The following is a 125,992-nucleotide window of genomic DNA, read 5'->3' as shown; positions in this document are numbered from 1 at the left end:
TGTATCTGGAAGAAAACTATAAATTCATCAGAGCACTTGCTGTGCCTTAAGGAGGTAAAGTACAAGTCCAGGGTTTAACAAGTATCTGTGGACACCTAGTTACTTCAAATGTTTTTAGACTTTTGACAGGACATCAGTCATTTGTTTGTTTTGTTTTGCTTGGCTGAACGTCCCAAATATATGGGATCCCACCAAATTTCACAGAGAAATGGAGAAGATCTGCTGATACACGCAATGTTTGGAACCGGGCTGGTACTAAGAATGGTAGTGGTAGTGGGGATGGGAAGGAGAAGGGGGTGGGGAGGTGTGGGGGTGTGTGGGGTGGGGATGGCAAAGTGAATCAAACATAATCTAGGTCCTCAGCATAATTAGAACTGAAGGCAAAAGCAGATTATCTATATCATCTATATCTATGTATATCTATATCAACACAAAGCCAGACAAGGTATAATGTTAAAGGCTAAAGGAGTGGAGGAAAAGGAGTGAGGTTGATTGAGGGAATGGATAATGACAGTAGTTCCTGATATCCTGAGAAGAGGAGAGGATTATGGAGTGTGCGGCCATCTGGAAGAAGAAGAGAGGGTCACCCAGGATTTGTTAGCAAATCCGGTTGGTTAGATCTTCAACAACTCGGATGACCTAAAGTTTGAAAACACAGATTATATTATGTTATCAGATATTGTAATGTAACATCAACACACCATTTATTATATATTCACTTGGATTTCCTGACTTTGAGGCTACCCTGGCTCTCTAGAATCTGACCACTTCCATCACCATGATTGTCTCTCTCCTTGAGTCCCGCGATAGCTTCACTAGTCTCCCTGTTGTGTTTCTGCCCATCTCTGCCACCTCCAATTAGCCTATTGTCAACATGGTAATCCAAGTAAAATCACAGTAATCCCTTTGACGCACTGCTTCTCAAAAAGAAGTTCCTGCTGGAGCAGCAGCCGCTGCACCTGAGAAACTTGTTGGAAATGCATATTCTCAGGTTCCACCCACGAGTTTCTCAGAATCAGAAACTCCAGGGCTGGGGCCAAGAAATCTGTGCTTTAACAAGACCTACCGATGATTCTGATCCCTGCCGAGGTTTGAGAACCAATTTTAAGCATAGGTCAGATCACGTCACGTTTTGGCTCAAAATCCTGCTCCCCAAAGTCATCACAATGAGTACAAGGCCATAACTATGCGGTCTGGCCCAGGGATACCACCCTGACTACCCACCAGTCTACTCTCTAGCTCACTGGCTCCTTGGCTACACTCTAAGCCTTGGCACTTGCTGTTCCTTCTGCCTGTAAGGCTTCCCAGATCCCCCAAGGCCCTGGTTCCCCTTCCCCACACACCATGGCTCAATCCCTTACCACCTTCAACTCTGCTCAAATGTCACCTTTCCACTGACACACAGTCACTCATGCATTACTTAATGATGAGGATATGCTTCGAGAAATGCATCATTGGGCAATTCTGTTGTTGTACAAACAGCATAGAATGAACTTAAATAAACCTAGATGGCATCACCCGCTACATGCCTAGGCTATATGGTATAACCTATGACTCCTAGGTTACAAACCTGTACAGCATGTTACCATACTGAATACTGCAGGCAACTGTAACACAACATTAAGTGTTAATATATGTAAAGATATATAAACTTAGAAAGAGTACAGCAAAAATACGGTAATAATCTTATAAGACCACCATCATATATGCAGTCTATCATTGACACAAACAATGTTATATAGCCCATGACTATTTAACTTATTTTTTATTGTCTGTCTCTTCCCAGGGACTGGAATTGTGCCCGGCAAAGTGCTCACGAAGCATTTGGTAGAAGAATAAATTAACTATCTTTTTTTTTTTTTTTTAAGACATAATCTCGGCCGGGCGCGGTGGCTCAAGCCTGTAATCCCAGCACTTTGGGAGGCCGAGACGGGCGGATCACGAGGTCAGGAGATCGAGACCATCCTGGCTAACACGGTGAAACCCCGTCTCTACTAAAAAATACAAAAAAAAAAAACTAGCCGGGCGAGGTGGCGGGTGCCTGTAGTCCCAGCTACTCGGGAGGCTGAGGCAGGAGAATGGCGTGAACCCGGGAGGCGGAGCTTGCAGTGAGCCGAGATCTGGACATTGCACTCCAGCCTGGATGACACAGCAAGACTCCGTCTCAAAAAAAAAAAAAAAAAAAAAAAAAAAAAAAAAAAAAAAAAAAAAAAAGACATAATCTCGCTCTCTTGCCCAGGCTGGAGTCCAGTGGTACCATCATGGCTCACTGAAGCCTCCATCTCCTGAGCTTCAGTGATCCTCCCACCTCAGCCTCCCAAGTAGCTGGGACAATAGGCTCATGACACCATGCCCAACTAATGTTTTTTGAAAGTTTTTTGTAGAGACAGTGTCTCACTCTGTTGCCAGGCTGGTCTCAACTCTGGACTCAAGCAGTCTTCCCACCTCGGTCTCCCAGAGTGCTAGGATTACAGGTGTGAATATTGAGGATCTCCCAGAGGCCAGATATAGTACTAAGTGCATCACTTCCATTGCCTCACTGAATTCCCACAAGTCAATGTGGTAGATATTATTATCTTTATTTTACACATGAAAAAACTGAGCTAAGTGAAAAAAACGGGTAACAGATACTAAAAGCATAAAGGACTAAGATGTGGGGTTATCAGAAAAGGAAACTTCATGATCTCTAAGTCCTGGATCTGACACAGAGTTAAGTTGTCTACATTTTTACCTTCTTTACTGCTCATCCCTGCAATTGATCTCTACAGAGGAATTGAAGCATACTCTGGTATTTACTGAAGCAGAATGTAATTAAGCTTGGCAAAAATCATGCTTTCAATGACTAGGACAAAGCTACAAGTGGGAGAATTACTCACTGCTTTATTTGCTATCTTCCCATTGTAAACACAGATAATAGTGGCACTTCCTGATATTCAAATAATTCTTACTCCTTCACCCAACTACTATGTTCTATGTTAAAAACAGTTCAGATTTTATGTTATTAATGACCAGGTAGAAGAGGATACTTTACCTAACTATTAATTTTCTCAAAAATGTGTCAGTGGTGCATTGTGGGGACTTTCCTCCCTTGCAATGAAAGATTGTGCTATCTGCTAAGCATCTGCCAACATGGCAAACCAGTGCTCAATAGTGAATCAGGTACTGGTTCACCTAAAAAGATAGTCAGAATGCCAGAAGGCAGACCCAGGACCATCCTTCTCTATTTGCAGTAGTCCCCCACCTGCAATTTCACTTTCCACAGTTTCAGTTACCTGAGGCCAACTGCTGTCCAAAAATATTAAATAGGCCAGGCGTGGTGGCTCATGCCTGTAATCCCAGCACTCTGGGAGGCCATGGCGGGTGGATCACCTGAAGTCAGGAGTTCAACACCAGCCTGACCAACGTGGTGAAACATCATCTCTACTAAAAAATACAAAAATTAGCTCGGCATGGTGGCGGATTCCTGAAATCCCAGCTACTCGGGAGGCTGAGACAGGAGAATCGCTTGAACCTGGTGGGGGCAGAGGATGCAGTGAGCTGAGATTGCACCACTGCACTCTAGCCTGGGTGACAGAGCAGGACTCTGTTTCAAAAAAAGAAAAAAAAAATTAAATGGAAGATTCTGGAAATAAACAATTCGTAAGTTTTGAATTCTATGTAGTTCTGAGTAGTGTGATTAAATGTCCTGCCATTTTGCTGTATCCCACCCGGGACATGAATCCTCCCTTTGTCCCATGTCCTTATTCTGTAGACGCTCTCCACTGCTTAGTCACTGAGTAGCCATCTTGGTTATCAGATCAGTGGTCACAGTACCACAGTGCTTGAGCTCAAGTAACTCTTATTTTGGTTAATAATGGTCCTAAAGTGCAGGAGTAGTGATGCTGATAATTTAGATATTCTAAGAAAAGCCGTAAAGTGCTTCCTTTAAGTGAAAAGGTAAAAGTTGTCAACTTTATAAGGAAAGAAAAATATTGTATACTGAGGCTGCTAAGATCTAAGGTCAAAATGAGTCTTCTGTCTGTGAAATCGTGAACACTATATTGTTATAATTGTTCTGTTTTATTATTGTTGTTGCTCATATCTTACTGTGTCTAATTTATAAATCAAACTTTATCATTGGTATGTAAGTGTAGGAAAAAACATAGTTTATACAATTGTCAAAGTCAAATAAGATATAGAGATGAATCTCTAAATTTAAAATGTTTTAGTCCAGGCTTGGTGGCTCATGCCTGTAATCCCAGCATTTTGGAGGTCGAGGCAGGTGGATTACTTGAGGTCAGGAGTTTGAGACCAGCCTGGGCAGCATGGTAAAACCTTGTCTCTACTAAAAATACAAAAAATAGCCAGGACTGGTGCTGCATGTCTGTAGTCCCAGCTACTTGAGAGGCTGAGGCAGGAGAATCACTTGAACACAGGAGGCGAAGGTTGCAGTGAGCCAAGATCTCGCCATGGCACTCCAGCCTGGGTGACAGTGAGACTCCATCTCAAATAAATAAAATAAAATAAAATAAAATAAAATAAAATAAAATGTTTTATATGGGAAGCAAGAATTGAAATTCAAGGAATGCACACAGACTGGGTGGTCTTCAGTATGTCCAAAGAACAAGAGAAGGTTGGAGGTTTTATAAAAAGGAGAAATGTTACCTACTGCTTTTCAGTTCATTGGCACCATTTTCAAGAAAGTTCACTGGAGAGCTGGCAGGCTCTGATTGGTGAGTGACTGCAGTAGGTAAAACTAGTCTGAGAGACACAGCAGCTTGTTTCAGTAGCTGTTGATAAAACTAGTTTCAGGTTACAACAGGCAGCTTCAGCAGCCAGGCTTGCAGAGAATTACATTCTCAGAGCAATGTTATATACCATACGTTCTTCTTCTCTTAGGCTCCTTGACTGTGAATTGGTTGGATATGAAAAAAATGACCCAATTTGTATGAGCAACTTTCACACAGTATAGGGCTAGATATCTCCATGGTTTTAGGCACCCACTAGGGGTCTTGGAATGTATCTTCTTTGGATAAGCGGGGGGGGGGGTGCTACTGTACTTACCTCTGCAAATAATCTCATCTAGTCCCACGGCTTTTAACACCATCTACATGCTGTTCACTCGTGTGTCATCACCAGGGGTCCAGGAAGGAAAACAGAACCCACACCTGGCAGCGCAATAGAGAGAATTTAATACCAGTTGGTTGCAAAGATGTTGGAAAAGTTGTAAGGGCAAACTGGAGAGAGAATACCAACGTCAGGAAGTTGATGCCTCCCTAGGGGTAGAGAAACCAAGAAGGAAAGTGGAGTTATGAGAGTTTAGGAATAGTGGGAGCTAGGGACATGGAGGAGGGCTTGCCTGGTGGGGATTTAACTACAGAGGAAGTGCATTCATGCTAGAGATGTTGCCTAGAGCAAAGAGAGGGGAAAGTACTCTGGCTTTTCCTCTCCTACTGACTGCAGTCTTTCGCCAGTGTCTTCCATTGGCCAAACTTTCCCAGAGGCCAGTTGGCAAGGAAGCTTGGGAAATGTAGCTTGCGTGGGTCAACCTTGCACACCCAACTCTCCTGGTATCCACTCATCCTCAAGCCATGCAGAGTAGAGCATGAAAGAGCAGGAAATGAATCAGAGTGCCAACAGGCAAATGAACACTAACACTTCCCCTAAATTAACATCTCCAGCTCCAAGAGAGGACCTCTTCTCTGAGTTCGATTCTGACATGTAATTTGTTCACCTGACACTTCCACTTGGTTGTCTAATAGTCCTCTCCAATTTAACATGGCCCAATACAAACCCTTGGTTTAGCAGCCAATTCCCCTTGGTATTCCTTCTCAGAACGATTCATCCACTGCTCAGTAAAAATAGCAATGCCCTCTTTGATTCTTTTCTTTACTTCCTACTTCTTCCAACCTTTTAGAAAGACCTATTGATTGTTCCTCCCTAAACAGTTCCTCTCCATCTCCACTATGACCACCTTAGGCCAAGCCACCACCATTCCTTCCCTAGGTGGCTATAATGACCTCCCACTGTGTCCACTTATAATGCATTGTTCAGGGGGCAGTTCCTGCAGACCTTGAGGGCAAGGGTAAGAAGCAGGGGCTTTATTCTAAGTGCTATAGGAGCCATTGGAGAAAGCAACATAAACTAATTTCTACCTTAATGAGATCAGTTTAGCTTCCTCGTGGGAAATAAAATACAAAGGAACAAAAGAGGAAGAAGACAAGTTAAGAGGGGATTGCACTTCTCAGCCCCCTTCTTCCACCTCTTCTACCTCTGTCTCCCCCCTCACCAGCTACTGGTCTTCTCCCTGTTACTCCAACATGCCAAGCTTGTTCCCTCTTCAGGATCTTTTCACAGCTAAAATCATGCTTGTCCTGATTTTAGCACAACTGGCTACACATCACTCAGGGCTTTTCTTCTCAGAGATCTTTGCTGACTCAGCTGTAGTAGTAATGATGGCTGCTCACAAATATCCCCTCTCTCTCCTTCCGGGCACAAAGTAAGATTGCACTTCTCTGCACCCTGGACATGAGATGTGGCCATATGACTTGCTTTGGCAAATTAAGTATGGGTGGAATCTTTAAGATCCCACTGTGTGCTTCACCCTTTTTCCTTCTACCAGAGTGACCACCAGTGTTTCAGATAATGGCTACTCCATCAGCCTGAGCCCTGGAGAGGGGATGACAATCATCCAGAGCACAGCTCCCCATCAACCAGTAGGACACAGAGTGGAGCAAGAAAGAAATCTTTGCTGTTTTAAGTTGCTGAGACTTTCAGATTGTGACCATAGCATACCTAGCCTCTCCGGACTGTTACAGCCCTTCAGTCCCACATGTCAGCTTATATTGTATCATGTCCATTGTGGAAATTACCAACTGATAACTTCCATTTGTTAGTTTCATTTATTGATTTTATTTCCACTCTGCAACCCACACCAAGTTCATGAAAGCTCCACGTGAGCCGGGTCCTTGTCTATGTGGTTCACCACCATACCTTCTAATGCTTGAAGTTTCCAGTGCATAGTCAGTAGGCAAATACCTGTTGAACTTCTGATGGATTGCACATACAAGCATTTGTTTTTTGAATGCTATTGTGCCAACAAAACTGGAATAAATGCATCTTGCACTCAGCATCTCTGAAGCACCAAAGCCTAACATTTCACTCTGCTATTTGTGGGTTGGACTGACAGCTTGGGTTACACCCTTCCAGCTAATTCGCAGGAAACCAAGTTGCTCTCAAAGTTGTCACGATTCCATGCTCAGAAAAGGCCCTGCTAAAGATCATGTGCAGCAGATAAACAAAAATAAATGAAACTTTACAACCATAAACCATAAGAGTGAAGTCACCCAGAGTTTGGAGATAGAGTGGGACAGAAGTGATTCTGGAAACTGTTTTTACCACTAAAAGATGTTGTTTTACCCTTTTAAAGTTTTTTGTGCTGACTTAATGTAACTCCCCAGAAATGGCCAAGTCTCAAATTTCACTATTGTCATAAAATACGAGACCTGAAAAAAACCTTAGGGATCACTCAATTCAGATTACTCCATTTATCATCTGGCTTAATTTTAATTGGAAACCTCTTAGGGTCTCACCGATGTCTGCTGCGAGCTTAGAATTTAGAAATTCACATTAGAGATAGCGTTGCTCGAAGTTGTTCCCTTTTTTGGTACTATCAAATATGTTTAAAAATATTTTTTTCTCTACCACCCCCTTATGTAATCGAAATAACACTATAAAGATCACACTTATAAAATTAACCCCACAATATTTCTAGGTTTTATATTTTTGCTTACCTAACATCTTTCCTTGATGTTTCAAAATGTCTAACATATTGAAGAAATAAAGCTCCTTAAAACTATGAAGTAGGACACAGTAGTTTCTTTAGGGACACTTGAAGAAGGTAATTGTATTCTATATTTAATTAGCTTACTCTCCTAGACCTAACAGACTATATCCATAAGTACATTTTGTCTAACTTGCAAAAAAGTGCATTAACAAAAATTCACTAAACATTTGATGTGAAACTATCAATCCTTAAGAGATGGCAATTTTTATAATGTTGTTCACTTTTATTAAACAGGTCCTAATCCTGAAATTCAGGTACTACGCACCCACCTGCAGCTGAACATGAAAAACAAAAATAAAACCCAAGTGCTTCCTATTCCCCCTACGGGCTGAAAATGGGACAGTGTGAATATTTCAAGTCTCTCAAACACAAAGCCGTATTCACTCAAGGGAAATCATTTACATGTGGTTAAGGAAACAGGAAATTTTCACATTGGCTTTAATATTTACATTTTACCAAAATTTTCCTGAACTCAGTAATCATTACTAACACTTTTTATAGTATTATTTACTGCATCTTAAAAATAAAAACTAAGCAGAAAGTGTACAGTTGAAGAAAACTGGATGTCAGTCTATACAATGATTTACTTTTGGCATGACAGACTTTATTTTGGCACTTTCACAAATATTTTGCTTTACAGCAGTGACAAAATATTTGCCAGAAATTTTTCTTTTCCTGGCACGGATATTCCAAGCAGTTGTTATTCTATGAATTGAATTGCACTCTGCTTTGCACAGTTAGAGGTATAACCGTTCCTACCCTCTGTAATTGAGGGACACTGCGTGGCTTTAGAAAGCACTGTTTCCTTTTAGTCACTCTGAAGTGAATTGACTCTGTACGTGATGGGGCAGGAATTTGAGAATTAATTAAGGCCATTAAGGATTTAAGTAAACACTGTTCCAAGTGTTGCTTAAAAAATGTTTCTAATGAATTCTGTGGCAATTCCAGGGAATGCTCTCAAAATGAAGTATTCATACTTTATTAAAAGTAAATTGTATGTTGGAAAAGTTGCTTTTTTTGCTGTCTTCCTACTTGGATGGCTCACAGTTTAAAACAAAATTAATGGTAAAATAGAAAAAGGAAATGTTTAGTACAGAAAGTACCAGCCAGGGTACCCTCATACCTCCATCTCCTTCCCCAGGCATCACTCTTTCCAGCCACTCAATCCTAAAGCAGTGAGGCCCTCATTTTAACACACAGAGCCTCCTTGCCTACCCTCCTTCCCTGTAACGTGAGCTATTGTAGTCCATTTATTAGTTCTTCGGTTAAGCTTCAGTAGACACTTGGAGCACAGTTGCAAAGGTAAATCAATCTATAGGCCTAAGCCTTAGATACCAACATCAGGAAAGCCCCCTTCAGATCTTTGGAATTTAGAGTCTTAGAAGTTATTTGCAAAAGCAGGCATCTGTCTTAATATTGCCATCAGCTATTCAATAAAGGTTGCAAACTTCGAAATTCCCTGGCAGCCTTCCAATATCTCTACCTAGACACACACAGGATAATACATTCAGATTTCCTCTGGCCAATTCAGTAATAAACAGTCTCATCGACAGGCTCTTTGGTCTTGATTTACAGACACTGTGGAACACTTAGAAATCAAACCCACGTCATCCTTGAGAGCAGACGGCCGTTAGCAAAGGGGAGATGTACATTTGATCAAAAATGTACAAAATTTATAACAGTGACATTTTCAATATTAGGCCACATGATTTATTCAGTAGTTTTTATGTTCCCAAATTACAATTTATGTCTATTCATAAGACTACAAAAGTTACCATTAGAATTGTCTGTGCTTATAAAATACCAACTTTTTTTTAAACTGTTATATATACTCATTAACACCAGTCTGCAACAAGTTACATAGAATCAGAGGCACTTCAAAGGCTTAAAAAGACGTTTACAACTTAAATGCATTTTTAAGAACAAAAACTTATTTTTCTTTAAACCTCTACTCGTACCTTCAAATTGCAAGAAATTAACAAATACAGTGGCCAAAGGAATCTGCAGCAACTTCTTAAAATACTGTTAGCATCTTTGGGTTTGCTGAGGCTTGTCAGTAACTTACATCAAATCCTCCCAAAAGAAGATCTGATTAGATAGATATGACTAAACAGTTTTGTAGTAATAATCCAATTTTACACATTAATTTGCTGTTGCAAATCTGCCCAAAGCTACAGGTAATGAAAAATAAAGCAAGTGTAAAATGGATAGTCTGACACTTAAAAATTTATACAAAGTGGAAGTTAAAGTTTACATATTTGAAAATCACATATACACTAAATTACCATTATCTGAATTTTCCAAAGACAAATTGCACCATGACAGCTACAAAAGGCATAGGGTTTGGTTTTAAGGGCACAAGAAGGGAGGGCAGAGGAGAGGAGGGCGACAACAGATAAATTAACAAAGTAAGACCAACTTGGTAAGGTTAATCTGAGACATGCTGACACAAATGAAACAGCTTTCATCATTGAGTCATAGGAAAAAGACAATCATTTTGTATTTGCGCATAAAAGTTTAAACCAATTCCATGAACATCGAGGGTTTTCATAACATAATATTTTGCCACTGCTATTCACAGAACACTGCAGATGTTAAATTTTATGTTGTTCTAAAGAAATACATGAAATGTTTTAAATACAATGGGATTTTATCATTAAAGTGCCAGAATGGCTCTTTAATGAAAAAAACAAAAAACAAAGATCTTCATTATTCTATGCAAAAGCTTTATTTTGAAAAGTTCAGTGATCTCATAAATAGAGACACTAAGTTGGAGTTTTAAGCATAAAACTCCTTAGTAGGTGCCTTCTGGTAAGCAGCACTGGATGGTTTGCGTTCTCCAAGGTCATAGCTTCCTTCATCCTTCTTTCTCATGCGATACACCAACAGCAGGATAAGAAAAATTGCAAAGAGAAAGCCAATAACTCCACCAGCAATGACAGCTGAAACAATCAAAAGGAAAATGACTTTAGAAGAGATTCAAGGGTTGCAGACGTTAGCTTTATTGTCAAGCCCAATCTGCTTACATTTTTCTAAAAGGCTTAATTTGAAAACCCCAATAAAAAAAAAAACAAAAAAAACTAGATTCAATGAAGCAACCTGGTAACTATGCAAATCTCAAACTCCTCAGGAAGGTACAGTAATTTCTTTGGTTAGTGTTAACAATACCACCCAAAAACCTCAATAAGAAAAAGCTGGCCTTGATCTTCACTCATTCCATACTTGAAAACTACTTTTGTCTTTTCAGAACTCACATTTCATATTCTAATTTTCTAATTGCTTTTTTCAACACAAAACAGTGTAATTGACTTAAAATTTTAAAGAGTATATATGAAAAAAGCATGCAAATTTATTTCTATTCTTGGACTTGAGACTATCAAGTGTTCCTAAATCTTGAAAATTTTCCCCTTTAAAATATGTGCACTTCCATCCAATTAAGTTAAAATAGAAATAACGTTCTTAACACCTTGGGCAGTACATATGTGAACTGCCTTCCCCCTAAAGAACTTTTCCTTCTCTTTATTTTGAAATGTGGAACGCCTTCGAGCAAGACTGATGGATCTTCACACTCTGCCATCTCTCTACATCCAGTTGTTCTGGATCAATTCAGATGTTAACTTTCCCTCTTTTAGGCTACCTCCCATCCCCTGCACGATGGCTGGTGAAGGGGTAGGTTGAGGGAGCTGGTGGACAATAAAGACAATGTTTGCTGAGCCTCTTGCTTCTCGCTGTAGAAGCAAGCATCCGCAAGACTGCTTTCAGCAGAAAGGTGACAGCAAGCTTTGCTGCACTTCTGAATATCACTTAGACTAACAGAAGCCTATACAGGCACCCTCCCACCTGACACCCACCAGGATACTCACCTGCTAGGACTTCTGTCCGTTTAAACAGACTGTCTGAGTGTTTCTCAGTATACACATTTGTATCTTCTTCAGATGGGTCCATTTTCCTTTCTGAGTCAGAGAGGTGAACTTTCTCTTTATCAGTTTCTTCAGGTGACTGGTATGGGAAACAGGGAAAGATTACACTGATTTAAGAAAATGTGCTGGAAGGAAGAAATAATGAGTATACTCCAAAATTCCTTTTTTTTCCCCAAAGAATGAGTTTAGGAAATAGTTGGAATAAACACTTGTGTGATGTTTATAGCAATGGGTGAGTGTCATGATGGACCCATGTAGTTCATGGTTTTGCGTAACACCCATCACATGATCAGGCAAGTCAGAGAGCTAGTGAGTTCATAATAATGCTAAGGACATGGTGAGGTTGTTTTAGTGGACATTTCCTAAGATCTCTACTTTCTCACCACTCTTCTAACTTCGGGTCACCATCTCCCTCCGACTGCTCTAACCCAACAGCACTGCCCCAGTTCTCCTTACTCCTTCACTTCTCAACTACACAGGGCACGATGACAACAGCTCCCTTTCAGATATTCTCTCATGCCTGACTGGGCTTTTCCTGTCCCCACTCTGCAGGGAGCAACCCCCAAGCCTTACTCCTAATGCTTCCCCCTAGTCATATCACCTTCAGCAAACCCTGGACCAGGACTTCCGGGGACTTGGGTTGTGCAAGTAGCTCCTCCCTGATCATATCATACTTCTTTTCTCCACCTGGATTTCCTCACCTGTCTAATGAACAACACTCACAGGGTCTCAGACACTGCACAATGCTCAAGTAGAAATCTACCTCTCACAGCCGCCATCTCTAGTCAGCATTATTCCCAAGAAGTCAGCAGCCTGCAGGACATTAACTGTTGGCTGTACCACCTTTAACTCTACTCGTCAAGTCTAAGTAGTAATTAATTCACTGCTGAATCGGATCAGCCTTCTTTTCTATTCCCATTAATGGCGCTGTATTTTGGGGTGTTCCCAAGTTATCTATTTCGACGCATTTCTTATCATATGTTATCCATGTCACAGCACTGTCAATTTGCCTCCATCTTGCTCTCACATTAACTTCTTCCCTTGGGGTCTCATTTCCACAGCTTTGTTAAGGTGGCCAGCACATCACACCCCAGCTCCCATCCTGCTTCGACCTCAGAACTGTACGTGTTGGGTAGCTTCCAGTCCTCACCCAATCCACCACTTACTCCCAGCAGAAAACCCTGTGAGGCCATTTCCACCACCTCTTCATCATCAAAAATGATTCTTAACATCTGTGCTGTAGTTCAGTGGTCCCCAATCTTTCTATGAAAAAAATACAGGCCTCCTACCAGAGGTTCCATTTCAATTGGTCTGACTTCAGGTCACCATCTCCCTCTGACTGCTCCAATCCAACAGCACTGTCCCAATTCTCCTTACTCCTTCACTTCTGAGCTGTACAGGGCACTATGTAGCTGGCACTGATTTTTATTGCTATTTAAGTTCTCCAGACAATTCTATAGTTTGAGAACCAGTGGGTTAGAGAAGTCCCATTCAAAGGAGTTGTTCATTCTCTAACAGTCTGAAGTTCTTGTTGGCCAACATCACTGATGAAAACACTGTCAACTTCATTGAGGTTTAAGACTAAATGTGGCTGGGTAGGGAGCCTGAGGTGAGAGGATCATTCAAGACCAACCTGGGCAACATGCTTAGACCTCATCTCTACAAAAACATTTTTTAAATTAGCCAGGCATGGTGCTGTGTACCTGTGGAGGATCTCTTGATCCCAGGAGTTGGAGGCTGGGGTGAGCTATAATTGTGCCACTGCATTCTAGCCTGAGTGACAGAGTGAGACCCTGTCTCAAAAAAAAAGACTGCAGACAATAATCCTCAGCTCTACTACTCTTCATAAGTTCCTGAGAGCTTCCTACCATCTTCATTAGGATCCACAGAGTCTAACATACCATGGCTCAGCAAAGCAACTGATTGCTTTCTGAAGGCTAGAGTTCATCCAAAATGGCGGCCTGCTAGTTAAGTCTAGAGGCTTAAAGAGTGTAAGAAGAAAAGACCTCACCTTCTTGGGCTGTGCAAGTAGCTCCTGTGGGACCCTGACGACATCACACTTCTTTTCTGCACCTTAAGGCCACCCTCATTGCTAGGAAGGACCATAAGCTAGACCAGGTGGATTCATTTGTACTCTAGGGTATGTAAGATCAGTAGGTCCCTGTCTCAGTGAGCAGAAAGCTAGGCTTCCACTGAAGGTGGTATGTAATAAAGTACAATAAAGAGTAATTGTCGTTCTCAAGTTGCAAGAAACTCTGTACTATCTAAACCTCAACCTCCTATGCTTTACAAAAAGCAGAGGCCATAGAAAAATGTTCATTGCACTGGTGCACAATATGCACTGAAAAGGTCACGGTCCTCTCTATTACTATGAGAGAAGAAAATTATGATAGGCCTTCCCAGGCCTTCGGGTACCAAAGTAAAGCAGAAGAGAGCAGCACATTGGCAGTATTTTTCCTGATTTTTTTCTATTCTTCTCATGAAAAGCCCATCATTAATTGGCTGCCTGGTGGAAGGACGGACAACAGATCAGAGAATGGATTATCTGGGTTCTAGTCTAGAAACCTTTTCACTGCTCATTAGTACTGCTTTACTATCACAGGTTAGAAAAGGGAAGAGAAATATCAAATAGGTGAATACTCAGGTTTGTGACTAAGGAGAGAGGTAAACAAGTTCTGGTGAGAAATGAAATGGACATAAGCAGTCACTGTAATATGAGAGACTGAGTTTAATTTATCCATATCCACATCATCTTTGTTCCATTGTTATTACAAATCATATGGTTTCACCATGGGATTTTTGGGTCCCTAAAGTCATTTAAGAGAGTTGATCTTTTCAGTTTCCTCTGACTCAGCTTCTGATCCGGCAGGCTGAACAAAGCGTGCAATCCAGGGATCTGAGAGTATGGGGACTGAAGGACTCCACATAACTGGAGCCGCCCTGCAGCTGGAAGTGCACAAGCCTCAAGCAGCTCTGGGTGGAAAATTCATTTTTCAAGTCGAAATGTTTTATCGTATAGAGGCAGAGGCTTGACTAAGAAGAAACCATTTTGTAATATGGAACTAATCTGAAATACCTTAACTCTTGTATGAATATATGTGCAAAATCAATCTGCAAAAAGGCAGCAGGGATGATTAAATGAGGCCAAGTAAAGATCTGCCACATCCATGTCTGGTTGTTTGGATGCCATGGAAATGGAACAGAAGTAAAAGCTTATGAGTGATGCTCTGCTCAAACAAATAATGAGATGGCTTTTTTTGCATTTTAGTCACTTAAATTTATAACAAACTAGAGAGGATATCTGTAACAGTGACATTAATGCCACTGTGAGACCGATTCAAAAGCAAAATCTACACTAATGGTATCCTAGAGGCAATGTTCAATTCGGCTGTACCACATAAAGACCAAAATGAAAAATTTAATCATCATTATTCATGTTATTCATGATCAATATTATCATTATCAGTGCTGTGAACAGTGTTCGACACATAATGATAGCACTCAATAAATCTTCCATAAATGGATGAATTTTTATTATTACTACATAGAACACAAATGATAGTAAGAATATAAAAGTATTAAAATAGTTTGGGCTCCTTAATTTTTAAGTTCACCTGCCAAAGTTCTATATTTTTTATCTCGATCTGATGCAATTACTTTCTTAAAACCAATTTTTAAAAACTTAAATTAGTGGTCAATTCATTCTTGTTAACAAACCAGAACTCTATGTCAAATTAAGTCTTGCTTAGGATACAACTCTCTATCACTACAAGCCAAAACTCACCCAGGAGAGTTTCTTCCCTCAAGCTAGTGAGTCCTAATTGTCTCTGACTTCAACAGATTTAGTCAAGAGAAGTGGTCAAATAAAAATGTGGTAAGAGCCAAATGCATATTTAGTAGATAGCAGATAACTGTGCCACACACACTCTGAGGCATTCAGTCATCCTAACACCAACTGCACCTATACTTTTCATTTCTCCCTTTCTTTTTTTGTTTCATTCACTCAACTATACATTGATACAGTAGCTTCTATGCAGGGATCCAGCATATGCCAGGTGAGTCGCTCTCAGTTCTCATAGGGCTCTCTCCCTGCCTTCCTACTGCCTGGCCTGTGAAGTCTACCACTAACAGTAATTGACTCTTCTTGGTCCTACAGAGAGTACTTCAATTTGGACAGGGCTGGCTTCCTGGCTGTTCCACATTTGTGGAGACCTGTCCAGCTGTGCCATTCACCATTCCAGTCACATGCACTGGGAGGATGGAGGAAGAGGAGGAAGAACAAAGGTACTCTGGGGCAAGGGTAAGAAAAGCCCACATGCATTCCTGCCTGAAGAGGGGATGATTCTTACTCTAAGGAAGGCCTGTCGCCACCTTCATCAAACAGCCTTCCATATCCATATCCTGTCTGCTGCTAAAGCTTGGCAGCATCTCATTTCTAATCAACAGATGGGTGAGCTCCAAAAGGGGATGCTTGTGCTTCTGAGTTTTCATAAGCCGTCTGTTACCCCTGCACTGACTGCGAAGTCTACCACTACAGTTATTACACATGCTCATTTGGTGAACTGGCTTGGTCTCTTCTGCTCCACCAAATTCAGTTAATGCTTACAGAATGGTGACTATGTCTCAGGTGCCATGCTACCTGCACTCGCATTTCATCTTCTTCACAGCCCATAGGAAATGGGTTCAGAAGCTAAGAAACATGACTGGACCCAGGATTTGAAACGTAGGTCTTTGCCAGACTTTAATATGCATGTTCTAACTTCAGTGGGTTACCTATTAGTGGATGGTCAGCTAACTACAATATTAACAAGGTCAAAATCACAAGCTCCAAGTTTTCATTAGCTGGTCACTTTACTCAGGTCTAACGCCAAAGTTCTTATTCTGAATAAGTCAGCTCTCAAAATGAATATATACAGATGTACCCAGGTTCATCAACATCGAGAGAGGTCAAGGATTACATACTACTGATGACAGGCCTAAGAAGACTGAGAAATGACTTAGTGAGACTAGGACCATCTCAAGATGTGACCTGGAGTCTTCTAATTACGTAACCTACAAACCAGGAAACCAAAGAAACAGGGCTTTACTTCTTAACTGGGCTTCAGATGTTCCTTAAGAAGGAGGGCCATGTGAAAAATAGTTGTATATAATTTGAGCCAGGATGACAGAAATCATACGTGGGTAAATGCCAAAGTGATCAAAAAGTGTAAGGAAGAGCCATTTATAACACCACCATTAAGACCATTTGTCCTTATACCATTTTAAGTGGGGCCTTTTAAAAGAACTGTTGTGTACATAGTTCATGATGGGCAGCTCCAAAAAAGAAGAAAATAATAAAAAAGGGACTGTGTGTACAGTCAGTAAAGTGGAGCATTTATAATAACCTGTTAATGCAATGCAATGGAAAATGGAACACACCTTTGTCTGAGCAGGTATCTTGTTCTGTATATTCAGCGTTGTGGTTTCCACGTTTGGAGCAGCACTAGTGAACGGTATCTTTGGAAGTGGTCGAGATGTTGTCAGCTCTGGACTCTCTACATCCTCATCAGCTCCTGGAAAAGTAAGTGAAGATGAACTGAGTATGGCGAATATGACACAGATGTCTCCATTATCAGGCACTATTGCCTGAGGTTGACACTGACAGAATCACGTTCTTTCAAAATGCTGGCTCCTTAAGACTTCAGCACAAAGCTTCCTGTGGTCTTCACCACGATGAAGAAGTGATTTCAAAGGTGTCTGTGGGTAGCCTAGCAAGTTTTTCCTTAATATTATTATCCTCAACACTCAAGCAGCAGTTCTTTCACTTGCATGTTCCTTCTCTCCCTGCTTGACAAGACTTTTTCCCATCTCCACTGAAACATGCTCCAAATATCAATACAACAGGCTGGGCGCAGTGGCTCATGCCTGTAATTTCAGCACTTTGGGAGGTGGAGGAGAGCGGATCATGAGGTCAGGAGATCAAGACCAGCCCAGCCTACATGGTGAAACCCCATCTCTACTAAAAATTCAAAAATTTAGCTGGGCGTGGTGGTGCACGCCTGTAATCCCAGCTACTCGGGGGGCTGAGGCAGGAGAATCGCTTGAACACGGGAGGCAGAGGTTGCAGTGTGCAGAGGTCACGCCACTGCATTCCAGCCTGGGGGACAGGGTGAGACTCTGCCTCAAAAGAAAAAAAAAAAACTCACAACAAAACAAAATACAAAACAGGAAAACTCTCCTATGCTTGACTCTTTATTTCATGTGAGTTCCTGCCCACTCTCCTGGGTTTTTGTTTTGTTCTGTTTTTTTTTTTTTTTTTTTTTTGAGACAGAATCTCGCCCTGTCGTCAGGCTCGATAGAGTGCAGTGGCACAATCTCGGCTCACTGCAACCTCTGCCTCCCAGGTTCAAACTGTTCTCCTGCCTCAGCCTCCCGAGTAGCTGGGACTACAGGCACATGCTATCACACTCAGTTAATTTTTTGTATTTTTAGAGAGACAGGGTTTCACCATGTTGGCCAGGATGGTCTCGGTCTCTTGACCTTGTGATCCACCCGCTTCAACCTCCTAAAGTTCTGGGATTACAGGCGTAAGCCACCGTGCCCAGCTCTCTCCTGGTTTCACAGGCAGATTTTTTCCAATGGGGGTGGATACTCACTAGCTCTCGTCCTCACCATCTTCTCCACTCTGCATTCTACTCCCTCCAGGAGCATTTTCCCTGTCATCACTATTAATACTGTTTTGTAAAGGTCACCAGTATCCACAGCACCCAATGGCAGTTCTCAGACTCGCCTTCCTCTAGTAGAACTTCCTAGCACTACTGCACACTGTCAGGTGCCATCTGCTTCCTGACAAACCCTATTTCTTTGGGTTCCTACGAGTTCCTGGCTTCCCCCTCAGCTCTCTGGCTATTCTAAGTCTCCTTTGCTGGTTTATCCTCCTCTACCTGAACATCAAATATCAAAGAGTATCTGAAGGGCTGTCCCTAGGCCTCTTCTTACTCTATACTTTCTCCCTCATCCATGTCCACAATGTCAATAAACGTCAATAAATGAGCTAAGCACAGATGATACCTAAATTTACATCATCGGCTTTTACCACCCCTCTCAAAGTCAGACTCATATCCAGTGGCCTTCCTGGCATTTTCACTTGAATGACTCAAAGGTACAACACACCTCTGAACATGTCCAAACCAGAACTTACAGTCCCTATGTCTTCTCCCCGTGTGACCCTGTGGTGACTGAAACCCTCTGTTCCTACACACCAAAACTCTGACTTCCTCCTCCTTACCTTGTTTTTGAATCCATTACCCAGTCCTATCAATCTTATCTTCTTATTATCCCTCCACTCTTAACACCTTTCTACAGTTCCAGGGCCACCAGTGCAATCCAAGCCACTACGACCTTTCCATGAACCGCTGTACCTGCCTTCTCCCCAATAGGCCCCTGAGTGCCTAACACAGTGTCTAAGACATAACGCACTCTGATCTGGTATTTGTTCAACAAGTGACTTTCTACCTACCTGAGCATGATTTTTGTTTGTTGTTGTTGCCTTTTCACTAGAATAGCATTTGAGAATTTCTGACATTCAAATACAAATTCCTTTCAAGTGGATCATTTGTCAAATTTGTAACAACTCAAACGAACTCCAACTCTGTAACTCAAACTAACCAGGCTTCCTCAAACAATGAATGACAAATACCTCTAAATTCCTCAAACAAAAGAAAATGGGTATTTTCCACAGAATCGTATCAATGCAATAAGCAGGTGGGAAAACAACAGGTAACATGCTGAAAACACGTGCGATGGCTATGGTTCATTTCTTTCATTTTCTTTTCTTGCTCTGTCACCCAGGCCAGAGTGCAGGGGTGCGACCATGGCTCACTGTGGCTTCAAACTTGTGGGCTCAAGCAATGCTCTCACCTCAGCCTCCTGAGTAGCTGGAATCAAATATATGTGCCACTGTGCCCAGCTAATATTAAAAAAAATTATTACTTTTTTTTTTTTTGTAGAGATGGGGTCTCAACTATGTTGCCAGGTTGGTCTCGAGCTCCTGAGCTCAAGGGATCCTCCTGCCTGGGTCTCCCAAAGTGTTGAGATTTTAGGTATGAGGCACTGTGCCTGGCTCCTGGCTGGTTCATTTCTTAATTAATCAACTGTCTCCTTTAATTTCAAAACATATATATTCATTACTATACAGAAGAAATGGCAGGGCATGTTGGAATAAATACAGGGTTTGGTATTAAAAAAGCAAACAAACCTAGTACTCGTTCTGGCATTTACTAGCTCTGTACTCTTAGGCAAGTAATACTTGAGTCTTGGTTTCTTCATCTGTAAAATGGGGCTAATAATAACTAACCCATGAAGGTACATATATATCACAAATACATATCTCACAGACACGATACACATTTAAAGCACTCTACATAAACTGTTATGTAAATAGAGGTCATTAATAATGATGGGTCCAGAAATATAATGCTGTTTTATCAGCTGACCTAATTATCTATCAACATTTTATATATAGTATGCTTAATTCATTCCTATAATGAATCATTTTCTTACAAAGAATAAAACATCAATGAGAAATGAAAAATTTCAATCTAGGGCTTTTAAAGACCCCCTTGTTTCACAGGAATTACCAAGATGAGTCATCAATCTAGAAGTGGGATGAATCTGTATGAGGGAAGAGATTTGTAAAATAGTAAATCCCCCTAAAGCTGGCACTTTCAAAGTTAGAGGCAGGGCCAGGCACAGTGACTCACGCCTATAATCCCAGCACTTTGGGAGGCCGAGGCCAGCAGATCATGAGGTCAGGAGATTGAGACCATCCTGGCTAACACGGTGAAACCCCGTCTCTACTAAAAATACAAAGAATTAGCCAGGTGTGGTGGCGGGCACCTGTAGTCCCAGCTATGGGAGGCTGAGGCAGGATAATTGCTTGAATCCAGGAGGAGGAGGCTGCAGTGAGCTGGGATCCCACCACTGCACTCCAGCCTGGGGGACAGAGTGAGGCTCCGTCTCAAAAAAAAAAAAAAAAAGGTAGAGACAGATGGGCAATCTGTCTCAGATGGCTCTTCTGCTTTCGGTATCTTTATTAAAAACATTAACTCTTTCGTTTGAACCAGAAATCTGGGAGCCCCACTGAATACCTCCTCCTTCAGGTCCCACTGTTCTCCCTGTCTGAAGTAGACTACTCCAAGGCCTATTTCCACCTGGGAAACTCCAGATCACACTATCAAGTACAGCATCAATATCATCCCCTCTCTGAAGCCTTCCTTGATCTCTCCATCAGGGCACTGTTTCTGTCTCTATGTTCCTATGCTCACTCTCTTATTTTATTTTATTTTTGTTATTTTTTATTTATTTTGAGAAGGAATTTCGCTCTTGTCGCCCAGACTGGAGTGCAATGGCGCAATCACAGCTCACTACAACCTCCGCCTCCTGGGTTCAAGTGATTCTCCTGACTCAGCCTCCCAAGTAGCTGGGATTATAGGCATGCGCCACCACGCCTGGCTGATTTTTGTATTTTTAGTAGAGATGGGGTTTCGCAATGTCAGGCTGGTCTCGAACTCCTGACCTCAAGTGATCCACCCACCTCAGCCTCCCAAAGTGCTAGGATTACAGGCGTCACCCAGCCTTATTTTCTTTTTTAAAACAACATTTTCTTTTACTTATGGTATGAATGTGTCTCCCCAAAATCCATGTGTCAAAACCTAATCTCCAATGCAGCAGTATTAAGAAGAGGGGCTTTAGGAGGTGAGCAGGTCATGGCGGCAGGGCCCTCATGGCCCTTTTGAAAGAGGCTTGAGGGACACTGTTCCCTTTGCCATGTGAGAACGCAGCAAGAAGGCACCACCTAAAAAGTAGAGAGAAAGCCCTCGCCAGACACCAAATCTGCTGTGCCTTGATCTTTGACTTCCCAGCCTCCAGAACTGAGACCAATAAATTTATAAATTACTCAAAGTATTTTGCTATAGCAACCTGAATGGACTAAGACAACTTACAAAAATAATACTTTTTCAAATACATTTGCAAATATGAATTTGGAAACACAGAAATACATAAAGGAATAAATACAATTATGCTATCACCAGAGAAAACATTGTTAGATTTTATTTACTGAAGTGTCCCTAGAACCTAGAATGGTGCCTGTTCCCCCATGTACTGAGTGACTAAGAAATACTTCCTCAATGAATGAATACCCTCTGTGTCTTCTCACCTTCTAAATGAGCTTTTCATTTTTGACATGACAGTCCCACACTCTAAGAACTCTTGTGTCTCAGAACGTTCCTGTTTTATAGTATCCCCTGTTTTTGGGCCATTGTTCGAACATCTGCTTTTCTCTCTGAATTTACTATGTTTTTCTGTAAATTTTCTTCTTCCTGGAAGTGGCTGCCCTCTCCCAATTTGGGGGTTTCTCTTTCTCTCATGCTACAAGTTTTTCCTAAATATCTTGGGAGCCTTGGTTGCCTGTTTATATTGAAGAGGCAAACACTGAAAAGCAGACTAGAAGCTTTGAGCACACAGGAGAGGTGTGTCAAATGTGGGCATCATCCCCTTGACTGAAATTTTTCACTTCTCATTGCAGTTTTATTCGTTGTAATATAGAGCTGTATGTTTCACTGGAGAGCTCCCAGGCCACTCTCTCTGAATTGGTCCAGCTTCCCAGAGGGGAGCCTCTCAGTCCCCTACCCAGAGGGTAAAAGGACAGACTGCCAGTGTTCTGGAAACTGACTGGGAGAAGACAAGACAACTGGGGATCACACCACATTAAATTATTCTTAATCTAAGAACTTATTCTCTCTGTTTTACATAAGGTACCCCCAGCCCCATCTGTTCCTGAAATACCCCCGGGTCCTGTTTCATCCTCTCCAGATAATGAATCCCCAGGTTTCCCTCTGAGGTCAGGGAACATGAGCCCCATGTGACAGAGGAAAAGAATCAGGGGATCTACTTGCTTCTTAAATAGACTTCCAGCCAATCATCTGAGTTGAACACCACTCTCACCCTCCACTGAATGCCACCGATTCCTAGATCCCAAGAGAGTCTGCTGTGTTAACTGGGTTGCTTCTTAGCTCTCCCCACTGCTAATGAACTCGGCCTTCTGAAGCCTGCCAAGTCTGTCCCCACTAGCTCATCTTCTTCCCAGCTTTCAAAACTTCACGGCTTTTGTTCCCTTTACTGTTTTGTTTGTCCTTATCAGTTCACGCCCAATTCTTTTACTGTCAATTTAGTTGCATACTGACAGGTAGTAGTGTTCAATCTGCCATCTTTAACCAAAGGTCTATATTTTAACTCTTACATTTCTGTTATACAGCCCTTTCCTATATTATGTCACCCCTCACTGGGTATCACAATGATTATTTCTCATGTTTGTATTTCTTTCCTTAGACTCTTGGTCCCCTACGGACAGAGACCAAGTCTTTCTTATCTCTGTGCCCCAAGAGCATGGCACAGCGTGTGGCACACAGCAAATGCCTATGAAGGGTTTCCTGTTTGCTAATGCCCATACTTGAGCCCACATATAGAACGTAGTCCTATCTCCTTGCCCAGGAAGTCCCCTCTGAGCCTTCAGTCATCTCTTCCAATCCACTTGCTTTTCTACCGGATGGTTGGATGGGAGAAGGGACAGATGGTACACTGGCCAAACCCCGGGGTATTTTTAAGCTGGAACCGGATAATTCTAGAAGGGGTTTATGACACAAGGAGGCAGCACAGCAAAGGAATGAAAGAAAACACACTCTCACGCCCAACCCCCTCACTGTCTCACTATCCCGGCTCTGTTACCTTCTAACAGTGTGACCTGAGGCAAGTGAATCTCTCTGTGCCTCAGGTTTTCTTGTGGGAATAATGGAAATACTAATAGAATCTATCCTTTCAGAGATGTTATAGGGGTGAGAGCAGTTCCTGACACACAGTTAAGAGCCTCACAAATTTTAGTTACAAGTACTGCTGCTTCACGCTGAAAAACACCACTCCCAGTTCAGTGTAATGTGGTTTCCAAAGTCAAGAGCGAAGCTCTTTCATTTCTTCGCAGCAGTGATCTGCCTAAGGCTAGGGCCACAGCACAAGCAGTGTGGGCCCATGTTTAGGCCTCAGCTTGATCTAACTCATCAGTGGGTTCAGGATTTCAAATGACCCACCCTAACTCTCTTTGTAACCTGGATGGGGCTGGGGGTCTGTAGGTTGGCAAAGTTATTTTGTTGATTTGCGAAGACTGTCCTTAAGTTTAATTTAAAGAAAATTTACTTTAAGCGTACTGTTTTCTTTAAATTAAACTTAAGGTCAACCTTAGCGAATCAGCAAAATGACTTCGCCAACCTGTACACCCACCTAACAACTCATGGATTCTAAGATCTGTGAAGTAGGAACAAAAAAGGTCCATAGTTATTATTTCCTGGGACATATTGAAGATGACAGTTACAAAGCACTTTTAAGGTGCTAAAAAAAAGAGGTGCCATGAGTGAAAGGTATTTATAGAGTTGTGGGCTATGAAGAACAACTCTTTTCACACTCATTCTGCGTGTGTGATATATATCACTCTCCCAAGAAAAACTAGAGTTATTTTTACATTAAGATTGCATTGTAAGCTCATTGTTACTAGGTCAGCAACCACCTCTCTTGTCTTTCTCAGACTTTCTGCTTTTCAACTTAAAACATTCACTCTTACATGGCTAGATTTCTACCAAAGACACAACTGATTTTAATTTGTTCTGGGTAGCCCAGCTCAATCTGATCGCAAAAGTTATACTGAACACAGATGTCTAACCATCTGTTGAATCTGTTATAAAAACCCTAAAGCAAAAAAGGTCTGGATAAGTCTTGCCTACCATGCTACTGACCACAAATTTCTGACTTGACTATTAATTAAGTATGTGGAAAGCTCTTCCTTTTGTTGAGCTTCTTGGGGGTTGATATGACTTTGCTGTGTCCCCACCCAAATCTCATCTTAAACTGTAGTTCCCATAATCCCCCCATGTTATGGGAGGGAGCTGGTGGGAGATCACTGACTCATGGGAGCAGTTACCCTCATGCTGTTCTCATGACAGTGAGTTCTCACTACATCTGATGGTTTCATAAGGGGCTTATCCCCTCTTCGCTCATACTTCTTCTCTCTGCTGCCACCATGTGAAGATGTACATGTTTGTTTCCCCTTCTGTCATGACTGTAAGTTTCCTGAGACCTCCCCAGGCTGAACCATGAGTCAATTAAACCTCTTTTCTTTTATAAATTACCCAGTCCCTGTGTTGTTAGCAGGGTGAGAATGAACTCATACAGGGGCCATACCGAGAACAGGGGAAACATTCATCGATTATTGTAGATTGCAAATGTAACCAGAATCCCTTAATCCTCCTTGTGCATAAATATCCTCTGCAAATGTGACTTTGTGAATCCTTTCACTAAGAGGTAGAGTCTGCTCTGGCCTTCTGACTTGCTTCAACCAGTAAAATGTAGTAAAAGTGATGCTAGGCCAAGTTCTAAGGCCTGGCTGCAAGAGGCTTTGCACACTTCTACTTGCTGTTCCTGTGAAAAAATGGCTTGCCTACTAGAGAATGAGAGACCACACGAACTGGACCCAAGTCTGCTCAGCTGCCCCAGAGATATGAGTACCCAAAAGCTGCAAACCTAATCTAAAGCTGTACACTCAACCCGCAGCTGACCACTGACATGTGAGGGAGCCCAGCCCGCCCAGCCTACATCACCAACCTACAGAATAATGAGTTAAATGAATGACTGTTACTTTAAGCCACCAAGTTTTGGGGTGGTTTATTATATAGCCTTAGAGTAGTAATAGATCACTATTAATAATATTCTAAGGAATCTGAGGATGTCAGTACATAATCATTTTACTTGACTGCTGCATTTTCCTCCTACAATACCCTAGGAATAAAAAAGTGTAACTCTTGGTCTCATCTACAATTTTTAACATAGGGTAGGTGGGTTTATGAAACCAGTGTTTGAGGGATTTCTTGAAGGGTGGTTTCCATGACATCACTCTGAAAGTTTGAATAATAAGATTAAAAGCTAATGTTGACAGAGCACTATGTGCCAAGCCCCCAAATCTTAAGAGCTTTAGATGTGTCAACTCCCTTTTAATCCTCACAATTCTATAGTAAGGACCATTGTTACTTTCCATTTTATAAAGGAGGAAACTGAGGCTCAGCAAATAAATTCTCAAGATCTCACAGCGTAAGTGGCAGAGAGAGCCAGAATTAGCATCCTTTGATTCCAAAGACCATGCCCTTAACAACTGTGCATCCCACCTGTCTCCTTGAAGTAAGCGCAGTAAAATGTGTGTGCATGCATGCCTGGAGAATGAGGTCCGGTGTTTAGAAGCAGCCACCTTACCCGAGCCAGATGCAGAAGCATAGTCGTCGTCATCAATAGGATACACTCCTGAAGCTTCTTCAATGGAGCTGTTGTCAAGGTACATGTCTTTATCGGATGTCAGCTCTGCTCTCTGAGAAAGGAAAGATAAGGGAGTCAGGATGGTGAGAGATTAAGAAACACACTTGTATATTTGATTGTTCAGGTACATACTGCAGTGACTACCCCCTCCCACTCCCATGGTCCTCTGAATCCACATCTCCGGCCACAGTTTTCCTCAGGCACCCTGACAACTTACAGCAATTCGAGGGGTGAGCACGGATTAATGCCTGCAAGGGAAACCTACACAGCTTAAACCAGTAGAATGAAAACAGTTCAGAGATCTAAACTCCTATCTTGGGCTTATTTTATTGTATTCCACTTAACTTACCTGACTTTCAGCCATCCCAATGCTAGTTATAAGCCATCTTGGGCATTCTCTTTGTCACTCCCTTACTGGAAAGGGAACGAAACACTTAGGGCTTTCTTGGGGATGTATGCAAAGGTATTACGGCTTAGCTTAGGCTAAATAATCACCCAGGGATCCATCAAATCCTACCAGTGCTTGCAGGCCTGGCAATGCTCAGAACTTCACCACTACAGATGAGAGATCCCCAGTCACACGGGTCCTTGGGCCAGGCAGGCCTTTCTACCCCAGCCCAGACCTGTGCTGAGGCCAGGCACAGTGCCCGGGGAGGAGCAGCACCTGGGAGGCTCACCCGACATGGAGAAAGCCCACTGCACGCCTGCTTCTAGGGCTCATTGGCTTAGCACAGCCTTAATGACAAATACAGATAAACCCACACGAGCACATTCTTCTTCTGTTACTGGCAACTGGTAGTAGCAAATCACACGCTTAATATGGAGAGGGATCAGTCACTAAGTATACCAGTTCCACAGCTTCTTAACTCTTCAGTAAGAGTTTAGTATTAAAATTCAACCTAATCCTGCCAAAAGAAGAAATTGCATGAACTGGATACAGAGTAGAGGTATAAGATTTAAAAAATGGTTTTAGTAAATTGGTATTTTACTACCATTATCTCACAAAAGCCCAGAAAAAAAAATAAAGCAGACAGGCAGCTTTTAAACAACTCTTGTTTGGAAACAGGCAACATTCATTATTGTTGTATTTTTAAAAATCACATAGAATGTTTGTTCTTAACAGAAATTATAAAATAATGTTTCCCTTACTACATTGGCTTTCATCACATTTAATCTTAAAACTTTCTCTTCTAGCAGTCCCCATGATTGGAACCTTCTTAAGAGGACAGGTCCAGCCCTCTGTAACAGTACCACTTTATTTTCTCAGGTTTCAGCGGTTGGCTAGCAAGGCTAAAGTGTTTTAAACCTGAGCCCACATTCTCCACCAGGCCTCAGTGCCAACTGACAGCAAAGTACGGGAATCTTTTTTGTTTGAGCTGTCACACTGGTGGATTCTGAGAACTGAAACCTTAGGGACTGGTGTTCTAGTGGCCTGGACCACCCTGAGCCAAGAGTGTGCTGCAACTTTTCTACTAGAATGGTCAGAGCTTAACTCTGCAATCTGACACCACCCTGTGTTACACTGGTTTCCAAGGCTATCACCATTCCAGATTGTAATTCCCAAAGCTTGTGAACTGTGTCAGGAGCCCTGTGTTCTACAGCTCTATCATCAACTGCCTCTTCTTAGGTTCTCAGCTCCTTTAAAGGCAAGGCTTCCCTCCCTGTCAGAGTGCCTGGCATATAGTAGGTGCTCAGTAAACACTGCTTGGGTTGAACCACTTTTTGTGCTCCCATGAAAAAGCGATTCTTAGTCCTGCTTGTCTTAAACTTTGTCCCATTTACTTCCCCTGGAGAACCTCCTGGTTTCTTCTCTCAAATCCTGTCTACTATGAAACAGGCTGTGACTTCTCCACTCCTTATACAACTCCTAATTATAAAGTACTATTTTAGGATTTTGTAGCCTATGAACAGTTTAAGACATAAACCCTCACTGTTACTTTTCATTGTTTCATGTGTATTTTTCTTGCCCCTCAGCAGAGCACAACTCATTGAAGGCAGGTTTTGAATGACCTGTGTGTGTTCTCTGTCCCTCTCAAAATGCATGGACACAAAACAAATATTTGACTGAGATTACTTAAATCAAATTGGCCTTGGACTGAGGTTTCAGAGTTACATGTCACAAGACCTCCAGGATCCTTGCAGTTTAAAATCTCTCCATTTTAAGCCTAGGAGACCATCTGCCCCAAAACTCCCATAGCTTGCATTGCATCTATTTAAGTAACCTAGAGTCTTAAAAGTAAGCAAAATATTCCCTCTCCGTATTAGAAACTTGCTTCCCTTTTCTTAACATCGAATGACTTTCATTTTCCTCTTGGCTCTGTCAGTGAAGTTTGATGTGGCAAGGAGAATATTGAGATACTTAATCCCTATGTGTAAATTGAATTTCAATTCACTAGACGACCCAGTTGTCTGGACTAACACATCTGTCACGCTACCAGGCAGATGGGCCAAAAATGCCTCCCAGAGAATTCTAGCCACCTCACCGTTCAACCACACTGGCAGCCTGACAAGCCAACTGACTTCCTGGGACAGCCGTCAGGCCTGTATTTCAACAAGACTTGGGGTGGAAGTCAGGGTGTGACTAGAGAAGCTGGCTTGCCCTCAGCCACTCAGTGACTTGGGGTCTACAGGGCTCCAGGGTGGTCTCTGGGCTGACCAGATGTTTAATGTGCTTAAAGGCAGCCAAAAGTGTGTTTCTCTGTGATCCAGGGTGGTGAAAATAATTCTGACATCAAAGGTCTCTCCCACTCTGATTTCAGGAGCACCAAGAACACAGGAGAAATTACCAATATCTTTCCATAAAGTCCAATTTACTATAAAGCAGGGCCCTTTTCACTCTGTAGCAGATAATGAATACCTCAATTGTCTTTCCCTTTAAAAAATAAAAAATAAAAACCCCTGCGCTCATGACAAATTCCTTTTATGAAGACTCCACGCTCTGTTCTGAAAGTGTTTCTGGAATGAACATGCCTAGGACAGGAAATGATTTATGCACCAATATTCCCTTGGGACAAGAAGACAAGCATCTCCTCAAGGCCATGAAAAGGGGTGATTCAAAACTATCGATTTTACACCTGGCAAAATGTGGTCTGCTTCACTGAGGAGAAAACTTCGGGACATACTCTGTACTCACTCCCTTACTCAATGGGACCCTGACGCTGGACAAAAGCAACTGGAAAGGAAACGCACAGAAGCACAGAAGTCCAGAGCTGCAGCCTGGCTGTAGGGTGTCATAACGAGGCTGTTTAATTTGGGACCGACCATCGCTGTGAGGCAGTGCCAATACTGTTGGCTAACAGGGTCCAGAGTACGAGCTGGGAGAAAAACAAAGCTGGTCTTTCAGACCTTTCCCTTTTGGCTGATGCAAGATGTGAGTACAGGAGAGCAAAGGGAGGCTGTGGAAAGCAACAAGGTACAACCAAGAGAAAAATGTGCAGCAGACAGAGGGTTCTGCGTAATGCCACGTTCAGCCAGGGAAGCTGAAGCACTACACTGCCTCCACAGATGAAATTCCCAGAGGAGAATGCACATCCAACTCAGTTGTGTAAACCCACAACGCCGAGAAGGAAGGCAAGATACATACTTGTCTCCTATCTTCACCTCTCTGCCTCGGGCCCCCACAGCTCTGGCTAACTCATCATGTTGGGCCTGGACCTGGACTAAGGCCTCCTGACCTGGTCACTGCCTGCATCTGTGTCTTTGAAGCCATTCTATGCAGAGGGACTGTTCTGGAACTCAAACATCATCGTATCACTCTCCTGCCTTTATTGGCTCCCTGCCACATAGAGGATGACATAAAAACTCCTTAGCTGGGCCTGGCACAGTGGCTCATGCCTCCAATCCCAGCACTTTGGGAGGCAAGCTGTGTGGATCACCTGAGGTCAGGAGTTTGAGACCAGCCTGGCCAACATGGCGAAACTTCTTCTCTACCAAAAATTACAAAAATTAGCTGGGTGTGGTGGTGGGTGCCTGTAATCCCAGCTACTTGGGAGGCTGAGGCAGGAGAATTACTTGAACCTGGGAGGCAGAGACTGCAGTGAGCCGAGACTGCACCACTGTACTCCAGGCTGGGAGACAGAGCAAGGAGACTCTGTCTCAAAAAACAAACAAACAAACAAAAAACCGAAAGTCCTTAGCCTGGAAGAAAGTTCTTTACCAAGTGGCCTCAGCTGCAGTTCTAGTGTCAGCAGCTGCTGCTTCCTCTGTCTAAACCCCAGGTACCAATATAAAAACACCAAGAAGAGATCTGGTGACACCAATTTCCTTCATATTATACCCCTAAGAGGAAATAAACTCCTTTAGGATGGAAAATTGAGGAAAGCGATGGTGATCTAGGCCTTCCACGTTTGATGATAAAAATTTAGAGTTTAATAAAATGATTCAGCCCAAACTTATATGGTAGTTGTAATAAAAATGACAAGAACAAGTGTTAATTCAATACACAAAAGATCAAGTGTCCTGGAGTCTTGATTTAGTCAGAAACATCACAAACCTGTCCATTTTCTCAGCAAAGATAATTTGTAGGATAGCAACTGAACACATCTATTTGTTTTATTTTTCTCATGTAGATTTCTCAACCTACACTGAACAAATACCATGTTTCAAACTGCCAGTGTGGAAATCTGTTATTCAGAAATTCAAGGCCTTGTTTGAAAAACACAACGCCTTACCCACTAAGCAGAGGTTCTCCACATGCTTTCAACCAGTGCGACCAACACAGTGGTCAAAATAATTAAAGTTCAAATTAGTAAATGTCAAATTTACTTTATGGTTTTAACTCGGGTTAACAACGAAAGCAGAAGGTAGAAAACTTAATTATGGACAACTCAGACTCCCAGACCCAACTTTCAGAAAATTAGCCTGTGAACATAAAAATAAAATATCCACGTGGCCTAATAATAATACATTTCCGTATCACATCACAGACAACAAACACCTAGATGATGCCTCGGTTTTACGGTGAAGGCACATCCAACCCCAATTACGATTCAAATGTATATTAACTTTTATGATGATTACAAAGTGCCAAAAAGGCTATAACTGTGGCTTATCTTTCCATAGGTGACTCAGTAAACTATTTTATTACTAGCAACACACATTGTAAAGGAAATAATAATTAGCTAAAAATTTCTTTCACCCACACAGTCACTCAGAGACGATATACCTGTCCTTAAGCTAAACTTGCCAATTCTGGCTTAGGTCTAGCCCAAAGGAACATATAATTTTAGAGCTTGACTGGATACTATAGTCGCCAAGATTACTGATTTATTTCAAAAATGAAGAAACAGAACACCAGAGTGGCAAAATAGCTCAAAAGTCCTCCGATCCAGCTGGTGGCCAAACTGGAGCCTGAAGCTCTTGACACCTAAGTGTGGGATCCTTCTGCTGCACTGTAATGCCCCACAACATGAGTGACACCAGACCATTCAGCCTCGGGTTCAAAAGGATTAGGTGAGGCTGTTAGGTGTTTATTATGTGCCAGACATTTTGTGCTTAGCATTTTATAAGCATTGGCTCATCTAATCATCTCAACAATCTCCAGGGCCTACCCAGGAGATCGCTGCCTCAAGTCATACAGCCCCAGAAGTAGGGACTTGGGACCTCAAAATGTGTGTCACTGAGCGTGTTCAACATGCTCCCTACCTCGTCCCTCCCTTTACCTGTGATTCACACATAATAATAATAAAGGACTGGGGAAGAACTACAATAAGGAGCAGGGTTGAACTTGGCTTAATCCAGCATTTTCAAACTTTGATCATGGAAATTCTCCCCCCAGAATACCGATTTAACATCTTTCAGAATTAGCATTCTTGACATCATAGATGGGGAAAAACATTGCACTGAGAGTTCTGAGTTCTGGCTTAACAGTTACTTCTCTGCCTAATGCCCCTCAAATTTCCTACATGGAAGATGCCTGGAGCCACGTACACCAATGTCATTCATTAATTTTTAGTAACACCATTTCTAACAAGCAGGTGCTCCATGCAAACTAAACATGTAACAGAAGGAAAGGCCCCTTTGTGTACTGTGGGAAAAAGATACTCTTGTCCTTGAATATGTTAGATATGGCTGACTTACAAGCACACACTTGTCTTTACTAGCACTTACTTTAAGCGTTTGTTTACAGAGAACTTATCTAGTATGTAGCAATTTCCTAGGCTTACCTTATTATCCTGTATATACAAACAAACCATCCATGGAAAAAACCCAAAATCAAGAGTGAGGTCACACATGAAAGAAAATTCTTAACTCCCCCTACATAAGAAATTCTTAAGAAAGGTCTTTAGGCTGAGCGCAGTGGCTCACACCTATAACCTCAGCACTTTGGGAGGCCAAGGCGGGCAGATCACCTGAGGTCAGGAGTTTGAGACCAGCCTGGCCAAGACGGTGAAATCCCGTCTCTACCTAAAATACAAAAAATTAGCCAGGCATGGTAGCAGGTGCCTGTTATCCCAGCTACTTGGGAAGCTGGGGCAGGAGAATCGCTTGAACCCAGGAGACGGAGGTTGCAGTGAGCTGAGATTGCGCCACAGCACTCTAGCCTAGGTGACAGAGCCAGACTCCATCTCGAAAACAAAAAAGAAAAAAAGAAGGGTCTTTAGTTCCAAACTGCTTCAAACATCTTAAATAGTTCTTAATTCATTATATAGAAAGCTAAAGTCTCTTTAAGAAACACTTCGACATCCCTTCCACAGAGTGGGAATGAATTTAAATGATTTACTCATGCATGTTACAAAAACAAACCCAAAGCCAAAAAAATAATCAGGTTACATGAAGGTAGAGCCATGTAAGTCAGCCATATCTAACATATTCAAGGACAAGAATATCTTTTTCCCACAGTAAACAAAGGGACCTTTCCTTCTGTTACATGTTTAGTTCACATGGAGCACCTGCTTGTTAGAAATGGTGTTACTAAAAATTAATGAATGACAATTGGTGTACGAGGCTCCTGGCGTCTTCCATGTAGCTTCACATTTGAGTGGAAAGTGAGAGGCACAAGGATGACTGGGCTAGTCATAAAGACGTCAAGTCACAGGCAACTTTGGAGAAATTCCTCTAGTTCCATGAAGCTTCTGAAACGACCCAAGGTCTGGGAGGTGACAGAATTCCTAGTAATTATTCACAGCCCTTGAAGTCTGAACTTGGAATGTGCCACTGATGTTGGCTGCTCCTGTTGGATGCCTCTTACAGAGTGGGGCTCTTCTCACACCACGGAGAAAGTAAGTTCCTTGAAGATGCCCAAGACCCAGGCCTGAGCCTGATGCTTTCTGCGTCCTCTCCCTTCACTGCCATTGTGTTCTAGGAACCAACATATGGTAAAGGCTCAACAGAGAGGAGAAGAAGTCCTTTCTTCTAAGGGGCTGAATCCAAGCTTTACGCCATTTGGTGAAAGGAAATAACCAGGCCCTTTAAAGAAATTACCTGGTTACCCCCAACTGGGAAAAACAGATCAATGTTCTCTTACATGGTCTCTTTTTTAAAAAGCTGGAATTCGGCCTTATTCTGTGAGGGGAGCTGCCAGAAAAGGTAAATGTGACCTTGGAAGAAACACTGGGCTCATGAAGAAGGTCTCCAATGAGCCAGGCATGGCTCTGGTCTTTGGAAAACATTTACATGGCTGAAAAGTGTATTAAAAAGTAACACCAAGTTAGGGTACTTAACTGTAGAAATTCTCCTCTTTGTTTAAAAGAACTAAACTTGGTTCAGAGCAGTTAGATTTCCTAAGCCAATGAAGCTCCAAATAAAATCTCTGTTTCGTAAAATGCTCAGCGCAATAATCAGTATTAACCTCCCTCACCCTGCCCCGCAAAAAACCTATTGCCAGAGGATTACTTGGCACATCTAAACTTGTAGTCATGATTCAATATAATCAATATCATTTTCAGGAAGAGGCCTTGCTGTATGTACACTGGGGCACCTGGTGCTGTAAAACGATTTTTCTTCCTACAGTGCTTGTTTATTGATTCTACAGAACAGTACCTGGTGCAATAAGCGGTTTGTTGGGTAAATTTAAAACAGCATCTCAGATATGATGATCCAGAAAGATCTCATATGCTTATTTAACTGAATGATGTCCCCTTCCCCTGTCCCCAAGCATCACGACACATAAAACAGGATGCACCCGCCCCCATCCTTCTCACTTCTCTTCAATCTCAAGCTTGGTAACAATGCGCAGCCCTGGGTACACACACTCACTGAGTCTCTGCTCGCCTCCCAGTCATCACATCACTGGCATATCGTTCTACAAACTCATGTCATCCAAACCCCTCAGGTGTTCCAAGCCATCATCTCATGATGAACCCTTAACTGAATAAAACCAGCTAAAAGGAATCTAAACCTTTGCACCCAAACTCTTGACACATTTCATACTTTTGAACCAAAATAATTACAGAGACAACTAATTAAAAGCCAAATATCCCACCTGGAGAAAATGGTCACATTATGCCCTTTTGTTGCTTTTGAATTTCAAAACACTTGCAATACAAAATCCCATCAATACGTTTTTTAAAAATATGCTTCATGAAACTGGTGTATTGCTTACACTAAAAACAAATAAACAAACAAGAAATCTTCCTCCTCAGCCACAAGGATAAAAGGCAACTGGGGGAAAAAGGAAAACAAAAGCAAAGCAGAACACACTGACAATTCTTCCTTCTGTTTGTGGTGATGGGTTCAGATTCCTGACCAGAGAGAGAAGGGAAGCAACCTTTGTCTTGAATTACATTTTCTGGCAACAACAGTAGGGATGTATGAGGCAATGTATACTAAAGCAACGCCTGGGACTTTGAGTGGAATTATGTTGAATATGCATGACACACAAAAGGAAAATGTTCATGACTTACAGATGTGCTCCGCATTGAGCTTTCTTCCTTTTTTGGAATATCAAATAGAGGGAAGCAAGAGGTTTGCAGCCATGTTATTATAGGCATCGCCGCCTCTCCCCCTCCCAAACTAGAATATTCCAGTATTTATTTTGCTATCCATATGACCACAGTTTAGACTAGAGTAAAAATAGAAGCTGTGTGAGCCTAACCTGAAAAGCTCCAAGTGCTGGAGAGGGTCAGCATTAATAAATTCTAACTGAAGTAATGAGATTCTGTTTCCTGGTGGAGTTTGGCAAAGGAAGGGGGGAAAAAGATATTTGGAATTTATTTCATATTCAGAAGTGTTTTGTAAAAACTACCATAATGGAACAGAGTCCAAGTTAAGCACAGGAAGCCAACAGGCTCTGGTTTAGATTTAATAATTCACTTTAAGGGTTTTTCAACTGCTACAATTCTAGGCCCCAAGGCATAACCACATATACTCTCCTCCCTATACAGGGGCTGACAGAATGCCACAGAAAGTTTATAGGACAGAAAAATGAGAAAGACCTTGGGGCAAAGGGCAGACCACACCTTTCCAGGCTTCAGCTCAGGTTGGAGAAAGCATCTGAGTTCTGAGACTTGCCACAGTCAATGGATAGAATTTCCAAGCAAGCCTGCGTTTCAGAGGTCTGAGCTAGAACTGAGTCTGAATGTCAATAGGAATATGGAACACACTGCTGCTGGCCTGTAAAAAGAAGCCTTAGCTATTTAAAAGATGCCAAGTAACAGAAATTGGCACAGACACTTTGGAAATCACATTGGCAATGTGTTTTAAGAAGCTATGAAATCTTTTATACTATTTGACCAGATGTTTCTTCTCCCAGGAATGATCCTAATGAAATAAAAGTTAGGGTGTTTACTACTGCATTAAAGACAAATCAGGGAGACAATCTCAATGCCCACTATAGGGCAGTACTATATCTAGTATATTATTATGCATGATATATTAGTTTTTTCAACACGGACATTAAAAATCATACACCACATAGTAATAACAACAAATTAAATTTAAAAAGCATACATTAATTTTTTCTAATATTATAACTATATTGCAATTTCATATACATTTGGCAAAGCACTGAAAAGGGAATGGAAAATGAAGAAGAAAGATAACTGATTAGGGTGGTGGATTTGTGTGTAATTTTTTCCGAATTGATATTACAGCTATATTTTTGGCACTATAATGTTGCTAAAAGCACAGAAAGCACATGACCGATAAAGTCATAGACACGAATGACTTGGAACCAGCTTTCAGACATCAACTATGCAAATAAACTTTTGAAAATTAATTAACAGCAAATATATCCAAACACAAGACACACACACACACACAATATACATATATATTTTATATATATATATATAAAAAAATCTAAAGCAAGTGTCATGAGCTGAGTGCAGTGACTCATGCTTGTAATCCCAGCACTTTGGGAGGCCAAGGCTGGAGGATTGCTTGAGGTCAGGAGTTCAAGACCAGCCAGGGCAATATAGTGAGACCTCATCTCTACAAAATATTTCTTTAAGAAAAGAAGCAAATATTATGGAAGTATATAAGTACTTAAAAAAAAAAATCACACTTCAGAAAAATGCCAACTCACAGAACAGTGCTTCGGCCACTCCTGATCCATTTCATCTGTGGTCACAAAGGCAAAAGGTCTAATAAAATGGATATGCAGTTGTAAGATTTCAGGTTTTAAAAATTCCTGGGTCTAATAACCTGTCTTGTTAGCGCCTCCTTGCTCCTGGGTTATTTCAAGTGGAGAAAGCCAATCCAAGTCAAGGAGTGCTTGCTCCGTTTCCCAGCCATGCAAGCTCCCTTCCAGCTTAGCCCCAGCCAGAGGAGGCAGATGCCTGCACTTGAGCCCTGTGCCTCCAACACACCTGCAGGGCTGACATGCCAGTGAGCTGGGCAGATGTTCCATACTGCTCCTGGTTTTCAGCGCCCACTCTATTACACCTACCTTGCCTGTTTGTAATGGGAGCCTCTCCTTCTGCTGATTACAGGAAAGCCTATAAGTGGACACAGTGACCCGATCTAGGAGGACTTTTGAAATGAAGAAAATGACACTTGCAGCTGGTTCCTTATACTGGGAGCCTAAAAATGTGTCAGCACTTTCAAAGAATCTCTTAACAATTTAAACATCTAAACAAAAGCAAGAAAGCTAAAACAGAAGGAATAAATCTAAAGGTGATGAGACCACCGATTTCAAAGCTGAAATTAAAAGAAACTGTTCTGAATGGTAGGATTTTTAATACCTAGCATCACCAGGGCGGCTGCACTGTGTGCCAAAGAGATTATTCATATTCCTGATATCTACTGGGAAAACAGCCTGATTCTGCCCAAGACTCCTAGCCCCAGGTTCTGTATTTATTTTTGTATATAAATGAACTGTTCCTGGCCAAACTTTTTAACCAAGTAAAATAAATGTTAACAGCCAACTAAGCAACTTTTAAAGAAATGGTTTCCTTGACAGAAGAACCAGGAAAATATTCAAAGGTATTAGAGTCTATTATGAAATCCATCACAGAAACTGCATGAAATTCCCCAGGAAATGAAGCCTTCCCCGAGCTGCACCATGACAGTTGGGGCAAAAGCATTAGGTCCTGGTCAAATTGACACACTTCACGCAGAGTATACTGATGACCACATGACCTGTGTCATCTCAAAGCAAACGTATTTTAGAAAGGACTCCTGCTGGTGTGCTGAAGTGCTGTATATGAGTACTTTATCTGAAGAAGACATTCTTGCCAAATGAGGGGGAAAGGAAACCTGTGGACAGTAATAGTTTTTTTCACAACGACAAATACTTTATCAGCTGTACAAACTGACACGTGGCCAAAGCCCTCAAACATCCAAAAGGTAACCTAATCCACTCCCGTGCTGCCTTCTGTCTTTCTAATCTACCTCCATCAGAATCTATACATGAAGACATTCCAGCGTTCTGCTGACAGAATCATACAGTACTCTTTTACCTTTTTTTTTTTTTTTTTTTTTTAAAGAGAGACGGAGTCTCGTTCTGTTGCCCAGGCTGGAGGGCAGTGGTGCAATCTCAGCTCACTGCAAATTCTGCCTCCCAGGTTCAAGCGATTCTCCTGTCTCAGCCTCCCGAGTAGCTGGGATTACAGGTGTGTGCAACTATGTCCAGCTAATTTTTGTATTTTTAGTAGAAACGGGGTTTCACCATGTTGGCTAGGCTGGTCTCGAACTCCTGACCTCAAGGGATCTGCCCGCCTTAGCCTCCCGAAGTGCTGGGATTACAGGCGTGAGCCACCACACCCAGCGCTCATATAGTACTCTTATCCTTATGATATCAGGGTCAAACAGGATGAAAGGTAAAAGCGAACTTGCAAAATGATAAAATTACATGCTTAATTAAAAAATAATACTTAAGAAGGACTTTTGAGTATACGCTTAAAACAAGAACACACATTATTATTTTTTGCCCCCGAATGAGGCTGATTTATAGTAATTCACTACTGACAATTAAAAGTCTCAGCTGGAACACACATGTGTAAGTACCATTTCATAAGAGATATAACATTTCATTTTCTAAAAATATGGAAGATGAAGAAAAGCAAAACAGGAATTAAAAATAGGTCATCTCCGGAATTTTTTTTCTCCAAGTTAGTCCAGGAATAAAAAAAGCTGATTCTACTGGTTGTGAGGCAAGCCGTACTACAGAGGCCCCTGTGGGATCTGGCACCCACGGGTGCTAAGTGAAAAGTGATGCTAAATTCAACACTATTTTATAAAACTCCCCATTCTCTCTAGGATCTTCAATTCTTCCCAAATTCATGGGGCACCCCATTCCTGCAAATGCCTTCTGTAAAGCAGCCGATGGCAATGTGCGCACCGCTCCCTCTTGTAGAATGAAAGCCCCCGGACTATCTGTTACATCTGAATTTTCTAGAGCATACAGATTCTTACTGAGTTAAACTCCAGGAGCCCAGTCCACATGAATGGTCTCTTGCTTGGGCCCTGTCCCATGCCCTGTGAGGATGGCACCAATGTTTCTAATATTTAATAGATTTAACTGCTCCAGGCACACTCCCTTCCAGCAGGGGCTCTGCCCACAGAGTGGAGTTTATGATTTAATTGGTATGAGATGAGCCTATAGTCATGACGCTCACATGTAAGATGCCAAATGAAGACATGTCCACTCCTCAGTGGCAACAGGCAACAGCTGAGGATATGGAGGCTTGGGAGCTATCAGTTGCATTATCCCTTTGACTGGACATACCTGGCTTTGGTCAATGCTCTGGAACAAAGACATCCTCTGACTCTCCCTTCCTGCTGCTCAACCTTACACTCTGCCCATAGAAAAATGACACGCTTCTTGCCCCTCCTGCTTTGGAGGCTGAAGAATGCGGCTGAATGATTGCAGCTGCCACGGTAACCTCTTTGGCATGCGTGCCAGCAATGCCTCACCTAAGAGCCTTTCCCCTGCCTCGCTGCCCTGGCCCACCGGTGATGACCACAATCCGTTCAAGTGGTCACATTGCAGGGCAGCCCCCATGGTAACCCATTTGGAGCTGTTCAAGCTCATACCAAAGAATGATGTTTTTAATACAGATTGTTCTTTTTAAATCCTCTACAAAAGCAGCTGTAATCAATCGTGCTGGGGGCTCTGTAAAAAGCTGCCATTGGGAAAGCCCTAATATTGATTCTTTTCCCTTTCACGGCTTTTAAGAAAATAATCCCATGCTAAGAAACTATAATCAATTTTTCTAGACTTTGCTAACATGAAACATTACCTAAATCAAAACGTTATCTTCAAAAATTACAGAGAAATTGTAGCCGATAAAAGAAAGCCATACATTATCCTGCCTTTCATGTAAGAGACAACATGTTTGTTTAAAATAAATGCCAGTCGAACAAGTTCAATAATTGTTAAATACTGATTAAAACTCTGCAACTCTTATAAGAGTTCTTTAGCAGATGACAATAGCTTAAAGATTGAGGAAAAATCTATCTTCATTTGAGATCTGGCAGTTCCAATTTTTAATTTGCAAGATAATACACTATTTTCTCTGTGCCTATTCTTAGAGAAAACTATCAATTTTAAGCTTGTGTTTATAGACAGTCATGATTCCAAGTGGTCACATCCTGACTGAACTTCCAAAAACCAGAATATTTTAAGTCTTTTCACAGGAATTATGGTAGATATATTATTCTGTCAAGTTTGCCTTTTCACACTAGGCCTCTTAGAAACTCAAGCATTTCAAAAGGCACAAAGTCAATATTTAAAAAGCTACAATGCGCAGACAAAGCAATTTGGCATTTTCATTTAAAACTTATATTAAAAACCCTCACTAGCATCAACAGCCAATTTCCAGATTAGACATTAAAGGAAAGCACAATGTAATCTAGTCTGTTATCTGTTTAGAAGAAAAAAAATTAAGACTTTATTAAAATGCCATACATAAAACGAATACAGAACTGAAATCTAAGTAGACTGACAGCCCATAATGCTTTATTGTCAGCGTGGCACCTACCACGTGAATGAAATTAGATCTGGTCAAATCCAAAGTGCTGGCAAAGAAACAAAACACAAAAAAACTTAACTGCTATTTGCTTTGCTCCCCAATAACAGCAACTGCAGTTTCAAGGGAGTGAGCTACAATTTCTGTGGCAAGTGTCTGATATGCATTCAGGTTTCACATTCCTGGTATCCAACAACCACAGGAGTTTACTGAGGAAATGGGTGTAGAATTTCCAAATTTATTAGTTGGGAAGTTTAACTCCCTTTCCACACCCACCCCATCAACCCCTCAAATTAGAGAGGGCCCCTGCTTTTTCTTTTTCTTTCTTTCTTTTTAACACCAAACTAAATAAGCAAGAGCTGAGAGTTCTGTAAAACTCCTTAACACTAGCTGATCAAGGGCCTAAACCATTGTCAAGCCATGCCGCCTGGGGCTGTCACACAGGGCGCATTTCACAGCTTCACTGGCCTGCCAGCCTTTTTATCCCTGAAGTCATCTTAAGCAACTGTTCTTCAGCAAACAGACCTCTGAGCTTCATCTCTTCCATTGTAAAACTGTGGCACAAAAGAGCCAAGCATTAGAGGCAAACTACAATCAGCCTGGTCAACTAATTTCAATCCCGTCCTTCTCTCTGAATGTTTTTATTTGCATTAGGGCTGTCTAATAAAATCTGTGATGATGGAAATGTTCTACATCTGCACTGTCCAAAATAATAGCAAATAGCCACATACGGCTACTGAGTAGCTGATACGTGGCTAGTACAACCAAGGCACTGAATTTTTCATCTCATTTACTTTTCAATCAATTTAAGTTCAAACAGACACATGTGGCTATTTTTCCACACTTTTCTAGTGGCTACCATACTGGACAGTGCAGCTCTAAAGAGAATTTAAGAAACTCCTGTGGGAAGCCTGGACGCATCAAAGCCACCTACCTTTGCTGGGCTAAGCCACTTAAACATTAACTGCACATTAGCAGAAGTCAGTGCCTAACAACATAATTGCCTTTTCCGTCACAACTGTCCCTTGGCACTATACACCTGGCAGGAAAATTAAGAAGTCCATCTAACTAGGTCATGTAATGACTATTTATCAAACAACTGCTATGTGCTGACATGTCTATCATTTGTGTAAAACAGTAAGCTTCATGAATGGTAGACAAACTATAGTACAGCCGTACAATGGAATATTATTAACAATAAAAAGATATGAGCTATCAAGCCATCAAGACATGAAGGAACTTAAAAGGTACATTGCTAAGTGAAAGAAGCCAATCTGAAGAGGCTCCACACTGTATGATTCCAAGTTACAACATGTTGGAAAGGCGTAACTATGGAGACAGTACAAAGAAGAGTAGCTGCCAGGCGTTCAGGGGAAGAGGGCGTGGGTAAATAGGTGGAGCACAGGGAATTCGTAGGGCAGTAAAACTATTCTATATAATAATAGTAGATACATGACATTATGCATTTGTCAAAACTCATGTAAGTGTATAACACAAGATGCAAATCTTAATGTAAACTATGGACTACGGCTAATAATAATGTATGAATGTTGGTTCATTAATTCCAGTAAATGTGCCACACTAATACAAGATATGTTAGTATACAGTAAGAGGTGAAATAGGGGAATGGATGGGGGGTATATGGAACACAATGTTCTATCTGCTCCATTATTCTATAAACCTAAGACTCTACCAAAAAAACAGTCTATTCATTATCAAAAATACAAATACCTGGAGAACTCCTGAGGCCTGCCCATATATTCTGCCCTGACCAACCGTCCCTTCTACAGTGAAACCAGGTTTTAGACAAATCACACAAGAGATGGTTCTTGTTTGCTAACGACGTATGTATCTAGCTGCCTCACCTCTCTGGCATCAGACTCAATTAGCTTTGCCAAATAAACGACACATTCCTGGACTTCTAGAAGTTATAAGTAGCCCATTTACAGTTGTAATGAGTATTATACATTCATTCTCATTCATTCATTCTTGCCTACACTGTTACATCAAGCAAGAAAGTCAAATGCCAGCAACAGATATGGAAAGTGTAGTCTTCTCTAGGAAAACGGCTCATTTTTGTACCAGTATTAAATAACGAGTTGCATGTTCCATCCACTCAGCCATCACAATCACTGGGATTTCTCTGATGTATTAATAAACTGCAGAGGAGTAAAAGTCTACTACATCTCAAGACATTCTTGGGACAACTGAGAAATGTAAATATGGACTGGATATTAGAAATGTATTTATCATTAACTTTCGTAGGGAAGATTGTGTTTTCTCCTTAATCCCAGGGGATAAATGCTGAATCCTCAAGGGTCAAGTATCCTGATGACTGAAACTTACTATCAATGGCACAACAAAACAACAAAAATCTGTATATAAAGAGACTAATAAAGCAAATCTGGTTTAAAAACCTACCAATTATTGAACTTAGGTGGAGAATACTGTCCTGTGCTTTCAACGTCTCTGTATATCTGAGAATTCATAATTTAAAAGTTGGAAGGCAGTAGGGTAACTCCAGCTGAAAAAACTTCGGGTGACACCAGAGCTGGTATTAATCACTAATGGGACCAGAAAGTGCTGCCTTCCTACCAGGTACAAGAATGAGCTGAACTTTGCTAAAAAATCATACCAGCCTGTATAAACAAATTGGGCCCACAAAAGACTGCATGATGTGTTTGCGTGTGGTGATGGGGGAGGGTGGTAATCAGGTCATCTTCTAGGAGAAAAGACGGCTATGAACTTGACGGATAAGCTAGGGCCCTAAAGGGAAAAGGTTTGACAACGGAGAGGGGGAAGACAGAAAAGCAGGTAAGAGACGCATCTTTTATAAGGGCAGAAAACAAGTCCAGTCACAGTAGGAACTTTCCCACCAGAGCTACTTGCAAACTCTTTGGTGCCCTTTCGTTGGGCGAACAAGTATCTGACATGCAGAACAGAAATCATTTTTCTATGTGCGTGGTTTTAATGGAATTCACGTATTCAAATAGTTAAAGAAACAGAATTAGAGGTAAACATTTCAGGCTGGGAGTGGCTTAGATATGACCCCCAGGAAACAAAACCTTGCCTCCTTGAACAAGTGAGTGAGGGGAAGTGATTAAACAGCTATGTCAACAGAACAGAACTCAGCACTTGGCTCCTATCGCCATCCTCACCATCCCCTTAATTTAAGAAGAAACTGTTGGTGGCATCAATACATAAATTATTCATGTATTGTATATTAATATACTAAAAGGATGACTTGAAAATTCAAGCTGTACACTTATGATCTGTGTACTTTTCTGATTGTGTTATACTTTAGTGGAAAGTTGACTAAAACCAACACAAAGAGAGTAACCTGAATCTCAGAAACCCTCCCCGCAATCCCACCACTCAGGTTTGCAATTACAGGTATTTACAAGACACCCACCAGGTGGATCTTATGGTTCTTTCAGGATTTTTCATTTGTTGCTTATGTATCTGAGCACTGAAGTCAAAGAGATGCCAATGCTCACTTAGGAAACATACTTAGAAGGCTCTGCATCTCCACAGTTTTCATGAAGGCGAAAGGCTTAGATTTCTGGTTGTCTAGAACAGGAGTTCCCAACTCCCAGGCCACGGACCAATACCGACCTGTAGCCTGCTAGGAACCTCGCTGCACAGCAGAGGTGAGCCGCCACTGAGCATGATCGCCTGAGCTCCGCCTCCTGTCAGATCAGTGGCAGCATTAGATTTTCATAGGAGCGCCAACCCCACTGTGAAGCGCACCTGTGAGGGATCTAGGTTGCACGCTCCTTATGAGAATCTCATGATAAATGTACTGCGCTTGAATCATCCCAAAGCATCCCCCACCCCTGCCCTCAGTCCGTAGAAAAACTGTCTTCCACAAAACCAGTTCCTAGTGCCAGGAAGGTTGGGGACCACTGGTCTAGAACCTACAGGTAATGCAATACATTTTCCATAGTTCTTCCGTTTTCCAAAGACATAAAATATAAAGATAGGAGGCATTAAATGTCTTTCACAGAACAACAGTAAGACAAGCCTATCACCTCAACACCTTCAGTAGAAAGCAGTCAAATGACTGTGAACAGGTGTAATTCCTACCACAGAGAACAAGGTCCTGCAGACCACATAGACAGCAGGCCTGGCTGTTACTTTTCAGCTAATGGAGATTCTGCACCTGGTAACCACAGATAACCAATCTTGCCTGGTTGCTGCTTGGTGGGGAAGGGCAGTTACTTCCGTAAAAAATATTTAGGAAGCAACTGTGTTTAAAATTCTAAATAGCCAAATGGCCGCTCTAGATAAATTTCTGATGAGACAGCTGCTGCTGGCATATATTTGAATTCAGATCAAGCACAGGTAGGCTTTTTTGCTGCTGATAAAGCAGATGTTTTGGTGACTGTGATCTCACTTCTCTTCCCCTCAGGTCCCAGGTGCAGACTCCAGGTCTTCGGGTGGCTCTGCTGCCATCTCAGGGTCTCCCCATGAAGATCTGGTCTGTGTCCAGCCTTGCCAACCCCTTGGAAAGGCTAGAGACTTGCAAGACCCCCTAGGTTAAAGATGCTGGCTACTGTATCCACTTATACCAAGAGTTAATTCATTTATTCACTGAGCACTATGCAGGGTGTGTGCATGGTGCTAAGATCCCAAAGCTGAAGGTGAGCTGGTGCTAGCTAAGGAGAGGGGAGCAGGTGTGGAGGGCAGGGGGAGAATGGGGTCAAATGAGGCACAGGGAATGCAGGCATTCAGGGGACCAAGACAGGATGAGAAAAGAGAGGAGTTTTAGTTCTGCATGATGGAAGGGTAGGGTGTGTGTTCAGAATAGGTGAAATAAGGCTAAGAAGAGGGTCAGATCATAAAGACTCTTTGGTGAAAAACTAGGAGATTTATATTTCTTCTGTAAGCAAACGAGGGATGTTCAAGGAGAAGGTCAAAATTGTGTGTTTGGAAAGATCAGGCTGGATGTAATGCAGATGACAGATTAGAGGGGCTTGACTGGAGGCAGCGTGATCCATCCAATTACGGCAAGAATTGTGTAAGAAGTGCCAAACCAGAAGGGATTAGAAAGCCAGGGCAGAGTCAATAGTATTAAAGTAAGTAAAACCTACAGGTTTCATCAACTGATTGAATGAAGGGTGAGTGAGAGGATATAATGATTTATTTTTTAAAATGACAATAGTCGCTGCTGTTCTCATAGAGCAATTCTGTGTCAGGTGCTGTTATCACTTTACATGGCTAAGACCTCAAAATCCTCCCAGAATCCAACACTGCAGGTATTAGCGCCATTCTGCAGCTGCGGAACCTGAACCTTAGTGATCCCATGGTTTTCCCTTCATCACCTACACATGAAGTGTAAGCACAGCACCCAGGTTTCTAATTTTGGGGTCCTCGCTGAGAGATAGAGTCCTTCACTGTCAACCGCCATACAGGAAGCACGTGTGGGCTCAGACAGCAACTTGTGTCTGAGACACGACGGGAGGGGAGGGGAGGGGAGGGGGGAGGGGGGAGAGGAGAGGAGGGGAGGAAGGGAGGATGGGGGAGGAAGGGAGGAAGGGGGGAGGAAGGGAGGGAGGGAGGGAGGAAGGAAGGAAGAAAGAAAGAGGGAAGGAGGGAAGGAGGGAAGGAGGGAAGGAAGGAAAGAGGGAAGGAGGGAAGGACTGGGGAGTTCAACTGTGGTACAGAACTCCTCCACAAAAGGAAGGAGGGAAAGACAGAGGGAGGCAGGGAGGGAGGGAAAGAAGGAAGGAGGCAGGGAGGGAGGGAGGGAAGGAAGGAGGTAGGGAGGGAGGGAGAGAAGGAAGGAGAGAAGGAAGGAAGGAAGGAAAGAAGGAAGGAAGGAAGGAAGGAAGGGAGGGAGGGAGGGAGGGAGGGAGACCTTTGATAAAGGACCGTTTTCTCAACTCGTGTGGAATGACTGGCTATTTGTGGTGCTCTTGGAAACTTGCCAGAAAGTCAGGCAACATTGTTGTTGGGAGATCTAAGAAGAGGATCCATCCTGAAGTCAGACACCTGGACTTCTCTGAGGTTGAGTTTTTCTGTCTATAAAGTGAGATAATAACTGTGCTCGTCTCTCAAATTTCACATGAAGATTAAAGAGAAAAAAAAAGTGAAATAGTTCATGTAAACTGTAAACAACAAAACAAAAAACAAGAATACAAGTAATTATTTATATTTATGCAGATGTATCTGCTCTTTTAGGCAGGCAAGGCACCACATTAAGAAAGTGCCTATTCCTGGAGCTCAAGCCACCTCCGGACAGATCACACTGCTTTCCTAGTCCGCGTCATAACTAAGCTGCTGGTCACAACAATCTGGCCAATCCTGACCTGCTGGTCACAACAATCTGGCCAATCATGAACAAAACAAAATAAACAAAGCTGATTAGGACTGAAAAATAAATGAAGACCCTGCAGCTAAGCCTAAAGCTAACCCCACCTTCATATAAACCTACTGCAATAAGGAATTCCTTGAGGTAAGAAAGTATTCAACTAATGTAGTTAATGACTCATAGCAGTTGAAAATTGGACGGTAAATAAACAAAGATGACACCAACAGTGATTCTACAGAAATGGACCATGATATGTGCAGGGGTGGAAATCTAGAAATTGTGGGATGGTTTCTGGGCACAGATTTCTGGTTTGTGGTTCAGATATCAATAATTACATAACATGGGGTCTTTGTTGTTTTTAGCAAATTAGCTTACACAGCACCTAGGTTATGATGAAATATCTAGCCATCCCAAGGGAGCACAAAGTTCCCAGTCAACTTTGACACTTGGGCCAGTCTGGAGAACCGAATGCAGGCACCTCTCTGCTTCATACCACCTGAGATGCCACTAGAACCATTTGACTGGGAAGTTCAAATGTGGCACAGAACTCCTCCACAAAAGTCCAGTGCACAGGCAGTGGGCATCACTGCTGGCCAGACTCACTGGTCCTCAGCAGGTGGCCAGAGATGTTTCAAAGCCCAAAAAATGCTTCCATAAAATGAAAGATTTTAGGTATTAACCATCTTCCCCTTTAATATGAACAAACATTTTCCACCAGGGGTTGTGGAGTCAAAAACCATTAAAAAGATTCATTCTGCAGCACCTCCTGTAGGGTTGCCTCTCATTGTCCCAGACCCCGTGCTCCAGGAAAAGCAGTAGTAACACACAATGAGGCCACCGAGGTGGACTCGGGGAACAAAATGGGGTGGCAGCAGTCTCCACAGACTGCTTGAGCCAGCACTGATGGCCTTTAACAGAAGGATAAACAAACCCCAATTTACCTTCCTAACAACCCTTCCCTACTGAGAAAGCCAACCCTTCCATTTACTTGTCCTGAGCCAAGACCTTTCCAAGAAGAAAAGTCTACCTGTGCAGTAATAATAAATGCTCCCAGTGACTTGATACTGCCAGGATCCAAAGGTGCTAATGATACTATTATTGCTCCCTCTCGGTTCCAAAAGCCACCAAACTGACAAAGATGAAGTTTATGAAATAGAAAATGTTCAAGGTACTGTCTTCGGGATTTTTTTATTACTTGTGACAGTTTTAGTTTGTGAGCAGCTAGGTTTCCTTCCGTTTCAACACAAATTTGTTGTCAGGCAAAGTAATATGTAAGCCAGCAAGAGGGGTGCTGTCTTTTGGGTACCCACCAATTAGCAAATAATTAGAAAGCAAGGCAGTGCCTTCTCTGCTAGCCAACCAAGTACATCACTAGGGAAAGAATCAAACCCCAGAACCACAAACACAAGATTAGGCTGAATCATATAAATAGGTCAGAATACCAGCAATTTCACATGGTTTAATCCGTATGGAAATTTGAGTTTTTTATTGCTTTGTTTCTATTTTCAAGTTTTATGCAGAGCAGTAGTATTCAAACTGTTCGCTATGGCCCATAAGACCCTGGTGATCGGGGCCGTGCCCCTTTCCATCCTAATTTCATCCCACCTCCCCAATCATACAAACTTTCCGCACCCCACGGCCTTTGCAGCTGCTCTACCTCTGCCTGAAACGCTTCCCTCAAGCCTTTTGTGTGGTTAGTTCCCTCTCATTTCATAGGACACAAATGTGACCTTCTCCAAAGAGGCCTTTCCTGACCATCTTACCCATTACTCTCTACCCAGCACAGTCCAACAGAAGTATAATGCAAGCCACATGTGCAATTTAAAATTTTCTAGTAGTCACATTTTTTGAAAGCGAGACACATATTTTTTGGCTTTTTAAAGTTATAGTAAAATATACCTAAGATTTACCATTTGAACTAGTTTCAAGTGTATAGTTCAGTGGCATTCAGTATCGTCACACTGTTGTGCAACCATTACCACATCCATCTCTAGACCTTTCATCATTCCAAAATGACACTCTACCCATTAAACGGTAACTCCCTATTCTCCCTTCCCCCTGGTAACCACCGTTCTAATTTCTGCCTCCATGAACTTGACTATTCCAGTTACCTCATAAGTACAATAATAGTTTCCTTTTATGCCTAGCTTATTTCACTTAGCATTCATTTTAATCATATACTCTAACCCAATGTATGAACATTTAAAATATAATCAATGTAAACATTATTAATGAGATACTTTATACATATTTTTCATACTAAGTTTGAATTCCAGTGTGTACTTCACCCTTACAGCATTTCTCAATTTGGACTGACCATATTTCAAGTAAGTACTCAGTGGACACATGCACCTCGTGGCTATCACAGTGGAATGCACAGGTCTCTTTCATTGGCTTGTTTTACTTTCTTCATTTGCCTTTCTCCACTGAAATTATTTTTTCTTTGTAAGTCTACATACTTCTCTATCTCCCCTTGGCAGAGTATGAGTTCCCCAAGGCCAAGACCTGTGTCTCTGGGTTTTTTGTTTTGTTTTTGCCTGCTCTAAGCCAAGCATATATTAAATGTAATACAGTCACATAAATATTTCTAGACAAATGTCTTTAAGGCAGATGCTTTTGAAAATGGAAGGATCTGTCTCCAAAATATCACTTTGATCCTGTACTATCTGGCACGAAAACATCACTAGAGACTACTAGTTATCGTTCCCTTTGTACAGGAAGACTTAAGCAGAGCTTGGGATAGTCGTTGAAACCCTGGCACCAGACTTGCCTGGCTCTGCCACTTACCAGCTGTGGGATCTCTCTGAACCTCAGGCTCATCATCTATAAAATGGAGAAGATAGTGATAATGCCTGCCTCATGCAGCTGCCAAAGGCATTCAATCCGTTCACATTTGTAAGGCACCTTCAACAATGCCTAGCACTTAGTGAGTGTCCTGTGTGTTGGATCAACAAATCACACAAATATATTTTGTATTGCCATTTCAGGGGTGACTCTGGAGTGAGTGCTTCAGGCGACTCCCCTTCCTGTAGTCCATCTACACACAATGTCAGGACTCCTTTCCCAGAGAGCACATGTGCTCACACCTCCGGGCCCCTTATAGCACTAACAGTCCCCACCGCCTCCAGGAGCCACTCTAAATTTCCCAGCAGTTCCAGAGCCAGAAGCAGGGGGCAAAGTGAACCACCTTTGAGAAGACACCCAACCTCCCGTGCCTCAGGTTCTTCATCTAGAAAATGGAATAATAATAGTACCTACTTTACAGGTTATTGAAAAGTTAAATGAGTTAATACATGCCAAGTACCTTTACAGTGCCTAAAACATAGTAAGCACTCAATGAATATCATCTAGTATTATTACAAGGCTCTCCACAACTGGACTCCAACTTTTACAGCTTCATTTTAATTCATTTAGCAAATATTTAAGTACCTACTATGTACTGGGCACTGTCTCTACAAGGCTCTTGCTCTTATAGAAGCTTAGAATCAGGTAGGAGAGAGGGAAGAGTTGTGGTAATCCAGGAGGTAGATACTCTGCTAAGTGTGGTGTGCTGTACTCTACACTGGCCCAGTAAGGGAACCTAACCCAGAACTGGGGTGAATGGGTCAGGGAAGGCATTTCATGGAGGAAAGGATATCCAGGCTGAGAGTGTAAGAAAAAGGAAGAAGCCAGGAGCGGTGGCTCATGCCTGTAATCCCAACACTTTGGAAGGCCAAGGCGGAAGGATGGCTTGAGGACGGGAGTTCAACACCAGCCTGAGCAACACAGTGAGACCCCGTCTCTACAAAACGTTTTAAAAATTATCCAGACATGTTGGTGTGCACCTGCAGTCCTAGCTACTCGGGACGCTGAGAGGAGGATCACTTGAGCCTAGGAGTTCAAGGCTGCAGTGAGCCATAATTGCGCCACTGTACTCTAGCCTGGGGGAAAGAGCAAGACCTTGTCTCAAAAACAAACAAACAAAAAAACAAGGAGGAGGAAGCAGTGAGCATTCTACCCTTCTTATCCAAGCAGCAGCCATGTGAAATGTCCCTTCCCTGACACCCAGTGACTCTTCCTTACTCTTCACACTGCTCACCTGCATTGCACTCTGGCTTACATCTGCCTATCCCAAATAGATTAACAGTTCCCCTACCGTGAAGGAATACATTTGAATGAATTCACTTCTCTCCTAGTTTCTCTTAGGACTAAAGACCCATGCTTCTAAAATGGTGGCCTGAGTTATGTCCTAGACAGGGCTGCACCAACCAGCTTTGGGTTCGGCACACCCATGCTCAATTTACAGTAGTTAATCAGTTCACATTCTCCAAACCAGCAGATATAAGAAAGGGTGGCACTGTTTCTGGGGTATTTATTTCTACCTATAAATCAAGAACTCCAACCAAGAGCTCCACTTCCAGGTTTTCACTTCGGCAAGTTTTTGTACCTCTTTGACCACATACATCATTCCAACCACCATGCCTGTCTGGCAAATACAGACAGAGGTTTGGCGCTCCACCACCAGACACTAAAACAATCATGTTAGCAACTGACAGTCGATTGGTATGTCTGACAGGTTATGGTTATGTGTTTAAAGTACCTATGAAAAGCAGATTCATTCAAGCTGTTCCCTACTTTTGTTTAAATCAACTCTTTGGGTTGGCCAACGATCTTACTCATTACAGTTAACATTTCATTTTCCACCCCCACAAGGTATATTCTTTCACCACAAGATGTGCCAACAGTAATTAAGAACTTCTGAGGAAGAGAGGAAAACCTGCAGGATTTGCTAGAGAGAAAGGGTGTACCTAGCTTAACCCTCCTGTAACTTTCTAACAGAAGGCAAAGAAAATTGAGGTAATTCTCCTTTAAGTTTACTGATGCTAAAACACAAGAATTTGTTTTACTGCCATACATTAGGGTAAAGAGCCAGTAATTATGACTCTATATGAAAGCATGGGAGAAAATATGGACCTTCTAGTGTACAGCAGACCTGGGTTCAAATGACAGCAACACTTTGAAGGAGTTTCCTCTTCTAAAAAGTGAGGATAAAACCACTGCATTCTACGGGAGTTATAATAACTGCCTGCACATTGTCTAACAGTACCTGGCACATAACAGGTGCTCAACGGAGGTTTTACTCCACTTCCTCTCTCAGACTATGGGTGAGTAACTAGGTGTTTATGATAAAAATAAGTTTAGGAAAACATATCTAAGACAACTAAATTATTCCTATGATTCTTAATCAGATTAAAAATGGCAGAACAAGAGCAAAGTAATGTCTTTTCCAGCAACTTGGATGGAACTGGGGGCCACTATTCTAAGTGAAGTAATTCAGGAATCAAAAACCAAATACCACATGTTCTTACTCTTAAGCACAAGCTAAGCTACGGGTGTGCAAAGGCATACTGAATGGTAAGGTGGACACTGGAGACTCAGAGTGGGGAGGGAGAAAGGAGGGTGAGGGATGAAAAACTACCTACTGGGTACAATGGACACTATTCAGGTGACAAATGCACCAAAATCCTAGACTTCATCACATACAATTAATCCATATAAGCAAAAACCACGTATCCCTAAAGCTATTGAAACTTTAAAAAGTTTTAATGGCAAAACATGCCAAAATTAAGACTTCTATAAGATGCCACTTTCTGTTGAAATTGCAGTTGAGAGGTACAAAATCTTCCCTTTTTGCTACGAGAAGTTTTGAAGTCAGGCTTTGACTACATTTGAATAGACACTGTTATTGGTATGAAAGCTTACTATCACCTTGTAAACTTTAAAAACTAAAGATATAGGCCAGACACAGTGGCTTACGCCCATAATCCTAACACTTTGGGAAGTCGAGGCAGGTGGATCACTTGAGGTTAGGAGTTCCATACCAGCCTGGCCAACATGGCAAAAACCCATCTCCACTAAAAATACAAAAATTAGCCAGGCGTGGTCATGGCCGCCTGTAATCCCAGCTACTTGGGAGGCTGAGGAAAGAGAATCGTTTGAACCTGAGAGGCAAAGGTTGCAACGAGCCGAGATCGTGCCAATGCACTCCAGCCTGGGCAACAGAGTGTGACTGTTTCTCAAAAATAAAATAAAAATAAAGATATACTTGAACATACATATATAAACACATAACCACACCCTTCCCTAAATATAGATGCTTACAATAAAATTAAAGCATGAAAACAGGGCACATGCTTCTCAAATTATAAGGTCAGAATGACTTAATTATAACTAAAAAAAAAAAAGATAATAAAACAAATATAAAAATAAAATAAAAATAATTTATTAAAATAGATCAATCTCAGAGAAACTAAATATAATCAGCAAAAATTTTTTGTTATGTATATATGCTTGCTAGTTGTATTTCACATAAAAATAAGTATGAGAGTTATAAGCTCCTCTTTAGACATGAAAACATACCCAAATAAATTTGTTATGATCCACATTTCGATAGTTATGAGAATGCCTGAAAACCCCTGCACGATATGCTTTATCATTCTAATGAATTCAAATGAATTAATGTTTGTTTCCAGAGCTATCATACCATTAATGGTTTTATAACTCCACAGCATTAGGACAAATCAAATGCTCTGAAACAATCAAGAAATATTTAGAGGTCCTGAGAGAGTTTAAAGGGTTTCAGTTCATGAATTCTCAAAGTCGACTCCAATATTCTTACATTATATGCATTTTTAAATTAAAATTCTGCCTTTAAGAGAAGCCCATGAGAAAGTCGGCCCACAAGTATAATAATCATGATAAACCACTGAACTTTCAGTTTGCTGCTTTACATCTATGATGGGCTTTCACACCATCCCAGTGAGTGCTCACTGTGCCCATGTGAGGAAGACCAGGCAGTGGTCATTACCAACATTTTACAGATGGGAAAACGACTCGTCTAAGGTCCTCCCCAAGATCACACAGCTGGTGCATGGTGTACAGGGCAGGAAAGAAGCAGGACTCAAGCCCAGGTCTTCTGGGTGGCCTATTTTTCACTAACAATATGAATCTTCTGTGGGGTAACAAGGCAGCTATGTCAACTGGCTGCAGAACTCTGAACTCTACAACTTCATTGTCCTTGATCACTCCACTGCCTATCCCTGAATCCTTCACCTCCCATCCCCAGGAGGAACACCATTACATTCAAACTGTATTCAATTTCTTCATTGCAGTTATCTACCCAGCCTTTCCAATCAGATGGACTTTGCAGAGGGAAGGCAGTCTTTCCCAAACTATGTGTAATGCAGGTATGACTGGAGTCGGGGAAAACTGAGACACAGACATAAAGGCCACACATTCAGTACTATGGTTATTGAAGCAACTGCTGCTAGGGTCCCAGATTTTCAATTCTCTGTCTCCCAACACCACACTTCCTATTATGTCTCTACCCTAATACATATACATATAGATTTATTTATGTTAAACTCTATTCAAAACCCTATTAAATTAAAACTCAAACTAAATTCATTTCAGCATGGAGAAAAAAATGAAGACTCTTCTCAGTACATGGATCATATAAGACTCTGAGATATCTTCTGAATCAAAGATTACATCAGATTTAGGGGTTGGGTGCGGTGGCTCACGCCTGCAATCTCAGCACTTTGGGAGGGTGAGGTGGGTGGATCACAAGGTTGGGAGATCGAGACCATCCTGGCCAACATGGTGAAACCCCATGCCTACTAAAATACAAAAAAAATCAGCCGGGTGTGGTGGCACATGCCTGTAGTCCCAGCTACTTGGGAAGCTGAGGCAGGGGAATCGCTTGAACCCAGGAGGCGGAGGTTGCAGTGAGCCAAGATCGCACACTGCACTCCAGCCTGACGACAGAGCAAGACTCCCCATCTCAAAAAAAAAAAAAAAAAAAAATTCAGATTTAGGATGGTCTCAGTGATCAGAATGCTTACCACACTGTAATTTTCCTAAAAATTACTTTCCCTTCCTCAATGTACATTTTTTAAAGAATAAATATACCTAGGCAGAACATGAAAATATACCCAAATAAAACGTATCATAGGTACATTCGCCAATCCGAAAGCACTCTGCACACTTTTACTTTAGAATCCTTCACAAAGGTCCATTAAATTAAAGGCCCTTTACCTCTCTGTGTGAGGCTAATCCACGTGCAACCGACACAGCTCTACGGTCAAGGAGCTGCAGTCTATACCACCAAAATGCAAGTGCAATGAGAAGTGAAAAATCTATATGGTAAAAAATCTATTAGGTACTGATTCTCTTCTATAAAGTTTCCGATGCCCTACTCAAATCACACTCACCCTTGGACATCCCATCCCCCTGCAAAGTTGAAAGTACTCAAATCAAGGGCCTCTAATAGGCTATAAGCCTGGACAGATGACATGTATCCACAGCCACAGTGACTCCTCACCCCTCCTTTCCCCGCCACCACTAATGGTACAGGTGGCTGACAATTACACTGTGAATGAGACAAAGGAATGATTCCTACATTTTTTCAAAATTCCTACCTTTAACCATAACACTAAAATGCAAAACCTTTTACCAGTACAACTGGGGACAACTGAGTCTTTAGAAGGGTGGAGTTACCAAGCTACAAGACAACACCTAGGCCTGGTAACAGCAGGAACAACAGAGATGCTGGCATCCCTTGGCTAAACTGCCTGCAGAATACAAACCTGTAGTTTGTTAATTGGCAGTTGACTGGCTGTAGGGCCTGTTGGTCTGTAATGACAGAGTGTAGCCGCCAGTGGCTCACAGCTAAATATGTAAGTGTCCTCAACCAACATGCAGAGAGGAAACAGAAGTATAACCCTTAATTCATCAGTAGTTTTATGGACAAAGGGCCTGTCAGCTGGCACCAAGCAGGAGCTCAAAACGTATTTATGTTCACAACACAATTTTAGCATTGTTGGATGTAAAATCCAATGCACAGATCTGAATAACCAATGGCCTCCTAATGAATTAGATGTTTCTTTTAACCAAAACATATTAGAGTTAGAGAACTGCTGAGAAGAGTGGTTCTCAAGGTGCAGTCCCTGAGGCAAGCAGCATCTCCTGGACGCTTGTTAGGAATACAAATTCTCAGGCCCCACCCCAGACCTAATGAATCAGAAACTCTGGGAGTTGGGCCCAGTGTTCCCTGCTGTAACAAGGCCTCCATGTAGAGTCCGATACATTCCTAAGTTTGAGGACCACTGGCTTAGAAGTCTGAGAACAAAGACATAAAAATGGAAAAGTACAAGATATTTATAGGAAATGGAGGGAAAGGAGAGCACTCAGCTTAGTTAGGTAGCAAAGAGCATGAGAGGATGCGCTAGAATTAAAGATGACAGTTACGTAAAAGCCAGGAAACTGAAGACACTGAGTCCTAGCCTAGGAAACCCGCACTCTCCCTGAAAATTGGGAGATCTTGAAAATTTTAGAGGCGGGAAGTGAGGCTGTTAGAACGGTGGGCTAGGAAGGGCTAGAAAGGCCAGATGGAAGGCTGTCAAGACAGCTGATCCGAGCAAGGCTGAATACAGGCAAGGGAGAGATTTATAAGGTTTCAAAACTGGAACCTTTGACAAGACTTGGCAACACAGTCACCTCGCTGAGGTGTCTGACACGGACAGCATGTGTCAAGGGAAAATGTCTTTCAGGTAGCTGGAAAAATGGGACAGTAATTGGAGAGAAAGGAGTACAGAGCCACGAAAACAAATTAGGGGTGATGTGCGTGAAAATGATAGTCTGAAGCCAAAAAGTTCGGAAATACTGTCAGGAAAGGAAAAAAAAAGAGTGGAGCTCTACTGCAAACATGTCCCCCATCAGTCACTAACCTGTCACCAAATTCACCTTGGTCTCCACAGGAGAACCATCCAAGACCCCAAATGGGAAATTTGGAATGGAGGTCAGCCTAAAGACGTGGAAGAGAAATGGGGTAATTTAAGCGCAAAAGCTCTGCTTGAAAGCAGTGCTAATTTTATTTTAGGTTTCACTAGAATGAAGATTTGAAGGTAAGGATTACCAATTCTAATTGTGTCGATGGAATTCCTGGTTCTAGTAGCTACACAAAATTTTGCTCTAATTATCTCATCAGTTAGAATGAGTGCATTAGGAATGAGAAGCCTGCACAAGAGGAGAAAATGAGGAAAGGTCTCATTAATCCACGAATGCAGAGCTTCTGACGTTCACTCCAGTAACAATGAGTCGCTTCCTCAGAAGCCCCCCAGAGCTACCAAGTCCCACAGGGACTCCACGCCAACTCCCTGGAATCCCGAATTCCCAGGCTGACTGAGGCCTTCAGAAATCTTGCCATGGGCGAGCAGGTGAGGCAGCCCCAGGGAAAGATGCCACCTCTTTTCATCATTAAGTCACTGAAAGGTTGTGTACCTGAAAAGACCCACATAAATACAGGAAACTGATCTTTGACAAAGGAGCAAAGGCAATACAATGGAGAAAGGGCTGTCTTTTCAACAAATAGTGCTGGAACAATGGGACATTCACATGCAAAAACAAAATGAATCTAGACACAGATCTTAAAAACTCTTCACAAAAATTAACTCAAAATGGATCACAGACCTAACGTAACAGGCAAAACTACAAAATGCCTAGAAGATCAACAGTGGGGGGAAATCAAAATGACCTTGGGTATGGCAATGACTTTTGAAATGCAACACCAAACACATGATCCACAGGAGAAATAACTGATAAGCTAGAATGCATTAAAATTTAAAACTTCTCTGTGAAAGACACTGTGAAGAGGATGAGAAGACAAGTCACAGACTAGGAAAAAAAATATTTTTTTGCAAAAAAAAAAAAAATGCCTGACAAAGGACTGTTATCCAAAGGTTGTGTGGCAAGTGGTCTGCCCTCTTACTTGATAGGACCATCCGGCCATTCCATTAACTAGTATTTCTTTTCTCCCCTTTTCAGCCCCTCTTGAGTTTTGTTCTCAGCTGGATTCTTTCACTACTGGTACCCAAATACTTCCACAATAATACATCTCAAATTAAGGGAAGTAACTGGGGAACAGACTTGGTAAGGAAGAAATTTGCTTTTTAGACATGGTAAGAACATTTCTGTTACATGGATTGAGGGATGCTGTACTGTTGGGCCATCTAACAACAATGAAATAAACAACAGTGGTTATTAAGTGGCCTGTGAGTAACAGCTATCTGGAGAATAAACTCAATCAGGCCGCCTGTACAGCATTCCCACTTCCCCCGGGGCCTTTGGGAATCCAATGCTTGTTTGTACAAGCGCTCTAAAATGGGCAGCCCAAAGGGTATTGCTACAGTATGAAAGGCACTCTGGCTGCCTATTCTTCCTCCCCTCGCTCTGTCTTCAACAGCTGTCTTCATGTCTTCTCCATGTATGATGTATTTACAATCTCATAGCTAGAAGAAAATCCCCCTTGCTTGAGCAAGCATATACTGGGTATACTTTTATATGGACACCAGAACATATTGAAAATTGGACAGTAAATAAACATACCTTGGGTTGACTAGCTGTGTCTGCCCCCCAATGTGTGGAATCACTTGGTCCAGCTTTGAAGAATTATTTTATCTCTCTTTTTATGATGATGATGATGATGATTATTATTATTTTGAGACAGCGTCTCGCTTTGTGGTCCAGGCTGGAGTGCAGTGGCGCCATCTCGGCTCACTGCAACCTCTGCCTCCTGGTTCAAGTGATTCTCATGCCTCAGCCTCCTGAGCAGCTGGGATTACAGGCATGCTACTATGCCCAGCTAATTTTTGTAGTAGAGATGGGGTTTCACCATGTTGGCCAGGTTGGTCTCGAACTCCTGACCTCAAGTGACCCGCCCACCTCAGCCTCCAAAAGTGTTGGGATTACGAGCGTGAGCCACCACGCCCAGCCTCTCTCTTTTTAGATAAATGGGCTCTTAACTTGGTATTAGGGACTGTGTAAATAGTTTTAAAAGATCCATGAACCTGTTGATTTTTTTCTGGAAAATCAAGTGTATGTACATAGAGCTTTCCTGAGATTCTCAAAGGGTTTTATGATCCAAAAATAATGTAAGTACGACTATACTAAGTTCTCCAGGGAAATTCAGAAAAACTCCTTCTATCTTAAAAGTCAAACCATAAAATCACATGATAAAACCGTGGCCTTAAAAACATAAACTCCATCCTTTCCTATCCAAACATTTATTATGTGTTTTATCATGTTCCACCAACTATTTAAAAAGATTAAAATGAGACCACTTAATAAAATAATTCAGTTACATATCTTTGGTAGAACAGTTAACTCATATAGCGCGTAATACATTTTCACATAAATATCCTTTCATCGTCAAAATAATATGTGAAGATACAACTATTCATGCTTTATAGATATGGAGACAGATTTCACAAAGTTAAGAAATTTTCTCAAGGTCACAGTGCTAGCAAGCTGAGGTTGAAACCATCTTCTGATAACAAAATCCATAGTAACATTTTGTAAAATACTAGTTTAGAAAGATACCAATTGAACTATAGAGACAAAAATTAGATTAGTGATGGCCTAGGACTGGGAAGGGTTGAGAATGACAGGGTAGGGGTAGGGGCGACTGCTAATGGATACAGGTTTTTCAGGGAGGTGACGAAAAAGTTCTAAAATTGATTGTAGTGATGGCTCTGCAACTCCAAATATACTAAAAACCATTGAATTGGACACTTTTTAAATGGATGAATGATATGATATGTAAATTACATTTTATAGCTGTTAAAAAAATCAGTTGGAAATTAAGGGGGCAAAAGAATTATTGATATTTTCTCACTTTAAGACCAAATTATCAAGAATACAAACTCAAAATGAAAATTTAGCCTATGTGTTTTGTTCCAAAACAGACAATTCATTTCTCATGAGGAAGTTCAGTAGTAAGTGGAAGAGAAAAGCCCGCTTACTACTCCTGGATGGATTCCAATGTGGTTAGAATTCTGCTGAAGAGTTCTCGAGTTCCATTTCTCCTTAGAGAATGGAGATTACAATACCTACTCGCACTCTGTAACTCACAGACGTATAAAACTCAAGACAAAACTTGATATTTAGAAAGGTTTAATCACTAAATCATCACTGGTCATCCACTAAAAAGGGAGGAAGGCAAAGCCTACTGGAGGCAGCATCTGGTATATGGCTACATAAGTAGCAAATTACACCAGTGTCATGAGAAGTACTCACGAACATAGCAAGTCTTCTCTTCAGAAATCTGCAGTGGTTTCCTATTACTACTTATTTTAGTAAATCCCAATTCCTCTGCCTGACCCCACAACATCATGTCATTTCCCACCTTTTAACAACAGACAACCTCCAACAAGGTGGGTCACCCTCTTCACTATTCAATCTCCAAGTTAGTGAAGATTCTCTAGCAATTCCTTCCTTTCTCCTTCTCTCGCTGTTAAAATCTGAAATCCTTCAAGCCTCACTTCAAGTTTCACCTCCTTGGACATTCAAGCCTTGACACTCTTGTCTCAGGTCATCATACCCCACACAGCCACCATTGGCCCTTGTGTCAAATAGGGTAACCTCATTTCCACCAGCACTCCTTGGGGAGATCCCAGATAGCAAGCACCCAGCCCAGACCAAGCATAAGTAGATGACTTACTCATTAAATTACTGTGCAGAAAATTACTCACCAATTACACTAAGTCATGTAAAAACAGTCTAAAAATAAGCCAGCTCCTCCACTGGCAATCCATGAAATAATCTGGAGATTAAATGTGACTTTTAAAACAATATTTGCATTAAGACTTTTCATTGAGGTTCTTTACTACTGTGTATCACTTAGTTTACTATTACATTCACAATGGAATGAACTAGTGCTCCAAAGCTTTGATTCATTAAGATGCTTCAGAAACAGATATCAATTTATAGGGACTTATTTCATTTAAAAATCACTTCCATTCATTTATTCAACAAATATTTCTAAGCACTTACTAGGTATAGAAAAATTCACTTATGAGAACCTTAAGACTATCTCAGTAGGTGAAATTCAGAAATTCTGTCTTGTATGTTTACCTTAAAAAGATTTCCTCCATGGCAAGGCTGTAACTGAAGACCACCATCTACACAGGCAACATAATAATCCATGAAGGCCTATCAGCTGCATGCCACAAAACACCATGAGCCAACTCCTCTGCTTAATCATTGCTCCCAATGCCAAACTCTGAGCCAGAACCCCCAACCCTGAGTTAGAATCCCCAACCCCCTCTCCTTTCCTAAGAATAAGGGCAAATCCAGCTCCTTTCCTCTCACTCTATATCTACTCACCAGAAAAGCAGCGTGTCTGAACCCTAGCAAACCATTTCTAAATGACACACAGCTCTACTCTACACTTATAATCTTCTCAACCACCAAGAACAGAACGAATCCTTCTCTGAGACAGGTTTCATGCAATTAGAACTGCTCTAACTACTCATATGTACCAATTATGGGCTTTATTTACAAAGTACCCTAAATGTAGACATGGGTTAGACACACCCTAACATCTATCCTCAGGATACATTTAACACACTGTGTTCCTCCAGTACTTACGTATCTTCCTTTGAAAAACAAAAATACTCAGCATAGGGTTCTAGGATCTTCCTGCTACAAAATAGTGTGTTCCCGGTTCAGGGCAAGTCATCAAAGAGATAAAAATACTGTTCAGCAAGAAATGGTGCCATTCTTATACAAAGACACTAACTGACCAGACATGTGGCAAAGTATTTAATTAATAAAATCCTAAAACTGGTTAAAAGTGTGTGTGCGGGGGAGGGGAGTACCTAAAGAGGAGGAATAATTTGTTTCTTTCTCTGATAAACATAACACAGTTTCTTACTAAGGCTAATATATAGTTAACTTCTCAAATTATAAGCCCTGAAAACGTGAACATAAGGGTGGGAAATACAAAATAACATTACAAAAATAATCCAAACCATAAACTTTCTAGTCAACTGACTTATCTATTGACTTTCCAGTAGATAAGCACATTTGAATGTGTGTGTATGTGTGTCTGTGTGTGTGTGTGTGTGTGTGTGTGTGTGTGTGTGTGTGAGATATTCTAATAATTCATTCCAAACAAACTACATTTTGGCAACCAAACTTACGAAGTTGAAAGGTGTAGCTTTCACTGAGTTTAACAAGGTATTATAGCTCAGGCTGGAAACAGCCTATTCTTGGACTAAAAGAAAATTTACACTATCTCAAATCTTCCCTGCAACAAACAAAGAAGTTTAAAATGTGGGTTTGTACGGCTGCTCCAACTTGCACTCATCTTGCACCTGGGGTCAATACAGGGATTTTGAAAAATGAGCTAAGAAAATACATTGGTGAAGAAAATGCTATCATATTTGAAGGGTAAGTTTTATCTGGAGTAACTGAGAAGTGGCCCCATTTTCTGAAAACGTTCAAAACCATGAAGTATTACACATCAAAGGGAAAGATTTTAAATCTAGCCTAGTTTATTAAAGTCTACAGATGACATAGCTTATGTTTAATATGTGTGCATATGTTTATGTAGCTCCCCTCACATGCTATTTGCTCTCTGCACACTTTGACCTGGCGGCTTCCAGCAACTACTTGAATCATGCTTGATGCTCTGTAAACATGAAAAAATGCTAAGATAGAGAAACAGAGAAGACAACAGAGATACAGCACTTCACATTCTGCCTCCCTCTCGATAAATATTGGTTAATTGATTGGAGTTGGAACTAAACAGAACACAGGATTCCTAATTTGTTCAAATTTAGCCAAGTGCTATTTGACCAGCTGATTCCAATGGTCTAAGAAAGGAAACAAAGTCCATATAATGAAAGAATCTACATCATTCATTCATTCATCGATCCATCCACCTAAATATGTGGGTACCTCTTAAGTATGAGGCATCCTGCTAACGGCTGAGAATACAATGGGTGAAAAACTGGCCAAAGATCCCATCCTCCCAGAACTTAGTCTAAGGACAAAGACACTCAAGCACTACAAAAATACACTGCAGAAAAAGAGTTCCAAGGAGAGGGAATTGGAGTTTGAAGAGTATACAGTGGGAAAGGCGGGAGCAAGCGCTGACGTGGAGGGTAATTAGGCTTAAATTCGGAGAAAGAAAGGAAGGAAGAGAAACAAGGAAAGGGAATAGAGTTCCATGCACAAAGAGCAGCTTCTGCAAAGAAAGGCCCCTGGAGGGAGGAGCTGGGCCCACAGGAAGAGCTGTACAGCAACCTGTGCTGAAGGCAGGATGTCAGGGAACACAGGGTTTGAAGACCAACCCGGAACAAGCAGCCGCCAGACCTGCTGCCCTAGTCAGTTACCCCTGTCTTAATATAAAAAAAGAAGAAAAACAAAATCAAAAGGCTTCTGTGACCTAGGAGAAAGCAGACTGGATCCCAAATCAGATAACCTGGACCAAGTCCTAACTGCCAGTTCAATCACCCCTGGATGACCAACATCCTTGTCCTAACTTCCAGTTCAACCACCCCTGAGTGCCCAACATCCTTGAGCCATCTGTCCCATCAGTGTCAATTGATAAGAACACCTCACTTCAGCGCATGGCTGTGAATAATGAACTAGATAAAAGTATGTGAAATTGCTCTGTAAAGATAAAGTGTTCAACAAATTAACAGTATTATAAGATTAGAGGTCTTTTCTTTTTTTTTAACTAAATGCTGGAATATAAACCATGACCTGCTTAAAACCTACTTTTTTTTCTTTTAAAATCATATTAAGAAACACGTGCCCAAAGATATAATAGTTTTACATGAACAGCCTAATACTTGAGCTTTGCTGAAGAAAACGGTATTCACAAAACTGAAAATTTTATTAAAATTTAGAAGTTAACTTGTATTATAACTTTACAAATGGCAGGCTACTCAAATACTTACATATTTCAGTACACCAGAATCTTATATTTTAAGTAATTACCATGTAAAATTCCTTATAAAACATGTATCTGGCATAAATCCAGAACTGCATATCATCTTATCAATTACTTTATTATATAGAGAACTTAAGTGCAAACCAGACAGACAGATTAGGAATCTTTATATAAAATTAGGCCAGGCACAGTAGCTTACACCTGTAATCCCAACACTTTGGGAGGCTGAAGAGGGCAGATTGTTTGACTCCAGGAGTTCGGGACTAGCCTGGGCAACATGGCGAAACCCCGTCTCTACTAAAAACACCAAAAATACCAAACAAAAAGCAAACAACAACAACAACAAAACTGGCTGGGCATGGTAGCTTGCGCCTACAGTCCTAGTTACTTGGGAGGCTGAGGTGGGAGAATCACCTGAGCCCAGGAGGTCAAGGCTGCAGTGAGCCGAGATTGTGCCAGTGTACTCCAGCCTGGACAACTGGAGTGAGATCTTTAAATAAAAATCATAAATAAACAGGGGTACAGTTTCACAGTCTAAAGGCAATATTCTGAAGTGAAGTAATCAAGCATAAAGAATAACACTTGTGGTTCTGTAAGAGCGATAAATGGCTGTATTACCTACTCTGCTACTGGTGTGTGCGGTGTTTGTTGCCAAAAAACAGCAAGAAAAAATAATTGAGTGGCTCTCAAACTGGTGTTGGTATAAATTTAGCTTATCTCTACAACTTCCCATTACCCTTATCTCTTCCTAAGAGGAAGATATTAAAGCAATCAAACTTAGTTGTGGACTAAAAAAAAAAAAACCCTGTAATTTTCTGAAAATGTATCTTAAAATATATTAACTCCTGAGCCATTTATACTTATAGTATGCTGTAGGTATCTTCAAAATTATTTTTAAAATCAAAATAAAACAGTATTAAAATCCAATAAGAATGCATTTTCACATACAGCCTGCATAAACAGAATATATATTTTACAGATCAGCATCAAAATTGAAAACTTGTAATTAATCTTTTCTAAAATTAATATCAACAGAAATAATGGTTTGTGGGGGTTGAGTCTTTTAAAAAGTTATACCTCACAGACACATCTCTACTTTAAATATTTATGAGATAAAACTTACTTTATGCCTTTCAGTAATTTCTCCCTCAATGTAAAAACAGCATTTTCTAAAATAAATGTCAGATTTCTGCGTCATTTTTAAAATTTGAAACTTTTATTACATATAACCCCACATCTAAAACAGCTTTCTTTTCATCAGTCTGGTTATAAAACAGCTATTCAGGAATTCCTGAAATACCTACAATTCTTTCTCATTCAATACCAGAAAACTCTTAGTAGCTTAATGAATTGGAGAAACATTACTTTCTAAAAAGATGCTTCAAGATACCAGAGGAATTTCATCATTCACAGTCTCCTAACCTGGGGAAGGGAAAGTAGATACCATTTTCTATGAAACATTAACAAAATACACTCAACAATTGTAAAGTATTCCTTCGAAAAGAACAACATAACCAAGAAACAAAATGGAGCTTCAAAATAGTACAAAATGACCTTAATTATATGCTATAAATCAGTGACAAAAATCTAAAAACTTGTTTGTCCTCTTCCACCCTAAATTTAGAGGAAGACAGCTTGTAAGTTAAAAAATTTTGTTTAAGTAAAATTTAGGACCTTACAACAATACTGAATCAGAGTAAATCCTTACCTGCGGCACATATTAAATGTATTGAAGTGATCAATTTTTTAGAATGGCAAAGTGTAAACTGATTTTATGTTAAAAGACTGCAGCATGATATATTTCCATTCCTTTAGAGGTTGAACAGAATTCAGCCAAATGCACAGTAACAACTCAGCACCATTTACTTCTGTCTCAATTTTGAAAGCCACATTTGCCAAGATCAATAACATGGGATATAATTCAGAACTTTAATAAATGAAAACAAAGGAGGGAGAGAAGTTCCTCAGGGCCTCTGGATAGAATATAGTCCCAAGATGGAGCTCAGAGTAAAAACAAGTTATGGTTTTATATTAGATACTAAAATCTGTATTTCATTCCTCATTTCACCTGGAGGCTGAGATATTAACCCAAACAAGATTTGAGTAAAGCAGGAGTTTTGTCCAAGCCTCGTGAGAAAAGAGCAACATCAAATCAGAGCAAGCCAAACACATACCAATGTGCGGCTGGTTCTGTTACAGAACTAAGTGATGTGTTACTTGCCCAAATTGGGGGACATTCAAGATGTCTAGGGATGCAGCATGAACACTCAGCTCCCCTACCAATCAAGCCCCTGACTCATGGGGATACATACCCTGCCCCCAGCAGTAACCAGGTTCATCTTGTTTAAGAAAAAGGAAGAAAGAGGAGGAGATTGGGAGAAAGATGGAGATTATCTGAGAAAATCTATTCCAAGAAAAGGGTAATGGGAACAAGAAGATTTGGCACCCAAGTTCATTGGAATCACAGGGGGAAGCAAGGAAAGACCCAGAATATGGAGGCCTGCCAAACTTATTGAGTAAGGTCTCTTTCTTGGCATATCCTACCTGCCTACTCTCATAAATGATTAAATTCAATCACCTGTAAAGCTCATCAGCTCCAAAATTAACCACGCTGAAACTAGCTTGCATTTGGTGATGAGAGGCATGACAGGTGAGGAGGTGGACCTTGGAGCTGGATGAGTTATTCCAGGTTCCACTGGACCGGAGATCTTGGACAAGTTACTGAACTGCTCCATCTCTGGTTTCCTCACCTGTAAACTAGGGCTAACAATAGGATACCTGTCTCATGAGATTGCTGGGAGGATTCAGTGACTTAAAATACATAGTAAACAGGCAGTATATTGGTGTTAGTTATTAGTAATTATTTACTGAGAAAGTAGCCTGTTTTGTACTGTCCTACTGAAAAGAAGTGAGTTTCGATTAGGAAAATTGTAACTATGGGCAGGTTTTCTCTCAATCCCACTTAGTGAGTGAGAAGTGAACTTCTTGGAGCTTTCAGGAGAAGTGCGATGCAACCCATGGCAAGAGTGTGACAGGTGTCTCTGCACGTGCACCACCTGCCTAGGCTAGGTGTGGGCCAAAGAAATCCTCCCCATGGTAATGGTGCTTGAACCAGGCAGAGCTCCCCAGGGAGAGCCACCTACTATTCTGGCAGCCCTGCTGGCCAGTGGGGACTTGCATGAACATGCTATCATTGGCTGGGCAGGAGGCAAGTTTCAAGTCCTCGCCAATAGTAACTTGTGAGCTGTGGACACCTGGAGACCTTGCCAGACAGAAGATCACAAAGATTGCAGATCACAAAGATTGCAGAAAGGAACCCACAGCTGATACCATTAAACCTAGAAAAAAGATCAGGACACTCATCAGCCGAAAGCATTCTGACTCCTGTCACCCCACGGGTGAGACCTCCACAGGAGGTTCCTAGAGGCTCCTGAGGCTGATGAAAAACAATCACAAAAGGGCACTGGTCTGTCTTGATTTGTGAGTTAATCTACGATGAATCACTGTAACATACTTTAAATAGAACATTTCTTATTTGCTAATGAAATCTGCCTATACAGCAGAGGTCAGGGGTCTTGTTTGGGCTGCCTAAGTTATTTCTCCACGGTCCTGAGGTCTGTGTGTCGAGCGGGAACCAGCTCAAGTCAATGGACATGCTGGAGAGAGCAAAACTCCCTATGTCACAAGCACCTTTGACACAAGTGTGAGTTAACAATAACAATAATACCATCAGTCACTAAACTCGCCAGTGGAATTTGTCTACCTCTGAAAGTGACTGTCAACATTCTCCACCAAGTGCTTGGATTAAATGGGTTGAGTGTCCCTTATCCAAAATGCCTGGGACCGGAAGTGTGTTGGATTTCGTATTTTTTTCACATTTTCCAATATTTGCATTATCCTTACCAGCTGAGAATCCCAAATCTGAAAATCCAAGACCCAAAATGCTCCCGTGAGCATTTCCTTTGTGTGTCATGTCAGTGCTCAAAAACTCTTGAATTTTGGAGCATTTCAGAGTTTTGGATTTGGGATCCCCAACCTCTAACTGTATTTTAATCAAAGTCCTAGTGAGAGGCTAGAAAAACCATCCTGTTTTCCATTTTGATTTTCATTTTTGCATTTTACATTATACTTATTCATTTGTAAATATGAGATCTTTGAAAAACTTCTGAGCTTCCATTTTCAGATGAGCTAAGAGACCCATCTATGTTGTCTCTATTTGGAAGTACTATACCCTACCAAGGAGACCCCAAAATTCCAAGTTTAAAATTCCAAACCTAGAAGTTAGAGCAGTCTCAAAGGTGAGCTGGATTTCAGGTTCAACACTCAAAATGGATGAACTAGAAAGTAGATACTAACTCTACTCATTTAGCTAAAAAATAAGTGTATATGCCACTACATTATAACAGTTTCTAGGCTCTGAGTCAAAATTAGGAAATAATTTTTGTTTAAAACATGTTTATTCAACTAAAAAATCAAATGTAATAGTAAATACTTATTGAGTCCCTAAACAAAGGCATTTGGAAGTATGCAAACATATATGAATTATTACTCCTACTCTCAGAAGAGAAAGTGATACGAACACTTGCAGAACCACATTTTCCTTGATGCGAGGTACCATGATAACATAGCCTGATGAACTTACTCTAAATGAAGACAAACACAAGTCAAATTAACAAACATCCCCCCAAACTATTGGTTCCAATTAGCCGACTAGGTGCCAAACTGGTATTAGTCCAGCTGTATCAGAGACTGTCCATTTCCAAAACAGCTGCCCAGTTTGCTGCAGTCACTGGACAGTTCTCAAACATAAAGACTCCAGTCCCATTTCAGGGCTATCTACATGATAAAGCTTTTGTTATTCGCCCTCCACCTATCCTGTACTTCACAGGGGAGGCTTTAAGCCACCAGGCTGCCCAAGGGGGTTCTCATTCAAGAGTAGGAAACAAGAAAAGAAAAAAATATTTTATCAGTTTGTTTTCTCTAAGCCAAGGCCTCTGGTTGGAGAAAAAAACGCAAAGGAGAAAGTTTAGAAATATCCAAAATTGTTTTTAAATAACATGTTTTCCTAAGCTTTCCTGAGAAACTGGTGTCTCAATTTTAGTACAAGAGTACTCAGTTTTTAGATTCCTATACTCAGATTATCTAAGAAATGTTTCTGACAGATATAATTTGCTATACAAGAGATAAAAGGTACACAGGCACATTAGAGCTCAATTTACCGGGGCACTGTGCTAAGAGGGAATTTTACACAACACAACATTACGCTGCAAAATCCCATTTAATATGGCATTGACTCCACGTGTACACTGTTTTCTAGGATGCTCTAGGAAGTTCTGCCCCTGCGGAATTGGGGTCAAAGCTTTTTCATTGCCATAGGCCTACTTACCAACAACACTGACCTCAAGTCAGTGAAGCGTACAACCCTCAATGCTGCAAATTCCTTGTTTCGTGTTCATTGCAAAGCAGATGCTCAATATTAAAACTGGGAGTTTAAACAGAAGACTTGGACCAGGAAGTTCATTGGCCCATTTCTGGAGACAGCTACTTCTAGGAGCTCCTCACCTTTCCCTAAGATTCATGCTACTTCAAGAAGAGAAAAAGGAGATACTGAAGTGATGGAGTAAAGTACAGGTTAAAAACAAGTGAAAAGGTGGCACTTTGCTTACTCCTGTCTGCAGATTACCTGAAGAAGAGAAGAATCCCTCTGTCAAGATGAATCACATCATGTATCTGCAACAAAGAGCATCTGTGACTCTTAGAATGAACTTTCTCTTTGACCCTTCGTGTCTGGAGAAACATTTTGAAATGTATGCATTATCTTTACCAGTTGAGAATCCCAAATCTGAAAATCCAAGATCCAAAATGCTCCCACAAGCATTTCCTTTGTGCATCATGTCAGTGCTCAAAAAGTTTGGAATTTTGGAGCGTTTCAGATTTTTGGATTTGGGATGCCCAACCTGTAACTGTACCTTAATCAAAATCATACAGAGAGGCTAGGAAAACCATCCTGTTTTTCATTTTGATTTTAATTTCTGCATTTTACAAAAATCAGCTGCTTCAGTTGAGACCACTGAAATTGCTCCACCTAGCAAATAGTAGATATTTCAACTATGTTTATTATTTACCATTATTATTGTTGGAAGTAACCAACATCTACAAGAGCTGCCACCAAGGGGTTAAGAAAATCAAACAAGGACTGGGCATGGTGGCTCACACCTATAATACCAGCACTTTGGAAAGCCGAGGCAGGCAGGATGGCCTGAGCCCAGGGGTTTGTGACCAGCCTGGGCAACACAGCAAAACCCTGTCTCTACAAAAAATTAAATAAAATTAGCCAGGTATGGTGGTGTGCGCCTGTAGTTCCAGCTACTTGGGAGGCTCAGGTGGGAGGATCACTTGAGCAGTGGGAGGTTGAGGAGGCTGCAGTGAATTGTGATCATGCCACTACACTCCAGCCTGGGCAACAGAGCAAGACCCTGTCTCAAAAGTGAATACATACATACATAAATTAAAAAAAAAAAAAAGAAACAAGGATCCATACCAAGTCAACCCAGATATTAACACAAAGAATCCTTTAAACCTATACCCTCATGCTTCTGCATACGAGCTACCCTAGTATCCTATATCAGCAGGCAAAAACATACACCCCCCAGGTATACCCAGACACCTTTCGTTCCCATCTGTAACTCTTAGGAAGCGTGCACACTAGCATCAAGACGAATGCGGTGATGAGGCTAATGAATAAAGACCCTGTTAGCCAGACACATGGAGCCACCTAACAGTTCCTGGCGGCTTCTTCCATCAATAGCCCAGTGGACAGCATTGGTGCGAAGGTGGTCCCCAAGTTTATGGGTGAGCTTGAGTCATAATTAGGACTTCTAGATCCATATTTACTGACTGTGACTCACACTGTAAGTGGAGCTGTAGAACTCTTCTATAGTGTAAGCTAATGAACCAGATTTTTACATCTGTTGTCAAAGCATGAGATGCAAGTAGACCTTTCAACAGCAGGTAAACATCATGACCAAAACATTGTCAACTCACATCTTTAAGATACAATAACAATAAATTAAAAATAGCCTGCATCTTTTTCCCTCAACTCAGATATGAAACTATTCAATCCAACACAAAAAGGTTTTGCAAATCAACAGGCCATTTAGAAGTGGCTCATTTTCATTCTAGCATGATGGCTTTTTAAAAATTGTCACACCCAATATAGCAGCCTATAGGCTGCGTGGAAAATGCCAGTTCAGAAAAGCTTTGCTCATCAGCAGACGGAATTCACAGCAGGATGCTCTGCTGGGTCCATTAATCAATATATGGAAATCCAGACAAAAGGCTTGTTTAGCCCTTCTTCCCAAAAGCATTTTTAATTCCACAAAGGAATCAGAAGCCAGAGATGGAAGCATGGTTAGAGGGCTAACCGTTCTGATGGATCTTTAATGAAACACTTGAGAAATCCATTCACACATCGTCCTGTTTCACACACCAGCTTTCTCCCCAGCTCCAAACTTGAGAGCAATAACTAGTCATTCACTTCCTTACTGTTAACATAGCCCGCTCTCTGTCTACTTCAGCTGAAACCACTGAAACTGCTCCACAAGGAACAGAAAATTTCACTACACTTTCTGCAAAGAGCTCCTCAATCCCCTTTTCCCCCCATTTATTATTAATAATGGCACACCCACCCAAGCAAAAATAAAGGAGGGTCGTCTGTTGGAAAATCTAGGGCTCTCCTATCATGCTATCTTACGGTCTGAGGTCTTCTTTGTTCTTCAAGCTATTGTTTCTTTTTCACTCATAGGAATTTGTTGTGGGTCTTTTAAAAAGAGAGGAGAGAGAAAGCTCCTCCTCTGTCAGCAGTCTATACTTTCTTCTGAGGGTAAGTTCTACCCTGTAGAGCCTGATCACTGCCACCTCACTGCACGCAACACCTCACTGGATTATCGAGCATCCCTGGACCTGATTTCCCAGCTAGAGCTCTAGTGTCCCCATCTTAACTCCGAAACGTCATCTAACATGGTAAGGACTGCCAAAATGCAGTCCCTGCTGCCTTGTCAGCACACTGTCTTTTATTCCATAAAGCAGGGATTCCATCACTCCAAGTTCAGCTGGATGTCTGTTAGAAATGCAGATGCCCAGGCCACCACCCTAAGCCCACAGAACGCCCAAACAAGGAATTTCGGCGTCGGGGTGGAAGGCAGGAATGTGGCTACTTAACAAGCCCATGCAACACTTCTAATGCACCCACAGTTTGAGAACATTGCTGTAAAATAATCTTCCACTGAAAGCTGGGTAGGGTCCTCCTTGCCTGCCTTCCCTCCTAATATTATGTGCTCATTCTCCCTGTAGACTTTGCTCTATTTCTTACCTTCACAAGGAAATCATCTCCTCTCCATCCACCTAAATCTTATTCATTTTGAAAGGCTGATCTCAAAGTCCTCATTCCCCAGTACTGATCTATCACGGTGTCTCTCGAGGTGAGTTTTCCCGTCTCCCTGACATCACAAGTACCTTGCTGGGGGAAGGGGAAGTGAAAAGGTTATTTAAAATGCCAGATCCTAGGCCAGTCCAAGATCTACAGGATTAGAAAAAAATGGAGTGAAATGTAAACAGTTTTAAAAACCAAAGGTTACATAAAACAAAGAGAACCTTCAAAACTATCAAAGTCTCATCCACTGAATTTCGACTTTCTAAAACCCTCTAAAATATTTCTGAAACCCAGGCTAGGCAGAGAAGAGTTAAAAATCTTAAAACCTGTTCTCTCAGCTAATGCAATGTAAGAGCCACAGGAGGAAAGCTAGTCAGGTGGGACAGCTGTGCTGCGGCTTAGCCTAACAGGATAATACAGACAGCCAAAGAGGCCAACTCACTGAGCTTCTAAAAAAGACCTCAACTCTGCACTTCTTCACAGTAGCATTCTAAAAAGCATCTATGCAATTTAACTAAATGGTAGGCCCATAAAAAACTGTACACACTTAAAACAGTACATGATAACCTACTGCATAAAAATATACAATTACATTTTTAATTATGTACAAACCGGGTGATAATTATACCAATATAAGGTTCTCTGTAATCTCCATGTGCTGTAAAAATCTACAATCACCTCATATCTTATGAGTGGGTGTAACCATGTCTAAACCCATTCATTTATTTAAAACAAAATGAACTGCAGAGTTTCCAAGGGATGTGGCACTGTGCAAAGTGCTGTGGGGACACCAAGATGAATGAGAAATGGCCAGTGCCCTTGAGGAGCTCACCACGATCTTGTAGGGAGGAATATAATAAAGACAAATGGCTACGGTGTAAAACAGGGTGTGATAAGGACCAGAAGAGAAATTCAAGGCACTTTAGGAACTCAAGAGAGAAAAGAGCGATCACTAGAAAAAATAGAGAAAACATCATTGAGGCAGCAGCATTTCAGGTGGTTCTTGAAGGATGAGCATAAGTCTTTTAAGTGGAGGTTAGAATAGAAAAGACAGTCAGCAAGCAGGAAGGACAAGAGGTAAAGAATACAGACAGAAAAGCTCCTATGCTACAAACGTATTGAGATGGCAACTGAGGCAGAGTTGTCAAAAGGATGTTTGAACTGACACCACCAGCAAGGTATACCAGTAGGACAGTGATAATTTTGCATCAGTAAGTACACTCTGCAGATAGGTAACTACACATCCAATTAGCCCAAAGGCACCCAGGTTATTATTTTTTTTCCTAACAAGGAATACTGTAGGACAACATCAAATTAAACAAAAATAAAAAAGCAACTGTAAAAGAAAAATTCTTTCTGAAATATACTGGGCAAGACATTTACGAGTCATTATCATGGCTAGGGCGATGGACATAGAGTCAGAAGACCTGGGTTTGAGTCTAAGTTCATTCTGACAGCTTTAGCACCTCGATTAAGTTACTAACATGCAAAATACAATCAATAATTTCTCCATCCAGTAAAATTGTTTGCTGATCCAATGACATAAATAGTCACTTCTAAAACTGTAATGCTCTTTCAAAATGTAAAGCAACACCACCAGGTAACTTTGAAAAATTATAAATTTATGTTTAAGTACACAAGGAACACACACATATAATATACACTCATACACACATACTGTTATGAGTTTTAAAAACTCAAATATGATGGCTCTCCCAGAGCAAGGGGAGCATTTGGCTCAGGCTGAAGCAGACAATAGAGATGCCAGAGAAGAGAAATGGAAAGACACAGGATGCGGCTGAGACTGCTGGGCTGCTGGATACAGCAACCCTAGAGCACCCTACATCTAGACTTTCCATTGATTTACAGTGATATTGATACAACCCTTCACTGAAAACCAGCTAAAACTGATTTAAACAAAAACTTTGAATATAAAAATTCCAAAATGATACCTGATTATAAAACACTTATTTTGTTCAGATTACATGATGTTCCCTTAACAAATATGAAGGAATTAATATGGTCCTATCTAATTTCCTTCATTACCAATGTGGCTTTTCCTCATACCTAAGGTTAATCAATATTGAATATCCACTATACCATTAAGTTAAATACATATGCAAATAAAAACAGGATTTTAAACAGAGTAAATTCATTTTCATAGTTACAGAAACAAATGTGATATATACACACATTTGTACAGTATAGTCTTTTGCCATTAGCCATAAAATACCTGAAGCTCCGAGTATACACATTAACCTGTTAATCTGCACTACAAGATCCTATACTATGACTGATTAAATAAAATCTCCCTTTGATCAAGACTTTCAAACCCTAACTTACTAGACTAGCTTGTTTATCATTTAAAAGCCAAATAATTTTTTCCATCCAAAAAACATCTAAATGTTTGACTACACAGCTATTTCTCACATTCCTTATCTTCTGAATCTCCAGCAGCCCGCTTAAGTTTCCCTCCCTCTTTCTCCCCACCTTCCCCTTTATAACTGTCCTCTCTATATGTTCCCCCTTATAACAAGGATAGCAATAACATTTATCATCCAAACCAGGGCACTCTTAAAGGGGAGCTATTAATAATTAATCCAGGCAAATAGGTATTAAAACTGGGACATATGGTCGCCCTACTTACAACTATCACGCTGGACAGAAGGCAAAGTCTATTCACTGAGGAAGAGATGGGAAATCTCATATTTAATAAGCTGAACTAGAACATAAATATTGTGACTTACCCCCACCCTGAATTCCCACCTTGGAATCATGCACCCAGAGGAGAAGATGCTTGTCTTCTCAGGGGGAACGCTGCCCCACTGCCCCGACTGTCCCTTTCATTCTCTGGGATGCTAAGTTCAGGTCAGTGTGTACTAGGGCAACACCTGACAAGAGAATTCTTTGAGACCACTGGAAAAAGCCTGAGGGCTTGTTCCTTCTCTGCTGTAAAGAGAAGACTATCTAGTCTTCACGGCTAAAGAGGCGTTAATAACCTTCAATTAAATAGGCATTAGCTATGTCAGCTTCCAACTTCAGAGCCTCATCCTCATCCAAAACATTCATTATGGTTTACTGTGCTGGGTGCTGTGAAGGTCAAAGTGCATAGCCCACACCTTCTCTGAATTTATAGTCCAAGATGAAAAATGATGTGGGCTATAAAATGGGAGATACACGCACATCAAATAAAGGCCTTACAAGTGCAGGCCAAGGAGGAAGAGCAGAGCTGGATTTAGGAAACGAGCAGAAGACAAACCAGTTAAAGCAGCAGCCAGCATAAAATGATCCACGGCATTAGCTTTGGGATGCCGCAGTGGGGCAGCACTACACGTTGGGAGGGGAAGCTGGGGAGAAGTGAAAATTACAAAAAGAACCATTTCTGGTCCTTTTTCACGGCTAGGTTCAGGTTCACCTGCACTGAGGACCACAGCATCCTTAACCGTGACAATGACCTCGTGCTCCCTATTCCAGGGGCATCACGCTCTCACCTCTCACTCACCTGTCAGCTCCCTCAAGGCTGAGGGCCTTTGTTTCAGTCACTGGAGCTCAACTGGAACCAAAGAACAGGTGCTCCATAAACAGTTTTTTAAATTGTGGTAAAATACACACAATATAAAATTTACCCTCTTAACCATTTTTAAGTCTACAGTTCAATAGCATTAAATATACTCACATTGTTCTGCAATCATCGCCACATCCATCTCTAGAACTGTTTTCATCTCAAAAAACTAAAACTCTGTATCCATCACACACTAACTCCCTATTGCCCCCTCCCTCAGCCCTGGCAGTCACCATTGTACTTTCTGCCTCTATGAATTTGACTACTCTAGGTACCTCATATAAATGGAATCATGAAATATTTGTCTTTTTGTTTCTGGCTGGCTTCTTTCACTTAGCATAACGTCCTCAAAGTTCATCCATGTTGTAGCATTATTTCCTCCTGTTTTTCTTTTTTTTTTTTTTTTTTTTTGAGATGGAGTCTCGCTCTGTCACCAGGCTGGAGTACAGTGGCGCCATCTCGGCTCACTGCAACCTCTGCCTCCCAGGTTCAAGCAATTCTCCTGCCTCAGCCTCCTGAGTAGCTGGAACTACAGGCGCAAGCCACCATGCCCAGCTAATTTTTGTATTTTTAGTAGAGACGGAGTACAGCCTCCCAAGTAGCTGGGACTACAGGTGTGTGCCACCACGCCCAGCTAAATTTTGTAATTTTAGTAGAGACGGGGTTTCACCACGTTGGCCAGGATGGTCTCAATCTCCTGACCTCGTGATATGCCCGCCTCAGCCTCCCAAAGTGCTGGGATTACAGGTGTGAACCACTGTGCCCAGTCCATAATTTCCTTCTTTAAGGCTGAATAATATTCCACTGTATATATACACATATCTAGAAAAATACTTTTTTGTTTATCTATAATAAATACCTTTTAATCAATTAAATAACTATACTTCAGAGATTGAAACACCATCTCCTTAAATTTAAGAGAATTTCAAATCTCTTAGACTGGAATATTTGAAAATTCTCAGATAAACAAAGATGAACCAGTAACTTTTCAAAAAATCAGGTAAGAAAATGCTTCTCCAAGGCTCTCTTCTATTTCCTACCACTCAAGAAGAATGCACCACTCAATAACCTACTTGGCCTATGTGAACTGAAATGTTTATGGTAAACTTCCTTGCTCTTATCAGCTTATATTTTAATACTTCACTTTCAATGCTGTGGTAACACCTACTTCATGAAGGCCAAGAGGATAGCCTCTTCAACGGAAAGAGAAAGCCACTACAGAATGAAAAAAACATTGCTAAATCTCTTTTCAAATCCTGACTTCCAACCACAAAAGTTTGAAAAAGGAGTGTGGGGGGAAAGGAGTGTGGGGGAAGGAGGCCTCTGGCCAGCCACTGTCTTTCTAAGACTGGCTTCCTAAAGATGGGTGGGTGAGCAGAGGCAGGCCCAGTTGAAGCTACAGTACAAATATTTTTTTTTTTTTGGAGGCGGGATCTCACTGTCACCCAGGCTGGAGTGCAGTGGTGCGATCTTGGCTCACTGCAACCTCCACTTCCCAGGCTCAAGCGATCCTCCCATCTCAGCCTTCTGAATAGCTGGGACCACAGGCACACACATTGCCACACCTGACTAATTTATATATATATATATATATATATATATATATTTTTTTTTTTTTTTTTTTTTTTTGTAGAGACAGGGTTTTGCTGTGTTGCCCAAGCTGGTCTTGAACTCTCAAGCTAAAGCAATCCACCCACCTCGGCCTCCCAAAGTGCTGGGATTACACGCCTGGCCTCCTGTGCAATTCTGATAGTTGTCAAGGCTGTACCTGGGGGGTGCTATTTTTTTCTTTCCTCTCCCCTTCTTGAGATTCTGAACAAACATCAGAAAGGCATAATCACAGATGATTTTCATGATTTCATATAATGAACACACTACATTTTTCTTCCTATTCCTTGAAACTTACTGGAGGCTTGACTGGTTTTAAAAGGATTTCTTCCGTCAATACGTTCCCATTTTCCCAACCAAGTTAACTGGTCAAAACTAGCCTAGGTGACAGTGAGACCCCGCTCCCAAGTAGGCTCCCTTCTGTGGTTATGGAAGTCAGGATAAGTTAATTTATATCATATGGTGTCCTAAGGGTAGGTAAGGGTTAAATTATACCTTGCTCCAGAGATGACACCTTAGAAACTTGGAAAACCTGGGTAGGGGAATGACCAAAGACTATAAATATGAGAAATGCCATCTAACACGAGAAAACTGAATGAAAAAAACAGAGTAGACTGCCTTGTTAAGTGAAAACCTAATTAAATTCATGTCATATTGCTTTTCAACCATGAATAAGAGCTTATAAAATCAGACCGAACAACTTAAACGATGCAGGCATCATTTCCTACATTTCCTTTTGATCCCTATGGCATAGTGCTAGGCAAGCAAATATGTACTATACTTAACACACAATGATTTAGAAATTGATGTTTACTTGACTATTAGCAATAATGCAAGATGATTGTTTCTCTTCCTTTAACATAATTTAATCGTTTTTAAAAATACAAATTCAACCAGAAAATAAGAGTCAACATATCATAAAATCCATAAACACTTCAGTACTTTTATATGTACACAACCTTATAAAGCACAAAATCTAGTCGAGAAGATCAGTAAGAAAATATAAGTACCCAAAAATGTTTGAAGAAAATACTTTTATATCATCTCATTCACAGGTAGATGGGTTTCATCTTTGAAAACATGGGAGATAAAAGATCTCCCTTTCAGGTCATGTCTGCAGGATCTGACAATTCATGAAGGCATAGACATGGACACATAAAATTCTATGCTCAGTACTGGTTATTGCAAGATAATGCCAGTCCCTGGTTTGTCTCCTTATTTAAAAGGAAAACCAGAAATTATTACAGCATAAATGTGGTCTTTTAGCCAAAATTTATGTTGTTTACTTTCTTCAGACACACAAATCATTTCTCAACACATACAGATTAAAGGAATACATCCTAATGATATTGTCATCAATCTAACTCAACCAAAGACAGCTCAACCTGTTACTGCCTTTCCTAAGATTTTCACAGGGATGACCAAAACCAGACGGCTATCAGACTCACCAAAGACTATGTCCAGAAGGCAACGCCTTTACTAGTGGACTGATAAGGCTGACTCAATAGCGGACAGCACAGACCCAGCCAGCAGTCTGGTCTAACTGTGCACAGGGCAAATGATTTTCTTTAGCAATTGCTCTTCACATTCTGAAGATTTGATTGAATTCTTAATACTGCATTCACAGCTCAGCAAAGAATATCCTTCTGAAATATCAGAGCATGGGTTACTGAAGAAGTTGCCATGGAAACTGCCCCCCTTCAACTTTTAGCAATTAACAAACTTTCCAGCATTTCTACACTTTTCATATGCAATAGAATTGAAAGCAGATAACTCTATTTTTTTAACACAATTTGAAAGTCCTTGAAACACTGGGGAAAAAATACCCCTATATGCTTTAGAAAGACTTGACATTGGACTTTAAAAGGTTCAGTCAACTCAACCTCAGCAGAAAAAATTCCCTGAAAGTAACATTTACAGTATAACTTTTTTTTATCTTCAGTACCTTTGTTTGAAATAGTTAATAAATATGTGTATTTAAGAGGTACATTCATATTTTTGACACATTTTCATATTGACTTTATTTTTATAGTATAAAACCGGCTTTCAGGAATGGAAGCCCAATATATAACATAAGCTTTGGCTGGGCAAGGTGGTTCACGCTTTCAATCCCAGCACTTCGGGAGGCCGAGGAGGATGGATCACAAGGTCAGAAGTTCAAGACCAGCCTGACCAACATGGTGAAACCCCATCTCTACTAAAACTACAAATATTAGCCGGGCCTGGTGATGGCGCCTGTAATCCCAGCTACTCAGGAGGCTGAGGCAGAAGAATAGCTTGAACCTGGGAGGCGGAGCTTGCAGTGAGCTGAGACTACACCACTGCACTCCAGCCTGGCGACAGAGCAAGACTCCATCTCAAAAACAAACAAACAAACAAAAAACATAAGCTTTACAGATAACACAGCCTGCAGGAAGTAAGAGTTTGTGTTATGACCACGCCTCAAGACTAAACATTCAGGAACCAATTAGGCCTGAAGTCAGGAGTCACCTGTCAATAAAAAGATTTTAAAGGCACAACTGACAGGTATTTTTAAGGTGCATCAGTCCTTGAGCAACAGAAGAAAGATCTTTTAAAATCTAAGTTATCCTTCATATTCATGGGCCTACAAAATACTCATTAAAATAGCATCTGAAACCAGTAAAAAATAACCAAAATATCCCAAAGCAAAAATCATACAGAAGAAAAGTTATTAATTTCTTTTAATTTCTCTGAACACCTAGTCATTGATTTCTATGCAGGTTTTCTGACCTAACACCTCATTACTGCCTGAGATTTGCTATTTCCCCCAACAGAAAATGCTGCCATCGAAGAATACTCCATTGCATACATGTGTCCCTGAAGTATATGGTTTTCAGAATTTTCGGAGAACTTTATGACTATTCTCAGATACCTGGACACCATGAGACCCTGTAAACTTCAGGCTTGGGATCCCAAGCAATTCAAGACACTTTTAGAACACAGGCAAGAGTTCAAATTCCAAAGGGTTTTAGAATCAGAGTGGGGTTTTTTTCCTTCTCTAGAAAAAGAAAAAAAAAATCAGAACTGCTAAAACCACTAGCCATCTTTCATTTTCTGTACCATTTATAAATTCTTCTGATAAAGAGGAAAAATCTTATTGTCACAGTACAATCTTTTTAGCCCCCTAAAATTGATCAAAATGTCATTAGGATGAATCAAGCTCTACTATTTTTCATTACAGCAGACCCCATACACACAAAGGTACTGATAATGCACCAATATTAGAAGGTACTCTATCTGATGCCGGATGGAGCATGCCTTCATCATTTTATAATACAGATAAATTGATTGGCTGATTTTACTGAAGCCCGCCATTAGTCAGTTTAGACCAGCTGCTGAAGATTATGATGTAAAACTCCTCAACAGGGGACCTAAAGTCTGATGAGCCTTCCTAACAATGCAGTTACCTGCCAGTTATCCAGTATTCTGGCCAACAGCAGACTGAGTCTCCAATTGCCACGGAAGGAAAAGCACAGGTGATCAACACTAAGGAAGCTCCTAGAGGCCAGAATTCCCTACCCTACCTGGTCTATCTTTGCATTTCTCAAAGTACCTATGATGACAGCACACAAGCTCTACAGAGCCGAGACTCCGCCCTTGCTAATTGCTGCTACATCCCCAGCACCTAACACCATGCTAGGCACTCAAATTTGATGACAACCCACCTAAAAGGTACTCAGCTCAGTGGTTCATGCCTGTAAGCCCAGCACTTTGGGAGGCCAAGGCAGGGGGATTGCCTGAGTCCAGGAGTTGGAGATTGGCCTGGGCAACATGGCAAAACCTTGTATCTGCAAAAAATACAAAAATTAGCCAGGCATGGTAGCACACATCTGTAGTTTCAGCTACTTGCTGAGGCTGAGGTGGGAGGATCCTTTGGGCCATAGAGGTTGAGGCTATAGTGAGCAAAGGTCACACTACTGCACTCCAGCCTGGCAGACCCTGTCTCAAAATAATAAAATAAAATTAAATTGGCCGGGCGCGGTGGCTCAAGCCTGTAATCCCAGCACTTTGGGAGGCCGAGGCGGGTGGATCACGAGGTCAGGAGATCGAGACCATCCTGGCTAACATGGTGAAACCCCGTCTCTACTAAAAATACAAAAAAAACTAGCCGGGCGTGGTGGCGGGCGCCTGTAGTCCCAGCTACTCGGAGGCTGAGGCAGGAGAATGGCGTGAACCTGGGAGGTGGAGCTTGCAGTGAGCCGAGATCGCGCCACTGCACTCCAGCCTGGGTGACACAGCGCGAGACTCCGTCTCAAAAAAAATAAATAAATAAAAATAAAAATAAAAAAAAATTAAATTAAATTAAATTAAGTTAAAGGTACTCAAGAAATATTCCTGAATCATCACAGTGCAGCCTCTATGTGGAAGTACCCACGTCACTGCCTCCCTTCACTTGATTATTCCTGTCCATAGCTGTGGCAGACCCATTTCTGTCTCTTGGGAGAAAATTTTTGAAAGAAACGAAAGGAAAAAAAGAAAAGAAAAGAAAAGAAAAGCTAGGATAAGCCACTTTCTTTTCAAATTTCTCACCCAGAAATTAAATTCCTTGAGGGGCAAGTCCATGTCATCTGATTACTTCGGTAGTCCCCAGGGACATTCCCATAAATGTTAGTGGGCTGACATACACAATCATTCCTTTCTGGTCTTTCCCTTTCTACATCCGTGCCTTTGAGCTGCATGAAAAAGCCATTTCTACGTTTCATAAAACTGCCTCTTGTCATACTTAACTGGTCTGACCATCTTTTTATATTGTGTCTCAAGTCTCCACCCCCAAAACCCATTCACGACATCCTCTAAGGCAGGCTTCTTTGTTCTGTTCAGTTAATACCTGATCATTAGGACTGTGAATTAGGTATGGAAGACAGCACTTTTCTAAGTTTTGAACGGAGCTGGAATGGCATGTGGATATAAAACTTAACTTTCACCTACTTCCAGAGTTGACACTCAGCCCAAAATACAGACACCTCACATTTACCAAGTGATCTCCCAAATCGAAGTCGATATACATCTCAACCCCTAAAATCACAGGATTTCCTCTCCATTGTCATCATCTCCTTCCATTAACCTGTTGGCATTTTCTCTTTAAGTTCTCCAAAACAGAGCCTTAGGAAATACCTGAGAAGCAAGCCTCTTTTATTCCTCTTGGCCAAAACATGCTGCCGTGTGGGCAAAACGTTATAACGGGAGAATTGGTACAGATATTTGTAGAGTGTCCAGACTTAAAAATACAGGATGCTCTGTTAAATTTGAATTCCAGATAAACAAATGATTTTTAGTGTAAGTATGCCCCAAATAGTGGATGGACCACACTTAGGCTAAAAAATTATTTGGGGCTGAGCGCAGTGGCTTACCCCATAATCCCAGCACTTTGGGAGGCCAAGGCGGGCAGATCACAATGTCAGGAGTTCAACACCAGCCTGGCCAACATGATGAAACCCCATCTCTACTAAAAATACAAAAATTAGCTGGGCACAGTGGCACATGCCTGTAATCCCAGCTACTCGGGAGGCTGAGGCAGGAGAACTGCTTGAACTGGGACCCGGGGGAGCGGAGGTTGCAGTAAGCTGAGATGGTGCCATTATACTCCAGCCTGGCCTACAGAGGGAGACTCTATCTCAAAAAAAAAAAAAAATTATTTGGCATTTATCTGAAATTCCATCCTAATTGGGTGCCCAATATTTTATCAAGCAACCCTATTTGTGATAGAAGAAAAAAAGACTAACCCATCAGTGAGAAGGCAAGAACAGTGAGGCTTTGAATTGTGATAGTGAGCAAGGGTAGCAAAGACACAAGCAACAAAACTAAAGGAGCTGAAATAGCTTAAAATGCTGCTAAAATATTCCTGGGGGAGAAAGGCAGCGGGAGATGAGCCTGAGAACCATTAATAGAAAGTGAAAACGCCAGCCAGGCACAGTGGCTCGCGCCTGGAATCCCAGCACTCTTGGAGGCCGAGGTAGGAAGACTGCTTGAGTCCAGGAGTCTGAGATCAGCCCGGGCGACATGACGAGCCCTCATCTCTACAAAAAATAAAAAAAATAGCCAGGTATGGTGGTATGGGCCTATAGTCTTGGCTACTCAGGACGCTGAGGTGGTAGGATCGCTTGAGCCCAGGAGTTTTAAGTTGCAGTGAGCTATGATTGCACCACTGCACTCCAGCCTGGGCAACAGGGCAAGAGTCTCGAAAAGAGAAAAGAAAATGAAAAGCCACTGCCATGAAACAGTCTCAAATGTGCCACCGCAAGAAATTGCCCAAAGTATGCACTTAAGAAAAAAAAATCCCTTTAACAAAGATGAACTCAGAAAAATGTGGGCAATTTAGGACACAGGGCCTATGCTGCTGGCACTTTGCTAGTCTCTTACACCAGCTTACAGCACCTCTAGAAGATGACTCCAAACCTAGAAGACCTACCAGAGAAGGTGAACGCACAGCCCGGATGTACTCAGCCATTAAGTGGGGCTAGGGGCTGCACTCAGCCTGTCTGAGTTCCCAGCTCCTGCTCTTTCCCTCACAGTGTGTTTTTTCGGGGGGATGGGGGTGGCAGTGATAACTGAAAAAGTGTCATGCTGTCTGGGTACCCATCACATGCATTCTTAGTCTAATGTCTAAAGTTGGAATCTTTACCCCTCCCTCCTGTTCCACAACATTTCTGCAAAAGAATGACTGGAATTTAATGTTAACTAAGGGAAAAATATTTTACCCATGTCCCTGGAGGCAGACTTTCTTTTTTTTCCCCCAAATAAAGCCCTACCAAAAAAAAGACACCTCAATAAGCAGAGACTCAGGGGCATCTGGTAATAATAATCCCACTCCTTGGTGCCCCAAGAACTCAGGAGACGACTATTTTTATAAAACCTGAGACTGACAAAGCAGGGTGGGTCTTGTTTATACCTGGAGGCCCCCTTACTGTTCCCTATTCAATGACAACTCATGGCAGCTATTACTAATAATGGAGAAGAAAACAGCCCACATTCACTGTAGTTATTTATCATATTTATTTCTGCATGCACTGGGTGTTGTTCTTAAGACTTTGCATTAACTAATGCCTTTAATCCATACAACAATCCTAGCAGGTAGGTAGTCTGTCCTCCACTTCACAGATGAAAAAACGGAGGCAAAAAAAGAGATTATAGAACTTCTCTAAGATCAACCAGCTATCAATGGAAGGTGTTGCTAGTCTACAACTACCATCTTGAGGTCATGGTGGAACCAGTCAATCTGATGTTACAAACCTAGCGCCATAAACTGTCCTGAATTGGCACATAAATGTTGTGATTCAAAGAACTGAAGATGAGATGCCATGTTCCCACGTGTATCTTGGCTGGCACACACATAAATGTATATAGGGCTGAACCAAGTCCCCATTACACGAGAATCTGAATCACCATGGGGTTGAAGGAGAATTTAGAGATAACCAGAACAGAATTATAAAACCATGCCAAGTAACCATGGTTTCCTAATATTCTTAAAGGGTTTAAATAGTTGACGGCTAAGAGATCTAAGGATAGAGGTAGTGGTGAGTCATTAAAATGCTTACAATTTTAATTTTCTTTTCCATCTTACTTTTCTCTCTTGACTTTTTTAAAGTGAGGCAACCACCAGCATAAAAGTTTCATAGCCTGAGTACATTCTTTGTGCAAATAAAATATTTTTAAATCATTTTATTGTTTTTACATATGTTAGACTAGTTTTAGCTTCATAACCTTAATTTTTAACTTGAATTTGGGGTTTAAAAGAGACTTTTATTCTTTAGGTTATCCAAAAGAGATGTATCTATAATTTAGTAATATTAGTCATACTTCTCCATATACAATATGGCAGAGGTAAACCTTTTGGGAAAACATGCCCTATAAAAGTGTTATGGTTTAACGTGCTATAAGAATAACATAATAGGCTTGCAATGTAAAAGAGAAGTTATGTTAAACTCCAGTTTCTGAAATGCTCAAATTATATTTATCATAATGTCACTAATTCGCTGTGTAACCTTGAACAATCTATTTTGCCTCTCTGGGTCTCGATATGTAAATACAGATGTGTCTCATCTGTAAAATGGCAGGGTTGGGTTAGATGACAGTTCCCAACTGGAATGCCCTAGGATAGCTGTGCCAAGATTCTGATGCCCATCAGCCATCAGGGGAGCTGGACACAGCCTAGGCTGGAGGCCTCAGATCCACCACCTCCAGCCAAGAGCAGTCATTTGTTTCCCCAGGGTGTGCTGTGCACCTTTTCAATGTGTGCCATAATGTGAAAATGGCTGGGAAACACTCAATTAGATGACCCTGAGGTCCGTCTTAGCTCTGCCATTCTGTCAGTCTTCCTGAGATTGTAAGGCTTCCTCAGATACTGCCCATGGCCAACTGTTATGTGGTTCTATAAACTGCAATGTAGAGCACAGTGCTTTATAAACAATATAAAACAGTATTTCTTATTATCTTCATTTGTTATCTATGCTCAGAAAGTTAAGGTACACTGTAAGGCCCTAAAATGTTATATACACAAAATAACCTATATTTAGCACAGTTTTGTTTTGTTTTGTTTCGTTTTAGACGGAGTCTCGCTCTGTCTCCCAGGCCAGAGTGCAATGGTATGATCTCAGCTCACTGCAACCTCCGCCTTCTAGGTTCCAGAAATTCTCCTGCCTCAGCCTCCCAACTAGCTGGGATTACAGGCACCCACTAACACGCCCAGCTAATTTTTATATTTTCAGTAGAGACGGGGTTTCACCATGTTGGCCAGGCTGGTCTCGAACTCCTGATCTCAGGTGATGTACCCGCCTCGGCCTCCCAAAGTGCTGGGATTACAGGTGTGAGCCACTGCGACCAGTCTAGCACAGTTTTAATACTAACAAGGTGGTGGTATATTCTGATTTTTATAAGTAATTATGTTATAGCATATTAACATAGCTATTAATCATTCCAAAATACTGCTCAAAGGTTATAATGACAATTAGTTTTCTAATTCCCCATATGCACTCCACCCCATGATTTAGACAAAATAATCACAATTCAGAGAATTAAAATGTTAGGAGTCAATGAAAAGTAACCCCTTTAGTAAGTCAGAGAAAACGTCATTTAAACACCTTTAACGTATATAGTGTTTATCTTGAAGTAAAGCACAACCAAAGGGCAGAGAAAGTCTCCTTCCCCCCACCGCCACTAAACCTGGTTTAAACTAATAGATTGGAAAGTTTGAGGTACGTCATTCCCAGAAAGATGTAAATAAGCAGAATAAAGCTGGGAGGGGGAAGGCAGTAATGCCTAAGGAATTAGACGGGCTGGCATATGAGGTACAAGTTAAAAATGGAATCTCTGTGACTCAGCTAAGTGGGCACCAGGGATTTCTAACCATATACACCCCGGGGATTGAGAAGAACAAAGGAGGAAAGGAATTATCAGCAATTCAGGGGTCACAGGGAAGGGGAAAAATAAGGGAAGAAAGTATTGAAGGAGGGAGATGGAGAGAAGACTTTTGGGATCAGCACCCCCAAAGGAAGAAGGCTACTCACTCACTCTACAAGCAGGCTTTCTGCTCAAAGGTTCTTCCTCACACCTGAAACCAGCCTTGAAAGTAAGCACTGAGCAAGAAACCCGGGAATGAAAATGTCCCAGGATAGTTCCATAATATGAAATGGGCCCATGTTTGATGTTTTATTTTCGTTAGAGTCTTAACTCTGATAGCCACAGCCATCACTTGTACTCAGGGAGTTTTGAAATATAAAAATGGGTACAGGTTGGGATTTGTTTTAAACCACTTTTCCTATTTAAACTTAAATTCTTAACAGTAAATTTGAATGAGGCAGAATATTATAAATAAGGAAATAAAAATTACCTGTAAGTCAATCACCAGAGATAATTACTAATAACATTTTGATGTGTTTTCTTCCATTCATTTGTTAACATACCTATTGAATACTGAGTGGCAAGGATGAGTGGTTCACTGTGATGTCCAAAATTATCTCCTCTTTCACATAGCTCTCACCTCTTGAATTTAAGAGTAAGACAACTCATTATCTAAGAGTGCATCGGGAGTGATTTGTGGTACTATTTTCCTTGGGGAAAACAAATGGCTGCCCTCGGGTGGAAGTAACTGACCTAGGGCCTCCACCCCAGCTCTGTCCAGCTGTCTTGGGGGCCAAGGAGCATCAGAATTTTGGCACAGCTGTGCCACGGCATCTCAGCTGGGAAACTGATTTAACCCAACCCTCCTATTTCACAGATGAATACACTGAGACCAAGAGAGGTAGAGTAGCCTGTTCAAAGTCACACTATGAATTACAATTTAAGCACTTCAGAAACTGAAACCCTATACGACTTCTCTGTTACCTAAAATGCCTCATTATAATCTTCTTCTGGGCTGTTAAGGATCATAAATCCCCTTCATAAGGCACATTTTTCCAGTTTATCTCTTTGTCATTTTTTATGTGGAGAACTATATGATTAACAATAGTAAATTATAGACATATAATTCATAATTTTGGACAGCCCAAAGGCTAAAAGGTGGTTTAAAATCAAACAAATATTAAAAACCAACATTATGAAACTAAAGTTAAAAAGACTTTTTATTTTGAAATAATTAACTCTAGTATTTAAATAGTAAGTTTCCCCAGCATATGTAAAAACCAAACCATTTACAAAATTTTTTCTTTGGAATTTATTTTAACATTTTTCCTTCCAGAAAGTGTCTAGCCACATTCTTATGAGCACTGAGTATTTACATTTTCTAAATCTTTCTTAATTTTATGAGAGGACAGTGAATACCGTGTGTTTTCATTTTCTTTTGACATTTTTCTGTTCTAGTGAGCATTATTAGTTATTTGTAATTCTTCAGTAAAATGAATACTGTTATGTACTTAAGTTGAGCAATCACTTAGAGTTTCTGGCTTTTAGGCTTAAAAAAAATCCTCTTTCTCAGAGATCAAATTTTCTCCACATTTTTTTTCTAGTTTAGAGCTTTAAATATATATATTTAAATCCAATCCATATGAAAGATATTTTCGTGTGTTACAAAAGCAAAGATATAAATAGATTTTTTTAAATACCCAATTTCACAACCCCCTTTATCAAATAATCTGTTCCTTCCCCAATGACTTATAATTAAGTTATTCCATACACTAAAAAAAGTTTTGAAAAGTGCTATTTTGTTGGATTATTTGCCTGTTTTTATGCCCACATCATCATCTTTTATCATCACTTTATAATGTGTTTTAATATCTGGTAGAAGTTTCTGCTTCATTTTTTTATTCTAAATTAACATATCACACATGCAGATGCATGATATACATGTAATATACATAGTCTTCCAAATGAACTATAGAATCAGTTAAAAAACAGGCTTTTGTTTAATTGATTTTTGAAAACTATATGCACAGATCCCTTAATACCTCAATTTTCTCTGGTGACTTAACATTAATTGTTGTACTCCATTCCAAACATTCAGTGCCTTTTTAAAAAATGTACCCTACAGATCCATCCCAAATATGTTGATTCCCAGTTCATTTGAAGACCCAACTCCAACAAGTCTAATTTGGACTGGTAGGTCATGAGACCCCCTTGAACAGTCTGCACAACAGAGGCCCTGGGACTTGCCACTGCAGAGCACACAGGACCATATCACGTAGGGTTCTGTGTGCCACAGCAGTAAGGCACTGGGGAGCCACTGACGGGCATGTAACTAGGAGAGTGACGTGATCACATTCTGTTTTAGGGAGAGAGAGAGAGAATTGTGCAAGTGGAAACTAGATCAGTGTCACACACCCACCAGAGGCAGGGAGACGATTAGGAGTCTCCTAGGATATCTGTCTTACAAGAGCAGTGATAAGGGCAGGGGCGATGGAAGATAGAATGATTCGAGTGGGATTTGTGTTATTGCAGTGTTTCCCCTATAGCAAAATAGGGTGCATTCAAACACTCCCAAGGTGGAAATAATGAAGCTCCCAAACCTGTCCCTAAGCACGGTCTCTCTTCCCACCACGTCAATAGGCAGAACGTGCCTGCCCTCTTCCCCCCTGTGGCGTGCAGTATTTACTAAGCACCTACTATGGATAGGTCAGGCACCATGCCTGCTGCTGAAATAAATCCTGGATGGGTCAATGCCAAAAATCAGCAGGAGACATGGAGAATGAAGAATATGACTCTGACATCCAAAAAGAGAGCCAAGTATTGGGAACAAGAGTCACCCAGACATCGGGAACAGACTGCTGTACAGAGCTACCACCTCTCTAGAGGCTACCTGCCTGTCTGCTCCACACCAGTGGCCAGGCTTCGTAACTCCCCTGCAGGTCCAAGCCTTCTCTGCACCAGAAAGCAGCATCACTGGCCCAGTTCTACCAGTGGATGGTCAGGCGAAAATCAGGAGCCCTGGCCACAGCTACACAGGGGTCAACACAGAATCCAACTTTTAGTTCCCTGACTTGACCCTTCAATGCTTGGTCTTTGAGGAGTACACCAAGTATTTATGAAGGCCCTTAAAAACTGTCCAACAACAACAAAAAAGGCCTCTTTTCACTTTTACTAGCTTGATTCTTTAATCTGCACTCAATTCCTTCCTCCTCAACAGTGGTTTCCATAGTTCCCTGGGTACAACCTGTGTTGGCCTTCCTGCAATCTGGAAAAGATCTTCTATCTCCTTGCCTCCTTGAAAATAGGCAGATGCTTCATCTACTTTTTTAAACTTCAAGGAAGAAGAGAAGAAGTTTCTGTAACTATAAAATATTTGGTCACTCCGCTTACTGGAAATATGCTACATAACAAGAAACAAGAAACAAACAATCGTATAACAACTGGGTGGTTTTTACAACCGCTTTAAGGAGATCAGCTTGGTATGTCAAGCATGTAAAATTATCATTTTTTCCTTTTTCCTATGTGAAACTATTTTGGATGCTTCATTACAATAAAACTTTAAGTATTAGCTTTATAGAGGGCTATGTTTAAATTCAGAATCACACAAAATCAGTACATATTCACAGAATTCTAACTTCCTTACATCCATAACAAAAATAGGTACAAAGCCACTTTGGGGAGGCCCACAGGACTGAAATATCAGGAAAAGAACCACAAGGCAAAAACATGCCTGCCCCACACATCCAAAAGCCATGACTAACTCTACCATCTGATGGTTAAACTTCAAGCCGAACGCTTAGCTTTAATAAGCCTCCATTCAAGGTCATTGGGACTGACTTTGTTCATCTTTGAAATAGGTCAATGATGCCTACCCCACAAGGTTCCTGTGCGGCCCCACCCTGACAATGTGTGGAAAGTACTCTGTAAATAATGTCATCCCAGACCCTTTTCCAGAGGCTTTCATTATCTTAGTTTTCTTCCTGAAACCTCCCCTTTCAATTACATGAATTTATCATCTTATTCTGATTTTATATGTGGAGAAACTGAGACCCAAGCAGTGTTTTTTCCAGGAAAAGAAAACTCCAACAAACTAAGAGATGCCCTCGGAGATCAATAAAGACTTGGGAATGCAGTTCGCCAGTAAGGTAACATCTTGGACACGTCCTTTAACCTTTCTGAGCACCAGTGTGAGTTCAACTCACCTGCCTGGAGGGTAGACCAGATGAGGAAGGTTTTGTCACCAGAGAGCTCTAAAGGAGATGGCAAACACTGGAGGAACTGGACCTCACTTAAAGCACCAAGGGCAAGAGGCTTCTCCATGCCCCCGAGCAACTCACAAAGTAAGCCCAGGCAGGATGGGGTGTGGCCTCACTCCAACGGGAAGGGGGCTCTGATGAGGAACTTGTCCAGTGACTTCAGCATGGTATTCCAGTGCCACTGAAAACAAGGCCTGCAGGTGGAAGTGAGCACAGGTGGGAGGCAGCTGTTAGAAGAGGAACAGAAAGGAGACTAAGCAGCAACAAGGGCGATGGTTTCCCAAGGCCAGGCACAGAAGCTTCTCCAGGACAGCTAGGATCAAGACAGTGCAGTTCCTGCCCTAAGTGGGGTCACACATCGACCGGAAGCCTCACCACAGAGGGGGAACGGACAGCCTTGAACATTTCAAGAACACTTAGGCACAGGTCGAAATCATGCCTGAGGTTTGCATGCAGAAGAGAGGGAGAGCAGGGCTTCCAATCATTCCTCTGGAATGAGCTGAAGTACAGACTACGATTTTACATTATTGTGGCCCAATTACTCCAGTATCTTCATAGCTCATATGGAGATCCATGTAACCTGATAAATAATGGCCAAAGTCTTGTCTCACTCAAACTGGTTCCACAAAAAACTGTAACTGATAAACCCTCAAACCCCACATCTTCCCAAGATTGAGCAGTAAACTACACAAAACTATAAATAGGAACCACCCACTAAAGTGCACAAATGATACTATATGAGGTCTCATTAAACAGCCCAATGAAGCCAGCAGTATTTATTAGGTGGAACCACAGCAGTGCTCTGACTTGTATTGGAAAGGAGAAAAAAGGAGGAGGAATGATTTCTAAACATGACTTGAGCAGGTTGATAATAAGCTTTCCGGCACTGGTTCATTATTCCAGCCACCGTGCAATCATTAACCCCAGGTAGCAGTAGGGGAGCTAAGACAAAGAAACCCACTGCCTTGCCCAAGGAGATTTATCATGCTGCCTTCAACAACAACTTTTAGGAAGTCATAACTTCCACTTTGAAACCAGAAGAGTTGATACCCTAAACTGGAATATATAACTGAAATTAGTTCTGACCGGTTTTAATTAAATCTTTCTAGCCAGTTGTCAGTGTGCTTGAGATTTTTCAAAATCTCTCTCTCACATGCTCAACAGATGTGGGCAGTAATCAGAGCCGAGCTGATTGGAGCTGCACAGACAGCGAGCAGCAGCTCCCCCAAACAAAAGGTCAGCCACCATAATGACATCCCCAGAGTGATGTATGTGCACATTAAGAAGTTAAATCTCATGAAAAGAATGTACAATAAAGTCATCAATTTTATTTTAGGTTCATCTGGCTGCAATTTCTACCTACAGTCATCTTACTCCAGGAAAAGTTAGCACCGTGCAGGCACCTGGATTCACTTCGGGGTCTCTGGTATATGAACTATGACATTCCACACATAGTTTCCCAACGCAAGTACTGAAACGTCTGCGCCCTACTTCTTAGCTCACTGTCTGTAAAACATTCCTTGCCCTTTGATGTGAAAGAAAAATACTCCACTTTACAAGATTACCCTGGGCTGGACTTCTTTTTTGAAAGAAGCCTAAAACACCACCACCATTGTGGCCACCCTGAGTGTCTGTGGCAACAACCACACAAGAAATAATCTTAAAGTTACCAACACGTTGAGCCAATTTACACCTACCTAAATCCTATTCCCCTGTATGACATTTTAAAGGAAAAATCATTAGTAGAATTTCCCATAATTATCTTTGAAAAAAAATCCACATCTTTTTTTGAATGGATTCTTGCACCAAATACTTAAGCATCCCTCTGTCTTTAAAGCACCAGGGCAATCTGTTATTAAATGCACGCTGAAACCAACATTTTACAACCTTGCTGCTGTTTTCAATGAGTCTCCGCCTCTTCCTACCAGGCATTTTGGGCTATAATAGCAGTCCTACAGCCACCTCCTACTGAATAATTATAATAGTGGGCCAATTAAACTAATCACCTTTCCACATATTTTTATCCGGCTTACAGATGTAAATCTCCCCCAGAATGCTGAGAATGAAAGGTTTCCTCTCCAATAGCACCTAGGACTCCAAGGGCTACCCCTGGCAGAGACTCCATCCATTAGAGGCAACCTTAACACTCAACCAAAACTAGTAAGTAGCACATTCGAATATGTGATATTCACAGATATTCACCAGACACTCATCTTTCCTCTTCCAGGAAATCTAAAGGATTCATGAGCTACTTTCACAGTACAAAAGTTTAAACTTCGTATTAACGTGGTTTAGCTTAAGCAGCAAAACAACACCAAATCCTCTAAAAAAGTAATTCACCAAGAATGACAGTGCTGAACAGTGTGGGATTTTAGATGCTCAGCAATCCACTGTATGCATTTTTTGAAGGGAAAAAAGATTTTAAAGAAAGATTTCAAATTCAGAAGTTTATCACTGTTGCATGAGCCATTTACTATGGAGCAACTAACTGAATTAATAACTCCTTGGAGAAATTTTTCTTGATGACTCACACAGAAATCTTCTGGCTCTGAAAGGGAGGATACATTTCCATCCAACGCCAAGTAACAAGCAGTGAAAAGGAAAAATTCCAACCCCAGGCAAAAGCAGCAGGTGGGATTATACACTCATTTGTGTAAAGCTAATCCAGAAATAGACATTTCCCCTTCCTAGATAAAGCCACCACCTGAGGAATGTTACTTCTTCTGGTCAGGGTGACAGTTTGGAAGCAGTTCATGTACCAGATTTATCTTATACCTTACATCCTGAACTGCTCTATCTTGTTCTCTAAAAATCTAATTATATAACTTAATAACTATTTCAAATACGGATCATAGATCCTTAAGCTATTTCCCTTACCTTAGTAGTTCGGCAATTTTCCCCAACAGTTTTATAATACATCCCATAAACTAGAATAACTGTCTACAGAGAAAATCGCTTTTAGTTGACTCTTCTGATATCATCACAGTACTGAGATAGCTTTGAGAAAGTGCTTCTCAGTAGGCTGAAGAGACACTGCTCTCATGAAGAGACACTGCAACTGGGGACAAAATGGAGGAAAGGATTAACCACCGTTTGATACCTTCCTTCTTTTTCCAAAGCAGCCAAGACTGTGTCTTTAGTGAAGAACAACAAAAATAATACACAGCGTTCCCTTCTGTTCTAACTTTTCTCCAGCCAGAGGAGAAAAAAAAATTAGGTAACCACTTGAAAAATTCTCTTTCAAGCAATAAGTACTTCAAAAGCTCATCCAACAACAGACAGACACAGGCGTGTCCTCGTTAGGTTACTAAATAAAAAGCATTTCCCAAGGCATAGCTCTAAGGCAAGACATTTTTTTTTCTACTTGGGACTTCTTGTCCTACCATGCACTCCAAGCCTTCCTTTACCCCTTTATTACAGCTATAGATATAACCAAAATCCTAGAAAAAGAATAAATGCAAACAAAGATATTCCACTATATCTCAATAGGGCATCCTAAATGAATAATTTTCACTTGAGTTTTGCAAAAAGGATGGTGGGACTACAGAAAAAGACACACACTCAGCTCACACTCAACCTTTAAAATTAAAGCAATTTAAAATCTCATGATGAAAAAGTATAAAAATACATCCCAAATCTACTTAGAATTTTAGTGAATTAGGCCATCCTGATTTTTCTCTTGGTTACTCAAAATGCTTTAGGTTGGCAACATTCAGTAAGCACTCCCATATCAAACAAAACGTGAACAGCTCAATCTTTTAATTGAGCAAAAAGAGAAGGCGCACATGTTTTAGTGACATGCTTGGATTTAATGTGTTATTTCCTACAAGAAATTAGCTCCCCAACCTTTAAAAGGAAGAAAGCTGAGGATCTTGTTACAACCACAAAGCAAGGAAAATGCTCACTACCCAACACAGATGTGAAATAAATAGCAACATATACTCTCAAAGAACTCTAAATAGACATATTTTTTTGACAGAGTCCTTTGTTACCTTGACAGCCTTAGGCTCAAAGACCCCACACACTTTCTTCCAACACAGATAATGTGAGCCCACCTACCTTCTCCAGACTGGAGGCTATAAATCCTCCAAGGCTGCCCTGATCCAGACATCGCCATGGTTGAACAAAAGAGTTCGTTCCATAAACATCCTTCCTTGTTTTCAGAGCAGTCTCCCTAGATCCAAGCTTTCCCTCCTAACACCTTCCCAGGATGCCTGTTATGCCTTTAAGAATCATACATGGTATGTACTAGAATGATCTATTTACCTGTCACTTATTAAGATTTACACACTGATAAAATGCTATTTGAAAGAAAAATCTGAATATCCCTAGACATTCTATAAAAAGTGATTAACACATAATTCAAAAATGCTTTTGGTTTCCTCTCAGCGCAGTTTTCAAAAATGCACAACATATTATTTATAGGAATGTGAAAATCATCCCATTAGGGATATGGTGCTGCATGAAACAGCTTAGCTGGGAATGAAGACACCCAGACTTCAGTTTTGACTGATTCTCCTTGGGTAAGTCACTTCTCTGAGCCTCTGCTTCTTGATCAATAAAATCAAAGGGTCTTAAAAGGCACTTGCAGTTCCGATATTCTACAATCAGTGTCTTTCCTAGATTGTTCTCTCAAATCCAGTCTCCCAGAGCTCTGCCTTCTCTTAACCTCCATATTGTTTTGGCTTTTGCCCCTGGGTGTCCAGGGGAAGAGTCCTTTGTTTAGAAGACAGCCCTGAGGTTCCCCAGGGGCCCAAGGGTTAATGCAGGTCTCAGGATGTGCATAATCAAACTCAGACAGCAGCTGCTGAGTTGTAGCTAATCCTTAGAGAACCGCATCAGACCTCCTCTTTCTCTCTCAGTGAAATTGCCTGGCACCAGGCCTGTTCCGGCTGTTTGGACCTTATGTTTTGTGCACGCTGCAAACAACATCTTCTTGTGGATTCAACTCTCAAAACGCCAATGGGTTTTTCTGTTTTGCTTTTTCTAGCTAGCTCTCCAGAAGCAAATACTTAAAACATAAGCACACACCCTGTCCACAAGCTGAACATCACATATAAACAGCTTGGGAGGTGAGGAGGGGCTCTGGAAGGGAAAAGGCAGTAAGACTCCCTATTAATGAATTATTACTGCTCCTCTAATCACTTTGACAAGCAATACTTCAGGAAACAGAGTAAGTGAAGCAGCAGAAATCACCTTTAGAAACTGCTAAATGTATAGATCTCACGCTAATTTCTAACACTAATCTGGTGTTTCCATAAAGTCACCACCTTTCTCTACTTTCAATGGCCCTCGAAAGTGACAATTATACTGTGTTTTCTTGGAAATATAATATGACTAACACCCTAGCTTTAGTAAAATGGATTCTATTTGTAGATACAAGAGAGCTTTTCACAATATCTACTTTTAAAAGTAAAAAGTTGTCACTACAAAGTTTTACTGGCTGGATTCTTATATCAGCTCTACCCAGCAAAAGTCATCTTGTTCCAGGAAGTTCCGCGGGAAAGGTGAAGAAGACATGTTATGAGAAATCATTTAGTTACAGGTAACAACTATTTACTAAATTAGTGGGCAGCATAAATTATAAGAAGCTATCAACTTGTTGATATCAATTTTATGCTACTACTTCTAAGGCCGAGCGTGGTGGCTCACGCCTGTAATCCCAGCACTCTGGGAGGCTGAGGTGGGCGGATCACTTGAGGTCAGGAGTTCGAGACCAGCTTCGCCAACAAACCCTGTCTCTACTAAAATACAAAAACTGAGCCGGGCATAGAGGTGCGCACCTGTAATCCCAGCTACGGGAGGTTGAGGCGCGAGAATTGCTTGAACCCAGGAGGTGGAGAGATTGCGCCACTACACTCCAGCCTGGGTGACAGAGCTAGACTCTGTCTCAAAAGAAAAAAAAAAAACTTTATACTACTTCGAAATAACTAATTAAATTGGGATTTAATTTTTCTTTACCCCTTAAGTGTAAATTTAGGATTTTTTTCTCCCCAGATTATCTAAAAGAGGTTTCACTAAATAATCTGATATTATGATGTGTTCTCCTAAGACATCTATTTTGTTAAACTTTCCCAGAAAACAACCTCCAACCAGATCACTCTTCAAGAACACATTCCTTTTTTAATCCTTATTCTCTAGGAAATATTTCTGAAACATTTTGAAACATTTTGTAAAATTGCTGTATCATGAAATATTAAGAAACGATGAAAAGTAACATCACTAATAAATTGTACTAGTAGTTTGAAATTTGAGGATTTTAGGCCGGGCGCGGTGGCTCAAGCCTGTAATCCCAGCACTTTGGGAGGCCGAGACGGGCGGATCACAAGGTCAGGAGATCGAGACCATCCTGGCGAACCCGGTGAAACCCCGTCTCTACTAAAAAATACAAAAACCTAGCCGGGCGAGGTGGCGGGCGCCTGTGGTCCCAGCTACTCGGGAGGCTGAGGCAGGAGAATGGCGTGAACCCGGGAGGCGGAGCTTGCAGTGAGCTGAGATCCGGCCACTGCACTCCAGCCTGGGTGACAGAGCAAGACCCCGTCTCAAAAAAAAAAAAAAAAAAAAAAAAAGAAATTTGAGGATTTTACAAAAAATAATGTGGGGGGAGGGGCAGGGAATAAATAACTTTCTAAATCAGCTTTATGATTTCCAAGACTACTCTCTGGGGAATTAGAGCGAGCACCGCACTCTGGACACTCTGGGTCGGCCTCCATTCACAAGAGACTTAGAGCAAACTCCCTCTCCCCCCTAGCAAGGCTCCTCCCACTGCAGAGGGCTGCAGGAGAGGCTGCAAGCTCCCTCTAACTTAGATACAGGAAACTGTCACTCAAGGGCTCTGTAGTGGGAGTGTCTGGATGGATTTTGTTGAGTGTGGGCTGGATTTGCATGTGTGTTTTTAGATGGAAAACATTAAAATCAAACCATAGAAATCATTGTAACAAATTAGCAGGACAAGACAGACATGCACACTTCTTGACTGAAACCTAGGATGACCCTCCTCCAAATGGTCTCACTTGAAGACTGTGCCAGACTTCTGATCAAAAAAATTCAATGGATTAAAACTAACAGCTTAGGAGGTGAACCATATTATTCCTAATTATTATAGCCGCTCTATTCATGCACCAGCTGTGAACAATTAAAAGCCTATATTTCTAAATTCCCACGGACCCAAGAATAAAATTAAGACATTTTCACAAGAAGTTTCAGCTCTTTATCTGTAGCTAAAAGCTCTCAAGGTAGGCCAGGCACGGTGGTTCATGCCTGTAATCCCAGCACTTTGGGAGGCCGAGGCGGGTGGATCACGAGGGTCAAGAGATCAAGACCATCTGGCCAACATGGTGAAACCTGTCTCTACAAAAAATACAAAAATTACCCTGGCATGGTGGCAGGCACCTATATGTAGTCCCACCTACTTAGGAGGCTGAGGCAGGAGAATGGCATGAACCCGGGAGGCAGAGCTTGCAATGAGCCGAGATCGCGCCACTGCACTCCAGCCTGGGCGACAGAGTAAGACTTCGTCGCAAAAAAAAAAAACAAAACTCTCAAGGTAAGGCAGTCTCTCCAACTAGGTCCACAAGGCAGAAGCGCACTGTGTCACAGCAAAGTCTTGGGTTTTTTTTTTTTTTCTGTCAGGCATTTTTGCCCATTAAAAATTAAAATAACCAAGAAACATTATGAAGATCACATGACTAGGCTTTTTATACCATGAAGCGAAACAACTTAGAAAAATCAGCTGCTTAAGAGTGAGGAGTGGGGCATTCAGAACTCATTACGTGTCTTAGCCAAGACCTCACTGTCAGGGCTAAGCCAGGGACCAGAGATATGTAAAATGCACCCCACTCCAAAACACTCTGAAAAGCATTCCATTTCAGGGAGGGAGAGAAAAAGAATAAAACCCCACAGCAAACCAATCGTTCTGCGGCCTACCCTTTGTATCCCTGACAAATGGGCTCAGTTGACGCAGGAGGGACTTCACAGTCAAGTCTCCTGGTGTAGTTCACGTCTTTAATTCCTACCTATCAACTTGCCCATTTCCCTAATCACCTAAATTGAGGACAAAGGAAAAGCAATTTTAAGATTCATGTGTGCATATACACACACACACACACACACACATATTTATACACACACATATATACATACAAAAATATGTACATATAGTACTTCATATAAATCATGCAGATGAAAGGAATAGAATTAAGAGTATAGAAATAAACCCTTACATTTATGGTCAATATATTTTCAACAAGTGTGCCAAGAATTCAATGGGGAAAGAATAAGACTTTTTAAGAAAAAGTGTTGGGACAACTGGATACCACATGCATAAAGAAGAAAATAAACTGTACCCCAACACCACAACATATGCAAAAACTAATTCAAAATGGATTGTAATGCTAAATGTCTAAGAACTAAAATCATAAAACTCTTGGAAGAAAATAGGAATAGATGTTCACAATATTCAGTTAGGCAATGTTTCTTATGTGAGACACCAAAAACGCAAGCAACAAAAGAAACAAATTGATAAATTTGACTTCATAAACATCTAAAACTTTTGTGCTTCAAAGGACACTATTAAGAGAATGAAAAGACAACCCAGAGAATAGACATTTGAATAGACATTTCTTCACGGAGTAAATACAAATGACTAAGAACACAAAAAGACATCTTGCTCAACGTCATCAGTCAGTAAGAAAATGAAAACCAGAACCACAGTAAGATACCACTTCACACCCAATAGTGACCGTAATCAAAAGGACAGAGAGTAAGAAGTATTGATGAGGATGTGGAAAACTGGAAGTCTGGGCATTGCTGGTGGGAATGTAAAGTGGTACAGCTACCTTGCAAAACGGTGTGGCAGTTTCTTGAAATGTTATACAGAGTTACCATATCACCCAAAAATTCCACTCCTAGGTATATATAGTCAAGAGAAACGGAAATGTGTGAACATATAGCCCCATAAAACTTGTACACTTGTACACAAATGCTTATGGCAGCATTACTCCTAATAGCCAAAAGGTTAAAACAACCCTAATGTCCACCAACTAACAAATGGAAAAGGGGGTATGGCTATATACAATGTACAATAAATATTTATTTGGCAATAAAGAGAAATGAAGTACTAGTGCTGCAACATGGATGAATCTTGAAAACATGCTAACTGAAAGAAGTTCATCGCAAAAGGCCGTATGTTACATGATTCCACTTACACAAAATGTCCAGAATAGGCAAATCTATAGAAATAGAAGGCAGATCAGTGGTTGCCTAGGCCTTGAAGTGAGTGGAATGAAAAGTGACTGCCAATGGATACAGGTTTTTTTTGAGGTGGGGGGGGGGGGTAATTAAGATATTCTAAAGTTAGATTGTGGTCACTGTTGCACAATTGTGTGAATACACTAAAAACTATGCTTTAAATGGGTGAATTTTTGTGGTAGGTACATTATACTTCAACAAACCTATTCAATGTTACGCACCTATCTGTACAACTCTAAGTAGCATAAAATATTGTTTGACAGTTATCCTATTGCATGGCTAAATAAACTCTTTTTAAAGGAATAAATAATTTCTAGATAACGCTTGCTATGTTTTGATCTTTAGCTCAGTGTCAAATTTTGCATTTTAGAGAGGGGAAGGCCTTAGATGTAGAACTAAAAACCCCAAAAAGGTTAAGCAGAGAGGTGGGGTCCACAGAAAGTCATTACAAGTTTTCTAGGTTTTCAGCCAAAAGCAATGATTCTGTAACTTCAGTATGTTTCAGCTACATTCAAATGCAGGGTCTGAGGTGGGATGCAAGAATGTGCATTTTTAACAAATAACCCCAATCCCCAAGACGATTCAAACACCGGCAGTGTGAGAACAGCACTTAGGGCAAAGAGATCCATCAGCCCGGAAGGGCTTCCCTTTCAGCCCAACACTGGGTTCTTCTGCCAGTCCCAGAGCTAAGGAGCCATAAGTTGGTGAAAGTGTCATGATCACAGTTGAGCAGCATTTTCTACTTGCCTCTAATAACTCTTGCCATCAAAATCATACGCATTTTGGAGATTTTCAAATTTGAAGTTTTCTAGGTAGCTCATGCTGGTAAAATATCCGCCTTCGGAAGAGAAGATTCGTCAACTTCTTGGGACCTCAGAATACAATACCTGTGGCCTCACGATCTCTTTGGAATATATTCACTTGTCCAGTGTTTAAGAGAACTATCAGATTCCAGGACAAGACTCTATGTTCAGTGTATAATATTCAGAGCCAAAAATACAGAAAAAATCTGCCGGGAATTTTCACCCAGAGAACGTGGACAGCTGGCCCTTTGCACCCCAGTTGTTGTCTGTCTCTAACAGGTGGACATTTTCCCCCTACAGTGGAACTTTACCTCCTACTCCGACTTCTATTTCCTGTATCAAGAGCAACCTCCATCCATCCTCTTATCTGTGAGGAAGAAATCCGAGCTACAGCAGCTAGATGAAGTGGCATCTCTGAGAGAGGAAATGGTTAGTCACGAAAGATTACCGCATTCTAAATGACAACTGTAACCAATTTACTTGGCTGCCAAAGGAGAAGAGAGGAAAACAGAACACAGTGTTAAAGTCTGGACTGGAATTTTAAAAACTGTATTGCAAGGCAGCAGGTAGAAAGTAGGGGGAAAAAAATGACTCCTTAAGAAAAGCATAGCCATTATAGAACAATTGAAGGTTTAGACTGCAGAGACTAGCTGGTTTTACAGAAAGGGAAACTGAGGTAAAAGAGGTTGAGTGATTTGCCAGAGGTCACAGCTGGTTACTGGCAGAGAAAGGCCAGCCTATACGAACTCAAGTCTTCTAGCTACCTGTCCAGCATTCTCTTGCTTTACCTAGAATAAAGAAGGAAACATGGAAGCGAGTGCTAGTACAGGAAAAATCAAGAGGGAGAGAAATGGTTCATGACCTAGAGCAGGGGTCCCTGACCTCCGGGCCGCAGACCAGTACTGGTCCATGGCCTGTTAGGAACCCAGCCCCATAGCAGGAGGTGAGTAGCCATCCAACCTCATTACCGCCTACACTCCACCTCCTGTCAGATCAGTGGCAGCATTAGATTCCTCTAGGAACACAAACCCCTGTGAATTACACAGGCAAGGAATCTAGTTTGCACGCTCCTTATGAAAGGAGTCTGCTGCCTGATGATCCAAGATAGAACAGTTTCATCCCAAAACCATCCCCGCTAACACATGTGGAAAAACTGTCTCCCATGAAACCGGTCCCTGGTGCCAGAAAGGTTGGGGACCATGGACCTAGAGTCCTTCTGTGCATTAGGTGTTTCAGGGTTCTTGTTACACTGGTCAGTTAAGCCTCAGAAGGAAAGCTCTGCACTATGACACTTGGGTCATGGGTGATCAAGATCCAGCATGAGTGGCCCTGTCTAGCCTAAGAAGGGTTGCCAGGTCTAGGCAGCAAAGTGTGGATAAGTGAATGCTTGGCAAACTACGAGTGCTTCCCAAACCCCTGGCAGGTTGGGACGGTGGCCACTTTCCCTTTATTTTGTTTTTATTTTTATTTTTTATTATACTTTAAGTTCTAGGGTACATGTGCACAACGTGCAGGTTTGTTACATATGTATACATGTGCCGTGTTGGTGTGCTGCACCCATTAACTCGTCATTTACATTAGGTATATCTCCTAATGCTATCCCTCCCCCTAACCCCCACCCCACAACAGGTCCTGGTGTGTCATGTTACCCTTCCTGTGTTCAAGTGTTCTCATTGTTAAATTCCCACCTATGAATGAGAACATGCAGTGTTTGGTTTTTTGTCCTTGTGATAGTTTGCTGAGAATGATGGTTTCCAGCTTCATCCATGTCCCTACAAAGGACATGAACTCATCCATTTTTATGGCTGCACAGTATTCCATTGTGTATATGTGCCACATTTTCTTAATCCAGTCTGTCATTGATGGACATTTGGGTTGGTTCCAAGTCTTTGCTATTGTGAATAGTGCCACAATAAACATATGTGTGCATGTGTCTTTATAGCAGCATGATTTATAATCCTTTGGGTATATACCCAGTAATGAAATGACTCGGTCAATTGGTATTTCTAGTTCTAGATCCTTGAGGAATTGCCACACTGTCTTCCACAATGGTTGAACTAGTTTACATTCCCACCAACAGTGTAAAAGTGTTCCTATTTCTCCACATCCTCTCCAGCACCTGTTGTTTCCTGACTTTTTAATGATCGCCATTCTAACTAGTGTGAGATGGTATCTCATTGTGGTTTTGATTTGCATTTCTCTGATAGCCAGTGATGATGAGCATTTTTTCATGTGTCTCTTGGCTGCATAAATGTCTTCTTTTGAGAAGTGTCTGTCCAAATACTTTGCCCACTTTTTGTTGGGGTTATTTTTTTCTTGTAAATTTGTTTGAGTTCTTTGTAGATGAGTAGATCCACTGTTAGTCTGATGGGCTTCCCTTTGTGGGTAACCTGACCTTTCTCTTTGGCTGCCCTTAACATTTTTTCCTTCATTTCAACTTTGGTGAATCTGACAATTATGTGTCTTGGAGTTGCTCTTCTCAAGGAGTGTCTTTGTGGCATTCTGTGTATTTCTTGAATTTAAATGTTGGCCTGCCTTGCTAGGTTGGGGAAGTTCTCCTGGATAATATCCTGCAGAGTGTTTTCCAACTTGGTTCCATTCTTGTCACTTTCAGGTACAACAATCAGATGTAGATTTGGTCTTTTCACATCATCCCATGTTTTTTGGAGGCTTTGTTCATTTCTTTTCACTCTTTTTTCTCTAAATGTCTCTTCTCGCTTCATTTCATTCATTTGATCTTCAATCACTGATACCCTTTCTTCCAGTTGATTGAATCGGTTACTGAAGCTTGTGCATTCGTCACATAGTTCTCGTGCCATGGTTTTCAGCTCCATCAGGTCATTTAAGGACTTCTCTACACTGGTTATTCTAGTTAGCCATTCATCTAATCTTTTTTTCAAGGTTTTTAGCTTCTTTGCGATGGGTTCGAACTTCCTCCTTTAGCTCAGAGAAGTTTGATCATCGGAAGCCTTCTTCTCTCAACTCGTCAAAGTCATTCTCTGTCCAGCTTTGTTCCATTGCTGGTGAGGAGCTGTGTTCCTTTGGAGAGGGAGAGGTGCTCTGATTTTCAGAATTTTCAGCTTTTCTGCTCTGTTTTTTCCCCATCTTTGTGGTTTTATCTACCTTTGGTCTTTGATGATGGTGACGTACAGATGGGGTTTTGGTGTGGATGTCCTTTCTGTTTGTTAGTTTTCCTTCTAGCAGTCAGGACCCTCAGCTACAGGTCTGTTGGAGTTTGCTGGAGGTCCACTCCAGACCCTGGTTTGCCTGGGTATCAGCAGCGGAGGCTGCAGAACAGTGAATATTGCTGAACAGCAAATGTTGCTGCCTGATCGTTCCTCTGGCTCAGAGGGGTACCCAGCCAAGTGAGGTGTCAGTCTGCCCCTACTGGGGGGTGCCTCCCAGTTAGTCTACTCAGGGGTCAGGGACTCACTTGAGGAGGCAGTCTGTCCATTCTCAGATCTCAATCTCCATGCTGGGAAAGCCACTACTCTTCAAAGCTGTCAGACAGGGACATTTAAGTCTACAGAGGTTTCTGCTGCCTTTTGTTCGGCTATGCCCTGCCCCCCAGGCAGGCCTCCTTGAACTGGAGTGGGTTCCACCCAGTTTAAGCTTCCTGGCCACTTTGTTTACCTACTCAAGCCTCAGCAATGGTGGGCGCCCCTCCCCCAGCCTCGCTGCCGCCTTGCAGTTCAATCTCCAACTGCTGTGCTAGCAATGAGGAGGCTCTGTGGGTGTGGGACCCTCCGAGCCAGGCCCAGGATATAATCTCCTAGTGTGCCGTTTGCTAAGACCGTTGGAAAAGCGCACTATTAGGGTGGAAGTGACCTGATTTTCCAGGTGCCTCTGTCACAGCTTCCCTCGGCTAGGAAAGGGAATTCCCTGACCTCTTGCGCTTCCCAGGTGAGACAATGCTTCGCCCTGCTTCAGCTCACACTCGGTGGGCTGCACCCACTGTCCTGCACTCACGGTCCGACAAGCCCCAGTGAGATGAAGCTGGTACCTCAGTTGGAAATGCAGAAATCACCCGTCTTTGCATCGCTCACGCTGGAAACTATAGACTGGAGCTGTTCCTATTTGGCTGTCATGGAACCACAGCCCCAACTTTCCCTTTATACTCTTCATGCTGGCCTGTGAGACTTCTGCCTCTCTTCCCTCTCCCTAAAGGCCACTCATGGTGTCTTGAGTTTGCGTTTTCTCCCAGGCACTCACTGCTCTGACTCAAACCAGATAGTCAAGTGTGCCATTCTGCCTGGTTAAAGTACCTGTCAGAGTCCCTTGAAGTTTGAGATAATGTCAGATCTCAATGGTTACATACACAGTCCCCTAATTTTGGCAAACAGAGATTTTGACATCAGTTTAACAGGAAGTTGGTCCTAGAATGCCAGACTCCTTCAACTACGGGCAACAAAAGATGTCTAGTGTCAGTCAGACCTAGTTATCAGGAAAGGAAATAAAATATAGTTTAAGTTGCTCAGCACTCACCTTTAAAATGTTGTACAGAATTCTCTAAGGTTAGAAAGAAGCTATAAAGGTCAGCAACTCTCCCCAGCCAGTTGATGGCTTGAATCTCCTCTAAAGATCCTCAATAAACAGCCATCCAAACACACATCAGTTTAGCTCCAGGTATGGGTCCTGCCTCCTGCTGAAGGAGCCTGTTCCATCTTTAACCACGTCTTAGAAAGGCTTTCCTTTCACTCAATTGAGATCAGAAGTTTCCGCCCTTTTCACTCTTGGTTGTCCAAAAGTATGTAAGATCCAAGAATACAAAGGGTCAGATGCAAGTCATTACATTGCATCTTTCTGGTGCTTATTAGATGATGATACTACCAAAAGATGATTTCGTTGTTTTTAAAATTTCCAATAAAAGAAAAAACAGAACCCCTTGCACATGTAGAATGCTAAAGTTGGTTTATATTCAATAAACTAAAAGATTCTATTGAATGAATACTAAACATATCTGTAAATAGTTTATAGTATTAAATCTGTTTGCATCTTCTGGGTTTTCTGCCTCTATTTATACCTCAAGGCACAAAACAACAAAAGCAGCCTGGTGAAGGCTCAGACGGGTAGTTAATGCTCAAAGGAGAGAAACAACAAACGCCAGGAGGCACATCCCAAATGCTCTCTTAATATTTATTAAACCAACAATAGTGTTTTGGGTAAATCTTATTAATGGAATACACAAAGTTCTGGGCAAATGAAATTTTAATTCATTTATAGCAGATGTGCCTACAATCCACATTTTGATTAAAAGGACAATAAGCAGTTGAGAGCCTTGGAAATACCATGTTATTTTGAAAATGATATATTATTTTTCTATCATGTAAGACTGTCAAAACTTTTTTTAAAAGCAGGATGTAGTATGCTTTTAGAATTTTCTTCTAAAGCTTGTGAGAAAGGCCTCAGTCTTGGAAATTACCTCAAATCCTTTGTGTAATGAATAAAGTATAAAAAACGTACTAACTATAAAGTATAAAAAAAAACTAAGAAAACAAAATATTGAGGAGACAGTAAACACAGGTTCAATTCATCATCTCCCCAACACTCATCGTTGTTTGATGCACTAAAGCCTTCTATTTATATAATCTTTAGCAATTAAAGTTTAAATCATTTAATTTAAAACATTTTCAAAAGCATTTACCAAAGTTTATCTTTTCTTTTACTCTTATTTACCAACGACTAAAGAGATCAGAAGATCAAAAGTACATTGTTACAGTCTCCTATGTTTATTAAACTCAGCAAACACATTTATTCCTAAATACCATTTATGTCACATGCTAAGAATCTTCAAATATTCCATACTTGACTAACTCGACAGTAAATAACCCCCAATGCCCCACACCTGGCTTGAGCACCCCCATGTTCTCCACTGTCCTTTCTCATCTGGGTCCAAATGCCAATTCACAAAGGAGTGAGGTAAAGGTCTCTCTGTTCTATGCTTGCTATTAAACAGTTCTCTTTGGGGAAACAATCCTTTTCTATCACAGTCCAAGGGATTCTGGGGACACTTCTTCATGTGTAGTTCCCAGAAATTAAGGAACTAGGAAGCAATTCTTGGATTCTTACTGGAAGAACTAGGAAAGAGTAGCACTTTATACTGCAATTGCTAAGAGGACGGGCTGTTAACCTGAAGTTGCCAGACTCCATCTTGCCACCACCAGAGGAGAAGTCGCTCCTGGTTGTTATCAATACCTAAAGTCTTCCCTTTTTAGTAACATAACATCCCCAGATTTTAGTTGGGCACATGGCCACCCATGTAGAGACTACATTTCCCAGCCTGCATAGCACCTTGTGTGACCATGTGACTATGCTGCAAACAGTGGGATACAAGTGTAAGTGATGTGTTACCCTTCCAGGCTGTGGCATTAAAAGGAATAGGTATGTTCTCCCCCTTCACTCTCTTTCCTGGCTGGGAAACAGTATGGATGGACTGGCCACCTTGGACCAGCAGGTAAGAACTGCGTGTGAGCACAGCAGAGCTAGCCCACCAGACCTGTCTTGGGACTGTTGTGTCAAACAGAAATAAATCTACTTTAAGCCACTATGTTTAGGAATCTCTTTTTAACAACAGCTTAGCTGTTACTCAAATTCTATAAAATCTGGAAGTGAATCTAACAAAGGAGGGTTGAGCTGAGAGTTATATAAGACCTGAGGCTGATAAAAAAAAAAAAAAAAAAAAAAAAAAATCCCATAAGCTTCTTGATGCAGCCAGACCTGAAAACAGAACCACTCCTGAACTTTTCCATTATCTGAGCCAAAAAGTTTCCACTGCTTAAACCAATCTGAGTTGGGATTTTCATTCCTTGCACCAGCACTCACTTGATGAAATGGTCCTGGGTCCTTCGCAGCTTTCATAGCTTTCCCTTGCCCCCAGTGATTGCTTCCCTGACTCACTGCCAGGCAGAAGCCAAAACAGCTGTTCTACCTCCTCGCAAAACTTTTAAATTAAGGGTGTTCTAAGGGCTGGCTTCTACAAAGGAAACTCACTGTTTCTATAAATCAGGGTTTCACAAACTTTAATGTGCTTATGAGTCACTGGGAATCTTGTTAAACTTCAAATACGATTCAGTAAGACTCAGGTGGGGTTTGATAGCCTGGATTTCTAGAGAGCTCCCAGGTGATGCCCACGCTGCTGGTCTGGGACCCCCATTTTGGGTAACAAGGTCCTAGAGCGGCAGCCTCTAATCCTGACTAAACATTGGAATCACCAAGGCAGCTTAAGAAACAAAAATACTGACACCCGTGCCCCAAAACCTGGGACTCTCAATAGTGTCTGTGCTGTCAAGGATGAGAACTGTGGCTCAGAGGTTCTCCAACGTTGGCGTGCAAAATAATCCCCTGAAGGGCTTTTTAAAGCTCAAGACTCCTGGGCCCTACCTGCAAAGTTTGATTGTTTGGTCTGCGGAGAGGCCCAGAATCTCCATTTCTTTTTTTTTTTTTTTTTTTTTTTGAGACGGAGTCTGGCTCTGTCGCCCGGGCTGGAGTGCAGTAGCCGGATCTCGGCTCACTGCAAGCTCCGCCCCCCGGGTTTACGCCATTCTCCTGCCTCAGCCTCCCGAGTAGCTGGGACTACAGGCGCCCGCCGCCTCACCCGGCTAGTTTTTTGTATTTTTTAGTAGAGACGGGGTTTCACCGTGTTCGCCAGGATGGTCTCGATCTCCTGACCTAGTGATCCGCCCGTCTCGGCCTCCCAAAGTGCTGGGATTACAGGCTTGAGCCACCGCGCCCGGCCCAGAATCTCCATTTCTAACAAGGTCGGAGGAGCTGTAGATGCTGCTCATCAGTCCCTACTTCGAGAACCACTGGCTAATCTGTTACTCTTTGTAACAGACCTCAATTTCCACTGAGAAAAAGCACGTATATCTACTAATTGTATTACATGAATGCTCTGGAACATTTATCTATCAGGCATACACTCCTAACAGGGAGAATGGAGAGAATTCACATTTGCAATTTCTCTGTGCATGCTTAATACTTTGTAAAGACACATTTAACCCTATCATCCCCAAAATAATAAACTGATGTTGAATTTTACTCTAGGTATTACAGACTTACTGGGTTTAAAAGCCTATGAATCATAGTAAATGGTTCATTTTAATAGGCTTCTCAGAATAATCCCTCTTCCAACTCCATTGTAGGACAGATACATGTTGAGTGGCAGTTTCTAAAGGGTCAGCATTGTAATGTTATCCTGCAGAGCAATTTTTAAAAGCTTTGAGAAATCCAGAATTCTTCAACAAGGTTTTGTTCCAAGTTAATTAAAGATAGACCCTTTTATTCCATGGATGGAAAATTCTGTGTTTTAGAAGTGAGTGAGGGCAAGCATGCTCCCAAATTAGATACCCGAACAAAGTAAACTATGAATAGATTAGATGATGGGCTGCTGCTTTTGTGCTTAAGCATGAACTAAAGACAACTCAGATAGTCTTGTTCACAAGAAAGCCTAAAGCACTCTCTATTCCAACTTCAGCCACAAACAATACAGCTCCATGGAATTGATGCAACTTGAACCAGGTTCAAATTGCTGAACTTAAGTGCAGGTATGGTAAGAAGGCCATTCTTAAGACACCTATGTAGGACCTATACATGATCAGTATATTCAGTCAAGTCAGAGAATGTATTTCCAATCAGTAAAACAGGGAATTTTTCTGTTCAAAGTATGAACTCAGGCAAATCTAATAAGCTGGCCAAACATGCTTCTCTGCAACCAGACCAAGAGGACAAGTGTCCTTTGTTCCACTAGGAAAAGTTCTCCTTCAGGAAAGGCAATGTTTGCATTTCTTTTAAAAGACATCCTCAGATAAACCTACTTTATAGCTATACAGTCTTCTGTCTAAAGACCTCTCAAATGTTTCCAAATCCACCAAAATAATTGTCAAAAGAAAAAAGTATGATCCAGCAGAAAAGACGTTGGAGAAAAAGAAGAAGCTGGAAGGGAGCAAGGATTTCCCAGTTCCACACTGCTTAGACTGACAGGCAGCAGATGAGTCCTGGAAAGCCACCTCATTCCATGGGGCTTAATCACAGCAGTAGAAAGCATCCGTTACGAATACAAAATCTTACCTGCTAGACTGCCCTCTAAACTGGAGACTAAGAAGTCCTCTAGAGCAGGGTTCTCAAGCCTTCTGGAAGTGAGAATTAGCTTTAACAGGGAGCTGGACCCCCACCACAAAGATTTGGATTTAACTGTCTGGAGTGGGACCAAGGCATGAATAGTTTTTAAAAGCTCCCCAAGTTTATGTAATCGGCAACAAGGGTTGAGAACCCGTGATGGAGAACACGCCCTCCACTACCCAGATGGAAAACCTAGAGAAACCAAAATGCCTCCTCCTTTCACCAGAACACAAGAGCCACAAAAAGAAGAGGAAAAAAATCAGTCTGTCCTTCTGATCTAGTCAGTGGCACCATCATTCTTCTCTGCCTCATGTTCAAAACCTCAAAAGACTATGGATACCGTCTTCTTTGATCAGTACATCTCATGAGCTGTCCATTTCGCTCATCGCCAACACTGAGAGTCTAGCACAGGCTCTATACTGTGCACTCTTATTAGTGCTGGACACCCATTAATTAAGGCATTAGACCCACAACACCTCTACGAGGTGGCTACTATGACTCCTCTCCTTTTTACAGATGGGAAAATCGCAGCATAGAGACATTAAATCACCTGCCTAAGTCCAGAAATTGGCAGAGCTGAGATTTAGAGAGGTTCCATTAATTCTACCTCTTAGTTCTCCCATTACCAGGCTGAAGTTTGCAGAGAGAAGCCATTAAAGCAATATGCTAAAAGTTGGTAAAGAAATCAGAATATCAGTGACCTGGAAGATTAGGCCAACCAATGAAAAGGAAGAGTCTGACGCTTCATGATTCGGGGCTGCAACCATTCGTTAGATACTTCATGATTTGAGGCTGCAATCGTTAGACACTTCACGATTCAGGGTTGCACCCATTAGACTACATTAAAGAGTGGTGATACATTTAGACACCTTCGCTGCTCTCTTGAACCATTACAGTATCATAGCAAGACTATTTAAAGCTAGAAAAACTAAGGCTCTAACTTGTGCTGGGCCACATAAAATGCAGCCCTGGCAAGTAATACCACCTAGCAGTTGAGAGACAGTTATAGACAATGAATGGAAAATGCCTATGTATAGCAAAAGGCTGTAGTAATTTTTAATGTTACTGCCTTTTAATAAAATCCTTTTCTTAAAAATATCTCACAGACTTATTTTTCTGAAAAAGCTTGAGTCAAATACATTTGTGTTATAATAATAAAATTTATAAAACTCACATTCTTTTTTTTGAGATGGAGTCTTGCTCTGTCACCCAGGCTGGAGTGCGGTGGCTCAATCTCGGCTCACTGCAAGTTCCAACTTCCGTGTTCAAGCAGTTCTCCTGCCTCAGCCTCCTAAGGAGCTGGGTTTACAGGTATCTACCACCACACCCAGCTCCTTTTTTTTTTTTTTTTTTTTTTTGATATGGAGTCTCACTCTGTCTCCCAGGCTGGAGTGCAGTGGCGCAATCTTGGCTCACTGCAAGCTCCGCCTCCCGGGTTCATACCATTCTCCTGCCTCAGCCTCCCAACTAGCTGGGACCACAGGCACCCACCACCACACCCGGCTATTTTTTTGTATTTTTAGTAGAGACAGGGTTTCACCATGTTAACCAAGATGGTCTCGATCTCCTGACCTTGTGATCTGTCCACCTCGGCCACCCAAAGTGCTGGGATTACAGGTGTGAGCCACCGCACCTAGCCTATTTTTGTATTTTTAGTAAAGACAGTGTTTCACCATGTTGGCCAGGCTGGTCTTGAACTCCTGACCTCGTGATCCACCCACCTTGGCCTCCCAAAGTGCTGGGATTACAGGCATGAGCCACTGCACCTGGCCAGTATTCAAAAGGAAACTCTTGGGAGAAAAGAGGAGCCTACATCTAAGACTGGCAAAAAGAAATAGGTAAAAAAGCACTTCTACCTGGGCTGTAGGTGTATCACACTCTCTCCTGGAAGGCACTGACATATTTTTAGTATAAAAATCCAAGGAATGCTCTTTTTCTCTTAACTACAATAGCAGCCTTTTTCCCCCCAGAAAATGCAGTATTAATTCATTTAATTTTGCTTCTGGTCCCGATTCTTATCTCCAGGAAGCTTTTATCTCCTTTTCTATCTATAAGTCTCCACAATCTTCCTAAGACTTACAAATCAACTCTATTTCAGTCTCTGGGTCTTCCAAATCTCAGTGCTCTCAACTCTTCTCCTATAATTAGCCCGAAGTTTTACCAGCAGGTAAAGGAATTAGTTGGAGCACAGTTTAGATGGAAATTGAAAAAGTATCTAAACACCAAAGGATTCTGCACAAAACCCACTAACCACATTGATGCTGAATGTATAACATAAAATGTATGTTCTGTGGTATTTCATTTATTTATTGAACATGTGCCAGAAATAAGTGCATTAGGTGCTAATCATTAATGTGGGAAACAGAAAAGGAATGTTTTATAAGAAAATATACTACTAATAAAACAGCCTAGGCTAAATTTACAACTCTGCCGCTAATTAGCTATGTAATCTTGGATAAATCACTTAACCTATCTGGATGTTGTTTCTTTTTAAAAGTCTATTCCAGCTCTAAAATCCATTGTTACAAAAATTAAAAAAGCAAAATCCAAAAGAATACAGTGAGAATTATCCCAATACTGCTAAACTTCTTGGATTACTTAGCTAAGGCTATTCGATCTTTTTTTTTTTGAGACGGAGTCTCACTTTATTGCCCAGGCTGGAGTGTGGTGGCGTGATCTCGGCTCACCACAATCTCTGCCTCCTGGGTTCACACCATACTTCCACCTCAGCCTCCCGAGTAGCTGGGACTACAGGCGCCCGCCACCATGCCCGGCTAATTTTTTGTATTTTTAGTAGAGACAGAATTTCACCATGTTAGCCAGGATCTCCTGACCTCATGATCTGCCCGCCTCGACCTCCCAAAGTGCTGGGATTATAGGCGTGAGGCACCGCGCCCAGCCAGCTATGGCTATTTGATCTTAACTGAACACCTAATATAAGGTCCACAGCCTGGGCCACATAGTGAGACCCCATGTGAACAACAACAACAAAAACTTAGCCAGAACTGGTGCCTGTAGTCCTAGCTACTCAGGAGGCTGAGGCAGTAAAATGCCTTGAGCCCAGGAGATCGAGCCTGCAGTGAGCCATAATCACACCACTGCACTGCGGCCTGGGCAACAGAGTGAGACTCCGTCTCTTATAAGCTTTCACCGGACACATATAATATATGTAATGTATATAATAATATGATGTGGATAATATGTAAGTATATATTATAAATATATATTTTTTACCTGATTACATATAATATATACAAAGACCCAGCTCTCACTCTGAAGAGCCCAAAGTTTATAGAATATGGAGAATCAGACTGGTTGAAACATAAGGTTACTTTGTCCCCTGATAGAACTATCAACAGATCATTCAGGTTCTAAACAATTTCTTACTCTCTCTACCTTTTGCGCATTTTACCATTTGGAAGTCTTTCTTTGAAGAGAAGATTGGGAAAAAGAGAAACATATGAAAATCAAGTGTCTCCAAGTCATCAACAGAATTCTCATTTTTCTCCAACGTACTGTGCCACTTCAAGGAAGGTTTTAGGAAGGTTTTGCTTTTCCAGGAGACCAGTGACTTATCTTCTACAAGGGGCTCTTCTTATTCTCCATTGTGGTTTTTTGGCAATTTTGATTGTATAAATGCCCAACCAGATTCAACGAAAACTGATGCATATTTTACATATAACACATATGTTAAGTATTGGCCCAACTCATTTTCAATTCTCTAGATAATCATAAGGTAGATAGTAGTTACTACAAGGTGGGTACCATGTCATAATTTCTTTTTAACTTGCAGGACCAACAAAGAGTTTTGTTCTTCATTGGCTTACAGTAATGTGTGTCCATTGTTAAACTGATTTATCAAGTACAAAACTTAATAACTAATCAGCATAATCACAAAATCTAATCAAATCTAATAATCAGATCAAAACACCACTCTTAATTAAGCGAGTTCAGAAGTGGGATATAAATGAAGTTAAGATTTTAATTCAATAGTAAATTTATATAAAACAGTGTTTAAAAATTAGGGTTCCAGGCTGGGTGCAGTGGTTCATGCCTGTAATCCCAGCACTTTGGGAGGCCAAGGCAGGCAGATCATGAGGTCAGGAGATGGAGACCATCCTGGCCAACATGGTGAAACCCTGTCTCTACTAAAAATACAAAAATTAGCCGGGCATGGTGGTGCGCGCCTCTGTAGTCCCAGCTACTCAGGAGGCTGAGGCAGGAGAATCGCTTGAACCTGGGAGGCAGAGGCTGCAGTGAGCTGAGATCACACCACTGCACTCCAGCCTGGGCAACAGAGAGAGACACTGTCTCAAAAAAAATAAAATAAAAATAATAAAAATAATTAGGGTTCCGATGCTGACCTTCTTTAAGTATTTTAATTATAATCACAAGTACTACCAAAGATTTTCCCGTCTTAACTAAATTTCCAACTTGTATGCAAGTTTAGGTAAGTATTATTCAGGAAATATGTGTGATGGAGGAAATACAAAATATAATTAAGCACTGTAACTTTCCTGATTAAAAATAAACCAGTTCTAAATTTGTGAAAATATATGTCCCATATTGTCAAGTCAGGATGCAAGTGAGAAACACAAAACACATGCATATATATTCATACATAAACATGTAACGCAGAATCACAAAACTTAAAGATGGAAGAAAAGAGAAACCAACAGGTTTAAATCACCTACTATAGGTCAGGCTTTGTGTTAGAAGATTTTAGTCACTATTGAGGCTAATCTTCAAAATAAACAAAAAGCAAAATATTCTAATCCCAGTTTCACACTGAAGAAACAAGCTTGGAGATAAGAGACTTCTCATGGCTTTTAAGGCCACATGGCTTTTAAGTGGTAATACCAGAAACTGAACCCCGATTTATCTGATTCTAAAACATTCAAAACCATCTCCTGCATTGTCTTAATTTGGTAGAGTATACAGTGAACCTGGCCAATGCTAGAACAACTCCATATGAATTAGAATCTATATATGTCACAGCCCATCCTTTACTGGTTGTCACACACCTGTCACTCATGCAACTAGAGACTGTTGCCTAACGACTTTGTAAACACAGGCCTTTTGGTTCCTAAACATGTCAAGTGAATTGAGTCCTAAGCACAGATGTACTAGCCAAATATAATATGCCTTCAGTTAACCAGAATTTGGGGAACTTTATATTAATACTTTCACACGTACTTTCATCAGATGCTTTTTCTGCATCTGTTGAGATGATCATATTGTTATCTGCCTTAAACTGTTAATACCTGCATTGCTTTTCTGATGCTGAAACTGTCCTTGGAAAAATCCCACTTGGGCTCATCATTATTCTTTTAATAAACTGCTCTATTCAATTTGATAATACTCTATTTAAAATTCTGACATCTAACATAAATGACACTGGCTATAGGTTTGTTTTTTCTGCTTTTCTTGTCTGGTTTTGACATAGAGTGATGATAAGGAACAGCCTTCTGTCATTCTCTGAGCTTTATAACATATCTTTCTCTGAAGGATCAGTAGAACTTCCTTGAACAACAATCTAGCTCTGGTGCCATTTTTTAATTGAAATTTTTGTTGAGATAACTGTAGACGCAAACACAGTGTAAGAATAATAGAAAGCTCTCTTGTGCCCCTTCCTAGTTTCCCCCAATGGTAACGTTTATAAAACTACAGTAAACATCACAACAAGGATATTGATATTGATACGATCTACCAATCTTATTCTGATTTTCCTAGTTTTACTTGTATTCATGCTGTGTGTGTTTGTGTATGTGTATCTACACAGTTCTATGACATGTATGGATTTGTATATATACATTATCTTTATACACACACGCACACCTTTTAAAATATAACCAAGGTCTCACTGTACATAGTTTTATATCCAACTTTTTGTGTACTATAGTTGCTAAGTTATAAATACCCTTCAAATAAATCTTTAATGGCCACATGATATTCAGTGTCTAAATTAGAATCTTATTTAACAATTACTCTATTATTGTACACTCGGGTTGTTTCCTTTTTTTTTTTTAGCTAAGTAAGGCTTTAACAAACACATTAAACACTATTTACCTGGTAATGATTTCCTTTGGACAGATTTGTGGAGGTAAAATTACTGGAAAAGATGAGTTTTCCACATCTTAACATGGATTTGTCCTGTCCCTATAAGGAACCTTTCATCAGCCACAAATAATAAATGGCGTATTTTCTCACATCATCCACTTTTAGAGAAAAGCTGACTACAAACATATTCCCAATATCTCAGCATATAACTAGTCTACCCCAAGACAAGAAGAAAGCCCCAGTTATGAAAAAGTAGGCTCTACCATGCATATGCTGAGCGACTCTCTGGGCTAGAGCTTATCAGATGAACCAAGTAATGTGTGTGCCAAGCCCTTACTCTTCAGAGAAGCAGAAAGCCAAAAATTATAACTAGCATGTGACACGAAGCAAGGACATTCCCCTTATGCTAAAAAGTCCCTACATATTGTGTCTCACATAATCCTAAAAACTTATCTTAGGATATTCAATTTTACAGATGAGAAAACTGAGCCCAGAAAGGTTAAGAAACTTGCCCAAGGTTACATAGTAAGTGTATCCAAACCTAGGCAACACTACCATAGTCTGCTCATTTAGATTCTTGCTTGTGGACTGCACAGTACTCAGACCAGGCTCAAGTGCTCTAGAGAGGGACCAAATGGAAGGCACCAGTTAAAAGCCCCACTCTGGAAATGGAGATCCAGGCCAGAAACCATATGAGGAGCCTAAAACACTTTATGAGACTTATGGTTTAAAAAGCCCCCCAGTATATCAAGTCATGTTGTCTTCTATCTAGAATGAAAGTTATTTTTACCACTCAGCTGTTCTTTATGTTACACTGGCTTGTATCAGAAAACATATACAAAAAACAATACTAGTGATATGGTTTGGCTGTGTGCCCACCTAAATCTCACCTTGAACGGTAATAATCCCCATGTTTCAAGGGTGGGGCCAGGTGGAGATAACTGAGACACGGTTTCCCCTATACTTTTCTTGTGGTAGTTAAGTCTCACAAGATCTGGTGGTTTTATAAAGGGGAGTTCCCCTGCACAAGCTCTCTTGACTGCCACCATGTAAGACATGCCTTTGCTTCTCCTTTGCCTTCTGCCATGATTGTAAGGTCTCCCCAGCCATTTGGCAACTGTGTGAGTCCATTAAACATCTTTCCTTTATAAATACCTAGTCTCAGGTATGTCTTTACTAGCAGAGTGAGAACAGACTAATACAAATAGATCAAGAATACTCAGGACAATGTATACACTCCTAATAAACAATGAATACTCAGTTCAAGGTAACAGGTTACTATGAGCTATTAGAAATTACTTGCCTTTCTGTAAGAGAAATAAATTCCATGTTTCAATAATAAAATTAGAAGCATTTGACAGGGGATTAATAATTACTTATTAAGTTAATCTTAACATTTCTCCTACCACACCCTAAAATGCAGAAAAAGTAAATACTAAAGACAGATAATTCTTCTAATTCAACTCCATCATTTTAGAGATGGGAAAACTGAGGTCCCATACGGATTAAGATAGTTAATTACATGTGTATAAAACCTGCTTTTGCCTCGACTTAAAATATTGTACTTAGTCTACTGTATTATATTTAACAACAAATCACACATAAATACATACTTAACTTGGCTGGGTGCAGTGGCTCACGTCTGCAATCCCAGCACTTTGGGAGGCTGAGGTAAGCAGATCAGTTGAGGTTAGGAGTTTGAGATCAGCCTGGCCAACATGGTGAAACCCTGTCTCTACTAAAAATACAAAAAAAAAAAAAAAAATAGCCAGGCGTGGTGGTGTGCGCTGTAATCCCAGCTGCTCGGGAGGCTGAGACAGGAGAATCACTTGAACGGTGGGAGGAGGTTGCAGTGAGCCTCATTTATGCCACTGCACTCCAGCCTGGGTGACAGAGTAAGACTCTGTCTCAAACAAACAAACAAAAAAAAACATATTTAACTTTTCCCTTAAAAAAATAATTTTCCTTTAACAATTGTGTATCTTGTCCCATGTGTCATTCTTACCATGAGACTACATTATATTAATTGCACATACTCCTTAAATATTACGGTTACTTGTATTGAATATACCTGTGTAATCATAAAAAAAAAACACCAAAATGCTTTGTAGAGAGCATATTTACTGAGTCTTTGTGACATTTTTCACAAAATAGATTGAATGGTGCAGAAAAAAAACTATGAAAATGTCTTTAATAACATTTTTCCATTTTTCTGAAACTATGCATTGACTATCACACCACAAGCTGCATACTCGTTGGCTTCATTCTGCTGATGTGAAATGCAAATGGAAAATCTCCAAAGATTTCAAGGCTTCTCCCTTCTCCCACTCCTACCAATTCTTTGAGATACTCGAGAAAAACAGACATTCACAATTCTATTTCAACAGTGTCCTCTCCTATTCAGAGGCATTCACCCCTCCCTCTATCCCTGTTGCTAAAGCTAATGCTGCCCTAGAAACAGACTTATCACAATGCAATCGAGATTTTTACTAGTAAGACCTAAAGCCCAAGTGGCTAAAAGAAGAAATTTCATGCATTTCCACTCTTTTTTTTTTTTTTTTTTTTTTTGAGATGGAGTCTCACTCTGTCACCCAGGCTGGAGTGCAATGGCATGATCTCGGCTCACTGCATCCTCCGTCTCCTGTGTTCAAGCAATTCTCCTGCCTCAGCCTCCCAAGTAGCTGGGATTACAGGTGCCCACCACCACGCCCGACTAATTTTTATATTTTTAGTAGAGATGGGGTTTCATCATGTTGGCCAGGCTGGTCTCGAACTCCTGACCTCAGGTGATCAGCCCACCTCAGCCTCCCAAAGTGCTGGGATTACAGGCATGAGACACCTCGCCAGGCTACATTTCCACTCTTAAAAAATAAAAATACTCCCTTTTTCTGCCCCCAGATCCCCAAAATATACTCACTACCCCTGCCACCGCATTCTAAATGACCAACAGCATACCAACACATGATACAGATTAAATTTTAACTCTCTTCTTCCCATGTGCTGGAATCTCAGCACAGCCACAGGAAAGAGGAGGAGGTGTGATTGTGCACAGCTGATGTGTCAGGACGTTACATCAATGTCTTCTTCATTCTTGACACCAACCCTGCAATGTTGATGACATTGAGTGCAGAGGCATCAAAACTGGACAACCAGCCCAGGTCCACTGGGGGCTGGTGTATTCAGTTGACGTCTGAACCATAATGCCTTCAGTGGTCAGCATGAAACTTCTGCAGGAGTGCCAACCAACCCCAAGATGCCCTGGCCCATGGGTACCTGCACTTCAACGTGCAGCATCAACAGGTGTTTACCCAGCTCCTGACCTGAGCTCAGCACCGCACAGGGGTAGGAGGTGTGGAAACATGGTTTCTTCCCATAGCACTGATCTTGATGGGAAAGAAAATTCACCTCTTTAGAATGTCAGAGAGGTAAGAACATCTGACATGGCTCCCTCATTTCATTCATTTCATTGCCAAAAAAAAAAAAAGAGGCCAAGACAGGAAGAAAAAAAATTTTCCTATCTTCTGTGCCTCAAGCACCATTCATATGCTCCCTTCATTTCATCTTCACAACAGTCAAGTTATAAAGGCATTCTTAGGTCCAATTTACACACACACACACACACACACACACTTTTTTAAGTGACTCAGAGCTTTAATATACTGTCCAAGTTCTGACACATTAAGTGGCAAGGTACCAGCATCTGAACCCATACTTGTCCACCTCCCAAGCCCAAGCCCTTTGCAGACTAAGCCCAGCTACTGCTGAAAACCCTAGTAGTAACACAGAATAGCACATAATTAAGGGGTGATGCTGTCATCTAGACCAGCAATTTCCAAATTAGTCTGATTCATTAGAATCATCTCAGTTGCTTTATAAAAAATACAGATTCCCCCAGACTCCCACTCCCATTCAGGCTTCTGATTGTGTAAGTCTGAGAGAAGGCCTGAAATCTGCATTTTCACGTACTTCCAATGATTCTGATCATCAGTATGCCTTGCTACTTACAGAAGGATTAAAAGCAACAGGGCTGGATCAGCCATGAAAAGGTATTTGGAGCTTGCACTGAATCAGTAGCACTTAAAAGGAGAAACACTGAAAAGGTAGCAATGTCCAGGGAGCGTTCATGATAGTGATACCAATGGGCCAGGGCTGAGAGACGTGATGGAAAGCGATCAAGGGGGTAACTAGAAAGGAAAGCTATTATGGAGCCGCTTATAAATCCAGCAGAGGCATACAGACTATATGCCATGATAACAAGGACAGAGGTGTCTAGACCATGGGCAACATGATCAAAGTGGTGGAGGACAAACCAAACTGCATGCAAGTGTCTGGGCCAGGACTGGCAACTACAAGGCTACTGACATAGAAGCACAAGCTGGCAAGCCCCCAAGGAAGAAAAAAAGAAGGGAAAGCTCTTCATTTGAAAGAAATTTTCTCCCCCATCAAAATTAGTGCTGCAGGAAGAGACCAATGGCCAAGCATGGTGGCTCACGCCTGTAATCCCAGCACTTTGGGTGGCCGAGGCGGGTGGATCAGCTGAGGTCAGGAGTTGGAGACCAGCCTGACCAGCTAAAACCCCATCTCTACTAAAAATACAAAAATTAGCCAGGTGCGGTGGCACGTGCTGATAGTGCTACTCGGGAGGCTGAGACAGGAGACCTGCTTGAACCTGGGAGGTGGCAGTTGCAGTGAGCCAAGATCATGCCATTGCACTCCAGCCTGGGTGACAGAGCGAGACTCCATCTCAAGAGGAAAAAAAAAAAAAAAAAAAAAAGATTAGCGCTGCGGGAAGAGACCACGTTTCCAAACCCCTGACCCCTTTGCAGTGCTGAGCTCAGGTCTGGAGCTGGGTAAACAACTGTTGACGCTGCATATTTAAGTGCAGGTTCCCATGGTCCAGGGCATTCTGGGGTCGGTTGGATCTCCTGCGGAAGTTTCATGCTGGCCACTGAAGGCATGAAAAAATGAACGGAAAGATCACTAGAACGCAAGCTCCAAGAAGGCAAGGGGATATTTGTCTGGTTTGCTCACTGCTTTACCTCAAGCTCCTAGTAGGAACGAAATAAATATTTGCAGAATGAATGCACAGCTGGACTTACAGGCAGACTGGACAAGGAAACCAACAAAGATGAATGAGTCCAGGGTTTCTTCAAGATTTAAATCCAAATGACTAGGATGAAAATGATAGCACTGGCACAGTTGACTAAAAAAGTTAAATAAGAGTACATCGGTTTTACCAAAGATTCTTCTTCATTACTTCTGGCTTTTCTCTAAGACTTTATTTTGGCCTCTAGTCCTTGAAAAGAATTCAGTGGTTTTGAGATTCTGCAATGCACCCTTGGGCCTTGGGAAGAAGAAAAGGATGGGCAAAATCTTCTAGTTTGATTTTTGGCAATGGAAGAAGGGCAATCTAGTGAGAATCTAAACTCGGATGGCATTCCTCACAGGACAACTGGATCCCCACCAGCAGGTATGCCAACAGCACAGTGGCTTGACTGGACTCGCTCTAAACCTTAATGACAGGGCTGGTGGGGCTCTGTGTGACTGGGTCAGCTTCAGGGGCCTTGCCAATCAGTGGAGACTCCAAGCCACCTCTAGCTGGCCAGTCAGGTCTCCGGGGGCTTTTGGAGACTTGAAAACTAGTTCCACCCAGGGAACAAACTAGTTTACCTTTTGAAATCCTTTCCAAACTAATGACTATCCAAGGCGCCATTTAAGTCATCATATTACACAGTCTCTGGTAGGCTACCCGTCGAAGGGTGGTTACCATCAAAACTAGACATATCAGGTCCTAGAGGCAGGAGCTGAAGGCATGCCCAAATTGCTTCTCAGACATCTGTTTTCTACAAGCCTGATCTTTTAAGATCTTTCCTTCTTAAATGACATCCTCCTTCTGCTAACACCCAACTAAGAAAGAGCCCTCGTTTTTATAAAATTTCCTAGCAAAAGCAATTTGTTTCACTCATAAAACAGCCAAACTATATTTTCTAAAGAACTGCAAACAGTTACATGATTTCGATTTTAGTTACCCTTCTAATGTAAACTTTCCAGAGCCTGCCTTTCATAATACACCAGGAGATAATGCATGAGTCCAAATGACTTGACAGTTTCTTTTAATTTACAGACATCTAAGAATGTTTATAAAATTCCTCCAGTTCAAAACATTTCCTTTTCTTAAACATATTTCCAGTTCAAATTATGTGTTTATAGCAGTCTGCAATATATTATTTCTAAAGATAAACAGTCATGTACAAAATGGACAGAAAACCAGCAGCATATCACTACTGCCACACTCAGTCAGATTTTCCCCTTGCCTGGTGTTCCACAGTGAAAGTCCTAACCTGCCAGTGGAAAGTATGAATGGATCACTAGGAACAGGATTTCCCAGCTGTCTCCAGGATCCATAAAGGAACAGCTACCAGTTCCTTTTCATAGGCAGTTTTGAGCCTTAGTTCCTGAGAACCTCTTTTTTCCCCCCAGAGCTAAGTATAAAACTCAATAATTCACTAACTGTAGGCAGTTTTCCTTTCTTCCTTTTAAAGGGAGGCTTTAAACCCAAATCACTAATCCTAAATCCCAGGAAACAGTTGCAGTTTTCAAAATAAAACGCAAAGTGCTGGAAATAATATTCTGTAATTGCTAAATTTTTTTAAATTCAGTCTTTTGACTTCATTTATATCTTTGTTGCTATACATGAAACAAACAGAGACCGAAAAGTAATTTAAATGGACTGTTAGCCATTCTGGGCCTTGAAACGGCTTCTATTTAGAAAGACTGACTCACTGCCTAACAAAGATTCTCTGCTAGTCTCCAAGTTGACATTTTATAAATATCTAATCACCCTTTTTGGATGATTTTCCAATTACTGAAAACAGTGTCTATCACAATGAAGCAGTTCACTCGGAAAGCATCCAGTTCTGGTTCTAACTGAGAAATATTAGAACCCCAAACACACACAGTTCAGGGGAAAGCTGTCACCGGGGAGAACCGATATATAGTTCGGCCAAAAAACTTCCTTAAGGAGCACTGCTAGATTTACGCAAAAACCCAGAGTAGCAGAAGACAGAAACATTCTTTCTCCAGAATCCCAAAACAGTAAGATTTCCTAGCAAATCCCTGAATAAGACTCAGCAAAAAAAAGGTCCTCCTTAACCATGTGCATTTTTTTAGGAAGGCTCTTGAAATTTATTACATGAAGTCCCTTTGCCCTGTTTTGCAACAACATGAGCAACAACGTTTATCTGAAATAAACAAGAGAACTGCTGCCTTTTGGTGTACAAAGAGCCAAAGTTCACCATAACTGGTTGGAAGATACCTAATACCAATGGATTAAACCATCATCTGCCAAAGGGAAACACTGATAAGGCTCGGAGTTCTATTTTACAACCTGAGCACCCAAAATACTCATGTAATCTGTACAGTTTCCAATTCTACATGCTCTCCAACCACAAAGAATGTATGGGGATCTGCTAGCACACACACAGGCTCCCACACTGATTAAAAATGTCCATCTGCTGCTCGATGCCAAAGAGGTTTCCCAGTCCTAAATTAGCCTCAGCACAAAAAAAGGGTAGGGGGGAGACTCAAACTTGTAAAATCACCTAAAAGACCTTAAGATGATATAAATTGTCTTTGAAGAGACAGTTCAGTTAATTAGAAATTGACACGTTATTAAACGGCAAAGGGGCGAGGACGTGGGGAACCAGAAGGGCCAGAAACAGCGGCACTCCTGAGACCCCAGAGAGCACTGAGGCTGCAGACGAAATCTGGGGTGCTCAAGCTTCCACCTGGCCCGACAGAGCAGCTCCTGGCGCCCAGGTAGAGGCAGCCGAGGACTAGAGGAGGCCAAGGAGGCAGTTCCCTTTAGAGGGCGCTCATTGGGCGACGTGGGAAAACAAGCTCCAGCCCCCGAAGCGCGACCAAAAGGAGAAATCAAGTTCCCACTGCCAGAGCGGGGGAGGGAAGCTGGGTGCCCGCAGGCGCCCCGCCGGAGACGAGACTCCTCCCGACCCCAGAAGCGCCCCGCCAGGGCCAGAAAGGGCTAGCGTGGCGGAAGGGAAGCCTCTGTCCCCGAGCGGCCAGGCGACCCGAAGCCAAGAGCCGTGTCACACGTACCCCGCCTCGCCCTGCTTGCCGCACTCCCATGCAACTCCTATGAAAATGTCCTCCTGCCCCTGACGCCCCGCGGTCTAACCTCCGCCCCTCAACGAGGAGGGGGTCGCTGCAGGACTGGGAATCCAGTGGCCGGCGTCCCAGCATTTTCGGACGCGTTCCGTGCATCCTCCAGTGTCCCCATGCGGGACCGCGGACTGCGATTCCACGTAGTGTGGGTTACCTCGCCCTAGCCGCAGGGAGCATCAAACAAAAGAACTTTTGCAAACTTTTATCTCTGGACACTCGCGGGTCTCTTAAATCTGGCCCCATCTCCCCAGAACTTGCACGCAGTCAAGCAGGAAAGCTGGCGTGGAGGGATGGTGTACGGAGGAAGGGACCCCAAAGTTTCCAGGTCATCCCTGGTCTCGACGAGCGCGCGAAGCAGAGCCGTTCCCTCGCGGGCCCGACCCAGGCTCCCCCCTCCTGCCACCCTTTCCCCTCCGTCCTTCCCGGACCACGCAGCAAGACCAGCCGAGGGCGAAGAAGTTGGGAGTGACTTCGGGGGCCTCTGCGGTTAGAACAAACTGCAATTCTCGTGCCCCCATTCCCGCGGACCGTGGGGCAACGCCAGCGAGCAGCGCTTTTCTGCGGAAGGGAAGAGGGGGAAAGGGTGACCCGGCGAGCGCATTTGTCCCAGCGTTATCTCCGGTGTACAGTGGGGGCTGGGGGTTCCCCAGGTGGCGCTCCCCTATTCCCCGCAGGCTCCTCTTGTAGGTTCGAACACCCTAAACGGCGCGCGCGTGCCCCGCCTGGCCCACTCACCGACTCCGCCGACACGCAGGCCACCAAGCCCAAGGTGAGCAGGATCCACGCGCGCCGCATATTCCCCAGGGACCGGCTGCTCGCAGCAGCCGCTTGCAACCAGGGCGAAACGAAGCCTCCTGCCCAGCGCTCGGCGCAGCCCGCGCACAGGAATCGGCAGCAGAGTAGCCGCAGCGACTGCGGCTCGGGCTCGGGGACCGGGGGCGCTCGCTTCCTCCTCCTGCGCCTGCTCCCGCCGCCTGCAGCTGCGCCCCGGGAACGCGGCGCCCTCTCACTTGTTGGTTTCTGCACTCCCGACACGGAGTTGGTGCTCCGGCAGGCTGCTCTCTGAAGCTCTTCTTGCTCTGCTGTGGTTTTGCTCCTCCGCGGACTCCTTTCCCGTGCCGAGGTTCAGTTTCTGGTTTTAAGGAATAAATTCGCTGGCTTGAAAGGGAGCTGCGGCATAAGTTTGGGGGCAGAGCGACTGGGGCGCGCGATCCGCGCGGCTGGAGCTCCGGGAGTATCTGGAGAGCAGCGCGTCCGAGCGGGGCCACTGGCTCCGCGGCTGCGCCCCTCCTCCTCCCGCGCCGCGCCTCCCTCCCCGGGTCCTCCTCCTTCTCCTCTTCTTTTCCTCCGGCTCCGTCCCTCCCTCCCTCCCTCCCTCCCTCCCGAGCCTGCTTCTCCGGGCTCCCCTGGGCTATTGGGGAGAGGAGGCGGCAGTGTGACTCCCAGATAAACCCGGGAGAAATTCCTACAGGATTATACGCGGATTGGCAGCTCCGAGGACCAGTGAGCGCCGCAGCTCCGCGCTGTGGCTGCGCCGGGTCTGCTCATCGGCAAACCAGGGCTCCTGCGTTTTCTCGCTCCCTTTCTTCCCTTCTCTCCCCACTTTTCCTCTCTCCTTCTCTATGCTCTTTTCTTCCCTGTTTTCTTTTCTCGTTCTCTTCTTCACTTTCCCTTTTCTAGAGAACAATTAGTGAAGAAACGAGAGACATATGTAGCTTTTCTGCCTTGAGAATTCGACCAGTAGAAAGAAACTGCCTTGTGAGTTGAGAGGGAAAAAAAAAGTGTAAGATG

General features: G+C 41.6%; 1 protein-coding gene across 1 annotated transcript; it reads right to left on the bottom strand.

Moving 5' to 3' along the window:
- Window positions 1-8,401: 8,401 nt before the first annotated feature.
- On the bottom strand, window positions 8,402-125,547 carry SDC2 (syndecan 2). The gene is given in 5 exon segments (NM_001260964.1): window positions 8,402-10,767; window positions 11,689-11,824; window positions 17,164-17,297; window positions 26,074-26,185; window positions 124,937-125,547. Coding segments are annotated over 5 exon segments (606 nt in total). The 5' UTR covers window positions 124,997-125,547; the 3' UTR covers window positions 8,402-10,603.
- Between the last annotated feature and the right edge of the window lie 445 nt (window positions 125,548-125,992).

The sequence above is a fragment of the Macaca mulatta genome, chromosome 8, assembly GCF_049350105.2.
Source record: "Macaca mulatta isolate MMU2019108-1 chromosome 8, T2T-MMU8v2.0, whole genome shotgun sequence".
In the NCBI taxonomy this organism is placed as follows: Eukaryota; Metazoa; Chordata; class Mammalia; order Primates; family Cercopithecidae; genus Macaca; species Macaca mulatta.
Note: the sequence above shows the minus strand (reverse complement) of the source record. Positions and strands in the feature narration are given on the sequence as shown.